The following is a 144,179-nucleotide window of genomic DNA, read 5'->3' on the forward strand; positions in this document are numbered from 1 at the left end:
AAAGGGGAACTCTACTTTGTTTCTACATTTGTTTGTTTTGTTCACCATGGATACATGAATATCACAGCTCGGAGCTTTCCGATGGCTTCGGTTGTGCTGGTGGTTTCCGTCTCTTGGGGCTACGAAACCAAAATTTCACAAACAATCGCATTTTATTGAGTAGTTATGTGACTTCTGCATTCTTTGTATAGACTTGATGACCCATGAGGACGCAGACAGACTTAGTAATAAGGTTAAGGCTCAGCAGTTTGCTATAACGCCCCAATGCAATCCCTGATTGGCCAAGACCACATCGTAGTCCATTGTGGAGCTGCTTGGCTGATATGTCCTATCTAGTCTCCAAGGTTGGACAGGATACAGTACAGTATGTAGTAATATTCCCCCCGGGGTGTGTGGGCGTTTACATCTTGATAATTATTCATCAGTTTCTGTAAATTAGTCATTTCTATGAAATATTGGGCAAGTTCTCTCTATTCCTTGTGTTTCGTGTGTAATGCTGAACCCGGAGGAGTAGCGTGCTACTTGGCAATGTGTTTGGCCAAAAATAGGCTGTCAATGAATCTAAAATAAAAATAGAAACAAAAATCTTTGGCTATAAGCATCACGCCGTTTTATGTAAGAAACTACTGCGCAGAATTATGTGTTGCCATGGATACAGACTACACATGTCTTCTACTCTTGTTGTCAGTTGTTACAACCATCCAATTCTGTCTGCTACCGATGAGAGGAGAAAAAAAACGGAAGTGTGAAAATGTGAAAAAAAAGTCCAGCCCTGACTACAAGAGGGTTGTTTGTAGTCTGTTACCTTGGAGACATTAATGTTTGAATAAGAGATACAAAGCTGTACACACAAAATGGTATTTTTTTGGCAAAGTAGTTTAATTTTGTTTCAAGTCAAACTTTTTCGTCCTCTATTTTATTTACCCCCAACCAGAAATAAGCACATCAGAGTTTGGGGTTTAGTGTTTTTGCAAATCGAGGAAATCGGGAAACTAGAAAGAGAAATCTTGAATCCATCTATAAATGTGAAGCAGATTCTTGAGATTTGTAGAACAAGGCCGGTATAGATGGGAAGCCACACACGTGCACTACCCCCTGCGTCTCAGGTATGAGGCACCGGGCACCTCACTGTTTCTGAAGGTTATAAAATGGAGACTACAGCCATATTCAGACAGCTGCACGCCATATGCGTGATGTAAACCACATGTGCCGTATCCCTGCTCTACATACCACAGAGACAAGACGTCTGAGCTGCTGAAGGCTCGGAATGGATTGTGAGTGATGGATTGTGTATTGACATAAAACACGTAGACGTACATGGAATCAGTCACATGTCATATAAATGCGGAGTCTATGAGGCTGATGTATTGGGGATTGTACACCAGTTTTCTGGAACCCATTTGCTTTCTTACGCCAAGACCGTGGCAAGTGGGTGTGGAATGGCGTGAAGGAGGAAGCGCTCCGAGGGTGAATGGATTTATCCTACAGGTCCTTCCTGGTATAGAATTGCGCCCATTCAAGGTTAGGCTATAGTTAGTGAACAGGCATGGGGCAGGAATGCCCCCTCATGCCCCTCCACACCCACTGAGAGTTAAGGAAGAGTAAGAGGGGACATAGGCGCCTATTTCGGGGCAGAAAACTAGGGTACATTGATAAATCTGTCCCTATCATTTCCATTTGCTCATATATATCATCCGTTTTAGCATCGTACTAGGGTCTTAGGTTCAGACATGATCAAGGCAAGCTGTTTTCTGTGTCGATATCTACCTTGATGTGTTATGGGGAATGCCCTCAAATTTTGTAGGCAGAATAGGCAGTTGTCTAGGGCTCCGTTATGGAAGGGGAGGGAATGATTGATTGTTCGCCTGGCAACATTATGGCACATGTAAGGAAGGAGGTGATTGTGGCCCTATGAAACTAGCACCATGGTAGTTTCTCCATTTCCCAACCCTAGTTTGGGGTCTATGAAAACTGAACATGTCACCAAAAGAATCCTATGGGCGCCATCTGATACCTCAGTAATTTCAAGAGCCTGGAATGGGCAGCAGGTTGTACACCCATTACACCCCGAGACCCCTTTGGCTAATGGTTACTCTAAATAAAGTTATCTGATTGACCATATCAGTTGTAAACCATCTATAAAAATCTGGACTTGGATCCTGAGACCACAACCTCTTCTAGGAGTCTTGGTGTAGGTGGCAGGTGAACTAGAGAGTAGTCAAGTGCAGGCCAAGGCCAGGGCTAGTGGAGTTGACGTATAGTAAAGAGGTTTTTTTATAGGTCATGGTGGACTGGTGCATGGTCATTACAAGCAGAGGAAGAATATGCAGGACAGGAGTGAGGTACAGAATCCTAGTCAAAGAACAGGACAAGGACAAAAATTAGGAGTGTGGAAGTCAGTTAGCAAACAGAAACTCATCAATTAGAGAAGCTGGTGCTCAGAGACCTTCACCAAAGCCTATGGCCTTAAAGTGAAGGAGAGAGGAGGAAAAGGTTTCTACCCACAGTGTGCCAAGGGAAGTGAGTAACTCAGTGGCCATGACCACCATCGAAGGCAAGATGTCGCTTTATAATGGGTATCCTTTCTATCATGGTATCTAGGAAGCACACCGTGTGCCCTGCAACACAGGTCCTTGCATACCACATGAGGCTGATGGGTGGACATGGATCGTGAACGTCGATCGGTCAGTAGATACCTATTTTTACCGTAGATCGTCTTGACTCTTCTAGAAGACAATCAGTGAGAGCTGGTGAAGACCACACAATGCAGCAATCCCAAAATGGAGTTCCCATATTACAATTCAATTCAATTCATGTCGAGAACTCCTGCAAACAATTTTACATAGAGATTTTTTCTATTCGAAACTGTGATCTCTAAACCTTAAGTTACTCCAGAACTTTAAGGAAAGGAAGAAGCAAAATCCCCCAACTGGTTGTAGACCAGATTTCTTGACCTGTTTTTCGACCATCCCAACCTCTGACTCAGCTTTCTGGAGAAGTCTATGTTCCATGACACCAATAAAACCAATCAATCTTCCAGGGTGGAGATCAAGCACAACTTTATTAGTTATCCTGAATACCTCGGCCCAATGGGAATTGAATTTATTAATCATTCTTTAGACTTTGATTACGGTAAATGTACACGCGGCACTTCAGTCAATTATGAGATTTCTGTAAGTAGCTGAAGTCTATGGGTTATCTAGGTCTCAGGATGTTATAAGGGTTTAACTTATCTGACTGATCTCCCCCCTCTTCGTTCTGATGCTTCTAGAGATCTCCTTGGTCTCTACTTCCTGTTTCCTCTTCACACACAGGAAGTGATAAGCCGGAGGAATAAGTGAGACAAGTGAGGAACCAGGTGGGGAATCGGAGACAAAGGACTTATGGGTCAAATCTGAGTCGATTATTGCTTATTGACCTTTTGGTCCATCTCAGTAGATCAAACTGACCATAAGCCTTTACAAAATACTGGTGGCCATGATATAACACAATGGGGCAGATCTACTTACCCGGTCCATTCGCGATCCAGCGGTGCGTTCTCTGCGGTGGATTCGGGTCCGGCCGGGATTCACTAAGGTAGTTCCTCCGCCGTCCACCAGGTGTCGCTGCTGCGCTGACGTCCGCCAAGGCCCGTCGGAATGCCCTGAAATTCACCGGCCTATACCTGGTGAAGGTAAGTGCAAGTTTCGCGGATTCTGCGTTTTTTCCGAATCCGTCGGGTTTTCGTTCGGCCACGCCCCCAATTTCCGTCGCGTGCATGCCGTCGCTGATGCGCCACCATCCGATCGTGTGCGGCAAAATCTCGGGGCAATACTGGGAAAATCGGCGCAAATCGGAAATATTCAGGTAACATGTCGGGAAAACGCAAATTGGGCCCTTAGTACATGACCCCCAATATCGTAATCCTGTGCCGATGACCCATGAGTTTATGAGCACCACCCAAATAGACCAGATAAATCGAGAAGAACATGAAAAGTCTAGAAAATGTCTGAAGCCTCCTACATTTTGTGTTCTTCTAACAAACACAGGGTTAGTCATAAGACTCGAAGTTGCTCACTATTGCAACTACTCAACATGACCAGACATGTACCACGCACCACAGAAGATGATTACCCCTAATTGAACACCACAAGTACGGTAGACAATTATCTTAGTATATTACATATTCCATAAAATTTCACCCTAGACGTCACTGAGACATCTGTCATATCTTAACAATGTCTATTGAGCCAAAAATTCTGGAGATATGAGAAGGTTTTAACCCATCCTAATAATGATAAGTGGACCAATCAATATGACTCTACTTACATACACTAAGTCTAGACCCAGCCAAATGGTGGTTACTTTATGGTCTTGAGTTGGGGCTGATCTTAGGGCAGTTGTCCATGTGAGGACTATGTAGCCACCTTCAAGACCTGAGATTTGCCCCAAAGTTTGATTTTATGGACAATGGTCGTAAGTTTCTAGGATGTACCAAATTTGGATACTGAGATAAAATTTAGGTAAGCAGATATGTGATAAAGGGCAAACACAAATTATCATAGTAAGCCAAGCCCTATGTGCCCTCGAACACCATGAACCCAATCTTTGCCTCGAAAGTAACATATATACTATTACACAAAACAAGGACTGCTGAATTGTCAGGAGAGAACGTCAATGGGGAAGTACAATATCCCAAAATAGAGATTATGAGCTATCATTATGGCTTCTTAGAAATGTCGTGAAATATTTATGGAAATCTCTCATCTTTCTGGAAGGAAAATCATTTCCCTTATTTAGACCTATCTGTCTCCAACCATCTAAAAAATTACTCTATTTGTGCACATTTAGTAATTTTATTTTGTAGTTACACAGAAAAAACTAGATGCTTGTTACCTCTTTTTTAGATTTGACATGGCTGTTAACCACTAAGATGCCTTGGTCAACTGTGACCACTGCATCCCAGGCATCACAACACATTGCACAGTAGATTGCTGCCCCCAGAATGTTATAGGGGTTCCTATCTCATTTGTTTGGCATGATGTTACCACGCCCCTTTCGTCTGAGGCCCCACCCCTTATTGCTCATCACTCATCACATGTGCAAAAAGTGCTACATCACCAATTAATTAATTAGATTTTTTACATTTAGAAGTAGTGAAGGGCAGCTCCGGAGCACAAACTGCTGCTCTAACAATAGGTTTACAAGGTAAGAACAGGAGCATTCAGAAGTATTATTTTGGGTGGAGAAGCTGACTAATTTCATAAATGATGGTAATTAAGTCAAAATTCGCTTCTCAGAATTTACGATCCTCACTGAATGAACAGGCTCGCTGACCCCATTGATGAAAGCCTTCCCTCCCATGTTCCCGTGTATTGTACTGACCCATAACTCTAGAACTAATTGCTGTAATCATCACCCAGTAGTCACGGGAAGAACAGGGTGGAGCTGGAGCAATCTGTCCCCGAGGTTCCCGACGCGTTAGGCTTTCATCTTCTGCTTTGTTCTTTCTTATGAGACTTGTTGAAGTGATGGTTTTTTGCTACATTTTATGTTTCTTTTACGCTTTGAAGTCTCGGATATAATGGGCATATTATGTGATGATTTTTTTGGGTCGTGGTAATCGAGATGGTGCCATCTGATCATCATGATGATGAGTGTTTACTGGGCAACACTACGCCTAGTGTACAAACAAAGTTGGTATGCCGCAAGAGTGTCTTCCGAGACCTTCACACACCAGCTAATGGAGCTAAACATGGAGTAGTGGTACGAGTCGGCCATTTAAATCAGCTTGTAGGGTTAGGTAAACTCTAGACTGGTCCTCAGTGAAGCACAGAATGTTGTGTATCTGTTCCAAGATAGTGGAGAATGTTGTGTATCTGTTCCAAGATAGTGGAGAATGTTGTGTATCTGGACTCTACCAAGATAGCGGAGAATGTTGTGTACCTGGACTCTTCCAAGATAGCACAGAATGTTGTGTACCTGGACTCTTCCAAGATAGCACAGAATGTTGTGTATCTGGACTCTTCCAAGGTCATCAACGGGACATTAGATCACAATTACCAATAGGGAACCACAAGGGTCAGTATTGGGGGGGGGGGATCAAAGTAACGAGTGGAGTACCAAACCGCAATGGACAGTACAGAGATAGTTCTTGACGATCTTCTTACACCTAGACCTGTAACTTTGATAAGAGGCATTGTCTATGAGGTCGTAATGTCCTCCCTAGTGCAGGTCCAACAACACAATGTATAATCAACAACGTACCGGGGTGTAACTTCCAACAGCTCTAGCCCACTACCAAATCTGCTACTAGATCTAGTCTTCTGAACCATCATCTTTGGACCACCTAAAACACAATGGTTAGAGTCAGGTTGCAATCCATGACCTGATACTTGACTATTACAGGTCATCCCATAAAGGAGCTAAACCGCATTTCCAGTGAACATGTGATACTATTTTAGTAAAATAATTTCTAGGTGTCTCCTGAGATTCTGAAGGAATGATCACATGGTTCCTCGTTCTCCACGACATGAACGCTACTCAGAACTGCTTCTGTCTGAATATAAAATTTTGTAATGCCACTTAATAGCATAAACAACTACTGTGCCAGGTGCGTGATGGTATTCACAATGTGCCCTGGCTTGCCAAGAAGAACTGGATTGCCAAGGCGATACCAGCCCAACAACCAAGAAACGAAACTCAACACAACTTCACGTTGCAGGACGTCTCCTTTATTGGGATCATTTTGTAAGATTTTTGTTTGAGAATGTGGTCCATGACAAACATTTCATAAAAGTTAGGCAACCGAGGGGTGGACAATCCCCACCACACCCTGGCATTGCCATAAAATATATATTTATTAAAGGGGAAAGTCAGCCTGAAAGTTTCAGGTGTAGCAACAACTGGAAATATATTAGTGGTTGAGGTTTTGTCCGCGTTGACCACTTTTTCTTCATGTTTTTGGCAACAAACTTTTAAGACAGTCACAACCCACAAAGATCTCAGGGAAGGAAATAGGCCTTGATGATGTTGACATCCAGAAGAGTAATACAAAACTTCCAAATGAACATGCAAAATTGATGATGTGACCCCCACATCCCAAATGCCATTTAAGAGCATTTCTCTATGTGGCTTGACCCATAGGCAGCAAGTTGCTCTAAAACCTCTAGCATTATTCACATGGTGGAGGTCAGTCAGGGTTCTAGTCCATTTTTGTTCTGTTTTGTGGAAAACCCCCAATGTAGAAAAACCCCTTATGGAAATTTCAAATGATTGGCTTTGAGATGTCATATACGTTACCCATTTCTCAGTTCAGCAAATACTCATGTTTAACAGCTCCTGAAGATCCCTAATGGTGCCAATAAGTATTAGTAGATCTTTACTGGTGTCCATAGGCATATGGAGATCACTACTGGTCCATTAGCATATGGAGATCACTACTGGTGTCCATAAGCATATGGAGATCACTACTGGTGTCCATAAGCATATGGAGATCACTACTGGTGTCCAGAATTATCTGCACATAATTGCAGGTGTCCATAAACTTATGAAGGTCACTAATGGTGTGAATAAGTATATGGAGATCACTACTGGTGTCCAAGCCATATGTAGATTATTACTGGTGTCCAGATGCATATGGAGATCAATACTGGTGTCCAGATGCATATGGAGATTACTACTGGTGTCCAGATGCATATGGAGATTACTACTGGTGTCCAGAGGCATATGGAGATCACTACTGGTGTCCAGAGGCATATGGAGATCACTACTGGTGTCCAGAGGCATATGGAGATCACTACTGGTGTCCAGAGGCATATGGAGATCACTAATGGTGTCCAGATGCATATGGAGATCACTACTGTTGTCCAGATGCATATGGAGATCACTACTGGTGTCCAGAGGCATATGGAGATCACTACTGGTGTCCAGGGGCATATGAAGATTACTACTGGTGTTCAGAGACATATGGAGATCACTACTGGAGTCCAGAGACATATGGAGATCACTACTGGTGTCCAGATGCATATGGAGATCACTACTGGTGTCCAGATGCATATGGAGATCACTACTAGTGTCCAGAGACATATGGAGATCACTACTGGTGTCCAGAGACATATGGAGATCACTACTGGTGTCCAGATGCATATGGAGATCACTACTGGTGGCCAGATGCATATGGAGATCACTACTGGTGTCCAGAGGCATATGGAGATCACTACTGGTGTCCAGATGCATATGGAGATCACTACTGGTGTCCAGATGCATATGGAGATCACTACTGGTGTCCAGAGGCATATGGAGATCACTACTGGTGTCCAGAGACATATGGAGATCACTACTGGTGTCCAGAGACATATGGAGATCCCTACTGGTGTCCAGAGACATATGGAGATTACTACTGGTGTCCAGAGGCATATGAAGATTACTACTGGTGTCCAGAGGCATATGGAGATCACTACTGGTGTCCAGATGCATATGGAGATCACTACTGGTGTCCAGAGACATATGGAGATCACTACTGGTGTCCAGAGACATATGGAGATCACTACTGGTGTCCAGATGCATATGGAGATAACTAGTGGTGTCCAGAACCATATGGAGATTAAAAATGGTGTCCAGATGCATATGAAGTTAATTGACTGTGTCCGTGAGAGATATTCTCTATAAAATTAACGTTGTTGAATAATGTAAGGGATCACTACTGGCGTTAAGAAGCAAACACATCCACCACTCTGCTCAAGTCAAAGAAATAACGGAAGCCTATGATTTGCAAGTCTAGGGTGCCGACTTACTTCTACTGTGATTGACTTCGGTGGAGAGGTGGTCATGGACAAGAGTTAGGTCTACTGAAAACCAGCATGGCAAGCTGATACTTTGACCACTAGTGAGGTCTCTGCTGATGGACATGAGTTATTGTAACTTGCCAAAAAATCTGATTATTGGAAATCTTTCCAATGTGTAAACTTCCTGAAATCAACAGGATCTACAAATAAGAAAGAGGTCTTCTAAGATGGCATCAGATCTCATATTTTTGGTCATTGGGGACTACTACATCTCCTAGCATGGCCTTACTTAGTGTAGTCCTGACCACCAATGCTGGGAGTTGTAGATTCATCACAGCATGAGAGCCAAGAGTGGAAGATATTAGGTCGACACTTCTGTACTGACAAGTATTCTCACATCAGCACTCACACTCCCATCAGCTTACACGTAAGATGTTAAATATAGTTGAGTCTAAATGAAGTAACATGTAAAAATATTGCTTTATTATCAACGCTTTCACCTGAAAATGCAGAAACTAAGCTACCCAGTGACATGACATAAGAAGCTGATTTACATATCGCACATATGTATACCCGTCATCATCCCGGCCCTACAGAGATGCGAAAATCTGAGGAATTCTTGCTAATAATAACTTTTCATAGTCACGGTTAATGTCGTAAGTGTTAAAGAGCAAAAGGTAAATTAACACATAGTATAGAAGCAAATATATGCAGCAATCGGAGCTATCATCATCGGTCGTCCTCATCATCTCCGTGGTTGAATCCCAAAGCTCTGAAAACAACTGGAGGTTGTCATATGTTGCCTTCCGTGATCTCATACGGAAATAAGTATTATGTTATAGTGTTACGGTATCTGTATTATGTACAACGCATTAATAAATAAAATTTAAAGGATTTGCCTACTTTTGGAGAAGTCAGTATTATTCTAATCCCATTATGTGGTCAATGTCTTTTGAAGGATTCCTCATTGAGCCCAACCATAGTCCTTTAGGACCATGGCCTAGTCAATGAATGATAAGTCTAGGTTGGCGAATATCTTATCTACAGTAAAAAAATTCGAAAATGTTGACGTTTGGTTTGGTGAGAATAGAGGGCCTCAAGATGCTGAGCTACAACTGTATATAGTGACAGATAGGCACGTTCTCAAATCAAGATATCTCCAAGGGGTATGATGGTCCGGGACCATTGACTGTGGTGTAATTTTGGTTGTGGGTTTCAGAAACCTTTCATTTATGGCTATTTCTGGCCTAAGTCCAAACAACTTCCACATATTCACTATAGCCCTGAGTTATGGAAAAACCTCCATCTCCCAAGTACATTGCATTATCACAGTCCTCTAGACCATCATTGTTGACCCAAGCCTGTCTCATTGAGTCCACATTGTACACAAAGAACAAAAAAAATAAAGGTTGATCAATGAATTCAAAAAGTTTTTTCAGACTTGCATTTTTTTTTGGAGATCTTTATAGGCCAAAGTCAGAAAATGTATTCCATAAATTTAGAACATATATACACATAATATAGGGCGTCACTGGAAACTCAAGAAGTAGGACAGGCTATTCTAGAGGATGGACCATAATCCTCAGACCAATCAAGTTGAGGAACACAGCTGGCTAGCTTAGATGACTCCGATACATGTGCCATGGCTATCTTTTTTAGACCACTGCAGACAATATTGTATTATCAGCAAATGGACGATTGGGATACTCTAGTATGTAGTAATGGACCATTGGCATGACCCTCATTCACTCCAGAAGATGGACAATTTGAGTATTCTGAGATCAATTCAGAAGTTGGGCCATTGGTGTGATCTTTAGACATCTCCAATGTATGGACCATTGGCTTGACACTTTGACCCCTCCAGAGGATGGATCATTGTCATGATTCTCAGAGCACTCTAGAGGATGGACGATTGGTGTGACCCTCAGACCACTCTAGAAGATGGACCATTGGTATGACCCTCAGACCACACCAGATGATGGAACATTGGCATACCCCTCAGAGAATATTAGAGGATGGACCATTGGAATATCCTTCAGATCACTCTAGAGATGGGACATTGGCATGTCCCTCAGACCACTCAAGAGGATGGACCATTACCATACCCCTCAGAGACCTCTAGAGGATGGATCATAGTCATGACCTGCAGACCACTCTAGTGGATGAACTGTTGGCATGATCCCCATAACACTTCAGAGGATGGACCATTGACATGACCCTCATACCACTCTAGAGGATAGACCATTGTCATGACCCTAGGCCACTCCAGAGGTTGGACCATTGGCATAACCCTAAGTCACCTCCTTCATTCAAACAAAAATTTTGCTTTGGGAAGATCTAATCTATATACAAATGTCTGTGTTATAAATATGGGATACTCTGTCCTATTTACATTGTATCTTACATCTGAATATGGTGTGGAGTTAATCATGATTTGTGGAATCCTATCTAGCCTATATCTAGTGAGCGATTAGTTTCTCTGTGTTTGCTATCTATGAACCAAGCATTGAGTTGCATATTTTAGTCTTTTTTGCACATCTCAGGCCTTCATTTACACCCACCCTTCACTCCCATTTCATTCCTGCATTTTGACGAGAGATGAGAAGTGAAAGGTATATGTCTTCATAATACACTGGGGAGCCAACTATTTTTGGCTTGATTTGCAAATTGGCAAAAGTATCAACGCAGGGTCCTATCAGTGGCTCTCAATATTTGATCATTTCAGTCCCATTTCTGGTCATTTGCATTAGGTTCCCCTCACGTGATTGACTCTGAGGGCATGAAGGTTGACGAGACTCAAATTTTGACGTTCACGTCTTTTGCATTTCCTAGCGTGTCTTCTTGCGTCAAGGCGTCACCGTCTCCGAAATCATTGGTTTGGTCCCGAGACACCAGCTGCACCATCTCCTGAGACTTTACAGTGTCTCCGTTCTGTTCCATGATCACTCCATCTTCTGGAGAACCTCCTTTGTTACCGTTAATCACCAGCTTCTTCTTTTGGCCACATCTATAAAGAAGATGCATGTCGTCAGATATCATGAAGATGACAGAACAAAGCAACATTCATGAGCCATCAGAACTAAGCATTTTAATATGTCATAAAGCAGAAAATCCTTCAGACCCGTAAGGAAGCTCCTGGTGTCCTAACCATTGAGGAAGTTGCTTGAGGCAAGAGGTCAATATGAGTATCTACTTTTATATTTTGGTCAACTCTTGGAAATTATGTTTGGCTTGTGATACAGTTACAGTCTGTGTCAGTTTAGTCAGTGATGGTAGGACTAGATCAAATCATGAGATACCCAGTAGAGATTGTGGTGGTATAGGGTACCACTTACAGGGTCACCAAGGTTGGCCTTGTCTCTGACTCCACTGTTGGCTTGGTGGTGTGTAAGTGGATATTTCAGGGCCAATAGTAAACACCAGCCTTAAATATCTACATGCTCGATAAAATTAACATCACTTCCCCCACAACAGATGTTTTAGGAGAGTAAGAAATTTCCAAAAGACATAAGATCAAAGGCATTTTACCAAAATCGCATTTGGTCTAATGTGTATGAGCTTCTGATCAATACATCTGAGTATGGTGGACATCAACCATCAAGAATCACTAGAGTCTTGTTGGTCAAGTACAAATGCTTGTTTCTCTAAACTACTCCTTATCCACACTCATTAGATCACTGAACTCATGGGATTAGATCTCATGGCAGATGCCACCAAAATAGTAAGACTGGCCTCATCTAGTCTACAATCGGGTTTGGTCGTCACCAAACCTAGCTTGGTTTTATGCTTGGCCAAGTAGACGTGATGGTCAAGTAGACGTCTCTGACATCATGATGGGCTTGCTCCTCTAAAACCCCCATAAAAGAAAAGTTGTCCCACCAATTTTGGACTGACCTACTAATTAGTAAGAGAATTGAGGCTTCCAAACTTTCATCATATCAAGGGAAAGGACATGCCCCAGTCTTTGGTTCTCATGGCAAGTAGGCCCCCAACGGAGCAGTAGAAGCCCATTACGATCACAAGCCAAACTGTGTGTGCGTGTGTATAGGGATGATGGAGGGAATACCGTATGGCTGAACACTTTAAAGGTGTATGGGTGACTCAAGACATCTGGTCTAACCATGATCTGTATATGTGTCTCTTCCTCAAAACTCAATGCTGAGGACTCTTCTATGATGCTACGTCTATGACATCGGAGGCCTTGGTCTTCTTCTAGGTTCCCTGCAAACCAATGTTCTTATCACATGAGTAGAACAGTCCTGAATATGTGGAATGATGAAGACATGTAACATAGGCCGTCGCTTCATTTACATCCAAAAAATGTTCAAAAATACCAATTAAAGCATTCCATGGATTGTAATGTGGGAGCGAGAGAATCCGTGCGGTTTTTCAATTTAATTTCTGCTAAATTTTTCTCAGGGACTTGACTCAAGTAAAGTCAAATTGAAGCCATGTGTGGAGCCTAATAGGAAACACAGGCCCGGGACATACCAGAGATACTACAACCTATGAGGGCCGAGCCACCGAGATGGAGAGTCATCTTCAATCTTGGCTTTCAGCCATCTATGTCCACCCAATCCATGCAGTAACCTATGGTGGTACTATACTGGACATGTAGAGCATGAAAAGTAGCATGTCCTCACACCAATTACACATTGACATGGCGCCAACTCAAGTGTCGGCCATAAGGAGTAGGTGTACAACCCTTCTGATACCATGGGCACTGGTGACCACAGCATCTAAGGGATACTTCAATAGGCCGGCATTGGTATCTGTGGCCTGATGAAGGACCCTGGATAGGTGCCGATTGTATGGTCACATCCAAGCCCAGAAGCTTTGGGAGGGGATGGGAATAAGGTGTCCATATTTTAGGGGAATAACAGATTATAGTTGGGTGTCTGGTAGAGATTTTGCATTAGGAGCTTCAACATACTCAAAAATGGCAAAATACTTGAGAATAAAATGATAGAGATAAAAATATGCATTTGGTATTGACATCCTGCGCCTCATGCATCATTTATCATATGAACATTTACAGAACAAAAAAAAAATTCACAGAAATGATGCAGCTTTTGCTTAGTTTGCCTCAAAAATAATCAAACAATAAATGAAAAATATTATAAATAAATAGGAAAGAATAAGATAAAAATATCTAATAAATAAAATACAATAAATGAATAAAAATAAAACAATAAACCATTAAGTTAAAAAAAAATATATAAAATATCGTAAATGAATAAAACTAATAAATGAATAATAAATTAAAATAAATTCATTAAATTGAAAGTAAACTAAAAATATCATAAAAATATCATACATGAAATAAGAAATACATAGCAAACAAATGAAAATAAAATAACAAAAAAATACATAAAATAAATACAATATAATAAATAAAAACAAAATAATAATTAAAATCAATAAATCAATAATAATTAGATAACAATAAAAATGACAAAATAATAAAAAATTCAAATATATAAAAAAATATCATGAATATATAAAAAAGAAATGCAAAAATCAAATAAATAAAAATAAATTATATATATATATATACGGTAAATAAAATCAATTTAAAAATATAAAAAAATGGAAATACATTAAATTTAAAAAAAAATGGACAAAATAAATACAAATAAAATAATGAATAAATAAGGATACATTAATCGAAATGTCATCTATGCCCCAAATGGTACCAATTATAGAAAATCTCATCTTTCCAAAAAAATTTAAAAAATCCCCACCTGTCTCCTCCGATAGAATAATAATACAGTAATGGATTACAGAACACGTAATAAAACAATGGGGGGAAAAAAATCAAGAAACCTGTCCTTGTCCTCATAGGGTTAAGTGAGTGTCAGCCTTTGTGGTTGTGCTGTGAGATAATGTAATGGCTTCCCCAGATGTTTGAGAGTCTCAGACAATCCAGGAGCTGAGGATAAATCTGCGAGGCCAAGCCCCTCCTGGATCCTGCAGACTATTGCACTTCCTTCCATTCTCCTCGGATGTTTCTCATCAGGAGCAGAAAACATTCCAGATACTGGGGGTCCGGGGAGGTTTTCTCAATTTTGTCCACAGGAGTTGAAATTACAGGAACAATAGAAAGAGTCCATGACGTCTTCCACTGACCAGTGTGAATAGTGCCCTAATGGGGGAGGAGGGGAAACTGCTGGACCCCACTCCAAATTCTGCCTAAAGACCCCCCCACCTATACCATGTGCTGCCCAAAACTGTGATATATGGATTTATATTCCAGGATTGCAGATTTTCTAAGTGCACTGGGGGCGGGTCCTCACCCTGCTGTGCTCTCTTCAGACTGTGTTAGGTATTATCACTTGAGAGATGTGCAATCAGACCTCACACTGCTGTGCTCTCTGCTCTCTGCAGTCAGTGTTATGTATTGTTCCTGGAGAGGCGTGTAATCAGACCTCACACTGCTGTGCTCTGTGCTCTCTGCAGCCAGTGTTATGTATTGTCCCTGGAGAGATGTGTAATCAGACATCACACTGCTGTGCTCTGTGCTCTCTGCAGCCAATGTTATGTATTGTCCCTGGAGAGATGTGTAATCAGACCTCACACTGCTGTGCTCTGTACTCTCTGCAGCCAGTGTTATGTATTGTCCCTGGAGAGATGTGTAATCAGACCTCACACTGCTGTGCTCTGTACTCTCTGCAGCCAGTGTTATGTATTGTCCCTGGAGAGATGTGTAATCAGACCTCACACTGCTGTGCTCTGTGCTCTCTGCAGCCAGTGTTATGTATTGTCCCTGGAGAGATGTATAATCCAGATATTACTGCACGATTGTGATATATGGATTGATATTGCAGAATGACACATCTCTTCAGGGACCATACCCAACACTGGCTGCAGAGAGCACAGAACACAGCAGTGTGAGGTCTGATTACACATCTCTCCAGGGACAATACATTACACTGGCTGCAGAGAGCACAGAGCACAGCAGTGTGAGGTCTGATTACAATACGAAGGTTTGGGGATCCAGCTACAGGAATTCAGACACCAGTCTTGAAAGTAGAAAACTACATGCTTTATTGACGGACCTTGGTCACGAATACAAAGACTCCTTTTGGCATAACAGTTTAAAAGTACTTCAGCAACGCGTTTCAAACGCACAATGCGTCCTTCCTCATGGCTGTATGAGGAAGGACGCATTGTGCGTTTGAAACGCGTTGCTGAAGTACTTTTAAACTGTTATGCCAAAAGGAGTCTTTGTATTCGTGACCAAGGTCCGTCAATAAAGCATGTAGTTTTCTACTTTCAAGACTGGTGTCTGAATTCCTGTAGCTGGATCCCCAAACCTTCGTATTGCAATACTACCAATCTCCAGTCCAGGAGAGGATCTACAGCACGGAGGACATCTACACATGCAACATCGGTGAGCAGACTGTGTTTCTTTCTTTTTATGTTGAGGTCTGATTACACATCTCTCCAGGGACAATACATAACACTGGCTGCAGAGAGCACAGAGCACAGCAGTGTGAGGTCTGATTACACATCTCTCCAGGGACAATACATAACACTGGCTGCAGAGAGCACAGAGCACAGCAGTGTGAGGTCTGATTACACATCTCTCCAGGGACAATACATAACACTGGCTGCAGAGAGCACAGAGCACAGCAGTGTGAGGACACAATGCTAAGTGAAGCTGGAGAAGTGGTCACACCTGCTGGTAAGTTGCATGTACTGTGCATAGGGTGTAAGCTGTAATACCACGTATGGCCAATGCTGAAATACAGACGTGATATTGTTCTCATCCTACAAGCAGATACAGGAAGTTGATGATAATCACATATCGGGGAGATATAACTTACATCCTGCGGGCGTTCAGGGCGATGCAGACTGAGAAGATGAGACCCAGACACACCAGCGACACGCAGACGATCAGCCACTCTGCAAAAGGGCAAAAATATGAGGGTCAATATTTTATGTGCTAATATACAGGAAATCTGGACAATCCTAGAGGAACAACCTGGAAAAGAACGTCCTGAGGAAGGATACAAAGCAGCTGAAGCAGATTCTGCAGAACCGATCCGACTGATCCAAGGTGTATGGGGATTCCCTTAGATCGGGCTGCTGGATTCCTGTGTCTAATCCTTTGTTTACAGGGAATATGTCTCTCCCAAACCTATGTGTAGGGTTACTGCCTGTACAAATCCCAATTGGGACCCAAAAACGGGGGCAGGTCACAAAAATAAAGACACAATAGAGACAGGACTCAAAATACAGACATAATAGGGGGCAGGACTCAACAATACAGACACAATAGAGGCAGGACTCAACAATACAGACACAAAGGGGAGGACTCAACAATACAGACATAATAGGGGGCAGGACTCAACAATACAGACACAAAGGGGAGGACTCAACAATACAGACATAATAGGAGGCAGGACTCAAAATACAGACACAATAGGGGCAGGACTCAACAATACAGACACAATAGGGGTCAGGACTCAAAATACAGACATAATAGGGGGCAGGACTCAACAATACAGACACAATAGGGGCAGGACTCAACAATACAGACATAATAGGAGGCAGGACTCAAAATACAGACATAATAGAGACAGGACTCAACAATACAGACACAATAGGAGGCAGGACTCAACAATACAGACATAAAGGGGCAGGACTCAACAATACAGACATAATAGGAGGCAGGACTCAACAATACAGACACAATAGGAGGCAGGACTCAACAATACAGACACAATAGGAGGCAGGACTCAACAATACAAACACAATAGGAGGCAGGACTCAACAATACAGACACAATAGGGACAGGACTCAACAATACAGACACAATAGGAGGCAGGACTCAACAATACAGACACAATAGGAGGCAGGACTCAACAATACAGACACAATAGGGAGCAGGACTCAACAATACAGACACAATAGGGAGCAGGACTCAACAATACAGACACAAAGGGGCAGGACTCAACAATACAGACACAATAGGAGGCAGGGCTCAACAATACAGACACAATAGGAGGTAGGACTCAACAATACAGACACAATAGGGACAGGACTCAACAATACAGACACAATAGGAGGCAGGACTCAACAATACAGACACAATAGGAGGCAGGACTCAACAATACAGACACAATAGGGAGCAGGACTCAACAATACAGACACAATAGGGAGCAGGACTCAACAATACAGACACAAAGGGGGCAGGACTCAACAATACAGACATAATAGGAGGCAGGACTCAAAATACAGACATAATAGGGGGCAGGACTCAACAATACAGACACAATAGGGGGCAGGACTCAACAATACAGACATAATAGGAGGCAGGACTCAAAATACAGACATAATAGGAGGCAGGACTCAAAATACAGACACAATAGGAGGCAGGACTCAAAATACAGACACAATAGAGGCAGGACTCAACAATACAGACACAAAGGGGCAGGACTCAACAATACAGACATAATAGGAGGCAGGACTCAACAATACAGACACAATAGGAGGCAGGACTCAACAATACAGACACAATAGGGGGCAGGACTCAACAATACAAACACAATAGGAGGCAGGACTCAACAATACAGACACAATAGGGACAGGACTCAACAATACAGGCACAATAGGAGGCAGGACTCAACAATACAGACACAATAGGGAGCAGGACTCAACAATACAGACACAATAGGGAGCAGGGCTCAACAATACAGACACAAAGGGGCAGGACTCAACAATACAGACACAATAGGGGGCAGGGTTCAACAATACAGACACAATAGGGACAGGACTCAACAATACAGACACAATAGGAGGCAGGGCTCAACAATACAGACACAAAGGGGCAGGACTCAACAATACAGACACAATAGGAGGCAGGGCTCAACAATACAGACACAATAGGGACAGGACTCAACAATACAGACACAATAGGGGGCAGGGTTCAACAATACAGACACAATAGAGGCAGGACTCAACAATACAGACACAATAGGAGGCAGGACTCAACAATACAGACACAAAGGGGCAGGACTCAACAATACAGACACAATAGGAGGCAGGGCTCAACAATACAGACACAAAGGGGCAGGACTCAACAATACAGACACAATAGGAGGCAGGGCTCAACAATACAGACACAATAGGAGGGAGGGCTCAACAATACAGACACAATAGGGACAGGACTCAAAATACAGACACAATAGGAGGCAGGACTCAACAATACAGACACAAAGGGGCAGGACTCAACAATACAGACACAATAGGAGGCAGGGCTCAACAATACAGACACAATAGGAGGGAGGGCTCAACAATACAGACACAATAGGGACAGGACTCAAAATACAGACACAATAGGAGGCAGGACTCAACAATACAGACACAATAGGAGGCAGGACTCAACAATACAGACACAATAGGGAGCAGGACTCAACAATACAGGCACAATAGGGAGCAGGACTCAACAATACAGACACAAAGGGGCAGGACTCAACAATACAGACATAATAGGAGGCAGGGTTCAACAATACAGACACAATAGAGGCAGGACTCAACAATACAGACACAATAGGAGGCAGGACTCAAAATACAGACACAATAGGGGGCAGGGTTCAACAATACAGACACAATAGGGGGCAGGACTCAACAATACAGACACAATAGGAGGCAGGACTCAACAATACAGACACAATAGGAGGCAGGACTCAACAATACAGACACAATAGGGGGCAGGACTCAACAATACAGACACAATAGGGGGCAGGACTCAACACTACAGACACAATAGGAGGCAGGACTCAACAATAAGACACAATAGGGGCAGGACTCAACAATACAGACACAATAGGAGGCGGATCTTGAAAATACCAGCCATTTCTACAGGGCAAAGGCAAAACAATAGGGGATGGGACTCGGCCTCTATAGGAAGTGTCTTAGGGTGCCCAGGCTAACAGTCAGAATACAAGCCCAGTAACCACCCTAGGTGCCTCTGGAGCCCTCAGGCACTGGAACGTCGGGGCAGCTGCTATCCCTGACCCCTATTCCCAGGTATCCCTGGGTAGTGATGAAGAACGCTTTCTCTTTTCTGTAATCTCTGACTATCCCTGGATAACGATGATTCCTCCGAGCAGCAGACGTTCCCCAGTGGTCATAATATCTATGCAAATTTACCCTTTAACTGAGGGAGATGTTGGGAGGGAATGTATTAGTATGTATGAGGGATTGTGGAGCTTGACGCACCCAGGGGCCATGTAAAATGTTGCACAGTTCGTAATAACAGACCCTATAATTAGCCAGAAATTGTACAATGTATTAATGTCTGGCTATACACGGGGATGGGGGAGAGCTCTATACCACTCAGGTTTCCTCTCTGTCTCATTACATTCCAGAATTAGAAAAAAGTCCCTGGAATTTTTGAAGGATATCTAATGATGGCCATGTGGGTGGTCCCTACCTGGAATTGCTGCCCTTCTTTTAGTCTTGTTTTTATTGGAATCTATAGACCCTTCAGCTTCTCCGGCAGGAGACTCGGCATCATCGTAAGAAGAGTTGGGATTGGTGTCCTCCACCTCCTCATCACGACCGTCTACGTGTGGTCCCTCTGGGGAATAAGCAAACAGAACCTGATTATGGGTCAGAAGAAAGTGTGATAGGTGCCCATTGATATTGCCCACTAGTCTAAGAAACAGCATGTCCTACTGGCGTGTGGTAGCTTTCCCAATGCTATAATCAGGACCATTAATTGGACCTGTGTCCTTCTAAAGTTTAAATAGTCCATGAGGTTTCTCCTCCATCACCGCTATGTAACAAGAATCAAAGGTCAGAAGAAAAACTTTTGAGTTCTTGTAAGCCACCAGGGTTCAGGTGTATCTGCTCATACCACAACCTTGGAATTAGGTCAAACTCCATCAGATGGTAGATAGAAGATCCAGCAGAAGATGACCTCCTTGGTTGGTGAGTGGTTACCTCTTGGATTTTTATGATCAAATATCTTGTGAACATTGAATGAGATGTTTCTAGGTATTTTTCAATTTGGAGGAAGATGAAAGGAATAGACCATTCTCACGGTTACATAACCATGGTCCATCAAGTTTTAAGTTCTTTTGGATCCTTCAAAAACAGGAGCAACATACCGTATAACATCACCTACGTAATGCAGTAAAACAAGCTTGATCCAGTGGCTTGTATACAAAGCAGGGCCCAAACCGGTGGCTAGTGTACAAATGGGGTGTTGGTTATGGAAAGCTAGCCACACGTGATGGACAGGCTCGCGAAGCAAACGTCTACATGGTGGCAGTCGTGTAGAGCCAGTCCAAGCCTGGTGTGCATACTTACTGAGCCCGGACTCTATGGATGACGTCTCCAATGGACAATACAAAGCGTAGGCAGAATTTAATGACTGAGGAACCCTTAGCGGCTCTTGACATTAGTTTGCTCCAATTTGACCAAAATCGAGAATTTTTTTTTCCAAAAATGACTCATTTTATACGGATAAATACTCACCTTTACCAATATTAACCCATCCTGCATAAAGAACAAAGAGTAAGACAGAGATGTGCCCACCACCACCATGACGGGGGACCACCACCAGATGATCACCACCACCAGATGATCACCACCACCGCTATATCTACAAACTACGGCTACTACAAATCACCACAATAATGCAAAGTGTTGGACCTTTGCATTGTTTGTGATCGACAGACTACATCAAACTATGGCCCATGGAAGGGCGTCTTCCTACCATTGAAAGATCCTGTCGCCCGCTGAACGGATGGATCTGTGGCTGGTCCGTTTTCTTCGAGAAGTTTATTAGCTTCCTCTGTGCTGAGAACTTCGATGAAACCTTCTCTCTCATTATTATCATATTCGTTGTCTTGGGGTCCTGAATAATGATTCTTAGTGTCTCCCCCTTCTTCTTCTGTTTCAACGTGATCTCCTGAATGTTCTGGTTGCTCAGTAGTCATCAGAGGGTCCAATGTACTGTCCTCAACAACACCTCCTTGCTCAGATAAGGATGAACTTATGTCAAGTCCAGGGTGAGTAGGACTCACTTTACTGGACGAAGAATCATTGATGTCTCCTAACGTTAAGGAAGAGAGCAAGGAGATTCTTACAAAGGAACAGTAGTCCCTATGGATATGTAGGGTTTACTTTTCCTTAAAGAGGACCTTCCACCATCTCCACCCACTCCAACGCTTCACATCTTTAATAGGTGTCACTCCACCAGTATTGGAGGCCAAACCTCCATCAACCCTAGTAGTGGGTTGTCTTCAGTTCAGTATTGGGTTATACCTGGATTCACTGGTGGGCCATTCTGACTGATTCCGACAGAGTAGCCGACCACCATCAGTGGCATTAGTTTCGGCACACAATATGCTAGTTAGGCTCTCGACTATTTGGTGGGTGGTCTTAAACTATCTTCTCCAGTCAATACCTTCCCACCTAACAGTATGTTGAGTGCTGAAACCGTCACCACTGGTTCCTCGAGAACATTGGGGGCTAGATAAAAAAATCCAACTGCACCAGAACCGGTGGAGGAGCACCCATTACAGGATTCAACAACTTGGAGTTGGTGGAGATGGTAATTTTCCCCTTTAATGGGCTACACACATTGGCCAAAGCCTTCGTATAGGTAGAATGACTTGTAACTATATTTGGCATATGGCTTGGGGGTCTACGATACACTAGATATGACCGGCCAATTATCTTGGAATCGGAGCTGGTGTTACTACTAACTCTACATGTGCAAGCCCACTCTACATTATACCCCAATGTATTTATATTGGGAGGCTGCTCTTCAGATCCCACATAAGTACCCAAAGTAGATGTAGAGTATTGGGCGCTTGGCTCCACCACCCATGGGACTATGTTGGACGCCCAATGAATGCTACATGCTTTATGGGTAAACATATAATTGGAGGAATAAACTGGATACAGAGAGGGGCAGAAGATGCTCACTACCCCCATTCTCTCTCTGTGGGACCACCAGGTGAAGAGCTCCTCAGCAGTCCCATCGAGAAGGACTTTTCCCCCCATGTAAATATAGGACCCCCAGCCTTGTGATCGATGAAGGTCCAGAAGTTGGACCTTCACCCATTCTGTGAATAGGATGTATCATCTCTTCCATTGGAACCTGGGACTGACCTTCCTCGGTGGGGTCGTAGGAGGGAACGCTGTGGTTCCGATAGTCGTACTGCTCACAGTTCTTCTCACTCGTTTCTACAGGAAGGAGAAGAGGAATAAATTCTTCATTAAAATCTCTCACATCTTCTTCCTACGCTAAAAACTTATGCAAAGAAATTGGAATGACGTCATCGCTCACCAACAGGGAAAGGAAGTTACACAGTCATCTGCTCTGTATAAAGCAACAAATCCCCCTATAACCATATTCAGCCCCATAATTAATCCTGCGTCCTCCTGCAACTTTGTCATGATACAGACTGCAGCCAATGTTAGGTATGGTCCCTGGAGAGATGAGTGGCAGTAGGAGAGCACAGAGCACAGCAGTGTGAGGACATATTCTAACTGGGGGATACAATCCTGGAATATAAATCCATATATCACGGTTCTACTAAAAACATACAAATGTTTCATTTAACTTCTCTTCAGGGACAATACCTGACACTGCCTGCAGAAAGCACAGAGCACAGCAGTGTTAGAACACATCCCTAATCCATCATGAAATATAAATCCATAAATCACAGTCCTGCTGCTACTAACAACATACACAAAGGTCTGATTACACATCTCTCCAGATACAATACATAACACTGGCTGCAGAGAGCACAGAGCACAGCAGTGTGAGGTCTGATTACACATCTCTCCAGGGACAATACATAACACTGGCTGCAGAGAGCACAGAGCACAGCAGTGTGAGGTATGATTACACATCTCTCCAGATACAATACATAACACTGGCTGCAGAGAGCACAGAGCACAGCAGTGTGAGGTCTGATTACACATCTCTCCAGGGACAATACATAACACTGGCTGCAGAGAGCACAGAGCACAGCAGTGTGAGGTCTGATTACACATCTCTCCAGGGACAGTACATAACACTGGCTGCAGAGAGCACAGAGCACAGCAGTGTGAGGTCTGATTACACATCTCTCCAGGGACAATACATAACACTGGCTGCAGAGAGCACAGAGCACAGCAGTGTGGGGTATGATTACACATCTCTCCAGGGACAATACATAACACTGGCTGCAGAGAGCAGAGAGCACAGCGGTGTGAGGTCTGATTACACATCTCTCCAGGGACAATACATAACACTGGCTGCAGAGAGCACAGAGCACAGCAGTGTGAGGTCTGATTACACATCTCTCCAGGGACAATAAATAACACTGGCTGCAGAGAGCACAGAGCACAGCAGTGTGAGGTCTGATTACACATCTCTCCAGGGACAATACATAACACTGGCTGCAGAGAGCACAGAGCACAGCAGTGTGGGGTATGATTACACATCTCTCCAGGGACAATACATAACACTGGCTGCAGAGAGCACAGAGCACAGCAGTGTGAGGTCTGATTACACATCTCTCCAGGGACAATACATAACACTGACTGCAGAGAGCACAGAACACAGCAGTGTGAGGTCTGATTACACATCTCTCCAGGGACAATACATAACACTGGCTGCAGAGAGCACAGAGCACAGCAGTGTGAGGTCTGATTACACATCTCTCCAGGGACAATAAATAACACTGGCTGCAGAGAGCACAGAGCACAGCAGTGTGAGGTCTGATTACACATCTATCCAGGGTCAATACATAACACTGGCTGCAGAGAGCACAGAGCACAGCAGTGTGAGGTATGATTACACATCTCTCCAGATACAATACATAACACTGGCTGCAGAGAGCACAGAGCACAGCAGTGTGAGGTCTGATTACACATCTCTCCAGGGACAATACATAACACTGGCTGCAGAGAGCACAGAGCACAGCAGTGTGAGGTCTGATTACACATCTCTCCAGGGACAATACATAGCACTGGTGGCAGTCTGCATGGTCACAACTGCTGACAATCCTGAGCATCCTTGAAATAAGATTGCAAATTAATTTAATAAAATACCTTAAATAAACTTAAAGCCACTTTTCTGATACAAAGTAACACATTCCCTGCATATACTACACCAGGAATATACATTCTGTATCTCTGCACCTGTCAATAGGGAGAACTCTTACTGCAAACTCCTTCTACATTACTACAACAGGCAGTAAGGTCCAGAGCTCCCCCTAGAGGTGACAGTGGGCAGCAAAGATTTATACCAGGGATTAGAAGTTCTTTATCAGCTATTGGGGCTTAGACCCCTATAAAGCTCCAGTATATGAAGCCACCAGCTCAGAGGTAAAGAATAGAGATGCCCTTTAAGGTCACCTGATGGAACATCACACATTTAAAACCCAGTATCTTCTCCTAGTGACTAAATGGATGAGTTGATTCAATGTGAACATGTTCCTGTCATGGAGGCTCATGTATCACATGTTATCCGGTGGTTATTTGTCTGCGTCTTGAAAGTTCATCCTGATATATTGTGATCAGCTCCACCATCACGAATCAGGAGACTAATGGGTGATCCTGTCTAGAAATGTGACATAATGAAGATCATCACTGACCTGAGGCGTTGTAGCAGTACACATCATACAGCGTCGTCACATTACTGTGCAGCACATAGACCCCGATGTAACCAGCCGCACATATGTGATTACTAGTGGTGCGAGGGATGACCACCGTGCTGTTATCTACCCAACCGTACCTACAGGAGCGAGGGGGCAGGAGTTATTACCATACAGACACTTACACATCACTTACATAATACATCCTGCATTATACTCCAGAGCTGCACTCACTATTCTGCTGCTGGTGCAGTCACTGTGTACATACATGACATTACTTATCCTGTACTGATCCTGAGTTACATCCTGTATTATACTCCAGAGCTGCACTCACTATTCTGCTGCTGGTGCAGTCACTGTGTACATACATGACATTACTTATCCTGTACTGATCCTGAGTTACATCCTGTATTATACTCCAGAGCTGCACTCACTATTCTGCTGCTGGTGCAGTCACTGAGTACATACATGACATTACTTATCCTGTACTGATCCTGAGTTACATCCTGTATTATACTCCAGAGCTGCACTCACTATTCTGCTGCTGGTGCAGTCACTGTGTACATACATGACATTACTTATCCTGTACTGATCCTGAGTTACATCCTGTATTATACTCCAGAGCTGCACTCACTATTCTGCTGCTGGTGCAGTCACTGTGTACATACATGACATTACTAATCCTGTACTGATCCTGAGTTACATCCTGTATTATACCCCAGAGCTGCAGTCACTATTCTGCTGCTGGTGCAGTCACTGTGTACATACATGACATTACTTATCCTGTACTGATCCTGAGTTACATCCTGTATTATACTCCAGAGCTGTACTCACTATGCTGCTGCTGGTGCAGTCACTGTGTACATACATGACATTACTTATCCTGTACTGATCCTGAGTTACATCCTGTATTATACTCCAGAGCTGCACTCACTATTCTGCTGCTGGTGCAGTCACTGTGTACATACATGACATTACTTATCCTGTACTGCTCCTGAGTTACATCCTGTATTATACTCCAGAGCTGCACTCACTGTTCTGCTGCTGGTGCAGTCACTGTGTACATACATGACATTATTTATCCTGTATTGATCCTGAGTTACATCCTGCATTATACCCCAGAGCTGCACTCACTATTCTGCTGCTGGTGCAGTCACTGAGTACATACATGACATTACTTATCCTGTACTGATCCTGAGTTACATCCTGTATTATACTCCAGAGCTGCACTCACTATTCTGCTGCTGGTGCAGTCACTGTGTACATACATGACATTACTTATCCTGTACTGATCCTGAGTTACATCCTGTATTATACCCCAGAGCTGCACTCACTATTCTGCTGCTGGTGCAGTCACTGTGTACATACATGACATTACTTATCCTGTACTGATCCTGAGTTACATCCTGTATTATACTCCAGAGCTGCACTCACTATTCTGCTGCTGGTGCAGTCACTGTGTACATACATGACATTACTTATCCTGTACTGATCCTGAGTTACATCCTGTATTATACCCCAGAGCTGCACTCACTATTCTGCTGCTGGTGCAGTCACTGTGTACATACATGACATTACTTATCCTGTACTGATCCTGAGTTACATCCTGTATTATACTCCAGAGCTGCACTCACTATTCTGCTGCTGGTGCAGTCACTGTGTACATACATGACATTACTTATCCTGTACTGATCCTGAGTTACATCCTGTATTATACTCCGGAGCTGCACTCACTATTCTGCTGGTGGAGTCACTGTGTACATACATGACATTACTTATCCTGTACTGATCCTGAGTTACATCCTGTATTATACCCCAGAGCTGCACTCACTATTCTGCTGCTGGTGCAGTCACTGTGTATATACATGACATTACTTATCCTGTACTGATCCTGAGTTACATCCTGTATTATACCCCAGAGCTGCACTCACTATTCTGCTGCTGGTGCAGTCACTGTGTACATACATGACATTACTTATCCTGTACTGATCCTGAGTTACATCCTGTATTATACTCCAGAGCTGCACTCACTATTCTGCTGCTGGTGCAGTCACTGTGTACATACATGACATTACTTATCCTGTACTGATCCTGAGTTACATCCTGTATTATACCCCAGAGCTGCACTCACTATTCTGCTGCTGGTGCAGTCACTGTGTACATACATGACATTACTTATCCTGTACTGATCCTGAGTTACATCCTGTATTATACCCCAGAGCTGCACTCACTATTCTGCTGCTGGTGCAGTCACTGTGTACATACATGACATTACTTATCCTGTACTGATCCTGAGTTACATCCTGTGTTATACTCCAGAGCTGCACTCACTATTCTGCTGGTACATACATGACATTTCTTATCCTATATAATATGACTGTACCTGCAGGTCTCGAAACCAACTTGTTGGGCTATATCCACCTGCTCCTTAGTTGCAACGAGGGCATCAATTTCAGCGCAGACTTTCCTGGCTTCCTCATAGTTCAGATTGTATCTGGAAACTTTCTCCACATGGAAAACTCCCCGGAAGCGGCAGCTGATAACTGAAATCAAAAACAGAAAAAGTTTTAGTTAAATGAGTCACCTGAGATAACAGCAGAATCCGGTTACATATTGTACTTTATTTTGGAGTAAATGAAACCTTTGTAAGTTTTAAAAATTTTTCTAAGAGCTCCTGATGTGTCCCTTACAGAGTCTATGCTGAGCTTAGTAGTGATGGGTCGTTCGAGAATGAGCCAGCACAAAGAGCCGGCTCTTGTTCGTGAACGACATGAGCCGGCTCCTCTCAGTGAGCCGATGGTTTACTAAACCCCGCCCTAAACGGCTCACCACACCCCCTTTAACCCGTTCAGGAGCCTGAAGAGCCGGCTCTTCTAAGTGAGCGTAGCTTAATGAGCCAGCTCACTAAGAAGAGCACGAATTTCCATCACTAGAGCTTAGGTGTCCCAATATCTGTGTGCCCTGAAGTCATGCAACTCCTGGAAGAATTACTCATTAAGGGGATATTCTAGCCCCTCATTTACCACCAATTCTAGACAAAGGATGCTGGGAGTTGTAGTTTTTGAACAGGTGGAGAGTCTCAGGTTGGAGAACATCAACCCTCAAAATGCTTCCATATTTAGGGTCTCCAGTTATCCCACCATCTGCAGAAGCGAGTTAAGAAGTATTTGTTATAATACAAAAGTTTTACTAAAGTTTGGATTGGTGGAGATTAGAGTCCAGGTCCGAATTTCTCGAAATTGACCCCAGTTCCCCGTCATCTTTTCCATCTACTTATCTGGAGGTAAGTAAAACTGTACCCCAGATGAGTAAATCCCCCCCCCCCAACTTACTGACGGGTTCCTTTTAGACTGGGGGTTAGGAGGGGGACAATGCAGCTGCTCCCCTTCCCCAATCCATTGTCTTCTGTGCAGCAAATCTCTGAACTTCAACATTAAAGTGAACTTGTCACCAGGTTTTACCCAACTAAACTACAAGCCCGTCCGGTCGGGGAGGAAACGTGCTTTCTAGAATCCCTCTTTTATGTGAAATCTCACTTATTTAACTATAAAAAAAAATCTTCTCCAAATCCGGGCAAATACGACTCTTCTCACCTCATTTTCACATGAGATGAGTCAAGTTTAGTGGTTGCGTGACTTCTGAAGCCCCCATCATCTGTTCCATTGGACACAGAAATGTGCTTTGTGTATGATATTAAAGATACAGATCTCATTTTCCAGTTCACATCATGACACATAAGATGACACTTCCCATGCAGCCTCTATACTTGACTCGTCTTATGTAAAAATGAGGAGAGAAGAGTCATATTTGCTCGACTGTGGGAGAGATTTTCTTTAAAGATAAACGGGTGATTTCACATAAAAGACCTTTCGTCCCCGACCTCAGGGGGCTGGTAGGTTAGAGGGGTAGAATCAGGGGACTGGTGGTAGCAGCAGCTGCGCAGATCATGTTCATCATGTGTCCTCCCCAGGACGGGGGGAGGCTCCCCCTGCACAAAATGCATTTTGTTCCCATGAAATATTCAATTAGTCAACAGCGAGGGCGATTTTTACCCAAAATTACTGGTTGGAAGAAAACTTTCAGGGTTCTCCTCACTGCAGAGTAGGATTCCAAGGTCACAGTCCACCGGGAGAAGGTCACGTGGTCAGCACCTCCCCCACGGGGCTCAAATAGGTAAATAAAGGATATAGACCCTGTCCCTTGGGTCACATGAGGACATCTGAGGTTATAGACAATAGACACATTGTAGCTCAGGGTTCATCCTATCACCCGATGTTACATATTGGTTCAGCATCAGAAGTGATGGGGGAGCCCTCACCTGACCCCTCCTGGAGCGCCCCCTGTTCTTATTTCTACAGGGATGTCAATAATTTTGTAAAAGGAATTTTCTGGGCAGAAAGAGGTCAACGGGTGCACTAGTAGTCACAGCCACACCCCTGGTGCACCTCTAGTCCCAGCCACACCCATGTGCACTAGTAGTCACAGCCACACCCCTGGTGCACCTCTAGTCCCAGCCACACCCATGTGCACTAGTAGTCACAGCCACACCCCTAGTGGACCTCTAGTCCCAGCCACACCCATGTGCACTAGTAGTCATGGCCACACCCCTAGTGGACCTCTAGTCCCAGCCACACCCATGTGCATTAGTAGTCACAGCCACACCCCTGGTGCACCTCTAGTCCCAGCCACACCCATGTGCACTAGTAGTCATGGCCACACCCCTAGTGCACCTCTAGTCCCAGCCACACCCATGTGCACTAGTAGTCATGGCCACACCCCTAGTGGACCTCTAGTCCCAGCCACACCCATGTGCACTAGAAGTCATGGCCACACCCCTAGTGGACCTCTAGTCCCAGCCACACCCATGTGCACTAGTAGTCATGGCCACACCCCTAGTGGACCTCTAGTCCCAGCCACATCCATGTGCACTAGTAGTCATGGCCACACCCCTAGTGGACCTCTAGTCCCAGCCACACCCATGTGCACTAGTAGTCATGGCCACACCCCTAGTGGACCTCTAGTCCCAGCCACACCCATGTGCACTAGTAGTTATGGCCACACCCCTAGTGGACCTCTAGTCCCAGCCACACCCATGTGCACTAGTAGTCATGGCCACACCCCTAGTGGACCTCTAGTCCCAGCCACACCCATGTGCACTAGTAGTCATGGCCGCACCCCTAGTGGAACTCTAGTCCTAGCCACGCCCATGTGCACTAGTAGTCATGGCCACACCCCTAGTGGACCTCTAGTCCTAGCCACATCCCTGTTCACTAGAAGTCACAGCCACACCCCTAGTGCACCTCTAGTCCTAGCCACACTGATGTACACTAGTAGTCATGGCCACACCTCTGCTGCACCTCTAGTCATGGCCACACCCCAGGTGCACCTCAAGTCCTGGTCACACTCGTGTGCACTACTAGTCACCGCCACACCGCTAGTGCACCACTAGTCACAGTCACACCCCTAGTGCACCACTAGTCATGGCCACACCCCAGGTGCACCTCTAGTCATGGCCACACCCCAGGTGCACCTCTAGTCCTGGTCACACTCGTGTGCACTACTAGTCACCGCCACACCGCTAGTGCACCACTAGTCACAGTCACACCCCTAGTGCACCACTAGTCACAGTCACACCCCTAGTGCACCACTAGTCATGGCCACACCCCAGGTGCACCTCTAGTCATGGCCACACCCCAGGTGCACCTCTAGTCATGGCCACACCCTTGTGCACTAGTCGTCACAGGTACACCTCTGATGCACCTCTAGTCGTGGCAACTAATAATCACAGCCACACCCCTCGTTCACCTCTAGTCATGGCCACACCCTTGGTGCACCTCTATTCATGGCCACACCCATGTGCACAGAAGTCACAGCCACACCCCTAGTGCACCTCTAGTCCTAGCCACACCCATGGCCTCTAGTCAGTGAGGAACATTGAGATACATAGTAGCACAGCACAATAAGCAAAGTACAATGGCTACTTTCAGGATGGAAGCATAAGTACGATGCCACCAGAATTAGCCCAGCAGAACAGTGACACTTCAGGAAAGCAAAGCCTGGGTCTTTTCAAATGTATCGGTAGTCTGGTTCTGAATCTTAAGGGCAATGCATCCTGGGAATGAATATGCAAAATAACTTTATCCAAAATGGAAGTAAACTGTCTCTGTGGTGCCCCCTATAGGTAGCCCCCTGTAACACAGTATCTGACCCCTAAAACCGCAAAGTTTGACCTAAGTTGTTGCCAATGGAAAGAGCCTCAGAGGCAGCGAGGACACTTCATTGTCGCCTCCAACCCCATAAAAGCCTCACAATGACTCCCTGTTCTGTTTATTTAAATAGACTCCGTGTCTTTAAACAATGGATAAAAGAAGGAACATATAAAACCCCAGAAACTACGAAAACAAGAAGGTTTTACAAGGTCACATGGACATGGTCTTTGCCCTGGGGGAAAAATACACAAGAAAAATATTCCTAGTATGAATATTACATCATTATTGAAATGGGATGTCCACTGTGGACCACCACGATTAGTGAAAAGGACCACCAGAACCTGAGGACAGGCTGCGGGGACCATAGAATCCTAGCAGTAAGTATTTGGTTTCCCTACAGCACCCCCGCAGGACATAAGAAGCATTGCACAATTACCACTGTTCTCAGGTCCTCCAGAGTCAGCTCTATTCTATGACACCTCTACAGTGTCCTTACTAGTAAGTCATGGTTCTGAAAAGCAGGACAATCCACCATTTTTGTGTTTAATCCAGAGAACCCCTTTAAAGAAGCTTTACTGACATTGTCGCAGAGTCATCTGAAGAAGCTGGGCCGTTCGCTTCCCTCTGATCTTCTGCTAAGAGGAAGCCATGTTTTATTAAAGCGTCTTCATCCTCTCAGTCTACGTGTTCATACGAGCAGCAGATCTCTTTCATCTCCAGGACTTGCATTAAGCTTCTAAATTCTAATGCCAATAAATTTAGGAAGAGAAGTTGTCTCCGAGCCGTTTATATGAGATCATCACATCCTTATCCTTTCCTTCCTTCTTCCTATTCTTCATGTTCTCTTCCTTCCTCCCCCAGTCCTTCCCTTCCACGTGCGCTGCTGCTTTATTCCTCTCTATGCTGATGAGATAGCCGGGGGCTATAGATAGGGAATATAACAGCAGGTGCTTATGGCCCCCCAATTCCTGTGATCCATGGACTTCCCATCACAACACCCGCTCCGAGCCGCAAGTTATCCCACCTCCTGGCAGATGCCAAGCTCAAGATTTATTTAACAATTCTTCTTATAATTTCCTTCTTCTCTTCATTCCTCTCTACCTTCCTTCCTCCTTCCATCCCTCTTTTCCTTCCCCTCTTCTTTCTTCTCTTCCTTCATTCCTCCCTCCCCTTATTCCTTCCTTCCATTATTCCTTCTTCTCTTTGTCTCTATCTTTCTTATTTCCTCCCAAATCACTCCCTTCCCCTCTTCCTCCAATCATTCCATACCCACTTCTTCATTCCTTCCTTCTCTATTTTCCTTCCATCCTTTCTCACTACCTCCCCCCTTTATTTCCCTCATTCCTTCCTCCCTTCCCCTCCTCATCCCTTCCCTTATTCCTTCCTGCCTTTCCCTCTACCTTTCCACCTTCCTCCCTCCTTCTCATACTTCCTTTATCCCTTTATTCTTTCTTCCCTTCATCCCTCCCCTAAACATTTGTTTCTTCCTCTCTACCTTTCTTCTCTTCTCCACTTATTCCTTCCTTCCGTCCTGCCTCATTGCAATCCGCCATCCCTTAATTTATTCCTTCCTTCCTCTCCACCTTTCTTAATTCCTCCCTTTCTTCCTTCCTCTTCTTATTCACTCTATTCTTCCTCTCTACCTCCCTTTCTACCTTCCTTCCTCTCTACCTTTCCGCCTTCCTCCCTCCTTCTTATACTTCCTTTATCCATTTATTCTTTCTTCCCTTTATCCCTCCCTCCCCTTAATCATTTGTTACTTCCTCTATACCTTTCTTAATCCTCTCCTTATCCCTTCTTCCCTTCTTCTCGACCTCCCTTTTTTCCTTCCTTCCTCCTCTTATTCCTTCCCTTTTTTTTTGAGTAGATCCCTTTTTGTACAGACCAGATTTCCTGTGATGTATTTGTAGTCTATCTTCTACATACTCCCTCGAGAAGACCTCCCCTCCCCACAGGACACAACCTTTCATTGTATGTGGTTAGAATTGGGGCAGCACGTGGGACCCAACAAGAAAATCATCACCATGGAGATGTTGGAGAACCCTCCAAGAAACCAAAAAGACCTGCATTCCCGAATAAGACATAGGTGGTTGTGGTCCACTTCAGTTCTTAAAACCGTTGTTCCAATAAAAAGTTTGTTTCAGATCCTAAACTTGAAAGCTTAGCATCTGAATCAAACTTTTTATTGGAACAACGGTTTTAAGAACTGAAGTGGACCACAACCACCTATGTCTTACCACCCCAAACTACAGGACTTCCTCTTCCACCTCTTCATGTACACTCACCGGCCACTTTATTAGGTACACCTGTCCAGCTGCTCGTTAACACTTAATTTCTAATCAGCCAATCACATGGCGGCAGTGCATTTAGGCATGTAGACATGGTCAAGACAACCTCCTGCAGTTCTCCCGAGCATCAGTATGGGGAAGAAAGGTGATTTGTGGCCTGTGAACGTGGCATGGTTGTTGGTGCCAGAAGGGCTGGTCTGAGTATTTCAGAAACTGCTGATCTACTGGGATTTTCATGCACAACCATCTCTAGGGTTTACAGAGAATGGTCCGAAAAAGAAAAAACATCCAGTGAGCGGCAGTTCTGTGGGCGGAAATGCCTTGTTGATGCCAGAGGTCAGAGGAGAATGGGCAGACTGGTTCGAGCTGATAGAAAGGCAACAGTGACTCAAATCGCCACCCGTTACAACCAAGGTAGGCAGAAGAGCATCTCTGAACGCACAGTACGTCCAACTCTGAGGCAGATGGGCTACAGCAGCAGAAGACCACACCGGGTGCCACTCCTTTCAGCTAAGAACAGGAAACTGAGGCTACAATTTGCACAAGCTCATCGAAATTGGACAGTAGAAGATTGGAAAAACGTTGCCTGGTCTGATGAGTCTCGATTTCTGCTGCGACATTCGGATGGTAGGGTCAGAATTTGGCGTCAGCAACATGAAAGCGCGGATCCATCCTGCCTTGTATCAGCGGGTCAGGCTGGTGGTGGTGGTGTCATGGATCCATCCTGCCTTGTATCAGCGGCTCAGGCTGGTGGTGGTGGTGTCATGGATCCATCCTGCCTTGTATCAGCGGCTCAGGCTGGTGGTGGTGGTGTCATGGATCCATCCTGCCTTGTATCAGCGGCTCAGGCTGGTGGTGGTGGTGTCATGGATCCATCCTGCCTTGTATCAGCGGCTCAGGCTGGTGGTGCTGGTGTCATGGATCCATCCTGCCTTGTATCAGCGGCTCAGGCTGGTGGTGCTGGTGTCATGGATCCATCCTGCCTTGTATCAGCGGCTCAGGCTGGTGGTGGTGGTGCCATGGATCCATCCTGCCTTGTATCAGCGGCTCAGGCTGGTGGTGGTGGTGTCATGGATCCATCCTGCCTTGTATCAGCGGGTCAGGCTGGTGGTGGTGGTGTCATGGATCCATCCTGCCTTGTATCAGCGGTTCAGGCTGGTGGTGGTGGTGTCATGGATCCATCCTGCCTTGTATCAGCGGCTCAGGCTGGTGGTGGTGGTGTCATGGATCCATCCTGCCTTGTATCAGCGGCTCAGGCTGGTGGTGGTGGTGTCATGGATCCATCCTGCCTTGTATCAGCGGTTCAGGCTGGTGGTGGTGGTGTCATGGATCCATCCTGCCTTGTATCAGCGGGTCAGGCTGGTGGTGGTGGTGTCATGGATCCATCCTGCCTTGTATCAGCGGTTCAGGCTGGTGGTGGTGGTGTCATGGATCCATCCTGCCTTGTGTCAGCGGGTCAGGCTGGTGGTGGTGGTGTCATGGATCCATCCTGCCCTGTATCAGCGGCTCAGGCTGGTGGTGGTGGTGTCATGGATCCATCCTGCCTTGTATCAGCGGGTCAGGCTGGTGCTGGTGGTGTCATGGATCCATCCTGCCTTGTATCAGCGGGTCAGGCTGGTGGTGGTGGTGTCATGGATCCATCCTGCCTTGTATCAGCGGCTCAGGCTGGTGGTGGTGGTGTCATGGATCCATCCTGCCTTGTATCAGCGGGTCAGGCTGGTGGTGGTGGTGTCATGGATCCATCCTGCCTTGTATCAGCGGGTCAGGCTGGTGGTGGTGGTGTCATGGATCCATCCTGCCTTGTATCAGCGGCTCAGGCTGGTGGTGGTGGTGTCATGGATCCATCCTGCCTTGTATCAGCGGGTCAGGCTGGTGGTGGTGGTGTCATGGATCCATCCTGCCTTGTATCAGCGGCTCAGGCTGGTGGTGGGGGTGTCATGGATCCATCCTGCCTTGTATCAGCGGCTCAGGCTGGTGGTGGTGGTGTCATGGATCCATCCTGCCTTGTATCAGCGGGTCAGGCTGGTGGTGCTGGTGTCATGGATCCATCCTGCCTTGTATCAGCGGGTCAGGCTGGTGGTGGTGGTGTCATGGATCCATCCTGCCTTGTATCAGCGGGTCAGGCTGGTGGTGGTGGTGTCATGGATCCATCCTGCCTTGTATCAGCGGGTCAGGCTGGTGGTGGTGGTGTCATGGATCCATCCTGCCTTGTATCAGCGGCTCAGGCTGGTGGTGCTGGTGTCATGGATCCATCCTGCCTTGTATCAGCGGGTCAGGCTGGTGGTGGTGGTGTCATGGATCCATCCTGCCTTGTATCAGCGGGTCAGGCTGGTGGTGGTGGTGTCATGGATCCATCCTGCCTTGTATCACCGGGTCAGGCTGGTGGTGGTGGTGTCATGGATCCATCCTGCCTTGTATCAGCGGGTCAGGCTGGTGGTGCTGGTGTCATGGATCCATCCTGCCCTGTATCAGCGGGTCAGGCTGGTGGTGCTGGTGTCATGGATCCATCCTGCCTTGTATCAGCGGGTCAGGCTGGTGGTGGTGGTGTCATGGATCCATCCTGCCTTGTATCAGCGGGTCAGGCTGGTGGTGGTGGTGTCATGGATCCATCCTGCCTTGTATCAGCGGGTCAGGCTGGTGGTGGTGGTGTCATGGATCCATCCTGCCTTGTATCAGCGGCTCAGGCTGGTGGTGGTGGTGTCATGGATCCATCCTGCCTTGTATCAGCGGGTCAGGCTGGTGGTGGTGGTGTCATGGATCCATCCTGCCTTGTATCAGCGGCTCAGGCTGGTGGTGGTGGTGTCATGGATCCATCCTGCCTTGTATCAGCGGCTCAGGCTGGTGGTGGTGGTGTCATGGATCCATCCTGCCTTGTATCAGCGGCTCAGGCTGGTGGTGGTGGTGTCATGGATCCATCCTGCCTTGTATCAGCGGCTCAGGCTGGTGGTGGTGGTGTCATGGATCCATCCTGCCTTGTATCAGCGGCTCAGGCTGGTGGTGGTGGTGTCATGGATCCATCCTGCCTTGTATCAGCGGCTCAGGCTGGTGGTGCTGGTGTCATGGATCCATCCTGCCTTGTATCAGCGGCTCAGGCTGGTGGTGCTGGTGTCATGGATCCATCCTGCCTTGTATCAGCGGCTCAGGCTGGTGGTGGTGGTGCCATGGATCCATCCTGCCTTGTATCAGCGGCTCAGGCTGGTGGTGGTGGTGTCATGGATCCATCCTGCCTTGTATCAGCGGGTCAGGCTGGTGGTGGTGGTGTCATGGATCCATCCTGCCTTGTATCAGCGGCTCAGGCTGGTGGTGGTGGTGCCATGGATCCATCCTGCCTTGTATCAGCGGCTCAGGCTGGTGGTGCTGGTGTCATGGATCCATCCTGCCTTGTATCAGCGGGTCAGGCTGGTGGTGGTGGTGTCATGGATCCATCCTGCCTTGTATCAGCGGTTCAGGCTGGTGGTGGTGGTGTCATGGATCCATCCTGCCTTGTATCAGCGGCTCAGGCTGGTGGTGGTGGTGTCATGGATCCATCCTGCCTTGTATCAGCGGCTCAGGCTGGTGGTGGTGGTGTCATGGATCCATCCTGCCTTGTATCAGCAGTTCAGGCTGGTGGTGGTGGTGTCATGGATCCATCCTGCCTTGTATCAGCGGGTCAGGCTGGTGGTGGTGGTGTCATGGATCCATCCTGCCTTGTATCAGCGGTTCAGGCTGGTGGTGGTGGTGTCATGGATCCATCCTGCCTTGTGTCAGCGGGTCAGGCTGGTGGTGGTGGTGTCATGGATCCATCCTGCCTTGTATCAGCGGGTCAGGCTGGTGGTGGTGGTGTCATGGATCCATCCTGCCTTGTATCAGCGGCTCAGGCTGGTGGTGGTGGTGTCATGGATCCATCCTGCCTTGTATCAGCGGCTCAGGCTGGTGGTGGTGGTGTCATGGATCCATCCTGCCTTGTATCAGCGGGTCAGGCTGGTGGTGGTGGTGTCATGGATCCATCCTGCCTTGTATCAGCGGGTCAGGCTGGTGGTGGTGGTGTCATGGATCCATCCTGCCTTGTATCAGCGGCTCAGGCTGGTGGTGGTGGTGTCATGGATCCATCCTGCCTTGTATCAGCGGTTCAGGCTGGTGGTGGTGTCATGGATCCATCCTGCCTTGTATCAGCGGCTCAGGCTGGTGGTGGTGGTGTCATGGATCCATCCTGCCTTGTATCAGCGGGTCAGGCTGGGGTTGGTGGTGTCATGGATCCATCCTGCCTTGTATCAGCGGGTCAGGCTGGTGGTGGTGGTGTCATGGATCCATCCTGCCTTGTATCAGCGGGTTAGGCTGGTGGTGGTGGTGTCATGGATCCATCCTGCCTTGTATCAGCGGTTCAGGCTGGTGGTGGTGGTGTCATGGATCCATCCTGCCTTGTATCAGCGGCTCAGGCTGGTGGTGGTGGTGTCATGGATCCATCCTGCCTTGTATCAGCGGGTCAGGCTGGTGGTGGTGGTGTCATGGATCCATCCTGCCTTGTATCAGCGGTTCAGGCTGGTGGTGGTGGTGTCATGGATCCATCCTGCCTTGTATCAGCGGCTCAGGCTGGTGGTGGTGGTGTCATGGATCCATCCTGCCTTGTATCAGCGGCTCAGGCTGGTGCTGGTGTCATGGATCCATCCTGCCTTGTATCAGCGGCTCAGGCTGGTGGTGGTGGTGTCATGGATCCATCCTGCCTTGTATCAGCGGGTCAGGCTGGTGGTGGTGGTGTCATGGATCCATCCTGCCTTGTATCAGCGGGTCAGGCTGGTGGTGGTGGTGCCATGGATCCATCCTGCCTTGTATCAGCGGCTCAGGCTGGTGGTGGTGGTGTCATGGATCCATCCTGCCTTGTATCAGCGGTTCAGGCTGGTGGTGGTGGTGTCATGGACCATCCTGCCTTGTATCAGCGGCTCAGGCTGGTGGTGGTGGTGTCATGGATCCATCCTGCCTTGTATCAGCGGGTCAGGCTGGTGGTGGTGGTGTCATGGATCCATCCTGCCTTGTATCAGCGGCTCAGGCTGGTGGTGGTGGTGTCATGGATCCATCCTGCCTTGTATCAGCGGGTCAGGCTGGTGGTGGTGGTGTCATGGATCCATCCTGCCTTGTATCAGCGGGTCAGGCTGGTGGTGGTGGTGTCATGGATCCATCCTGCCTTGTATCAGCGGCTCAGGCTGGTGGTGCTGGTGTCATGGATCCATCCTGCCTTGTATCAGCGGGTCAGGCTGGTGGTGGTGGTGTCATGGATCCATCCTGCCTTGTATCAGCGGATCAGGCTGGTGGTGGTGGTGTCATGGATCCATCCTGCCTTGTATCAGCGGGTCAGGCTGGTGGTGGTGTCATGGATCCATCCTGCCTTGTATCAGCGGGTCAGGCTGGTGGTGGTGGTGTCATGGATCCATCCTGCCTTGTATCAGCGGGTCAGGCTGGTGGTGCTGGTGTCATGGATCCATCCTGCCTTGTATCAGCGGGTCAGGCTGGTGGTGGTGGTGTCATGGATCCATCCTGCCTTGTATCAGCGGGTCAGGCTGGTGGTGGTGGTGTCATGGATCCATCCTGCCTTGTATCAGCGGGTCAGGCTGGTGGTGGTGGTGTCATGGATCCATCCTGCCTTGTATCAGCGGGTCAGGCTGGTGGTGGTGTCATGGATCCATCCTGCCTTGTATCAGCGGGTCAGGCTGGTGGTGGTGGTGTCATGGATCCATCCTGCCTTGTATCAGCGGGTCAGGCTGGTGGTGCTGGTGTCATGGATCCATCCTGCCTTGTATCAGCGGCTCAGGCTGGTGGTGGTGGTGTCATGGATCCATCCTGCCTTGTATCAGCGGCTCAGGCTGGTGGTGCTGGTGTCATGGATCCATCCTGCCTTGTATCAGCGGGTCAGGCTGGTGGTGGTGGTGTCATGGATCCATCCTGCCTTGTATCAGCGGCTCAGGCTGGTGGTGGTGGTGTCATGGATCCATCCTGCCTTGTATCAGCGGGTCAGGCTGGTGGTGCTGGTGTCATGGATCCATCCTGCCTTGTATCAGCGGCTCAGGCTGGTGGTGGTGGTGGTGTCATGGATCCATCCTGCCTTGTATCAGCGGCTCAGGCTGGTGGTGGTGGTGTCATGGATCCATCCTGCCTTGTATCAGCGGGTCAGGCTGCTGGTAGTGGTGTCATGGATCCATCCTGCCTTGTATCAGCGGGTCAGGCTGGTGGTGGTGGTGTCATGGATCCATCCTGCCTTGTATCAGCGGGTCAGGCTGGTGGTGGTGGTGCCATGGATCCATCCTGCCTTGTATCAGCGGCTCAGGCTGGTGGTGCTGGTGACATGGATCCATCCTGCCTTGTATCAGCGGCTCAGGCTGGTGGTGGTGGTGTCATGGATCCATCCTGCCTTGTATCAGCGGCTCAGGCTGGTGGTGCTGGTGTCATGGATCCATCCTGCCTTGTATCAGCCGGTCAGGCTGGTGGTGGTGGTGTCATGGATCCATCCTGCCTTGTATCAGCGGCTCAGGCTGGTGGTGGTGGTGCCATGGATCCATCCTGCCTTGTATCAGCGGGTCAGGCTGGTGGTGCTGGTGACATGGATCCATCCTGCCTTGTATCAGCGGCTCAGGCTGGTGGTGGGGGTGTCATGGATCCATCCTGCCTTGTATCAGCGGCTCAGGCTGGTGCTGGTGGTGTCATGGATCCATCCTGCCTTGTATCAGCGGCTCAGGCTGGTGGTGGGGGTGTCATGGATCCATCCTGCCTTGTATCAGCGGCTCAGGCTGGTGCTGGTGGTGTCATGGATCCATCCTGCCTTGTATCAGCGGCTCAGGCTGGTGGTGGTGGTGTCATGGATCCATCCTGCCTTGTATCAGCGGGTCAGGCTGGTGGTGGTGTCATGGTGTCTTTGGGCCCCTTGGTAACGCCACAGCCTACCTGAGTATTGTTGCTGACCATGTCCATCCCTTTATGAGCACAATGTACCCTGTAACATCTGATGGCTACTTTCAGCAGGATAATGCGCCATGTCATAAAGCTGGAAGCATCTCAGACTGGTTTCTTGAACATGACAATGAGGTCACTGGACACAAATGGCTCCACAGTCACCAGATCCCAATCCAATAGAGCATCTTTGGGATGTGGTGGAACGGGAGATTCGCATCATGGATGTGCAGCCGACAAATCTGCGGCAACTGTGTGATGCCATCATGTCACTATGGAGCAAAATCTCTGAGGAGCTTCCAGCACCTTGTTGTATCTATGCCACGAAGAATTGAGGCAGTTCTGAAGGCAAAAGGGGGTCCAACCCGTTACTAGCATGGTGTACCTAATAAAGTGGCCGGTGAGTGTATATACAAAGCGGAGATAAGCATCACAGGAGCCGGGGCTGGGGCGGAAATTTTGGCACCTCATACAGAGGTATGAAACCGCTCCCATCTCTAGACCTCAGCTCATTAGTCGCACATTGAAGCTTCTTTGTGCTTTGATGGCTGTAAATCCTATTAGTGAACCATGAAAGCAGAAGAATACTGCTATAATATTCCTATAATACTCCTATAATACTCATACAATACTCTTATAATACAACTATAATGATGAATTTGCACTCAGGTTACACTCTTATTACCCTAAACTACTGCCAATTTTTGTTAGATCCCATCTCTCCAAGGAAAATGCATAACACTGGCTGCAGAGAGCACAGAGCACAGCAGTGTGAGGTCTGATTACACATCTCTCCAGGGACAATACATAACACTGGCTGCAGAGAGCACAGAGCACAGCAGTGTGAGGTCTGATTACACATCTCTCCAGGGACAATACATAACACTGGCTGCAGAGAGCACAGAGCACAGCAGTGTGAGGTCTGATTACACATCTCTCCAGGGACAATACATAACACTGGCTGCAGAGAGCACAGAGCACAGCAGTGTGAGGTCTGATTACACATCTCTCCAGGGGTAATACATAACACTGGCTGCAGAGAGCACAGAGCACAGCAGTGTGAGGTCTGATTACACATCTCTCCAGGGACAATACATAACACTGGCTGCAGAGAGCACAGAGCACAGCAGTGTGAGGTCTGATTACACATCTCTCCAGGGACAATACATAACACTGGCTGCAGAGAGCACAGAACACAGCAGTGTGAGGTATGATTACACATCTCTCCAGGGACAATACATAACACTGGCTGCAGAGAGCACAGAGCACAGCAGTGTGAGGTCTGATTACACATCTCTCCAGGGGTAATACATAACACTGGCTGCAGAGAGCACAGAGCACAGCAGTGTGAGGTCTGATTACACATCTCTCCAAGGAAAATGCATAACACTGGCTGCAGAGAGCACAGAGCACAGCAGTGTGAGGTCTGATTACACATCTCTCCAGGGACAATACATAACACTGGCTGCAGAGAGCACAGAACACAGCAGTGTGAGGTATGATTACACATCTCTCCAGGGACAATACATAACACTGGCTGCAGAGAGCACAGAGCACAGCAGTGTGAGGTCTGATTACACATCTCTCCTGGGACAATACATAACACAGGCTGAAGAAAGCACAGAGCACAGCAGTGTGAGGACACATCACTAATGCACTTGGAGAAGTTACAATCCTGGAGTATAAATCTATATGGCACAGTTCTGGTGCTACTAACAACATACACAAAAGGTATGTTTACACATGTATCTATTAACACTGCCTGCGGAGAGCACAGAGCACAGCAGTGTTAGGACACTCTCCAGTGCACTTGGAGAAGCGTTATTTCACCGGTTTGATTACACATCTCTCCAGGGACCATACCTCCAATGTCTACAGCATGCATAGAGCACAGCAGTTCATGGGAAGGTCCCGGAGATCAGGGTCTAGTGACCGATTTGGGGGAATCTGCTGCTTCCCTATAACTTTGGCATTTTCCCGCTGGTCTTTGCTCCCTCTGATAGTTTGTCTTCCTCGATAACACATCTGCTAGGAGACAGTTGCTATACAGAGGATCCCGAAACACAACTCGCTGTCAGGCCATTAATTGCGTCTCACTTTTCGCTTTTGTAAATGAAACGTTATTTTTATCCTCTCGGGGGTCTCTGAAGAATATAACAAACTCCCAGATTCCTTGTGGTCAGCATCCAGATGTCTTCCACCATGGCGGAGGCGGGGAGGCCGAGCAGGAGACAAAACTCCGACCTCAATACATGAAGCAGAATAAGGGAGGACGTATATGAGAACTAGAGGAAGCTGCTACATCAGGATGATCCTGGTGGCCTAGTGTCAGAATCATAAAATCCATCTTTATCTCTCTGAGTTCTAAAGTGAAAATCTTCTGGAGAATCTTAATGTAAAATACTATTTAAGAAGTAAAGGAAACCTACTAGAGATGAGCGAGCACTAAAATGCTCGAGTGCTCGTTATTCGAGACGAACTTTTCCAGATGCTCGAGTGCTCGTCTCGAATAACGAGCCCCATTGAAGTCAATGGGAGACTCAAGCATTTTTCAAAGGGACCATGGTTCAGGAATAAAATGTGTTAATTAATTGAAAAAGAATGTCTTCTGATAAGTGATCAGATGTATGCAAACATCTGCAATCTATTCTTCACTGTTCCGCGCGTATATTATCTCCCGACAAGTTATCAGATGTGAAGAACAGTGAAGAATAGAATAAAAACAGTGACCACAGGATCATTTAAGTTAAGAACACAGTGAAGAATAGATTACAGATGTTCTGCACATCTGCTTACTTGTCGGGAGATACGCTGTCCCGTGCCCCGCTGCTCTCCGTGCCCCGCTGCTCTCCGTGCCCCGCTGCTCTCCGTGCCCATGTCTCCGTGCCCCATGTCTCCGTGCCCCATGTCTCCGTGCCCCGCTGCTCTCCGTGCCCCGCTGCTCTCCGTGCCCCGCTGCTCTCCGTGCCCATGTCTCCGTGCCCCATGTCTCCGTGCCCCATGTCTCCGTGCCCCGCTGCTCTCCGTGCCCCGCTGCTCTCCGTGCCCCGCTGCTCTCCGTGCCCCGCTGCTCTCCGTGCCCATGTCTCCGTGCCCCATGTCTCCGTGCCCCGCTGCTCTCCGTGCCCATGTCTCCGTGCCCCATGTCTCCGTGCCCCATGTCTCCGTGCCCCGCTGCTCTCCGTGCCCATGTCTCCGTGCCCCATGTCTCCGTGCCCCGCTGCTCTCTGTGCCCATGTCTCCGTGCCCCATGTCTCCGTGCCCCATGTCTCCGTGCTGCCGCTGCCCCATGTCTCCGTGCTGCCGCTGCCCCATGTCTCCGTGCTGCCACTGCCCCATGTCTCTGTGCTGCCGCTGCCCCATGTCTCCGTGCTGCCGCTGCCCCATGTCTCTGTGCTGCCGCTGCCCGATGTCTCCGTGCTGCTCCCCGGTGTCTCTGTGCTGCTCCCCGGTGTCTCTGTGCTGCTCCCCGGTGTCTCTGTGCTGCTCCCCGGTGTCTCTGTGCTGCTCACCGTGTTCTTCAATGTGTTCTTCACACATATATATTGTTCTTCACATACTATTTTGTTTGCACCGTTCCGCGCGTATATCCCGACAAGTAAGCAGATGTGCCGAACATCTGTAATCTATTCTTCACTGTGTTCTTCACTGTGTTTTTCACTTAAATGATCCTGTGTTCACTGTGTTCACTGTTTTTATTCTATTCTTCATTGTTCTTCACTGTGTTTTTTTAATTAAATGCTCGATCTCGAGCAGGGGAAATACTCGTCCGAGCAACGAGCCGTCTCGAGTACCTTAATACGAGCATCAAGCTCGGACGAGCATGTTCGCTCATCTCTAAAACCTACCATTTGATGTGATGCAGTATGAAGCAAACATACCCTGAGACTGCTGTAGCGACACTGATGCAGAAACATATCTTGGTTAATCCCTGTGGTTGCTGATAAAACAGATATAACATTATGATAATGAAGCTCTGTCCCTTCTATGGCTGCTTCAGCGTTTGCTTTCCTACTTCTCATAGCAGGAGAGTTTCTCTCTGCAGGAGTTGATGATGCAATCAGTTTTCTCAGTGCCAGACAGAATAATCAATTGCTGCACCATCCCCCAGCTGCTGTGTATGAGTAATCCAGCTCAGGTTGATTAGTGTTTGACTAGTAATGCTTAGCCATGCTTTACTTAGCAGCCATTTGTAATTCCAAGCTCCCGTGTAATGTGTTACATGCTGACCCAGCTTTCCCAAGGCCGTGAATGTTATTTTAATGTTAATTGTTTTTTCAGCAAAACCACTCAGCTCAGGGATTAACCAAGATATAATCCTGCACCAGTGTAGCTACAGCATTCTCATGGTATGTTTACTTCGTACTGCATCAGATGAAATGGTAGATTTCCTTTAAGCCTGACCTCAGCCCTTTTTATAACCTCACCCAATTTGAAGGCTAGACACTCCCCTTTATGTTTGGACACACCCATTTTTAAAGTGCCCATATCAGAAATAAAATGTCTAATGAGGTGACGGATATGGAAAAATTCCTCCAGATCCCGGAGACTTGGCCATTCTTTCAGTGTGCAGAAAATTCCGGAATGTTTGGATTAAGTAAATACTCAAATTGTATATAATGTAACAATTCCGAAGCTTCTTTTCTCCTATAACTGCACGGTTACTCTGTTACTCATTACTAACAATCTATGAGACTGACCAGTGGGTGTAACTAGTTGTGGGTAAAGCCCTTCCAATGTCCAATCAGCTAGACTGCGCAGGGACACGCCCCTTTTGACAAAATGGTAACACCCAGTTGTCGATTTCTTCATTCTAGAAGAAATACCTTTTAAGAAAAGTTCCGCTAAATTTATAATTTCACAAGGACATTCAGAAGAGGGGGTGGGGGGGGAGCCCTCCTTAAAGGGGTTGTATCATTGGCACAACCCATTCATTTGCCCTGAATCACAAAGGGGAAGCCTTTAAAGAGAGTGGGGTCTCTTTCCCAGGACCTCAATATACACCTCAACAGGTATCTTAGAACATTTACATTTAAAACATTTTATGGTGCCCATGGAGGAGGATAAGAAATCTGTCATATATGACCCCATTATGTACCAGTCAACCCAAAAACATAATCTTAAGGGTTTGGGTTGTGTTGTGCACAGGCTTGATGCATATGTAGGCATAACTATGTGTGTACAGGCGGTCCCCTAGTTAAGGAAACTTGACTTACAGACGACCCCTAGTTACAGACGGACCCCTCTGCCCCCTATGACCTCTGGTGACCTCTCTGGATGTTACTATAGTCCCAGGCTGCAATGATCAGCTGTAGGGTGTCTGTAATGAAGCTTTATTGATCATCCTTGGTCCCATTAGAGCAAAAAATTTTGAAAATCCAATTGTGACTGGGGCAAAATAAAATTTGTCTGGAGCTACAATTATAAAATATACAGTTTCGCCTTACATACAAATTCAACTTAAGAACAAACTAATGGACCCTATCTTGTATGTAACCCGGGGACTGCGTGTATCCCTTCAAATATAAATCAAATATATAAAAGATGCTACAAATTCAATGTTTCCTAATTTCCCTGCCAACTGCGGTAGCGACCAAATCCATCAGCGCTCCATCCTAAGACGACGCCAACCAAAATATACAGAATAATAACAGAGTCATGAAACCTAAAAAAAAATGCAAGATATGGCTCCATTATTTTCTGGCCTCCTATTAACCCTTTAAGAGCTGCCACCCTCTGCCCGGAATGTTTTGTAAAATTCCATTATGGGATGAATGTCAGGATTCCAGAGGACGCCCCGGAGGACAATTATATCCAGGCAGAAAAACAGGTGTGTAGCCGATCCCTGGCAGCGGCACAGGGTTTCGCCATCGCTGCCTATAATACGGCGTCGTGACACCCATGAGAATTCCTCCAGTAGCTGACACCCCGGGGCGTCCTGTATCCGTAGCGGTAGCAGCGAGACAAGGAGTTTATTATCTTAACAGAATCTCCATTACCACCTTCTTATATAACTTTTCTGATTTTCAATTTTGTTATAATTTTAGTCATTAGGTGTCGGCTGAACCAGAATTCACTCCGGATTAAGATGGTTTTGCTTTACAACCTGCTGCAAAACTAATTTTTATTATATTACAGTGGAATAGAATGCTTAAAAGAGGTCAAATAACTACAGGGGTCGCATAGGTCGTATTTGGGATAGGGTCTGGAGACTGTGGAGCCATACTGAAGGTTTTACTAGAGCGGAATCACCTATGGGTAGCATCCATATTATAAAAGTAACCATCGTATATAGAGCTGAGCTGCTGTATCTAAGCTGTCACTACAGTATAAATATATTTACGATAAATAGAGATGCTATATCTAAGCTTCCAATATAGAAGTATCTACTATACATTGAGCCAAGCAGCTGTATCGTATCAACTGTATATAGAGTCGAACTGCTGTATCTAAACTCCCGTAATAAAGGTATCTTCAATAAATAGAACTTCTGTATCTGAGGTACCAGTATGAACATATCTACCAAATATAGAGCTGAGCTACTGTATCTAAGATGCCATTATAATGGTATTTACAAGAAATGTAACTGCTGTATCTGAGCTGGCATTATAAAGGTATCTACAATAAATAGAACTGCTGTATCTAAGCTGCCATTATAAAGGTATCTACAATAAATAGAACTACTTTATCTAAGCTGGCATTATAAAGGTATTGACAATTTATAAAGCTGAGCTGTTGTATCTAAGCTTGCATTATAGCAACAACTACTATACATAGAGATGAGCTGCTGTATCTAAGCTGCCATTATAGAGGTATTCACCTTACATAGAGATGAGCTGCTGTATCTAAGCTGCCATTATAGAGGCATTCACCTTACATAGAGATGAGCTGCTGTATCTAAGCTGCCATTATAGAGGTAATCCCCTTACATAGAGATGAGCTGCTGTATCTAAGCTGCCATTATAGAGGTATTCACCTTACCTACAGATGAGCTGCTGTATCTAAGCTGCCATTATAGAGGCATCCACCTTACCTAGAGATGAGGCTGCTGTATCTAAGCTGCCATTATAGAGGCATCCACCTTACATAGAGATGAGCTGCTGTATCTAAGCTGCCATTATAGAGGCATCCACCTTACATAGAGCTGAGCTGCTGTATCTAAGCTGCCATTATAGAGGTATTCACCTTACATAGAGCTGAGCTGCTGTATCTAAGCTGCCATTATAGAGGTATTCACCTTACATAGAGATGAGGCTGCTGTATCTAAGCTGCCATTATAGAGGTATTCACCTTACATAGAGATGAGGCTGCTGTATCTAAGCTGCCATTATAGAGGTATTCACCTTACATAGAGCTGAGCTGCTGTATCTAAGCTGCCATTATAGAGGTATTCACCTTACATAGAGATGAGGCTGCTGTATCTAAGCTGCCATTATAGAGGTATTCACCTTACATAGAGCTGAGCTGCTGTATATAAGCTGCCATTATAGATGTATTCACCTTACATAGAGGTGAGCTGCTGTATCTAAGCTGCCATTATAGAGGCATCCACCTTACATAGAGATGAGGCTGCTGTATCTAAGCTGCCATTATAGAGGTATTTACCTTACATAGAGGTGAGCTGCTGTATCTAAGCTGCCATTATAGAGGTATTCACCTTACATAGAGCTGAGCTGCTGTATCTAAGCTGCCATTATAGAGGTATTCACCTTACATAGAGATGAGGCTGCTGTATCTAAGCTGCCATTATAGAGGTATTCACCTTACATAGAGATGAGCTGCTGTATCTAAGCTGCCATTATAGAGGCATCCACCTTACATAGAGATGAGGCTGCTGTATCTAAGCTGCCATTATAGAGGTATTCACCTTACATAGAGATGATCTGCTGTATCTAAGCTGCCATTATAGAGGTATTCACCTTACATAGAGATGAGCTGCTGTATCTAAGCTGCCATTATAGAGGTATTCACCTTACCTAGAGCTGAGCTGCTGTATCTAAGCTGTCATTATAGAGCTATTCACCTTACATAGAGATGAGGCTGCTGTATCTAAGCTGCCATTATAGAGGTATTCACCTTACATAGAGATGAGGCTGCTGTATATAAGCTGCCATTATAGAGGTATTCACCTTACATAGAGATGAGCTGCTGTATCTAAGCTGTCATTATAGAGCTATTCACCTTACATAGAGATGAGGCTGCTGTATCTAAGCTGCCATTATAGAGGTATTCACCTTACATAGAGATGAGGCTGCTGTATATAAGCTGCCATTATAGAGGTATTCACCTTACATAGAGATGAGGCTGCTGTATCTAAGCTGCCATTATAGAGGTATTCACCTTACATAGAGATGAGGCTGCTGTATCTAAGCTTCCATTATAGAGGTATTCACCTTACATAGAGATGAGCTGGTGTATCTAAGCTGCCATTATAGAGGCATCCACCTTACATAGAGATGAGCTGCTGTATCTAAGCTGCCATTATAGAAGTATTTACCTTACATACAGATGAGCTGCTGTATCTAAGCTGCCATTATAGAGGTATTCACCTTACATAGAGCTGAGCTGCTGTATCTAAGCTGCCATTATAGAGGAATTCACCTTACATAGAGATGAGGCTGCTGTATCTAAGCTGCCATTATAGAGGTATTCACCTTAGAGATGAGCTGCTGTATCTAAGCTGCCATTATAGAGGTATTCACCTTACTTAGAGATGAGCTGCTGTATCTAAGCTGCCATTATAGAGGCATCCACCTTACATAGAGATGAGCTGCTGTATCTAAGCTGCCATTATAGAGGTATTCACCTTACATAGAGATGAGCTGCTGTATCTAAGCTGCCATTATAGAGGTATTCACCTTACATAGACCTGAGCTGCTGTATCTAAGCTGCCATTATAGAGGTATTCACCTTACATAGAGATGAGGCTGCTGTATCTAAGCTGCCATTATAGAGGTATTCACCTTACATAGAGCTGAGCTGCTGTATCTAAGCTGCCATTATAGAGGTATTCACCTTACATAGAGATGAGGCTGCTGTATCTAAGCTGCCATTATAGAGGCATCCACCTTACATAGAGATGAGGCTGCTGTATCTAAGCTGCCATTATAGAGGTATTCACCTTACATAGAGCTGAGCTGCTGTATCTAAGCTGCCATTATAGAGGCATCCACCTTACATAGAGATGAGCTGCTGTATCTAAGCTGCCATTATAGAGGTATTCACCTTACATAGAGCTGAGCTGCTGTATCTAAGCTGCCATTATAGAGGTATTCACCTTACATAGAGATGAGGCTGCTGTATCTAAGCTGCCATTATAGAGGTATTCACCTTACATAGAGCTGAGCTGCTGTATCTAAGCTGCCATTATAGAGGTATTCACCTTACATAGAGATGAGGCTGCTGTATCTAAGCTGCCATTATAGAGGCATCCACCTTACATAGAGATGAGGCTGCTGTATATAAGCTGCCATTATAGAGGTATTCACCTTACATAGAGATGAGCTGCTGTATCTAAGCTGCCATTATAGAGGTATTCACCTTACATAGAGCTGAGCTGCTGTATCTAAGCTGCCATTATAGAGGTATTCACCTTACATAGAGCTGAGCTGCTGTATCTAAGCTGCCATTATAGAGGTATTCACCTTACATAGAGCTGAGCTGCTGTATCTAAGCTGCCATAATAGAGGCATCCACCTTACATAGAGATGAGGCTGCTGTATCTAAGCTGCCATTATAGAGGCATCCACCTTACATAGAGATGAGGCTGCTGTATCTAAGCTGCCATTATAGAGGCATCCACCTTACATAGAGATGAGCTGCTGTATCTAAGCTGCCATTATAGAGGTATTCACCTTACATAGAGCTGAGCTGCTGTATCTAAGCTGCCATTATAGAGGTATTCACCTTACATAGAGATGAGGCTGCTGTATCTAAGCTGCCATTATAGAGGTATTCACCTTACATAGAGCTGAGCTGCTGTATCTAAGCTGCCATTATAGAGGTATTCACCTTACATAGAGATGAGCTGCTGTATCTAAGCTGCCATTATAGAGGTATTCACCTTACATAGAGCTGAGCTGCTGTATCTAAGCTGCCATTATAGAGGCATCCACCTTACATAGAGATGAGCTGCTGTATCTAAGCTGCCATTATAGAGGTATTCACCTTACATAGAGCTGAGCTGCTGTATCTAAGCTGCCATTATAGAGGCATCCACCTTACATAGAGATGAGGCTGCTGTATATAAGCTGCCATTATAGAGGCATCCACCTTACATAGAGATGAGGCTGCTGTATCTAAGCTGCCATTATAGACGTATTCACCTTACATAGAGCTGAGCTGCTGTATCTAAGCTGCCATTATAGAGGTATTCACCTTACATAGAGCTGAGCTGCTGTATCTAAGCTGCCATTATAGAGGTATTCACCTTACATAGAGATGAGCTGCTGTATCTAAGCTGCCATTATAGAGGTATTCACCTTACATAGAGATGAGCTGCTGTATCTAAGCTGCCATTATAGAGGCATCCACCTTACATAGAGATGAGCTGCTGTATCTAAGCTGCCATTATAGAGGTATTCACCTTACATAGAGCTGAGCTGCTGTATCTAAGCTGCCATTATAGAGGTATTCACCTTACATAGAGATGAGGCTGCTGTATCTAAGCTGCCATTATAGAGGTATTCACCTTACATAGAGCTGAGCTGCTGTATCTAAGCTGCCATTATAGAGGTATTCACCTTACATAGAGCTGAGCTGCTGTATCTAAGCTGCCATTATAGAGGCATCCACCTTACATAGAGATGAGCTGCTGTATCTAAGCTGCCATTATAGAGGTATTCACCTTACATAGAGCTGAGCTGCTGTATCTAAGCTGCCATTATAGAGGTATTCACCTTACATAGAGATGAGCTGCTGTATCTAAGCTGCCATTATAGAGGTATTCACCTTACATAGAGATGAGGCTGCTGTATCTAAGCTGCCATTATAGAGGTATTCACCTTACATAGAGCTGAGCTGCTGTATCTAAGCTGCCATTATAGAGGTATTCACCTTACATAGAGATGAGGCTGCTGTATATAAGCTGCCATTATAGAGGTATTCACCTTACATAGAGATGAGGCTGCTGTATCTAAGCTGCCATTATAGAGGCATTCACCTTACATAGAGATGAGCTGCTGTATCTAAGCTGTCATTATAGAGGTATTCACCTTACATAGAGATGAGCTGCTGTATCTAAGCTGCCATTATAGAGGCATCCACCTTACATAGAGATGAGCTGCTGTATCTAAGCTGCCATTATAGAGGTATTCACCTTACATAGAGCTGAGCTGCTGTATCTAAGCTGCCATTATAGAGGCATCCACCTTACATAGAGATGAGCTGCTGTATCTAAGCTGCCATTATAGAGGTATTCACCTTACATAGAGCTGAGCTGCTGTATCTAAGCTGCCATTATAGAGGTATTCACCTTACATAGAGATGAGCTGCTGTATCTAAGCTGTCATTATAGAGGTATTCACCTTACATAGAGCTGAGCTGCTGTATCTAAGCTGCCATTATAGAGGTATTCACCTTACATAGAGATGAGGCTGCTGTATATAAGCTGCCATTATAGAGGTATTCACCTTACATAGAGATGAGCTGCTGTATCTAAGCTGCCATTATAGAGGTATTCACCTTACATAGAGATGAGCTGCTGTATCTAAGCTGCCATTATAGAGGTATTCACCTTACATAGAGCTGAGCTGCTGTATCTAAGCTGCCATTATAGAGGTATTCTCCTTACATAGAGATGAGCTGCTGTATCTAAGCTGCCATTATAGAGGTATTCACCTTACATAGAGCTGAGCTGCTGTATCTAAGCTGCCATTATAGAGGCATCCACCTTACATAGAGATGAGGCTGCTGTATATAAGCCATATTATTGAGTTATCTAATATTGTAATGGTGGATAGTATATATCATACTGTGTCCTGTCCCTGACAGGCAAGGTAGAGGACCGCACAGGGGGCAGCTTCCATCATTGAGGGTCCGAAAGAACAAATCTAGTGTCCCTATTCCTGTCACAAAATCTGGTGTTTCCTCATCCTGATCAATATCCATGGCCTAATTACCATATAAACACATCAGGCGACCCATTAATGTCCCATTTAAAACCCTATGGAAAGACTGATTTTCCCCAGAATGTGACAGGGAGTGTTGTCATAGGCACAGCGGCTGTGGAAAAAAAGCACTGAAAAACTGTTTTTCACAGATTTCCCTTGGAATAAGGTGGTTATTTAAGGCCTCGCTTCCCCTTTAAGAAAACAGAAGTGGTGTTTCTTATGTTCCACATGAGGTAAGATGTAAGTATCCGTGTATATTGCGCTGTGCACTTATAGGAAAGAATTTTGGACGTTTAACCCATAAATCTGCTTTTTTGAAACAGGAAGCTTCTTTCCTGTGGTAAAATTATCAGTTTTAACCACGCGCCGGGGCTCAGAAATTAACCTTTTCATGTTCCCAAAATGTGTGTTTCTAGGACCAGATTACAGAGACCCCCATAATTAATGATCCCTAAGAGCCATGATAATGGGGAAGGGGCTATGGGTCTGTGCTCAATGGTGTCCATAGCAACAGAAAATGGCCGCCGCTATGTTACGGGCAGTAATGTCCTAGACATACTAGGCCGAAACCAGACTGTCATAGACATGAATGGAGAAATTCACCATAATGGGGTCATACTAACTATGACATGTCCCTACGCAGACCACCAAATAGTGGCGCAATGGTGAAGCCCCCAGAGAGAGAGAGATAATAGTGCCGCCATACAGTTCACCAGGATTCCCACATACCATGCAAAATAGTGCTGCCATATACCATAATAGTAACGCCATATACCATAATAGGGCTGCCATATACCATAATAGTGCCGCCATATACCATAATAGTGCCGCCATATACCACAATAGTGCCGCCATAGACCACAATAGTGCTGCCATATACCACAATAGTGCCGCCATATACCATAATAGTGCCACCATATACCATAATAGTGCCCCCACATACCATAATAGTGCCACCACATACCATAATAGTGCCGCCATATACCATAATAGTGCCGCCACATACCATAATAGTGCTGCCATATACCATAATAGTGCCGCCATGTACCAGTGCCCCCATATACCATAATAGTGCCGCCACATACCATAATAGTGCCGCCATATACCATAATAGTGCCGCCACATTCCATAATAGTGCCGCCATATACCATAATAGTGCTGCCATATACCATAATAGTGCCGCCACATACCATAATAGTGCCGCCACATACCATAATAGTGCCGCCATATACCATAATAGTGCCGCCACATACCATAATAATGCCGCCACATACCATAATAGTGCTGCCATATACCATAATAGTGCCGCCATATACCAGTGCCCCCATATACCATAATAGTGCCGCCACATACCATAATAGTGCTGCCATATACCATAATAGTGCCGCCACATTCCATAATAGTGCTGCCATATACCATAATAGTGCCGCCACATACCATAATAGTGCCGCCATATACCATAATAGTGCCGCCACATACCATAATAGTGCCGCCACATACCATAATAGTGCTGCCATATACCATAATAGTGCTGCCATATACCAGTGCCGCCATATACCATAATAGTGCCGCCACATACCATAATTGTGCTGCCATATACCATAATAGTGCCGCCACATTCCATAATAGTGCGCCACATACCATAATAGTGCCGCCATACACCATAATAGTGCCGCCAAATACCATAATAGTGCCGCCATATACCATAATACTGCCGCCATTTACCATAATAGTGCTGCCATATACCATGGACAGACCATGTAAAACAATGCCGCCATATACTGTGCCTCAGCCAAAGAGTCTAAATAATAGTGCTGCCATACAGAATGCCTCAGCCAGATATACACCCGCACATAACACACCAAATATAATGATGCCATGTAAAAAAGAAACCCCAGCAAGAGAGCTCCCTGTATAAATAGTGTCGCCATACAGTTCCCCTGTCATAAGATTCCCAATATAGTGTAAATATTGGTGCCCTGATATAGATTACTCCACCACGATATACCGTAATCTACATTCGTCAATCTTGCCAAATAGTGCCGCCATATATCGCCCCAGCCAGAGTTTACTATTTAGAGTGTAAAAAATAGTGCCGCCATACAGTTCCCCTATCATCGGATTCCCTATATAGTGTAAATATTGGTGTCCTGATATAGATTACTCCGCCACAGTATATCCTACAAACGTTTCCTAATAGTGCCGCCATATGTTGCCCCAACCAGAGTTTACTGTTTAGAGTGTAAAAAATAGTGCCGCCATACAGTTCCCCTATCATCGGATTCTCTATATAGTATAAATATTGGTGCCCTGATATAGTTTACTCTGCCATGGTATATCCTACAAACATTGCCAAATAGTGCCGCCATATGTTGCCCCAACCAGAGTTTACTGTTTAGAGTGTAAAAAATAGTGCCGCCATACAGTTCCCCTATCATCGGATTCCCTATATAGTATAAATATTGGTGCCCTGATATAGTTTACTCTGCCATGGTATATCCTACAAACATTGCCAAATAGTGCCGCCATATGTTGCTCCAACCAGAGTTTACTGTTTAGAGTGTAAAAAATAGTGCCGCCATACAGTTCCCCTGTCATAGGATTCCCAATATAGTATAAATATTGGTGTCCTGATATAGATTACACCGCCACGGTATATCCCACAAACGTTGCCTAATAGTGCCGCCATATGTTGCCCCAAACAGAGCTTACTGTTTAGAAAAAGTGTAAATAATAGTGCCGCCATACAGTTCCCCTCTCATAGGTTTCCCTATATAGTGTAAATATAATATTGGTGTCCTGATATAGTTTACTCTGCCATGGTATATCCTACAAACGTTTCCTAATAGTGCCGCCATATCTTGCCCCAACCAGAGTTTACTGTTTAGATAAAGTGTAAATAATAGTGCCGCCATACAGTTCCCCTATCATCGGATTCCCTATATAGTATAAATATTGGTGCCCTGATATAGATTACTCCGCCACGGTATATATATATAGTGCCGCCATATAGTACCTCCTCCCAATATGCTCCTGTGTGCATAGATCATGCTGCCAAATAGTGCCGCCATATAGTACCTCCTCCCAATATGCTCCTGTGTGCATAGATCATGCTGCCAAATAGTGCCGCCATACCATGCAGAGTGTTCCTGTGTATAAATTTTTGGATGAGATGGATGGCGCCTGGTCATAGGAGTCTACCCCCCGGCTCGTCACTCAGCGCGGCCATTACTGTACTATTTGCTCTTTCTATCAGTGCAGCTTGTTCCTAGCTCTGGTCTCTCCTGGGGGTCCGGGGGGCAGAGGTCGCCCACTGCGAGCACGCCACCGCCATAGTGTTGAGGGAAATAATCCTGTTTTTATATCACTGAATGTAGACGGCGCTGGAAAAAAAAAATCCACCTCTGAGGAGTGTCGTGTTATTGTGAACACTTTTATAGAGAAAGGGGGGGTCCTTATCCTAGAGTCAGGGGGTCCGCGGGGTCAGGATCTCACCTAAAGAGGATATTCATCCCCAATTCAGAGGAAGACCCTTGCAGTGGAAGTTATTGGGGGGGCTACACGAGGAAGGCTCCGGCATTGTCTCAGATCTATCCCTCTCTTATATAAGGGTCATGACCTGTGACCTCTATACATCCATAGCTCCGTGTATAACACATGAATATTAATGATGGTTATGTATAACGTGTGTCCCAGAATAGAACGCCAGGTCCCGCAGTGTGGACTGACACGCTTATTACGTAAGAGCCGCGTTACATATCATTACTCGCCATCGCGTCTCCAGGTGAGTTTCGAGACGATATATTACGGAGAGGACGGTTATATTTAGCGACAATTAGATTTATTTGGTGATAATGGCGGCTGCTGGCACATTATATAAGTTATACAGACGTTTGGATGCAAGTGACCTCCAAGTATTTCCATATTCACCTGTTTATCTGTGCTCATGCTGAGTACATTAATAAAACCGCCATATACTGCACAACTCATGGCTCTGTCCAGTAATATAGGACCTGCCCCATAACATCAATATAAATGGAAATAGACAACACTTGGGGAAACTATAATTCTGGAACATAAATCCATATATAACAGTCCTGCTGCTACTAACAACACACACTGGCTGCAGAGAGCACAGAGCACAGCAGTGTGAGGTCTGATTACACATCTCTCCAGGGACAATACATAACACTGGCTGCAGAGAGCACAGAGCACAGCAGTGTGAGGTCTGATTACACATCTCTCCAGGGACAATACATAACACTGGCTGCAGAGAGCACAGAGCACAGCAGTGTGAGGTCTGATTACACATCTCTCCAGGGATACTACATAACACTGGCTGCAGAGAGCACAGAGCACAGCAGTGTGAGGTCTGATTACACATCTCTCCAGGGACAATACATAACACTGGCTGCAGAGAGCACAGCAGTGTGAGGTCTGATTACACATCTCTCCAGGGACAGTACATAACACTGGCTGCAGAGAGCCCAGAGCACAGCAGTGTGAGGACAATACATAACACTGGCTGCAGAGAGCACAGAGCACAGCAGTGTGAGGTCTGATTACACATCTCTCCAGGGACAACATATAACACTGGCTGCACAGAGCACAGAGCACAGCAGTGTGAGGTCTGATTACACATCTCTCCAGGGACAATACATAACACTGGCTGCAGGGAGCACAGAGCACAGCAGTGTGAGATCTGATTATACATCTCTCCAGGGACAATACATAGCACTGGCTGCAGAGAGCACAGAGCACAGCAGTGTGAGGTCTGATTACACATCTCTCCAGGGACAATACATAACACTGGCTGCAGAGAGCACAGAGCACAGCAGTGTGAGGTCTGATTATACATCTCTCCAGGGACAATACATAGCACTGGCTGCACAGAGCACAGAGCACAGCAGTGTGAGGTCTGATTACACATCTCTCCAGGGATAATACATAACACTGGCTGCACAGAGCACAGCAGTGTGAGGTCTGATTACACATCTCTCCAGGGATAATACATAACACTGGCTGCAGAGAGCACAGAGCACAGCAGTGTGAGGTCTGATTATACATCTCTCCAGGGACAATACATAGCACTGGCTGCAGAGAGCACAGAGCACAGCAGTGTGAGGTCAGATTACACATCTCTCCAGGGACAATACATAACACTGGCTGCAGAGAGCACAGAGCACAGCAGTGTGAGGTCAGATTACACATCTCTCCAGGGACAATACATAACACTGGCTGCAGAGAGCTCAGAGCACAGCAGTGTGAGGTCAGATTACACATCTCTCCAGGGACAATACATAACACTGGCTGCAGAGAGCTCAGAGCACAGCAGTGTGAGGTCTGATTACACATCTCTCCAGGGACAATACATAACACTGGCTGCAGAGAGCACAGAGCACAGCAGTGTGAGGTCAGATTACACATCTCTCCAGGGACAGTACATAACACTGGCTGCAGAGAGCACAGAGCACAGCAGTGTGAGGTCTGATTACACATCTCTCAAGGGACAATACATAACACTGTCTGCAAAGAGCACAGAGCACAGCAGTGTGAGGTCTGATTACACATCTCTCCAGGGACAATACATAACACTGGCTGCAGAGAGCACAGAGCACAGCAGTGTGAGGTCAGATTACACATCTCTCCAGGGACAATACATAACACTGGCTGCAGAGAGCACAGAGCACAGCAGTGTGAGGTCTGATTACACATCTCTCCAGGGACAATACATAACACTGTCTGCAAAGAGCACAGAGCACAGCAGTGTGAGGTCTGATTACACATCTCTCCAGGGACAATACATAACACTGGCTGCAGAGAGCACAGAGCACAGCAGTGTGAGGTCTGATTACACATCTCTCCAGGGACAATACATAACACTGGCTGCAGAGAGCACAGAGCACAGCAGTGTGAGGTCTGATTACACATCTCTCCAGGGGCAATACATAGCACTGGCTGCACAGAGCACAGAGCACAGCAGTGTGAGGTCTGATTACACATCTCTCCAGGGATAATACATAACACTGGCTGCACAGAGCACAGCAGTGTGAGGTCTGATTACACATCTCTCCAGGGATAATACATAACACTGGCTGCAGAGAGCACAGAGCACAGCAGTGTGAGGTATGATTATACATCTCTCCAGAGACAATACATAACACTGGCTGCAGAGAGCACAGAGCACAGCAGTGTAAGGTCTGATTACACATCTCTCCAGGGACAATACATAACACTGGCTGCAGAGAGCACAGAGCACAGCAGTGTGAGGTCTGATTACACATCTCTCCAGGGACAATACATAACACTGGCTGCAGAGAGCACAGAGCACAGCAGTGTGAGGTCTGATTACACATCTCTCCAGGGACAATACATAACACTGGCTGCAGAGAGCACAGAGCACAGCAGTGTGAGGTCTGATTACACATCTCTCCAGGGACAATACATAGTACTGGCTGCAACAGTCACACCTGTACGGTCACACCTGCTCACATAACACATTCAGCCCTGCTACATCTCTCCTATTATAAATCCAGCTCCATTCTCCTTCGCCCCTTTGCGCTGCCAGGTTTGGGGGCCTCGGCCATGTGCTTCATCTTTGGGAGCTGCATTTGGGGCGAACGCCGAGTAATTGATTCCTGAAATCTACCTCTACACATTACAATAGGAGTCTGTTCCATCCAGGCCGCCCCAGACCCTGGGCCCCCTGACTACACTGCACTACACGCGTGCAACACTACGCCACTGCTACATCACTGCTACACAACAGATACACTATGGAAATATAGACTGCGCATTACACTACACCACTGCTACATCACTGCTAGGAAGTATACACTGTACATATGATACTACAGCACTGCTACATCACTGCTACACAACAGATACACTATGGAAGAGTATACACTGTACATTACACTACACCACTGCCACATCACTAATACACAATGGATACACACTGTACAGATATGACACTACACCACTGCTACATCACTGCTACACAACAGATACACTATGGAAATATAGACTGCGCATTACACTACACCACTGCTACATCACTGCTAGGAAGTATACACTGTACATATGATACTACACCACTGCTACATCACTGCTACACAACAGATACACTATGGAAGAGTATACACTGTACATTACACTACACCACTGCTACATCACTAATACACAACAGATACACTATGGAAATATAGACTGTGCATTACACTACACCACTGCTACATCACTGCTAGGAAGTATACACTGTACATATGATACTACACTACTGCTACATCACTGCTACACAACAGATACACTATGGAAGAGTATACACTGTACATTACACTACACCACTGCTACATCACTGCTACACAACAGATACACTATGGAAATATAGACTGCACATTACACTACACCACTGCTACATCACTGCTAGGAAGTATACACTGTACATATGATACTACACTACTGCTACATCACTGCTACACAACAGATACACTATGGAAGAGTATACACTGTACATTACACTACACCACTGCCACATCACTAATACACAATGGATACACACTGTACAGATATGACACTACACCACTGCTACATCACATAGACACAAGTGGCGCATTTCTGAAGGGACTTTCGGTGTCAATCAATCGCTAATCGGATTACATGGATAAAATGTATCTAATGTCATATTACATATTAATTCCATAAAAAAGCCCAGACCCCTGCTTGCTGTCAGTGAGTGGTAAAGTCTCCAGCAGCATAAAGCTCATCCTGACAGAACATCTCATGGCTGAGAGTTTGCTGCTATGTAACCAGTGGACGCCAGACTAATATACTTTACTAACTGACACATTGTAACGAGAGATGGATCACAGAGCATTACGGGGACAGGATGCAACTATAGCAAACCCGCAGCTCGGAAACACAATAGGCTGTATGGTTAGTAACATAAGTCTTCCTGTTCAGTGACAGAAAGCAGAGATCTTAAACATTGCAAATGTTCTTATTTTATGTGATCAGACTGGTGGTTTATACTTGTTTTCTGCGCTGATACATTGTAACAAACTATGAGGGAATGAGAGAGGCTCCAGCATTTAGCTCACAGCGGATTGTGTGGACAGGATACAGTAACAAATAGTAACAAATCCTCAGCTGTGAGAAGCTGTGATAATGGGCTCATAGTGACTGTTCCTCCGAGCCCCTCCTTAATTCTGCCACAGGACGGGGCAATGTATCATGTGGGGGAGATGACAGATAGGACCCAAATGGTCCCTGTACCCTCGCTCCACACCAGACCCCCACCCCACTATACCAGACCCCCACCCCACTACACTGGACCCCCACCCCACTATACCAGACCCCCACCCCACTATACCAGACCCCCACCCCACTATACCGTACCCCCATCCCACTATACCAGACCCCCACCCCACTATACCAGACCCCCACCCCACTATACCAGACCCCCACCCCACTATACCAGACCCCCACCCCACTATACCAGACCCCCACCCCACTATACCAGACCCCCACCCCACTATACCAGACCCCCACCCCACTATACCGTACCCCCATCCCACTATACCAGACCCCCACCCCACTATACCAGACCCCCACCCCACTATACCAGACCCCCACCCCACTATACCAGACCCCCACCCCACTATACCAGACCCCCACCCCACTATACCGTACCACCACCCCACTATACCAGACCCCCACCCCACTATACCAGACCCCCACCCCACTATACCGTACCACCACCCCACTATACCAGACCCCCACCCCACTATACCAGACCCCCACCCCACTACACTGGACCCCCACCCCACTATACCGTACCCCCATCCCACTATACCAGACCCCCACCCCACTATACCAGACCCCCACCCCACTATACCAGACCCCCATCCCACTATACCAGACCCCCACCCCACTATACCAGACCCCCACCCCACTATACCAGACCCCCACCCCACTATACCAGACCCCCACCCCACTATACCGTACCACCACCCCACTATACCAGACCCCCACCCCACTATACCTTACCACCACCCCACTATACCGTACCACCACCCCACTATACCAGACCCCCACCCCACTACACTGGACCCCCACCCCACTATACCAGACCCCCACCCCACTATACCGTACCACCACCCCACTATACCAGACCCCCACCCCACTATACCAGACCCCCACCCCACTACACTGGACCCCCACCCCACTATACCAGACCCCCACCCCACTATACCGGACCCCCACCCCACTACACTGGACCCCCACCCCACTATACCAGACCCCCACCCCACTATACCAGACCCCCACCCCACTATACCGTACCCCCACCCCACTATACCAGACCCCCACCCCACTATACCAGACCCCCACCCCACTATACCAGACCCCCACCCCACTACACTGGACCCCCACCCCACTATACCAGACCCCCACCCCACTATACCAGACCCCCACCCCACTATACCAGACCCCCACCCCACTATACCGTACCACCACCCCACTATACCAGACCCCCACCCCACTATACCAGACCCCCACCCCACTATACCGTACCACTACCCCACTATACCAGACCCCCACCCCACTATACCAGACCCCCACCCCACTATACCAGACCCCCACCCCACTATACCGTACCACTACCCCACTATACCAGACCCCCACCCCACTATACCGTACCACCACCCCACTATACCGTACCCCCACCCCACTATACTGTACCACCACCCCACTATACCAGACCCCCACCCCACTATACCAGACCCCCACCCCACTATACCGTACCACTACCCCACTATACCAGACCCCCACCCCACTATACCGTACCACCACCCCACTATACCAGACCCCCACCCCACTATACCAGACCCCCACCCCACTATACCGTACCCCCACCCCACTATACTGTACCACCACCCCACTATACCAGACCCCCACCCCACTATACCAGACCCCCACCCCACTATACCGTACCACCACCCCACTATACCAGACCCCCACCCCACTACACTGGACCCCCACCCCACTATACCAGACCCCCACCCCACTATACTGTACCACCACCCCACTATACCAGACCCCCACCACATTAAACCCAACCACTTCATCGCACCCGCATCACACCGGACCCCCTTCCCCTCTGTTACTTGATCTTGGTTCATTACCAGCCCCCACATTCCTGCCAGGACCCTCACAGAGTGGCAGCAGCTGGCAGTGTTTGGCCCATATGGGGCACGGCTGGGTGATGCACCCAATGCTGGGGTCACCTCTGAACCCCATTTCTACACTCCTGAGAAACTGAGCAGACTACACCTCACTTTTAATATCAAGTGCAGAGATATAGCAGAGCTGAGTTTGTCATGTATCTCTTCAGGTCTTCAGCGTGTCTGCACTTTGTTACAGTGTGTTTGTCACTAGTTATAGGACTGTGAACGCTTCAGCTTTCCTGCACGGTGCCACTCCCAGCCTGGGCACATCCACTGCGCTCCGCGCCGCTCACACATAGCAGCCTGCAGCGTCCTGTGTACTATGTACAGTGTCCTGTGTACTATGTGCAGTGTACTATGTGCAGCGTCCTGTGTACTATGTGCACTGTGTACTATGTGCAGTGTCCTGTGTACTATGTGCAGTGTCCTGTGTACTATGTGTAGTGTCCTGTGTACTATGTGCAGTGTCCTGTGTACTATGCGCAGTGTGTACTATGCGCAGTGTGTACTATGTGCAGGGTGTACTATGTGCAGTGTCCTGTGTACTATGTGCAGTGTCCTGTGTACCATGTGCAGTGTCCTGTGTACTATGCGCAGTGTGTACTATGTGCAGCGTCCTGTGTACTATGTGCAGTGTCCTGTGTACTATGTGCAGTGCGTGTACTATGTGCAGTGTCCTGTGTACTATGTGCAGTGTATGTACTATGTGCAGCGTCCTGTGTACTATGTGCAGTGTCCTGTGTACTATGTGCAGTGTGTGTACTATGTGCAGTGTGTACTATGTGCAGTGTGTACTATGTGCAGTGTGTACTATGTGCAGTGTGTACTATGTGCAGTGTATGTACTATGTGCAGTGTCCTGTGTACTATGAGCAGTGTGTACTATGTGCAGTGTGTACTATGTGCAGTGTCCTGTGTACTATGTGCAGTGTGTACTATGTGCAGTGTCCTGTGTACTATGTGCAGTGTGTGTACTATGTGCAGTGTCCTGTGTACTATGTGCAGTGTGTACTATGTGCAGTGTCCTGTGTACTATGTGCAGTGTATGTACTATGTGCAGTGTCTACTATGTGCAGTGTCTACTATGTGCAGTGTCCTGTGTACTATGTGCAGTGTGTGTACTATGTGCAGTGTCCTGTGTACTATGTGCAGTGTGTACTATGTGCAGTGTCCTGTGTACTATGTGCAGTGTGTACTATGTGCAGTGTCTACTATGTGCAGTGTCTACTATGTGCAGTGTCCTGTGTACTATGTGCAGTGTCCTGTGTACTATGTGCAGTGCGTGTACTATGTGCAGTGTCCTGTGTACTATGTGCAGTGTATGTACTATGTGCAGTGTCCTGTGTACTATGTGCAGTGTGTGTACTATGTGCAGTGTCCTGTGTACTATGTGCAGTGTATGTACTATGTGCAGTGTCCTGTGTACTATGTGCAGTGTATGTACTATGTGCAGTGTCCTGTGTACTATGTGCAGTGTGTACTATGTGCAGTGTGTACTATGTGCAGTGTCCTGTGTACTATGTGCAGTGTCCTGTGTACTATGCGCAGTATCCTGTGTACTATGTGCAGTGTATGTACTATGTGCAGTGTCCTGTGTACTATGTGCAGTGTGTACTACGTGCAGTGTCCTGTGTACTATGTGCAGTGTCTACTATGTGCAGTGTCCTGTGTACTATGTGCAGTGTCCTGTGTACTATGTGCAGTGTGTGCTATGTTCAGGGTCCTGTGTAGTGTGTACTATGTGCAGTGTGTGTGTACTATGTGCAGTGTCCTGTGTACTATGTGCAGTGTATGTACTATGTGCAGTGTCCTGTGTACTATGTGCAGTGTCTACTATGTGCAGTGTGTACTATGTGCAGTGTCCTGTGTACTATGTGCAGTGCCTTGTGTACTATGTGCAGTGTATGTACTATGTGCAGTGTCCTGTGTACTATGTGCAGTGTGTACTATGTGCAGTGTCCTGTGTACTATGTGCAGTGTGTACTATGTGCAGTGTCTACTATGTGCAGTGTCCTGTGTACTATGTGCAGTGTGTACTATGTGCAGTGTCCTGTGTACTATGTGCAGCGTCCTGTGTACTATGTGCAGTGTCCTGTGTACTATGTGCAGTGTCCTGTGTACTATGTGCAGGGTCCTGTGTGCAGTATCCTGTGTACTATGTGCAGTGTCCTGTGTACTATGTGCAGGGTCCTGTGTGCAGTATCCTGTGTACTATGTGCAGTGTCCTGTGTACTATGTGCAGGGTCCTGTGTGCAGTATCCTGTGTACTATGTGCAGTGTCCTGTGTACTATGTGCAGTGTCCTGTGTACTATGTGCAGTGTATGTACTATGTGCAGTGTCCTGTGTACTATGTGCAGTGTGTACTATGTGCAGTGTCTACTATGTGCAGTGTCTACTATGTGCAGTGTCCTGTGTACTATGTGCAGTGTCCTGTGTACTATGTGCAGTGTCCTGTGTACTATGTGCAGTGCGTGTACTATGTGCAGTGCGTGTACTATGTGCAGTGCGTGTACTATGTGCAGTGTCCTGTGTACTATGTGCAGTGTGTGTACTATGTGCAGTGTCCTGTGTACTATGTGCAGTGTATGTACTATGTGCAGTGTCCTGTGTACTATGTGCAGTGTGTACTATGTGCAGTGTCTACTATGTGCAGTGTCTACTATGTGCAGTGTCCTGTGTACTATGTGCAGTGTCCTGTGTACTATGTGCAGTATCCTGTGTACTATGTGCAGTGTATGTACTATGTGCAGTGTCCTGTGTACTATGTGCAGTGTGTACTATGTGCAGTGTGTACTATGTGCAGTGTCCTGTGTACTATGTGCAGTGCCCTGTGTACTATGTGCAGTGTCCTGTGTACTATGTGCAGTGTGTGCTATGTTCAGGGTCCTGTGTAGTGTGTACTATGTGCAGTGTGTGTGTACTACGTGCAGTGTCCTGTGTACTATGTGCAGTGTATGTACTATGTGCAGTGTCCTGTGTACTATGTGCAGTGTCTACTATGTGCAGTGTGTACTATGTGCAGTGTCCTGTGTACTATGTGCAGTGCCTTGTGTACTATGTGCAGTGTATGTACTATGTGCAGTGTCCTGTGTACTATGTGCAGTGTCTACTATGTGCAGTGTGTACTATGTGCAGTGTCCTGTGTACTATGTGCAGTGTGTACTATGTGCAGTGTCTACTATGTGCAGTGTCCTGTGTACTATGTGCAGTGTGTACTATGTGCAGTGTCCTGTGTACTATGTGCAGTGTCCTGTGTACTATGTGCAGTGTCCTGTGTACTATGTGCAGTGTCCTGTATACTATGTGCAGGGTCCTGTGTGCAGTATCCTGTGTACTATGTGCAGTGTCCTGTGTACTATGTGCAGGGTCCTGTATGCAGTATCCTGTGTACTATGTGCAGTGTCCTGTGTACTATGTGCAGTGTCCTGTGTACTATGTGCAGTGTCCTGTGTACTATGTGCAGTGTGTACTATGTGCAGTGTGTACTATGTGCAGGGTGTGTACTATGTGCAGTGTCCTGTGTACTATGTGCAGTGTCCTGTGTACTATGTGCAGTGTGTACTATGTGCAGTGTCTACTATGTGCAGTGTCTACTATGTGCAGTGTCCTGTGTACTATGTGCAGTGTCTACTATGTGCAGTGTGTACTATGTGCAGTGTCCTGTGTACTATGTGCAGTGCCTTGTGTACTATGTGCAGTGTATGTACTATGTGCAGTGTCCTGTGTACTATGTGCAGTGTGTACTATGTGCAGTGTCCTGTGTACTATGTGCAGTGTGTACTATGTGCAGTGTCTACTATGTGCAGTGTCCTGTGTACTATGTGCAGTGTGTACTATGTGCAGTGTCCTGTGTACTATGTGCAGCGTCCTGTGTACTATGTGCAGTGTCCTGTGTACTATGTGCAGTGTCCTGTGTACTATGTGCAGGGTCCTGTGTGCAGTATCCTGTGTACTATGTGCAGTGTCCTGTGTACTATGTGCAGGGTCCTGTGTGCAGTATCCTGTGTACTATGTGCAGTGTCCTGTGTACTATGTGCAGGGTCCTGTGTGCAGTATCCTGTGTACTATGTGCAGTGTCCTGTGTACTATGTGCAGTGTCCTGTGTACTATGTGCAGTGTATGTACTATGTGCAGTGTCCTGTGTACTATGTGCAGTGTGTACTATGTGCAGTGTCTACTATGTGCAGTGTCTACTATGTGCAGTGTCCTGTGTACTATGTGCAGTGTCCTGTGTACTATGTGCAGTGTCCTGTGTACTATGTGCAGTGCGTGTACTATGTGCAGTGCGTGTACTATGTGCAGTGTATGTACTATGTGCAGTGTCCTGTGTACTATGTGCAGTGTGTGTACTATGTGCAGTGTCCTGTGTACTATGTGCAGTGTATGTACTATGTGCAGTGTCCTGTGTACTATGTGCAGTGTGTACTATGTGCAGTGTCTACTATGTGCAGTGTCTACTATGTGCAGTGTCCTGTGTACTATGTGCAGTGTCCTGTGTACTATGTGCAGTATCCTGTGTACTATGTGCAGTGTATGTACTATGTGCAGTGTCCTGTGTACTATGTGCAGTGTGTACTATGTGCAGTGTCTACTATGTGCAGTGTCCTGTGTACTATGTGCAGTGCCCTGTGTACTATGTGCAGTGTCCTGTGTACTATGTGCAGTGTGTGCTATGTTCAGGGTCCTGTGTAGTGTGTACTATGTGCAGTGTGTGTGTACTACGTGCAGTGTCCTGTGTACTATGTGCAGTGTATGTACTATGTGCAGTGTCCTGTGTACTATGTGCAGTGTCTACTATGTGCAGTGTGTACTATGTGCAGTGTCCTGTGTACTATGTGCAGTGCCTTGTGTACTATGTGCAGTGTATGTACTATGTGCAGTGTCCTGTGTACTATGTGCAGTGTCTACTATGTGCAGTGTGTACTATGTGCAGTGTCCTGTGTACTATGTGCAGTGTGTACTATGTGCAGTGTCTACTATGTGCAGTGTCCTGTGTACTATGTGCAGTGTGTACTATGTGCAGTGTCCTGTGTACTATGTGCAGTGTCCTGTGTACTATGTGCAGTGTCCTGTGTACTATGTGCAGTGTCCTGTGTACTATGTGCAGTGTCCTGTATACTATGTGCAGGGTCCTGTGTGCAGTATCCTGTGTACTATGTGCAGTGTCCTGTGTACTATGTGCAGGGTCCTGTATGCAGTATCCTGTGTACTATGTGCAGTGTCCTGTGTACTATGTGCAGTGTCCTGTGTACTATGTGCAGTGTCCTGTGTACTATGTGCAGTGTGTACTATGTGCAGTGTGTACTATGTGCAGGGTGTGTACTATGTGCAGTGTCCTGTGTACTATGTGCAGTGTCCTGTGTACTATGTGCAGTGTCCTGTGTAATGTGCAGGGGGCACCAGATTCAGGATTTCTGGTGCACGTTCTTCATGGTGCACTTTTTTTTGGTGCATGGGACGTGAGACACAATTCTCTTGGACTTTGTATGATAAATCTGGTGGTGCACATTCTGACTGAGCACCGGTGCAGCTGCGCCAAAAAACGATCGCGTGTGACACAAATGTGGCACGGACACTTCTTAAATACCTCAGCAAGCATATATATATATATATATATATATATATATATATATACTGTATATACAATGTATCACCAGGGACCTATAGACACACTATATATACTGTATATACAATGTATCACCAGGGACCTATAGACACACTATATATACAATGTATCACCAGGGACCTATAGACACACTATATATACAATGTATCACCAGGGACCTATAGACACACTATATATACAATGTATCACCAGGGACCTATAGACACACTATATATACAATGTATCACCAGGGACCTATAGACACACTATATATACAATGTATCACCAGGGACCTATAGACACACTATATATACTGTATATACAATGTATCACCAGGGACCTATAGACACACTATATATACAATGTATCACCAGGGACCTATAGACACACTATATATATGGAGTCAGGGACTGATGTAACTGCACTGTTTCTGTAGTGCAGCTCAGCTCTGCTACATCTGTCCCCCTCAGTGTTACTCAGCGCTCAGATGCTGGGAGCACGTGTCTGCGGTTGCGATGCTCTGCGGCCTGCGGATACACCCACTGCTGAGAGTGAGGAAAGTTTTCGCTCTTGTACAATGGAGAAGTTACAAGAAGTCACAGACTCATCAGCTTTGGTTATTGCAGAACTACAAGTCCCAGCATATTCATAGTCATTCAGACGAACTACAAGTAACAGCATCCACTCTGGTTCTATTGTTCTGCTGCAGCACAACTACATCTCCCAGCATCCCTGCAGCTTATTGCACCATTCCTAACAGCACACAACTACAACTGCCAGCATACTCTGACAGCACACTACAACTCCCAGCATGCTCTGACAGCACACTACTACTCCCAGCATGCTCTGACAGCACACTACAACTCCCAGCATACTCTGACAGCACACTACAACTCCCAGCATGCTCTGACAGCACACTACAACTCCCAGCATACTCTGACAGCACACTACAACTCCCAGCATGCTCTGACAGCACACTACAACTCCCAGCATGCTCTGACAGCACACTACAACTCCCAGCATGCTCTGACAGCACACTACAACTCCCAGCATGCATACACTGACATCACACAACTACAGCTCGCAGCATGCACAGGCAGCATATCATTTTGAAGCTGCTACACAACTACAACTCTCAGTATTGTTGTCCATCTCCAGCACAACTACAACAGCATGAACTTTAAACTCACAACTACAACCCCCAGCATTCCCATACATAAAAATGTCCTCCAGTTTTCACACAACTACGACTCCCACACCTCTATAACTTGCAGCATACCCTGGTTGCACACAACTACAACTCCCAGAATGCTCTAGTTGCCTACAACTACAACTCCCAGCATACCTTGACAGCACACAACTACAACTCCCAGCAAGTCCTGGCCACTAACAATTATGCCTCCTAGCACACAATTGATTAACATAACTACAACTCCTAGCATGTCTTGGATATTTACAACTCCTAGCATACCCTCACTGCACACAACTACAACCCCCAGCATGACATGACCGTACACTTCTATAACTTCCAGCATGCCCTGGTTGCACACAACTACAACTCCCAGAATGCTCTAGTTGCATACAACTACAACTCCCAGCATACCTTGACAGCACACAACTACAACTCCCAGCATGTCCTGGCCACTCACAACTACGCCTCCTAGCACACAATTGATTAACATAACTACAACTCCCAGCATGTCCTGGCTATTTACAACTCCTAGCATACCCTCACTGCACACAACTACAACTCCCATCATGCCGTGACAGAACATTGTTGGAGTCCCTTGTCTTTCTGGGATTTGTACGTCTGCAGCAAATCTAGAATCCACAAGAGACTCCACCAAGAAAATCCCAAAAAGGCAATGATATAAAACGGCGCGGCCGCCGTCCTGGACGCCGGACAATATTAACTCTTTGTGCCCCGTGCGGCCATCACTTGCCCTCCTGATAAAGCCGCATTGTCCCCAATCTGTCAGGGAAATCCTAAACCAGGACCCATCTCACACACGAGACCCTGACAATGGCGCCATTCACCCCTGAGGTGTGTGTCAGGACCTGGCTGCAGCAGAAGTAACTGGTGATGTAGCAGTGCTGAGTTTGTTTTGTAACTTTGTATCATTTCTAAACCTTGTCCATGTAATAACATGCAGTCCCATGTAAAACCTCAACTCATTGAAGTGAAATTTTGCTAAGTGACAAACTCAGCTCTGCGTTTTGTACCCAGCTTACCCCTAATACATCCTGCAAAACTCACTATTTCTTTATTCAACTCCACTACATCTAATATAACCAGGTTCCAAACTCAGCTCTGCTATATGTAGTACATTATTCCCATATCTACAGTCTTACATCTAACAAAGCTGGGTCTAACGTGTCAGCTCTGCTACATCCAGGCAGCCAACAACTAATCATCTAACAGAACCAGGCTCAATATATACAACAAACCCAGTACTACTACAACAGAACCAGGTCTAGTAGATGTAACAAACTCAGCTCTACTACATCAGCAAGAATCAGGTTCTATATATACCACACAACAAACTCAGTAGAACTACGTTACACAGAACTTGGATGCAACATAAGCAACAAACTCAGCACCACTACATCCAACAAAAATAAAGCCAGGACTAACTCATCTCTGCACATCAAACAAACTCAGCTCTGCTATGTCACTTCTACAAGATCTTCTGAATATATCTAGCAAAATCAGCCAACACGTAAAGGTACATGTAAAAAGTTCAATCCAATCCAACAAACTCCTCTCAACTACTCGAACCAAATCCGGCTCTACAACATCTGCACAAGTTTTTGTCCTAGGAGCCACATGGTGCATTGTGTGGTGCGATGGTCTGCAGCCTCTTACCAATCTGGGCTTGGGATAAGCTGATCCAGGAGAATATTCCCAAACAGAAAGTCCACAGAAGTTTGGCCATTTTTGGGTTTTTTTTGGGTTTCTTTTTGGAGATCCCTGGAGGAGCGCAGGATCCGGCCACTGTGCACCCAGGAGCTCGTAACTTTGAAGGGCTTATTATTCTGAATCAAAGGAACTGGAGTTGTGTCATAACTGGGAGGGAAGCGGAGTCACACCCATCAGGAGAAAAAAAGTGCTGCCCCAGACGTCTCAGCGCCGGGGGAAACCCAGGACCCCCCCAGCAGCAGCCACTGAGGGGGATCATGTAGGACCATGTCCAAGTAATCCGATCCAGGAAGCTAAGGTCTATAGGTCTCCCAACCTTTCACCCCATGAGGGGTTAATAGGGGCAGCATTCCCTGTTTAGTGCCCAGGACAAAGCAGAACCAGATGGCAGCGGACCATAGCCGGCCCCGAGCCCGGACCCCTCAGCAGCGCAAGACACACTTTACTAGATTTTATAGTTTCCCTTATAAAATTTACAGAAGTTTGTATAGGAACAAGCTGGGGGTAAGATGTGCCCGGGGGTATAGTATCTATGGGGCAGGTAAAGGCTGGGGGTAAGGTGTGCCCGGGGGTATAGTATCTATGGGGCAGGTAAAGGCTGGGGGTAAGCTGTGCCCGGGGGTATAGTATCTGTGGGGCAGGTACAGGCTGGAGGTAAGGTGTGCCCGGGGGTATAGTATCTATGGGGCAGGTACAGGCTGGGGGTATAGTATTTATGGGGCAGGTACAGGCTGGGGGTAAGATGTGCCCGGGGTATAGTATCTATGGGGCAGGTACAGGCTGGGGGTATAGTATTTATGGGGCAGGTACAGGCTGGGGGTAAGATGTGCCCAGGGGTATAGTATCTATGGGGAAGGTACAGGCTGGGGGTAAGATGTGCCCGGGGGTATAGTATCTATGGGGCAGGTAAAGGCTGGGGGTAAGGTGTGCCCGGGGGTATAGTATCTGTGGGGCAGGTACAGGCTGGGGGTAAGATGTGCCCGGGGGTATAGTATCTATGGGGCAGGTACAGGCTGGGGGTAAGGTGTGCCCGGGGGTATAGTATCTATGGGGCAGGTACAGGCTGGGGGTAAGGTGTGCCCGGGGGTATAGTATCTATGGGGCAGGTACAGGCTGGGGGTAAGGTGTGCCCGGGGGTATAGTATCTATAGGGCAGGTAGAGGCTGGGGGTAAGATGTGCCCAGGGGTATAGTATCTATAGGGCAGGTACAGGCTGGGGGTAAGGTGTGCCCGGGGGTATAGTATCTATGGGGCAGGTACAGGCTGAGGGTAAGGTGTGCCCGGGGGTATAGTATCTATGGGGCAGGAACAGGCTGGGGGTAAGGTGTGCCCGGGGGTATAGTATATATGGGGCAGGTACAGGCTGGGGGTAAGGTGTGCCCGGGGGTTATAGTATCTATGGGGCAGGTACAGGCAGGGGGTAAGATGTGCCCGGGGGTATAGTATCTATGGGGCAGGTACAGGCTGGGGGTAAGGTGTGCCCGGGGGTATAGTATCTATGGGGCAGGTACAGGCAGGGGGTAAGGTGTGCCCGGGGGTATAGTATCTATGGGCCAGGTACAGGCTGGGGGTAAGGTGTGCCCGGGGGTATAGTATCTATGGGGCAAGTACAGGCAGGGGGTAAGGTGTGCCCGGGGGTATAGTATCTATGGGGCAGGTAAAGGCTGGGGGTAAGGTGTGCCCGGGGGTATAGTATCTATGGGCCAGGTACAGGCAGGGGGTAAGGTGTGCCCGGGGGTATAGTATCTATGGGCCAGGTAAAGGCTGGGGGTAAGGTGTGCCCGGGGGTATAGTATATATGGGGCAGGTACAGGCTGGGGGTAAGATGTGCCCGGGGGTATAGTATCTATGGGCCAGGTACAGGCAGGGGGTAAGGTGTGCCCGGGGGTATAGTATCTATGGGCCAGGTAAAGGCTGGGGGTAAGGTGTGCCCGGGGGTATAGTATCTATGGGGCAGGTACAGGCTGGGGGTAAGGTGTGCCCGGGGGTATAGTATCTATGGGCCAGGTAAAGGCTGGGGGTAAGGTGTGCCCGGGGGTATAGTATCTATGGGGCAGGTACAGGCTGGGGGTAAGGTGTGCCCGGGGGTATAGTATCTATGGGCCAGGTACAGGCAGGGGGTAAGGTGTGCCCGGGGGTATAGTATCTATGGGCCAGGTAAAGGCTGGGGGTAAGGTGTGCCCGGGGGTATAGTATCTATGGGCCAGGTACAGGCTGGGGGTAAGGTGTGCCCGGGGGTATAGTATCTATGGGGCAGGTACAGGCTGGGGGTAAGATGTGCCCGGGGGTATAGTATCTATGGGGCAGGTACAGGCTGGGGGTAAGATGTGCCCGGGGGTATAGTATCTATGGGGCAGGTACAGGCTGGGGGTAAGGTGTGCCCGGGGGTATAGTATCTATGGGCCAGGTACAGGCTGGGGGTAAGATGTGCCCGGGGGTATAGTATCTATGGGGCAGGTACAGGCTGGGGGTAAGATGTGCCCGGGGTATAGTATCTATGGGGCAGGTACAGGCTGGGGGTATAGTATTTATGGGGCAGGTACAGGCTGGGGGTAAGATGTGCCCAGGGGTATAGTATCTATGGGGAAGGTACAGGCTGGGGGTAAGATGTGCCCGGGGGTATAGTATCTATAGGGCAGATACAGGCTGGGGGTAAGGTGTGCCCGGGGGTATAGTATCTATAGGGCAGGTACAGGCTGGGGGTAAGGTGTGCCCGGGGGTATAGTATCTATGGGGCAGGTACAGGCTGGGGGTAAGGTGTGCCCGGGGGTATAGTATCTATGGGGCAGGTACAGGCTGGGGGTAAGGTGTGCCCGGGGGTATAGTATCTATGGGGCAGGTACAGGCTGGGGGTAAGGTGTGCCCGGGGGTATAGTATCTATGGGGCAGGTACAGGCTGGGGGTAAGATGTGCCCGGGGGTATAGTATCTATGGGGCAGGTACAGGCTGGGGGTAAGGTGTGCCCGGGGGTATAGTATCTATGGGGCAGGTACAGGCTGGGGGTAAGATGTGCCCAGGGGTATAGTATCTATGGGGAAGGTACAGGCTGGGGGTAAGATGTGCCCGGGGGTATAGTATCTATAGGGCAGATACAGGCTGGGGGTAAGGTGTGCCCGGGGGTATAGTATCTATAGGGCAGGTACAGGCTGGGGGTAAGGTGTGCCCGGGGGTATAGTATCTATGGGGCAGGTACAGGCTGGGGGTAAGGTGTGCCCGGGGGTATAGTATCTATGGGGCAGGTACAGGCTGGGGGTAAGGTGTGCCCGGGGGTATAGTATCTATGGGGCAGGTACAGGCTGGGGGTAAGGTGTGCCCGGGGGTATAGTATCTATGGGGCAGGTACAGGCTGGGGGTAAGATGTGCCCGGGGGTATAGTATCTATGGGGCAGGTACAGGCTGGGGGTAAGGTGTGCCCGGGGGTATAGTATCTATGGGGCAGGTACAGGCTGGGGGTAAGATGTGCCCGGGGGTATAGTATCTATGGGGCAGGTACAGGCTGGGGGTAAGGTGTGCCCGGGGGTATAGTATCTATGGGCCAGGTACAGGCTGGGGGTAAGATGTGCCCGGGGGTATAGTATCTATGGGGCAGGTACAGGCTGGGGGTAAGATGTGCCCGGGGGTATAGTATCTATGGGGCAGGTAAAGGCTGGGGGTAAGGTGTGCCCGGGGGTATAGTATCTATAGGGCAGGTACAGGCTGGGGGTATAGTATTTATGGGGCAGGTACAGGCTGGGGGTAAGATGTGCCCGGGGGTATAGTATCTATGGGGCAGGTACAGGCTGGGGGTAAGGTGTGCCCGGGGGTATAGTATCTATGGGGCAGGTACAGGCTGGGGGTAAGGTGTGCCCGGGGGTATAGTATCTATAGGACAGGTACAGGCTGGGGGTAAGGTTTCCCCGGGGGTATAGTATCTATGGGGCAGGTACAGGCTGGGGGTATAGTATTTATGGGGCAGGTACAGGCTGGGGGTAAGATGTGCTCGGGGGTATAGTATCTATGGGCCAGGTACAGGCTGGGGGTAAGATGTGCCCGGGGGTATAGTATATGGGGCAGGTATAGGCTGGGGGTAAGGTGTGCCCGGGGGTATAGTATCTATGGGGCAGGTACAGGCTGGGGGTATAGTATTTATGGGGCAGGTACAGGCTGGGGGTAAGATGTGCCCAGGGGTATAGTATCTATGGGGAAGGTACAGGCTGGGGGTAAGATGTGCCCGGGGGTATAGTATCTATAGGGCAGATACAGGCTGGGGGTAAGGTGTGCCCGGGGGTATAGTATCTATAGGGCAGGTACAGGCTGGGGGTAAGGTGTGCCCGGGGGTATAGTATCTATGGGGCAGGTACAGGCAGGGGGTAAGGTGTGCCCGGGGGTATAGTATCTATGGGGCAGGTACAGGCTGGGGGTAAGGTGTGCCCGGGGGTATAGTATCTATGGGGCAGGTACAGGCTGGGGGTAAGATGTGCCCGGGGGTATAGTATCTATGGGGCAGGTAAAGGCTGGGGGTAAGGTGTGCCCAGGGGTATAGTATCTATAGGGCAGGTACAGGCTGGGGGTATAGTATTTATGGGGCAGGTACAGGCTGGGGGTAAGATGTGCCCGGGGGTATAGTATCTATGGGGCAGGTACAGGCTGGGGGTAAGGTGTGCCCGGGGGTATAGTATCTATGGGGCAGGTACAGGCTGGGGGTAAGGTGTGCCCGGGGGTATAGTATCTATGGGGCAGGTACAGGCTGGGGGTAAGGTGTGCCCGGGGGTATAGTATTTATAGGACAGGTACAGGCTGGGGGTAAGGTTTCCCCGGGGGTATAGTATCTATGGGGCAGGTACAGGCTGGGGGTATAGTATTTATGGGGCAGGTACAGGCTGGGGGTAAGATGTGCTCGGGGGTATAGTATCTATGGGCCAGGTACAGGCTGGGGGTAAGATGTGCCCGGGGGTATAGTATATGGGGCAGGTATAGGCTGGGGGTAAGGTGTGCCCGGGGGTATAGTATCTATGGGGCAGGTACAGGCTGGGGGTAAGATGTGCCCGGGGGTATAGTATCTATGGGGCAGGTACAGGCTGGGGGTAAGGTGTGCCCGGGGGTATAGTATCTATAGGGCAGATACAGGCTGGGGGTAAGGTGTGCCCGGGGGTATAGTATCTATAGGGCAGGTACAGGCTGGGGGTAAGATGTGCCCGGGGTATAGTATCTATGGGGCAGGTACAGGCTGGGGGTAAGATGTGCCCGGGGGTATAGTATCTATGGGGCAGGTACAGGCTGGGGGTAAGATGTGCCCGGGGGTATAGTATCTATGGGGCAGGTACAGGCTGGGGGTAAGATGTGCCCGGGGGTATAGTATTTATGGGGCAGATACAGGCTGGGGGTAAGGTGTGCCCGGGGGTATAGTATCTATGGGCCAGGTACAGGCAGGGGGTAAGGTGTGCCCGGGGGTATAGTATCTATAGGGCAGGTACAGGCTGGGGGTAAGATGTGCCCGGGGGTATAGTATCTATAGGGCAGATACAGGCTGGGGGTAAGGTGTGCCCGGGGGTATAGTATCTATGGGGCAGGTAAAGGCTGGGGGTAAGATGTGCCCGGGGGTATAGTATTTATGGGGCAGATACAGGCTGGGGGTAAGATGTGCCCGGGGGTATAGTATCTATAGGGCAGATACAGGCTGGGGGTAAGATGTGCCCGGGGGTATAGTATTTATGGGGCAGATACAGGCTGGGGGTAAGATGTGCCCGGGGGTATAGTATCTATGGGGCAGGTACAGGCTGGGGGTAAGATGTGCCCGGGGGTATAGTATCTATGGGGCAGGTACAGGCTGGGGGTAAGATGTGCCCGGGGGTATAGTATCTATGGGGCAGGTACAGGCTGGGGGTAAGGTGTGCCCGGGGGTATAGTATCTATGGGGCAGGTAAAGGCTGGGGGTAAGGTGTGCCCGGGGGTATAGTATCTATGGGGCAGGTACAGGCTGGGGGTAAGATGTGCCCGGGGGTATAGTATCTATGGGGCAGGTACAGGCTGGGGGTAAGGTGTGCCCGGGGGTATAGTATCTATGGGGCAGGTAAAGGCTGGGGGTAAGGTGTGCCCGGGGGTATAGTGTCTATGGGGCAGGTAAAGGCTGGGGGTAAGATGTGCCCGGGGGTATAGTATCTATGGGGCAGGTACAGGCTGGGGGTAAGGTGTGCCCGGGGGTATAGTATCTATGGGGCAGGTAAAGGCTGGGGGTAAGGTGTGCCCGGGGGTAAAGTATCTATGGGGCAGGTACAGGCTGGGGGTAAGATGTGCCCGGGGGTATAGTATCTATGGGGCAGGTACAGGCTGGGGGTAAGATGTGCCCGGGGGTATAGTATCTATGGGGCAGGTACAGGCTGGGGGTAAGGTGTGCCCGGGGGTATAGTATCTATGGGGCAGGTAGAGGCTGGGGGTAAGATGTGCCCGGGGGTATAGTATCTATAGGGCAGATACAGGCTGGGGGTAAGGTGTGCCCGGGGGTATAGTATCTATGGGGCAGGTACAGGCTGGGGGTAAGATGTGCCCGGGGGTATAGTATCTATGGGGCAGGTAAAGGCTGGGGGTAAGGTGTGCCCGGGGGTATAGTATATATGGGGCAGGTACAGGCTGGGGGTAAGGTGTGCCCGGGGGTATAGTATCTATGGGGCAGGTACAGGCTGGGGGTAAGGTGTGCCCGGGGGTATAGTATCTATGGGGCAGGTACAGGCTGGGGGTAAGGTGTGCCCGGGGGTATAGTATCTATGGGGCAGGTACAGGCTGGGGGTAAGGTGTGCCCGGGGGTATAGTATCTATGGGGAAGGTACAGGCTGGGGGTAAGATGTGCCCGGGGGTATAGTATCTATGGGGCAGGTACAGGCTGGGGGTAAGATGTGCCCGGGGGTATAGTATCTATGGGGCAGGTAGGGAGGGAGGTGCATATTCAGATGGGTGACACATGTGATGTCGGTTTGTGTCGTCTTCCGCCTGGGATCAGATATGACAAGTAACGTGTTGCTGTAGTTACAATGTATCTGTGCGCTGTTCACACCTGTCAGCAGCTTCCGTCATGTAGCCTGTCAGCAGCTTCCGTCATGTAGCCCATCCTGCAGCACTTGTCTACATCTCATCTGCTGTCAATGTAAACGCTTTGTGCACAGCCTTAAGTGAGCCACATAACCTGCTCACAGCAGAGGGCTTGTTACAGTGTGTCAGGGTTCTCCTTGTATTGATGTGCCATACACCAGTGTGATATCAACATACTAAACCTCTGGGTGCACACAAATATGGATCTATTTCCTGACAGCTAATGTATGTATTATAAAGGTGCTCCATGTTACTGACACAAAGGTCCAAATCCCCTGCATAAATAGAGAGTTAAATAGTAACATTGTACCTGATTGAAGCTTTCACTAGAGGGAGCTGATGAGCTCACTGTGTACAGCATCATCATAAGGCTCAATGTGTAAACAGTCTGCAGTGAACTCATGGGCTCCCTCTAGTGGAGGCTCCTGGAAGTTGGACTGTTACATTTTAACTATATAACTCTGCCCTGATCTTAGAGATCAATGCACACGACAAGTTCCCTTTAACAATCGTGGTCCTAATGCTTGACCTTTAAATGAGTCCCCAATGCCCAGACCCGTCATGGCACCTTGTCACACGAACATCGTGGAGGGTTACACAATGTCCTGCCCGTGACGCGGCGGCGGTGATTCATGCTGAACCTATTACTTTATAAACCAAATTTTATCTGATAAGAGAATTTTATACTTATTCTAGAACAAGGAACATTCCGGACGGCAGGATCCTGATTATTATAGGACTCGGCAGGTCTGGTGCAGAAGGAGGACACAAGGATGGCAGAGGTCGGATTTTAGCAGATATGACGCTTGTAGCCAATTGCTGGTAAAATCCATATATCACAGTTCTGCTGCTACTAACAACATACACAAAGGTCTGATTACACATCTCTCCAGGGACAATACATAACACTGGCTGCAGAGAGCACAGAGCACAGCAGTGTGAGGTCTGATTACACATCTCTCCAGGGACAACACATAACACTGGCTGCAGAGAGCACAGAGCACAGCAGTGTGAGGTCTGATTACACATCTCTCCAGGGACAATACATAACACTGGCTGCAGAGAGCACAGAGCACAGCAGTGTGAGGTCTGATTACACATCTCTCCAGGGACAACACATAACACTGGCTGCAGAGAGCACAGAGCACAGCAGTGTGAGGTCTGATTACACATCTCTCCAGGGACAATACATAACACTGGCTGCAGAAAGCACAGAGCACAGCAGTGTGAGGTCTGATTACACATCTCTCCAGGGACAATACATAACACTGGCTGCAGAGAGCACAGAGCACAGCAGTGTGAGGTCTGATTACACATCTCTCCAGGGATAATACATAACACTGGATGCAGAGAGCACAGAGCACAGCAGTGTGAGGTCTGATTACACATCTCTCCAGGGACAATACATAACACTGGTTGCAGAGAGCACAGAGCACAGCAGTGTGAGGTCTGATTACACATCTCTCCAGGGACAATACATAACACTGGCTGCAGAGAGCACAGAGCACAGCAGTGTGAGGTCTGATTACACATCTCTCCAGGGACAATACATAACACTGGCTGCAGAGAGCACAGAGCACAGCAGTGTGAGGTCTGATTACACATCTCTCCAGGGACAATACATAACACTGGCTGCAGAGTGCACAGAGCACAGCAGTGTGAGGTCTGATTACACATCTCTCCAGGGACAATACATAACACTGGCTGCAGAGAGCACAGAGCACAGCAGTGTGAGGTCTGATTACACATTTCTCCAGGGACAATACATAACACTGGCTGCAGAGAGCACAGAGCACAGCAGTGTGAGGTCTGATTACACATCTCTCCAGGGACAATACATAACACTGGCTGCAGAGAGCACAGAGCACAGCAGTGTGAGGTCTGATTACACATCTCTCCAGGGACAACACATAACACTGGCTGCAGAGAGCACAGAGCACAGCAGTGTGAGGTCTGATTACACATCTCTCCAGGGACAATACATAACACTGGCTGCAGAGAGCACAGAGCACAGCAGTGTGAGGTCTGATTACACATCTCTCCAGGGACAACACATAACACTGGCTGCAGAGAGCACAGAGCACAGCAGTGTGAGGTCTGATTACACATCTCTCCAGGGACAATACATAACACTGGCTGCAGAAAGCACAGAGCACAGCAGTGTGAGGTCTGATTACACATCTCTCCAGGGACAATACATAACACTGGCTGCAGAGAGCACAGAGCACAGCAGTGTGAGGTCTGATTACACATCTCTCCAGGGATAATACATAACACTGGATGCAGAGAGCACAGAGCACAGCAGTGTGATGTGTGATTACACATCTCTCCAGGGACAATACATAACACTGGCTGCAGAGAGCACACAGCATAGCAGTGTGAGGTCTGATTACACATCTCTCCAGGGACAATACATAACACTGGTTGCAGAGCACAGAGCACAGCAGTGTGAGGTCTGATTACACATCTCTCCAGGGACAATACATAACACTGGCTGCAGAGAGCACAGAGCACAGCAGTGTGAGGTCTGATTACACATCTCTCCAGGGACAATACATAACACTGGCTGCAGAGAGCACAGAGCACAGCAGTGTGAGGTCTGATTACACATCTCTCCAGGGACAATACATAACACTGGCTGCAGAGAGCACAGAGCACAGCAGTGTGAGGTCTGATTACACATCTCTCCAGGGACAATACATAACACTGGCTGCAGAGTGCACAGAGCACAGCAGTGTGAGGTCTGATTACACATCTCTCCAGGGACAATACATAACACTGGCTGCAGAGAGCACAGAGCACAGCAGTGTGAGGTCTGATTACACATCTCTCCGGGGATAATACATAACACTGGCTGCAGAGAGCACAGAGCACAGCAGTGTAAGGACACGCCCCCAGTGCCCTATGAGAAGCTAAAATCCTGGAATGTTAATTCATATATCACAGTCCTGCTGCTACTAACAACATACATAAAGCTCTGATTACACATCTCTCCAGAGACAATATAGTACAATATTATACCGCCATCCACCTTACTTTAAGCATTGTTACATTCGAGGTGAAGCCCCCTCCTCTATAATGACGCCCTATCATCTGTCTGTATTTATTGGATACCTAATTCGGGGGGGTGACAACATGTTTGCATTGCGTGACTTGTCATAACTAACATTGTGAGGACATTGAGAGCTGCTAGTGTGTAGCAGTCCAGTGTGTGCACCACAAGGGCGCTATTATTTATCAGCAGCACACAGGCCGCTCTTTGTACTGAGCCCCCAATAACATCGTCCAGTGTGAAGCCAGAGATTTCACACAAGAATCGATTGGCTATTTTCGCACATCGCAGATAATGGACGGGAAGTGTGAGAATAGAAGTGTGACGGCTCGTAGCGGCTCTGATTGGACGCTGTCACATGACTCCGCGGATCTAACATTTAGAGGAAAAAAATTTCCAGTTCCCTGTAAAATCATCACCCACTTAGTGATTCTGAATTTCCCTCACACTGCTGTGCTCTTGGCTCCCTGCATTAACCCTTCTTCTCTAACTATAAGCTTGGGCTAAGCTTGCTCCGGCCTCACGTAGAAATGCGCCATCGCCTGAATGGCCAGGAACTCCAATCATCCGCCAGCCACGCCCCCTTCACATCCCTCCACGCCCATTTTCCGTTGGGCAGAAAAACCCCGGAGCACAAACCCTGATAAATGTTCCCCCAATGACGCCGAAAGGGGGTGCAATTATTTATCAAGACCAATCAAAATCTCTACCATACTATGTATTTATTTATTATGGGTCATGGAGCAGTCAGTGGTATTTGGAAGGATCTCAGTAAATCCATTTTGATGGGAGGGTCAGACTACACAGGGTTTATCTGTAGTCTGTAATCATAGCAACACATAGAAAGTGTTTACACAAACACAGAAAATAGATACAAAGTTACAATTATATTTACATGTGTTTAAGTTATGAAAAGACTTAGGGGGACATTAATCATAGGGGGTCTCAGGTTCGCCTGTTTTTGCGCCTGGTTTGTTCTTCTTTTTGGCTCCTGATCTATGATGGATCTGGTTCTGCCTTAGTAAATGCACTTTGGATTTGTCTCATGTCCCATTCATTTGCGCCTAAATTTGAGCCTAATTTGTCTCATATTGTTAGATCTCATTTGTGAGCAATAATGAAAGGAGACTGAGAAAATGTGACAGAACGTTCAGGGCGTCATCTCTGCTCAAAAAAAACTATCATTGTGATGTAACTGCAGGGACTAAAAGTTACAGAGATGGGAAAAAAAAAAATTCTTGCTGAAATGAGACTTTTCCTTTTTTATTATAATTTACATGAAATGGAGTCTGATAATATTCTCAGATTTGTACAATAAGACAATAATCACTCCCAGAGATGATCCCATAGACAATGATCACTCCCAGAGATGATCCCATAGACAATAATCACTCCCAGAGATGATCCCATAGACAATAATCACTCCCAGAGATGATCCCATAGACAATAATCACTCCCAGAGATGATCCCATAGACAATGATCACTCCCAGAGATGATCCCATAGACAATGATCACTCCCAGAGATGATCCCATAGACAATAATCACTCCCAGAGATGATCCCATAGACAATAATCACTCCCAGAGATGATCCCATAGACAATAATCACTCCCAGAGATGATCCCATAGACAATAATCACTCACAGAGATGATCCCATAGACAATAATCACTCCCAGAGATGATCCCATAGACAATGATCACTCCCAGAGATGATCCCATAGACAATGATCACTCCCAGAGATGATCCCATAGACAATAATCACTCCCAGAGATGATCCCATAGACAATGATCACTCCCAGAGATGATCCCATAGACAATAATCACTCCCAGAGATGATCCCATAGACAATAATCACTCCCAGAGATGATCCCATAGACAATAATCACTCCCAGAGATGATCCCATAGACAGTAATCACTCCCAGAGATGATCCCATAGACAATAATCACTCCCAGAGATGGTCCCATAGACAATAATCACTCCCAGAGATGATCCCATAGACAATAATCACTCCCAGAGATGATCCCATAGACAATGATCACTCCCAGAGATGATCCCATAGACAATAATCACTCCCAGAGATGATCCCATAGACAATAATCACTCCCAGAGATGATCCCATAGACAATAATCACTCCCAGAGATGATCCCATAGACAATAATCACTCACAGAGATGGTCCCATAGACAATAATCACTCCCAGAGATGATCCCATAGACAATAATCACTCCCAGAGATGATCCCATAGACAATAATCACTCCCAGAGATGATCCCATAGACAATGATCACTCCCAGAGATGATCCCATAGACAATGATCACTCATAGAGATGATCCCATAGACGATAATCACTCCCAGAGATGATCCCATAGACAGTAATCACTCCCAGAGATGATCCCATAGACAATGATCACTCCCAGAGATGATCCCATAGACAATGATCACTCCCAGAGATGATCCCATAGACAATGATCACTCCCAGAGATGATCCCATAGACAATGATCACTCCCAGAGATGATCCCATAGACAGTAATCACTCCCAGAGATGATCCCATAGACAGTAATCACTCCCAGAGATGATCCCATAGACACTAATCACTCCCAGAGATGATCCCATAGACAATGATCACTCCCAGAGATGATCCCATAGACAGTGATCACTCCCAGAGATGGTCCCATAGACAATAATCACTCCCAGAGATGATCCCATAGACAATAATCACTCCCAGAGATGATCCCATAGACAATAATCACTCCCAGATATGATCCCATAGACAATAATCACTCCCAGAGATGATCCCATAGACAATGATCACTCCCAGAGATGATCCCATAGACAATAATCACTCCCAGAGATGATCCCATAGACAATGATCACTCCCAGAGATGATCCCATAGACAATGATCACTCCCAGAGATGATCCCATAGACAATAATCACTCCCAGAGATGATCCCATAGACAATAATCACTCCCAGAGATGATCCCATAGACAATAATCACTCCCAGAGATGATCACATAGACAATGATCACTCCCAGAGATGATCCCATAGACAATGATCACTCCCAGAGATGATCCCATAGACAATAATCACTCCCAGAGATGATCCCATAGACAATAATCACTCCCAGAGATGATCCCATAGACAATGATCACTCCCAGAGATGATCCCATAGACAATAATCACTCCCAGAGATGATCCCATAGACAATAATCACTCCCAGAGATGATCCCATAGACAATGATCACTCCCAGAGATGATCCCATAGACAATAATCACTCCCAGAGATGATCCCATAGACAATAATCACTCCCAGAGATGATCCCATAGACAATGATCACTCCCAGAGATGATCCCATAGACAATAATCACTCCCAGAGATGATCCCATAGACAATAATCACTCCCAGAGATGATCCCATAGACAATAATCACTCCCAGAGATGATCCCATAGACAATAATCACTCCCAGAGATGATCCCATAGACAATGATCACTCCCAGAGATGATCCCATAGACAATAATCACTCCCAGAGATGATCCCATAGACAATAATCACTCCCAGAGATGATCCCATAGACAATGATCACTCCCAGAGATGATCCCATAGACAATAATCACTCCCAGAGATGATCCCATAGACAATGATCACTCCCAGAGATGATCCCATAGACAATAATCACTCCCAGAGATGATCCCATAGACAATAATCACTCCCAGAGATGATCCCATAGACAATGATCACTCCCAGAGATGATCCCATAGACAATAATCACTCCCAGAGATGATCCCATAGACAATAATCACTCCCAGAGATGATCCCATAGACAATGATCACTCCCAGAGATGATCCCATAGACAATAATCACTCCCAGAGATGATCCCATAGACAATAATCACTCCCAGAGATGATCCCATAGACAATAATCACTCCCAGAGATGATCCCATAGACAATAATCATTCCCAGAGATGATCCCATAGACAATAATCACTCCCAGAGATGATCCCATAGACAATAATCACTCCCAGAGATGATCCCATAGACAATAATCACTCCCAGAGATGATCCCATAGACAATAATCACTCCCAGAGATGATCCCATAGACAATAATCACTCCCAGAGATGATCCCATAGACAGTAATCACTCCCAGAGATGATCCCATAGACAATAATCACTCCCAGAGATGATCCCATAGACAATAATCACTCCCAGAGATGATCCCATAGACAATAATCACTCCCAGAGATGGTCCCATAGATAATAATCACTCCCAGAGATGATCCCATAGACAATAATCACTCCCAGAGATGATCCCATAGACAATAATCACTCCCAGAGATGATCCCATAGACAATGATCACTCCCAGAGATGATCCCATAGACAATAATCACTCCCAGAGATGATCCCATAGATAATAATCACTCCCAGAGATGATCCCATAGACAATAATCACTCCCAGAGATGATCCCATAGACAATGATCACTCCCAGAGATGATCCCATAGACAATGATCACTCCCAGAGATGATCCCATAGACAATAATCACTCCCAGAGATGATCCCATAGACAATAATCACTCCCAGAGATGATCCCATAGACAATGATCACTCCCAGAGATGATCCCATAGACAATAATCACTCCCAGAGATGATCCCATAGATAATAATCACTCCCAGAGATGATCCCATAGACAATAATCACTCCCAGAGATGATCCCATAGACAGTAATCACTCCCAGAGATGATCCCATAGACAATGATCACTCCCAGAGATGATCCCATAGACAGTAATCACTCCCAGAGATGATCCCATAGACAATAATCACTCCCAGAGATGATCCCATAGACAATAATCACTCCCAGAGATGATCCCATAGACAATAATCACTCCCAGAGATGATCCCATAGACAATAATCACTCCCAGAGATGATCCCATAGACAATAATCACTCCCAGAGATGATCCCATAGACAATGATGAAGTCGTTACTGGAGAAATGTTACATTATAAAACTGTATTTTCCATGTTGCATTGAGGGAATTTTTCATTTTGGAACCTAAAATCTATGTTTTTAGTAATGTAAAGTGATTTTTTGTTTTGGAAGTGCAGCTGCTCATTTTGGCCTATTTTGCGCCTTTTTAGGCGTAAATTAGTGATAGATCCGGTGCAAACATCTGTATAGCAGCCGCTCACTATGTCAGATAAGGAGCAGGGACTCAGAACCACTAAGTGCCGGACTTTGCAGTGCACCAGAAAATGGCGCATAAATGCGCCTAATTAACAAGATGCGCTAAAAGACGCTCAAAACAGTCTAACAGCCTATGAATAATGCCCCCCTATCTATCTATTGTGACAAGGTCACTATTGAATTGGAGAGAAAGTGTTTATGTGTATTACAGCGACTAGAATGTGAAGAAGGTGACGCTGGAAGCTGTTTCCCATGTGTTTGTCTCTTGGAAGACCTGCTAATTGCTGGAGTGGAGACAGAAGTGTGATCACTGCTCCAGACCAAAGCTTCCAGAGTCTAATGGGTCTAACAGTGCACCAGGTGTGCAATCCCTTAAAGAAGGGGGTGGAGCAGCCAGAAGTCGCTCTCTACCTGGAGACACAGAAGCTGCAGGGTGTGAGGGCCACACGTGGGTGACACGGGGCTACTGAACGTATATTCCATGCTGGCAGGGAGAAGCCTCCAGTGGCTAGTGAGGGCCAAGTGTATAGCCAGAGCCGGACAGGCAAGGATTATGCTTGATGTTTTGTTTGATACTGGTGTTTTCTGGAATGCATGCACAGTTTCAACTTGAATCCTGCTGTCCATGAGAACTTTGTCATTGCCGATCCCCACATTTGAGTGGAACCCCTATCTATCTCCTATCTATCTATCTATCTATCTATCTATCTATCTATCTATCTCCTATCTATCTATCTATCTATCTATCTATCTATCTATCTATCTATCTCCTATCTATCTATCTATCTATCTATCTATCTCCTATCTATCTATCTATCTATCTATCTATCTATCTATCTAGCTCCTATCTATCTATCTATCTATCTATCTATCTATCTCCTATCTATCTATCTATCTATCTATCTCCTATCTATCTATCTATCTATCTATCTATCTCCTATCTATCTATCTATCTATCTCCTATCTATCTATCTATCTCATATCTATCTATCTATCTATCTATCTCCTATCTATCTCCTATCTATCTATCTCCTATCTATCTATCTATCTATCTATCTCCTATCTATCTCTCTATCTATCTATCTCCTATCTATCTATCTATCTATCTATCTATCTATCTATCTCCTATCTATCTATCTCCTATCTATCTATCTATCTATCTATCTATCTATCTATCTATTTCTATCTCCTATTTATCTCATATCTATCTCATATCTATCTATCTCCTATAAATCTATCTATCTATATCTATCTATCTATCTCCTATCTATCTATCTATCTCCTATCTATCTATCTATCTATCTATCTATCTATCTATCTATCTATCTATCTCCTATCTATCTATCTATCTATCTATCTCCTATCTATCTATCTCCTATCTATCTATCTATCTATCTATCTCCTATCTATCTCCTATCTATCTATCTATCTATCTATCTATCTATCTATCTATCTCCTATCTATCTATCTATCTATCTATCTATCTATCTCCTATCTATCTCCTATCTATCTCCTATCTATCTATCTATCTATCTATCTATCTATCTATCTATCTATTCAATTCAAAGAAGCTTTATTGGCAGGACCAAATATCAGTTAGCATCTATCTATTTATCTGTTATGGATTCTGTGATGTGATACATTGTATGTGTTGTGTTGGCTACTAGAATATTCCATGTGTCGGCTGTCGGATAGTCTGGTGGCCGGGGCGGATGTCACTGTTTGGGATATAACCAGCCCTTTGTGTCAGCAGCTGATTACATTTCTTTCTCCTCCTCGGGAGATTACGGCGTCCATGTCAGCGCAGGGTTTATTTAATGAGAACTTTAGCTATAACAATAATCCATGTTTAGAGTCCGGGGCGGGGGAGGGGGATAATTCCCAGCTGTTGTGGCGGGTGATGTGAGGGCATATGTTTCCCGCTATTCTGCCTGGAAACTGGAGACAAGATGGAGGCTCCGTCCTGTATCCCACCTGGAGACAATTTGTGCGGATAATCTGCAACAGCCCCAAAAATAAATGAGAAAACATAAAATCTTCCATCAAAGAGACCGAGCGACTAATGGCCGCACATCAGAGACTGCAAACCTGCAATATACTACACATCCAGAAATGTCACATCATTACACATACAACACATCTATCTATCTCCTATCTATCTCCTATCTATCTATCTATCTATCTATCTATCTATCTATCTATCTCCTATCTATCTATCTATCTATCTATCTATCTCATATCTATCTCATATCTATCTCCTATCTATCTATCTATCTATCTATCTATCTATCTATCTATCTCCTATCTATCTATCTCCTATCTATCTCATATCTATCTCATATCTATCTCCTATCTATCTATCTATCTATCTATCTATCTATCTATCTATCTATCTATCTATCTATCTATCTCATATCTATCTCATATCTATCTCCTATCTATCTATCTATCTATCTATCTCCTATCTATCTATCTATCTATCTATCTCCTATCTATCTATCTATCTATCTATCTCCTATCTATCTATCTCCTATCTATCTATCTATCTATCTATCTATCTATCTATCTATCTATCTATCTATCTATCTCCCATCTATCTATCTATCTATCTATCTATCTATCTCCCATCTATCTCCTATCTATCTATCTATCTATCTATCTATCTATCTCATATCTATCTCCTATATATCTATCTATCTATCTATCTATCTCCCATCTATCTCCTATCTATCTCCTATCTATCTATCTATCTATCTATCTATCTCCTATCTATCTATCTATCTATCTATCTATCTCCTATCTATCTCCTATCTATCTATCTATCTATCTATCTATCTCCTATCTATCTATCTATCTATCTATCTATCTATCTATCTATCTCCTATCTATCTCCTATCTATCTATCTATCTATCTATCTATCTATCTATCTCCTATCTATCTCCTATCTATCTCCTATCTATCTATCTCCTATCTATCTATCTATCTATCTATCTATCTATCTATCTATCTCCTATCTATCTATCTCCTATCTATCTATCTCCTATCTATCTCCTATCTATCTATCTATCTATCTCCTATCTATCTATCTATCTATCTATCTATCTATCTATCTACCTCCTATCTATCTATCTCCTATCTATCTATCTCCTATCTATCTATCTATCTATCTATCTATCTATCTATCTATCTATCTCCTATCTATCTCCTATCTATCTATCTATCTCCTATCATATCTATCTATCTATCTATCTATCTCCTATCTCTCTATCTATCTCTTTCTCTCCTCTCTCTCTCTCCTCTCTCTCTCTCTCTCTCCTCTCTCTCTCTCTCTCTCCTCTCTCTCTCTCTCCTCTCTCTCTCCTCTCTCTCTCCTCTCTCTCTCTCCTCTCTCTCTCTCTCTCTCCTCTCTCTCTCCTCTCTCTCTCCTCTCTCTCCCCTCTCTCTCTCTCCCCTCTCTCTCTCCTCTCTCTCTCCTCTCTCTCTCTCCTTCCTCTCTCCTTCCTCTCTCCTTCCTCTCTCTCTCTCCCCCCTCTCTCTCTCTCTCTCCTTCCTCTCTCCTTCCTCTCTCCTTCCTCTCTCCTTCCTCTCTCCTTCCTCTCTCCTTCCTCTCTCCTTCCTCTCTCCTTCATCTCTCCTGTCTATCTATCTATCTCAATATTATATATCCTTAGTTTCCCCCTCTATGGGGGACATTGATCATAATTTTTTATAACTGTTTTTGCCATTTAATTGAGGTACATTATGGCGCAGTTAGTAAATTTGTCTCTAATTTGCGACATTTTCAGGTGCACGTCAAAGTCCAGGCCGTCGGAAAACCCGTTGGATTCGGAAAAACTGCCGTATTTAAAAAAAAAAAAAAAAAAAAGTGTCGCTTGACACGCGCTTACCTGCACCCAGGGTAGGATAGTGAACTACGGTGAACTCCAGCGGACTTCAGCGCAGCAGCGACACCTAGTGGACATCAGCGTATGGACCTTAGTGAATCCCGGCCGCACCCGAATCAGCGTTGGAGAACGTGCCGCGGGATCGCGAATGGACCGGGTAAATCTGTCACCTGATTTCTATCTGGTTCCATTATTGGTCACAAATGAGATTTACTTTGTAGGGTAAAAGTTAGAGACAAATTTGGCGCAAAATTGGGCGCTAATGAATCGGACATGTGACAATTCCAAAACGCATTTACTAAGGCAGAACTACATCCGTCATAGATCACCAGACAAGAAAAAGAACAAACCAGGCCCAAAAATAGGCGAACCCCTATGATTAATGTCCCCCGATATGTTTCTAGTCATTAGTCTTTCCTATAATAAATAGCTTCAGGAACTTTCCTTCCATAAAGCAGTGAGACCCTGCGGCCCCTCCGGTTCTGACTACGACTACGACCTCTGCCTCCTCAGTGACTTCTTAAGGTCGTCCTCAGCCGTATATAATCGCCCTCCCCGATCTTCTAATGACTGGTTGTCCTCAGGGGATATGATGGTGACTACAAACCTCCGCGCTCCGGCCTCCTGTCAGGAATGTCCTGTGGGGATGTCGGTCATGTGGTCCCCGAAGATCCTCAGGGAAGTTTCCTTTAGATTTGTTTTCCTTGGAATTATATAACGATTAGTTGAATCTACAGCAGCTGCTGTGACCCCTCACCACGTGTACATTGTGCTAATCACTGCCGGGGCCGACTCCTGGGCTGCAGCTTCTCTTATCTGATGTCAATTTTCCAGTATTTGGACACAACCGGATGGGGAAAGAAGCCCCTCCCCTCATGGTGCCTAATAGCGCCATAACACCCACAAAGTCGAGTTTCCATTGGGTCCCTGAGTAGAGTTTCACCAGGTTTCTGTTTCTCAGGATTACTTTGACCCTATCCTATACTCCAACTACTCTTCTGTATTCACCCTCCGATAGCTTAACCACTACCTGACCATGGCTATGTCTCCATGCGTGACCATGGCTATGTCTCCATGCGTGACCATGGCTATGTCTCCATGCGTGACCATGGCTATGTCTCCATGTCTGACCATGACTATGTCTCCATGTCTGACCATGACTATGTCTCCATGCGTGACCATGGCTATGTCTCCATGCGTGACCATGACTATGTCTCCATGCCTGACCATGACTATGTCTCCATGCCTGACCATGACTATGTCTCCATGCCTGACCATGACTATGTCTCCATGCCTGACCATGACTATGTCTCCATGCCTGACCATGACTATGTCTCCATGTCTGACCATGATTATGTCTCCATGTCTGACCATGACTATGTCTCCATGTCTGACCATGACCATGTCTCCATGCGTGACCATGGCCATGTCTCCATGCCTGACCATGACTATGTCTCCATGCCTGACCATGACTATGTCTCCATGCCTGACCATGACTATGTCTCCATGCCTGACCATGACTATGTCTCCATGCCTGACCATGACTATGTCTCCATGCCTGACCATGACTATGTCTCCATGCCTGACCATGACTATGTCTCCATGCCTGACCATGACTATGTCTCCATGCCTGACCATGACTATGTCTCCATGCCTGACCATGACTATGTCTCCATGCCTGACCATGACTCTGTCTCCATGCCTGACCATGACTATGTCTCCATGCCTGACCATGACTATGTCTCCATGCCTGACCATGACTATGTCTCCATGCCTGACCATGACTATGTCTCCATGCCTGACCATGACTATGCCTCCATGCCTGACCATGACTATGCCTCCATGCCTGACCATGACTATGCCTCCATGCCTGACCATGACTATGCCTCCATGCCTGACCATGACTATGCCTCCATGCCTGACCATGACTATGCCTCCATGCCTGACCATGACTATGCCTCCATGCCTGACCATGACTATGCCTCCATGCCTGACCATGACTATGCCTCCATGCCTGACCATGACTATGCCTCCATGCCTGACCATGACTATGCCTCCATGCCTGACCATGACTATGCCTCCATGCCTGACCATGACTATGCCTCCATGCCTGACCATGACTATGCCTCCATGCCTGACCATGACTATGTCTCCATGCCTGACCATGACTATGTCTCCATGCCTGACCATGACTATGTCTCCATGCCTGACCATGACTATGTCTCCATGCCTGACCATGACTATGTCTCCATGCCTGACCATGACTATGTCTCCATGCCTGACCATGACTATGTCTCCATGCCTGACCATGACTCTGTCTCCATGCCTGACCATGACTATGTCTCCATGCCTGACCATGACTATGTCTCCATGCCTGACCATGACTATGTCTCCATGCCTGACCATGACTATGTCTCCATGCCTGACCATGACTATGCCTCCATGCCTGACCATGACTATGCCTCCATGCCTGACCATGACTATGCCTCCATGCCTGACCATGACTATGCCTCCATGCCTGACCATGACTATGCCTCCATGCCTGACCATGACTATGCCTCCATGCCTGACCATGACTATGCCTCCATGCCTGACCATGACTATGCCTCCATGCCTGACCATGACTATGCCTCCATGCCTGACCATGACTATGCCTCCATGCCTGACCATGACTATGCCTCCATGCCTGACCATGACTATGCCTCCATGCCTGACCATGACTATGCCTCCATGCCTGACCATGACTATGCCTCCATGCCTGACCATGACTATGCCTCCATGCCTGACCATGACTATGCCTCCATGCCTGACCATGACTATGCCTCCATGCCTGACCATGACTATGCCTCCATGCCTGACCATGACCATGCCTCCATGCCTGACCATGACTATGCCTCCATGCCTGACCATGACTATGCCTCCATGCCTGACCATGACTATGCCTCCATGCCTGACCATGACTATGCCTCCATGCCTGACCATGACTATGCCTCCATGCCTGACCATGACTATGCCTCCATGCCTGACCATGACTATGCCTCCATGCCTGACCATGACTATGCCTCCATGCCTGACCATGACTATGCCTCCATGCCTGACCATGACTATGCCTCCATGCCTGACCATGACTATGCCTCCATGCCTGACCATGACTATGCCTCCATGCCTGACCATGACTATGCCTCCATGCCTGACCATGACTATGCCTCCATGCCTGACCATGACTATGCCTCCATGCCTGACCATGACTATGCCTCCATGCCTGACCATGACTATGCCTCCATGCCTGACCATGACTATGTCTCCCTGTGTGCCCCTTGGTCTAGTCACTTACCTATTGATAACCTCTTAGATACCCCAGTTGATAAGGTGCCACTTTCAAAAGCGCAATGTAGGGCCTGTAGGAGAAAAGTCAAGATTCCTTGTGTAGCAGCTGAAGGGTGGATCATTCCAATCCCTTAGACGTAGGAGCTGACTGGTGGAAGCTTCCATAAAGACAGCTTTTAATTTGTATTGGAGATGGCTTCACGTTAGATGGACCTTATTCCATGGGAGTAGAGTTATAGCAGAAATTAAAACATGGTGACTACGTTAGGGAACAATATGGTCCTCTGATATCTGTCTTGAAGGCCATCACTGGAGAACCGACTTGATCGTTTCCTTAGGCTTGTCTGCCAATCAACCAGAGTTGTCAGGCTTCAGGTCTCTTATTGAACCAAGCAACAGGAAAGGTTAAAGATATTAGAACATGGGCATCTTCAGCAATGTCAGGTTGGGGTCCTGTAGGTCCACCATCAGAAGTTCTACTACTGTGTATAATCACATCATTGAGTAAACCCTTGTGACAGCTCTCACATGGAGCTGTCATCTGCTTGACCTTCATTCTTGTAGAAGAGTCTGGACCTACAGGGAGATCTTTACGCATGCTTCCGGGACCAACCTACTAGCTTCCGGGACCAACTTAGTTGGGACCCTGGTTGACCAAGTCTACAGGGTCAAAATCTGGTCAAGTTGCCAATGTCCATATGTCTCAGCAGTTATCTTTTTTGAGCAATGGTGAAGAATAAGGACTTCTCTAGGTAGATGGTGGACGTCAACATCACAGACCCATCACAGAACCAAGAAAACGTTTGTATTCATTATTAAATGTTTTGGAAACGTAAGGATAAGGAAGAAGTCATGAGTTCTGGAATAAGATCCAGAAGATGTTTACATCTCTGAAACCACAAAACTTCTAGGACCTTTATAAAAAAAATAGAATGCGTTTGATGAAGTTCGTTCTTGTAACATCTCCAACCCTTGGACTGTGTGGAGGTATGAAAGGAAAAACAAGACGTTGCCAAGGAATGGAAAGTTAGAATTTTTCAAAGTGGTATAATTGGGTAGAACGTGAAGAAAAGGGAACGTTCTGTCTGGGAAACTATTTTTTTTCTGTTTTTGGCTGCCATGGAGATTACTTGTTGTTCCTGGTCTCTTTGGTCTTAAATAAATATGACTATTGTAACGAGAACACAACATGACAATATGATGTCCTGACCATACAAGACCAAATCTGCCCATACAAGACCAGACATGACTGTACGAGGCCCGACTTGACCATACAAGATCAGACTTGACCGTACAAGACCAAAATCTGACCATACAAGCCAGACCTGACCATACAAGGCCAGACCTGACCATACAAGGCCAGACCTGACCATACAAGGCCAGACCTGGCCATACAAGATCAGACCTGACCATACAAGGCCAGACCTGACCATACAAGGCCAGACCTGACCATACAAGGCCAGACCTGACCATACAAGGCCAGACCTGACCATACAAGGCCAGACCTGACCATACAAGGCCAGACCTGACCATACAAGGCCAGACCTGACCATACAAGGCCAGACCTGACCATACAAGGCCAGAACTGACCATACAAGGCCAGACCTGACCATACAAGGCCAGACCTGACCATACAAGGCCAGACCTGACCATACAAGGCCAGACTGGACCACACAAGGCCAGTGTTTAGCATTGGTGGTGGCCAGGTAAATATATTTGGTTCTGAAGAAGGTCTCCACCATCATAGGCCTCACATGATGTGGTAGTCTTTAAATTGTCCAACTGGTGGAAGCAGATTTGGACTGAAACCACCCTATATGAAAAAGATCTCCGACCCATGGCCAGAACTAGAAACTGCCTCAAACTGTAAACAGGGGCTATAGGGTTTACATATAGGATAATAACTCAGCTTATAGAGAGACTGTCAGGTCCAAAAACCTGTTTTAACTGATGACTGGTTCCATTAGCCTATTCTACGTATCCTAAAAATGCCTTTGTCATCATTTTGAATAATTTCAGTAGTTTATGTAAGTTTATTCCACATTACCTGGCTCCCTGCCAGCAGCGTGTGGTGAGTTCTGGAGGAGGGGCAGTTGTAGCCTGTGTGTGCTGTGTCTCAGTCTCCCCTCCTCCACACTCATCCAGGAAGGGGGGGGATGGTGTAGAGAAGAGGAAGAATACATGAGGAGGCTGTACTCAGCGATCTCACACTACACATCTGATTTTAGGGATCACGCTTTATACAATTAGCCTCAGGGGTCTCACTCTACAACTGGCCTCAGGGGTCTCACTCTACAACTGGCCTCAGGGGTCTCACTCTACAACTGGCCTCAGGGGTCTCACTCTACAACTGGCCTCAGGGGTCTCACTCTACAACTGGCCTCAGGGGTCTCACTCTACGACTGGTCTCAGGGGTCTCACTCTACAACTGGCCTCAGGGGTCTCACTCTACGACTGGCCTCAGGGGTCTCACTCTACGACTGGCCTCAGGGGTCTCACTCTACGACTGGCCTCTGCGGTCTGGCACTGTACATCTGTCTGTATTGTGCTGAACCGATGAGGCCGGTGGTGGCACCAGATTTTAACTCATGGCCCTTCAGCCAAATAACTGGATCCTGCAAGGAGATTGAGCAATAGGTGATGCGGCTCTGAGTTATTTTTGGTCTCCCCATCATTGGAAATTCAGTGTCATCCATAATCGGAGGAGGCTGATGGCTCTCGGGGGGCAGGATGATGGCGCTGACTAATGCTTCGCTTTGCTGTGTAATCCTCCTGTCAGAGCCCAGAGCTGTGACGCTGCGATGTGTCAGGACTTGGATCGCACAGCAGTGTGAGGAAAGCCCCAGCTGGACCCACACCCAGGAACCGGCGGAGCCCAGGAATCCAGTGTCAGCTGCACCATCCATGGTCGTCCTAATGACATCACCCGTCCATGGGGAAGCGCAGGATCAGCTCCACCATCATCCTCCTCGCTGAGATGAGATGTGTATTGTAATGTTTTGCAGCAGCTAAGGTGTTAATATGAGGTTCTGCAGCAGCTGCGTTTTGTATTATGACTTTGAGTTATGAGGTTGTGCAGCAGCTGAGGTGCGCATTATGAAGGTTGTGCAGTAGCCTAGGTGTGTATGATGAGGTTCTGCAGCAGCTGCGTTTTGTATTATGACTTTGAGTTATGAGGTTGCGCAGCAGCTGAGGTGCGCATTATGAAGGTTGTGCAGCAGCCTAGGTTTGTATGATGAGGTTCTGCAGCAGCTGAGCTGATGATTGACCCTGACTCTGGTTGTGGGTGACCAGTTCCTTCTCTTGCGCTTTGCTTTCTCCTGAATTATCACCTTTTGTTGTATTTCATGTGTTTTTGGTGACATTTTTGCTGATTGGACGACTTTTGGCTTGTTCTCCATCCTTCACTGATTGTATTTTTACTTGGTAAAATATTCTCTTCCAGTTCTTTTGAACTTTTCCCATTTCTCACACGTCTCCTCCTGCAGCTTCCGGTTGATAGATTCCACTACTTGTGGTGATGTATTTCATGTATTAACCACAAACCACTGACCACCAGGGATCATCAGCTTCTTCTGACAACTCACATGAGCCGGGCCGGACAGGTGGTTGGTAGAAGGAAAACGAAATCACACACTTACAGTCCGACAAACCAACGATAAAGTAATGACATACGTGTAGAAGAGTCTGAGAAGAAAAGGAGAAATATATAGGAGGGAGGGGATAACAAAAACAAAAAGGCAACAACTATATAACATGGTGACAATTTACTTTTCCACTTCTTCATTCTGTATTCCAACCTGGGGTGGTAACTGTCTGATCACGATGGGGACCTTGACAATTTTACTGATATAAGTAAAGCACTTGGGGTTGGCTAGAAACTTACAATTATCTCCAGCAGCTTCTGTCTGTGCCTGTGTCTCTCCTCTATCACTTGGAAACATCAGCAGGATCATATAGGGCACTAAAGAGAAGCACTGACCTGTACTGATGGGAATAAAGCACTTGGGGTGAGATAGAAACTTACTATTATCTCCAGTTACCACTGTCTGTGTCTCTCTTTTATCACTCAGAAGCATCAGCAGGATCATATAGGGCATTAAGGAGAGGTACTGACCTGCATTGATGGGAATAAAGCACTTGGGGTGAGATAGTAACTTACTATTATCTCCAGTTACCACTGTCTGTGTCTCTCTTTTATCACTCAGAAGCATCAGCAGGATCATATAGGGCATGACAGAGAAGTACTGACCTGCATTGATGGGAATAAAGCACTTGTGGTGAGATATTCACTTTCTCCTAGCTCCAGCAGCGGCGGTTTGTGCCCGTGTCTCGGCCCTATCACTGGAAGCATCAACAGGATCATATAGGACATTATAGAGAAGTAGTGGCCTGTAATGATGGAAATAAAGCAATTGAAGTGAGATAGAAACTTTCTCCTAGCTGCAGCAGCCCTGTCTGTGCCTGTGTCTCTCCTCTCTCACCGAGAAGCATCAGGAGGATCCTATAGAACATTATAGAGAAGTACTGACCCTTACTGATGGGAATGAAGCAATTGGGGTGAGATAGAAACTTTCTCCTAGCTCCAGCAGCCCCTGTCTGTGCCTGTATCTCTCCTCTCTCATCGAGAAGCATCAGCAGGATCATATAGGGCATTATAGAGAAGTACTGACCTATACTGATGGGAATGAAGCACTTGAGATAGAGATAGAAACTTATTTTTATCTCCGTCAGCCTCTCTCTATGCATGTGCCTTTCATCTATCTGTCTGCAGTTACCACTAGGGGGAAGATCAAGAGCTGACTGTATACTGTCTATACATTGACTTCGATGATACAACAGTATGCACTTAGCTCCTGAGCTCCATCTAGTGGTGGCTGCAGACTGTGCAGATGAATGGTAACAGTTGATCGGTGATTGATCGTTGTGACCGATTGTTAATTCTGCTCCTAAGTGCTTTGTTAGTAAATAACCGTGACGGTTTCGTTCGAGGCCAGAATTGATACAATTTCTCAACATGTAATTAGCTGCAGTCTGCAGACAGAACCAGCAACTCCTACATCCCTAATTACAGGCTGCCGCCCCGTCACATGTCAGGGTCGGATGAGAATAATCCTCGGAAAACAGTAGAGCAGAGAAGCGGCTCCGTTGATGACAAATAGGAGTAATTAGCAGCATTGGGTAATTGGCTGGAGCAGCAGTGATTAGTACAGATAGGACTCACGGCTCATTCATCTCCATCACACGCCGCCAGGACGGCAGAGCCGCAGCTCAGGAGATACCCCAGAGGCTGAAGACGTGAAAACCAGGAACATATACAGTCAATAAAGCAGAATGTTCTAGGTCACATTCTAGAGCTCGTTCTGGATTAGACGTTCAGGGCAGGTTCAAGAACAAACAATTCTAAAATGTATCTAAATGTTTCTCCTGGAAGGGTTGTCTCATGTGAAGAAGCCTTTCCAGATGTTGTCCTTGGGCGTCCAGGTCCTGTATTGCTGGCAGGTCCTGTGGTCACACTCGGCAGGTAAGTGGCAGCTTCTGATCATGGTTCTCTTCACTGCCACTGCAGATCCAGATCTTCTCTGATGATCCACAGAGTGAATGAAGATGTCTAGATAAAATTTTCTAGGACCAGAGTCCATCTTCATCCAATCCCAATCCACTACGGACTCTGGTTATCCAAGGCACCGACCCCATGAGGAAGTTCCTTGAGCAATAAAGTTTCTGCCTTCCTGCATACTGAGCATGTCCTGATTTACTACATTACTCATCCCTGTCCTGTTGATCTCCAGTGTTGACCCCGAGTTGCCATATTAGTTCTGTTTGCTCCGACCTAAGGCTGCTCATTGACTCTGCATGGATTCCACCTGCTTTGACCTCGCCTTGTTCACGCATGTTGTTTTTTTCTCGGTGTTTCCAGTCCTAGGTGGGCCGTCACCCACAGAGCTAGTGATCTCCCTCCAGATTCCTGTATTAGGGTTGAAGAGTACAAAACAGGGAAGTCCCTTAAGCAACATCAGTAGAAGAGGCCAAAAGTCAAAGAGATTTGGTGACATATGGGTTCACAACCTCTAACAAGCCTACCCTCCCTCTACCGGAGCTGGAGTTGTGTTCCGCCAATCACAAGAAGCCGCCCGAGGCGCTGGACCTCAAATGCCTCTATCCCTAGAGACGGAGACTCCTGTGACCGGTGGTGGTGGCACTCCTCAACACTCTGCACGAGAAGGGAAGGACCTGTAGTGTAACTTCTATCTGTATTCAGTAGAGGTCATGGTCAGGTTGCAGGTTATCAGTCTCACACAGTAAATTATCCAGTTTTACGTAGTTCTGGTGCCAGAACCAGGGAAGAGTCTACAAAATATCCTAAATTATACATTGTTATTCTCGGAACTTGTAGGAAGTCAGACAATTCCACATTCCACAACCTCCTGTCTCAGATGACAACGTATGAAATATCTCAAGACATCAAGATTAGAGATGAGCGAACACTAAAATGCTCGGGTACTCGTTATTCGAGACAAACTTTTCCCGATGCTCGAGTGCTCGTCTCGAATAACGAACCCCATTGAAGTCAATGGGAGACTCGAGCATTTTTCAAGGGGACCAAGGCTCTGCACAGGGAAGCTTGGCCAAACACCTGGGAACCTCAGAAAAGGATGGAAACACCACGGAAATGGACAGGAAACAGCAGGGGCAGCATGCATGGATGCCTCTGAGGCTGCATAATCGCACCATTATGCCAAAATTATGGGCAACAGCATGGCCATGACAGAGTGACAGAATGAAGCTAGATAGCATCTAAAACATGCAATAATTGACCCTGACACTATAGGGGACGGCATGCAGAGGCAGCGGCAGCAGGCTAGAGAGTGTCATGGCGACATACCCTAAATGGACTCAGGCTTCAAACCAATGGGTGGCAGAGAGGAACCAAAGGAGGTGAGCAAGAAGCGCTCAAATAATATCGCTACATGATAAAAGTTTGCCAGTATATTTTGTGGATTACACAGCAGGGTGGCGACAAAGTTAACATGGAAGCCATGAAAACAACCCCAAATTCTGCCTGACACAGCTCGTTTGATAAGGGGACCATGTATGCTTACAGTTCATGCCAGTCGCTGCACTTGCTGCCAGTCTCCTTTCGAATAGTTTAAAATAATAATAACCCTCATCCATAAAGCTCTGTATAATGCTGCACCCCCCTACCTCTCCTCTCTTATCTCAGTCTATCGCCCAACCCGTGCTCTTAGATCCGCCAGTGATCTTAGATTAACCTCTACCCTAGTGCGGACCTCCCACTCGCGTCTCCAAGACTTCTCTAGAGCTGCACCAATTCTATGGAATGCTCTGCCCCGGACTATCAGACTAATACCTAACCTCCAAAGTTTCAAACGTGCTCTTAAAACCCATTTCTTTAGGCAAGCCTATAACACTCATTAACTGCATGAAGTTTTAACTCTTCTACTAACCCGTCCTGTGTCGTCCTCCCATCTGTTATCCAGCAACCAACAGGCACCAGACTTCTCTGCAGTCCCATTCACCCTGGACCTGGTATATAAGATGACGGCTGAGTGTTTCAAGCGACAGCAATTCCATTTATTATATTTTTTTCTATTCCCTAAGAAGAATGGCTTGACCATTAAATATTCTTTTACCTCGTGTCACCCCATCATCTTCATAAACCGTAAGCTCTGGCGAGCAGGGACCTCACTCCTGTTGTTCCATACAAATGTTGTGCTCTGTTACATTACATTTGTATTTGTTTCCTATGATTTGTAAAGCGCTACAGAATATGATGACGCTATATAAATAAAGATTATTATTATTATGGAGGCAGTGAACTAGTAGTAGATTAAAGGTGCTGCAACTATGTTAGTTGGATCTTGTGATGGAGCTGGCGCTCTGCAGCCAGGCGAGCTTTCGCCAATCCAAGCCCCTGTCTCTAGGCTACTCCCCAAACAGCACTTCTAAGAACCTTTTGTATAAGATCAAGTGTAGTAGCGTTCTTATAAGTTTAGGATATGCCGGGTGAGGGGAATGTAAACAGATGCGCAAGAAGCGCTGAAATAATATCCCTAAATGGTAAAAGTTTGCCAGTATATTTTGTGGATAACACAGCAGGGTGGCGACAAAGTTAACAACTTTGATGTGGAATCCATGAAAACAACCCAAATTTCTGCCTGACACACCTCGTTTGATAAAGGGACGATGTATGGAGGCAGCTATATGGACGACTTTTGGAGGTAGCAATGGAGACAACGTGTGGAGGCTGCTATGGAGACAATTTAATTTGGATAGTGCCTGTATGTGGCAGTCCCAAACATTTTTCAAACCAGAGGAGCAGGTAGGTGGCCCTCCAGTAAAATGGAATAGATTGAGTGCCTGTATGTGGCAGTCCCAAAAATGTTTCAAACCAGAGGAGCAGGTAGGTGGCCCTCCAGTAAAATGGAATAGATTGAGTGCCTGTATGTGGCAGTCCCAAAAATGTTTCAAACCAGAGGAGCAGGTAGGTGGCCCTCCAGTAAAATGGAATAGATTGAGTGCCTGTATGTGGCAGTCCCAAAAATTCTTCAAACCAGAGGAGCAGGTAGGTGGCCCTCCAGTAAAATGGAATAGATTGAGTGCCTGTATGTGGCAGTCCCAAAAATTGTTCAAACCAGAGGAGCAGGTAGGTGGCCCTGCAGTAAAATGGAATAGATTGAGTGCCTGTATGTGGCAGTCCCAAAAATGTTTCAAACCAGAGGAGCAGGTAGGTGGCCCTCCAGTAAAATGGAATAGATTGAGTGCCTGTATGTGGCAGTCCCAAAAATTTTTTAAAACAGAGGACCGGGTAGGTGGCCCTCCAGAAAAATGGAATAGATTGAGTGCCTGTATGTGGCACTCACAAAAATTGTTTCAAACAGAGGACCGGGTAGGTGGCCCTCCAGAAAAATTAAATGCATGAAGTACTATAGCAAGAGCCAGTGGGCCCTGTCAAAAAATAGCCATTTTCCTCTGCTTTACTGTACAAAGAGGAGGAGAAGGAGGAAAATGAGGAGGAGGAGGAGGAGTGGATCAATTATTCAGGTTGAGCTTCCTTCACCTGGTGGAGATTGGAAATTCTGAGAAATCCAGCCTTTATTCATTTTAATAAGCGTCAGCCTGTCAGCGCTGTCAGTCGACAGGCGTGTACGCTTATCGGTGATGATGCCACCAGCTGCACTGAAAACCCGCTCGGACAAGACGCTAGCGGCAGGGCAGGCAAGAACCTCCAAGGCGTACAGCGCCAGTTCGTGCCACATGTCCAGCTTTGAAACCCAGTAGTTGTAGGGAGCTGTGTGATCATTTAGGACGATGGTATGGTCAGCTACGTACTCCCTCACCATCTTTCTGTAAAGATCAGCCCTACTCTGCCGAGACTGGGGACAGGTGACAGTGTCTTGCTGGGGTGACATAAAGCTGGCAAAAGCCTTGTAAAGCGTACCCTTGCCAGTGCTGGACAAGCTGCCTGCTCGCCTACTCTCCCTCGCTACTTGTCCCGCAGAACTACGCACTCTGCCGCTAGCGCTGTCAGAAGGGAAATACTGTTTCAGCTTGTGCACCAGGGCCTGCTGGTATTCATGCATTCTCACACTCCTTTCCTCTGCAGGGATGAGAGTGGAAAGATTTTGCTTGTACCGTGGGTCCAGGAGAGTGAACACCCAGTAATCGGTGCTGGAATAAATTCTTTGAACGCGAGGGTCACGGGATAGGCAGCCTAGCATGAAATCTGCCATATGCGCCAGAGTACCAACGCGTAAGAATTCACTCCCCTCACTGGCCTGACTGTCCATTTCCTCCTCCTCCAACTCCTCCAACTCCTCTTCTTCTGCCCATACACGCTGAACAGTGAAGGACTCAACAATGGTCCCCTCTTGTGTCTCGCCAACATTCTCCTCCTCTTCCTCCTCATCCTCCTCCACCTCCACCTCCTCCGATATGCGCTGAGAAACAGACCTGAGGGTGCTTTGGCTATCAACAAGGGAATATTCTTCCCCCGTCTCTTGTGACGAGCGCAAAGCTTCCGACTTCATGCTGATCAGAGAGTTTTTCAACAGGCCAAGCAGCGGGATGGTGAGGCTGATGATGGCGGCATCGCCACTGACCATCTGTGTTGACTCCTCAAAGTTACTCAGCACCTGACAGATATCAGACATCCACGTCCACTCCTCATTGTAGACTTGAGGAAGCTGACTGACCTGACTACCAGTTCTGGTGGAAGTTGACATCTGGCAGTCTACAATCGCTCTGCGCTGCTGGTAAACTCTGGATAACATGGTCAGTGTTGAATGCCACCTCGTGGGCACGTCGCACAACAGTCGGTGAGCGGGCAGTTGGAGGCGGCGCTGCGCTGCCCTGAGAGTGGCAGCATCTGGGCTGGACTTCCTGAAATGCGCACAGATGCGGCGCACCTTCGTGAGCAAATCAGACAGATTGGGGTATGTCTTGAGGAAACGCTGCACTATCAGATTTAACACATGGGCCAGGCATGGCACATGTGTCAGTCTGCCGAGTTGCAGAGCCGCCACCAGGTTACGGCCGTTGTCACACACAACCATTCCCGGCTTGAGGTTCAGCGGTGCCAGCCACAGATCAGTCTGCGCCGTGATGCCCTGTAATAGCTCTTGGGCGGTGTGCCTTTTGTCGCCTAGGCTCAGCAGTTTGAGCACCGCCTGCTGTCGCTTAGCGACGGCACTGCTGCTGTGCCTAGAGCTACCGACTGATGGCGCCGTGCCCACGGATGGTAGTTCGGAGGAGGAGGTGGAGGAGGGGTGGGAGGAGGAGGAGGCATAGTAGGCCTGAAACACCTGGACCGAGGTAGGCCCCGCAATCCTCGGCGTCGGCAGTATATGAGCAGCCCCAGGGTCAGACTCGGTCCCAGCCTCCACCAAGTTAACCCAATGTGCCGTCAGCGATATATAGTGGCCCTGCCCGGCAGCACTCGTCCACGTGTCCGTGGTCAGGTGGACCTTGTCAGAAACGGCGTTGGTCAGGGCACGGATGATGTTGTCTGACACATGCTGGTGCAGGGCTGGGACGGCACATCGGGAAAAGTAGTGGCGGCTGGGGACCGAATACCGAGGGGCGGCCGCCGCCATGAGGTTGCGAAAGGCCTCGGTCTCTACTAGCCTATAGGGCAGCATCTCCAGGCTAAGCAATCTGGAGATGTGCACATTAAGGGCTTGGGCGTGCGGGTGGGTTGCACTATATTTGCGTTTCCGCTCCAGCGTCTGGGGTATGGAGAGCTGAACGCTGGTGGATGCTGTGGAGGATCGTGGAGGCGACGATGGGGTTTTTGTGCCAGGGTCCTGGGCAGGGGGCTGACTAGCAGCTGACACAGGGGAAGGAGCAGTGGTGTGCACGGCCGGAGGTGAACGGGCTTGTTGCCACTGAGTGGGGTGCTTAGCATTCATATGCCTGCGCATACTGGTGGTAGTTAAGCTAGTAGTGGTGGAACCCCTGCTGAGCCTGGTTTGGCAAATGTTGCACACCACAGTCCGTCGGTCATCCGGTGTTTCCTTAAAGAACCTCCAGACTTCTGAAGATCTAGCCCTCGCCGCAAGAGCCCTCACCACGGGAGCTTCACTAGTTGACACATTTGGCGCTGATGCACCTGCTCTGGCCCTGCCTCTCCGTCTGGCCCCACCACTGCCTCTTCCAACCTGTTCAGGTCGAGGACTCTCCTCCGTCTCAGAAGCACTGTGTTCACCCGGCCTCTCAACCCAGCTTGGGTCTGTCACCTCATCATCCTCCGATCCCTCAGTCTGCTCCCCCCTCGGACTTCCTGCCCTGACAACAACTTCCCCACTGTCTGACAACCGTGTCTCCTCATCGTCGGACACCTCTTTACACACTTCCACTACGTCAAGAAGGTCATCATCACCCACAGACTGTGACTGGTGGAAAACCTGGGCATCGGAAAATTGCTCAGCAGCAACCGGACAAGTGGTTTGTGACTGTGGGAAGGGTCCAGAAAACAGTTCCTCAGAGTATGCCGGTTCAAATGGCAAATTTTCCTGGGAGGGGGCAGACTGGGGGGGAGGAGGCTGAGGTGCAGGAGCTGGAGGAGTGGGGATTTCGGTGACATGGGTGGACTGCGTGGAAGACTGACTGGTGGACAAATTGCTCGAAGCATTGTCAGCAATCCACGACATCACCTGTTCGCACTGTTCTGGCCTCAACAGTGCTCTACCACGAGTCCCAGTAACTTCAGACATGAACCTAGGGAGTGTAGCTCTGCGGCGTTCCCCTGCTCCCTCATCAGCAGGTGGTGTCTCACCCCGCCCAGGACCACGGCCTCTGACCCCTGCAGTAGTTGGACGCCCACGTCCCCGCCCTCGTCCTCTACCCCTAGCCCTCGGGTTAAACATTTTTAAAATGAGAGTTATAACTTTTTTTTTTTTTTTACTTCTTTTTGTTTTTTTTGTGTTTTTTTGTGTTTTTTTTTTTTTTTGTGTTTTTTGTTTTTTTTTTAGTTTTTAAAACCAAACAATCCTATCCTATTGCTATGGCTATTTTCTAGCCAAGTATCAAAGGAAGCACACTACTATGCCAGATGAGATGACACTGAGTTATTGCCTAATAGAAATCCAACCCCTACTGAATTTTGCCACTTCAGCCTTTGCTATGGATATGTGTGCCACTAAGCGCAGAACACAGCGGTCGCAAGTCTCACTACAAATTGCTCAGAATTGGCAAGTACATGCACTGCAGAAACTACAGCCACCAGCAGATCAACCAGAAATCAAATATATAGAACGCTACTGTAGGCTTCAAGAAGCTATTTGTATTCTCCTATGGCTATTTTCTAGCCAAGTATCAAAGGAAGCACACTACTATGCCAGATGAGATGACACTGAGTTATTGCCTAATAGAAATCCAACCCCTACTGAATTTTCCCACTTCGGTCTTTGCTATGGATATGTGTGCCACTAAGAGCTAAACACAACGGTAGCAAGTCCCCCTGCTAATTCCTCACAAAATGGTAATAGATGCAAATTAAAATAAAAAAAGTATAACGTTATTGTAGCCCTAAGAAGGGCTGTTGGGTTCTTTGAGAATCACTCCTGCCTAACAGTAAGCTAATAGAACACCCTAACGCTTTCCCTGACCAGCAGCAGCTCTCTCCCTAGCGGCATCCAGACACAGAATGATCCGAGCAGCGCGGCCAGCGGCTAGTCTATCCCAGGGTCACCTGATCTGGCCAGCCAACCACTGCTATCCACGTGTAAGGGTACCACGTCATGCTGGGTGGAGTGCAGAGTCTCCTGGCTTGTGATTGGCTCTGTTTCTGGCCGCCAAAAAGCAAAACGGCGGGAGCTGCCATTTTCTCGAGCGGGCGAAGTATTCGTCCGAGTAACGAGCAGTTTCGAGTACGCTAATGCTCCAACCAGCATCAAGCTCGGACGAGCATGTTCGCTCATCTCTAATCAAGATCTCCAGAACATGTCGTATTCTAAGGATGGATGTTATGGCCGCACCCTGAAACCAGATCAGGGCCTCAGGATTTGTAGGAGACGACTGTCATGACCTCGGCAGTGGTTAAATTGTTGGTTACTGTTTCAACAACAATATCTTCAGTCTATATTGTATTCTTAGGATGTATGTTACACTTTGGGAAAAGATTGTAACCTCCTCGACCCCATCCCGGGTTTGGGAGGAGATGACTGTCACGACCTTGGCACTGGTTCCAATGTTAGTTATTGTTTCAACAACAGGACCTCCGGCCCATATTATATTCTTAAGATGATACTATGACTGCAACTAGAGACAGGATTGGATCATCTCCGACCCCTACTCAGGTTTTGTAGTAGACGACAGTCATGACCTTGTTGTGGGTTCCATTATTTTGACATATATGACTGCACCCTGAGACAAGGCTGCAGCTTATTCGACCCCTTCCCAGATTTGTTAGGGGATGACTCTCACGACATTGGCACTGTGTTGACAAAAGGATCCCCATTCTGATTGATTCTGTGACTGGACCCTAAAACAAGACTGGAGCATCTTCGACCCCTTCCCAGATTTGGTAAGAGATGACTGTCATGACCTTGGCACTGGTTACATTGTTTGTCAAAGAGAACCTATCACCACCAGTTAGTGGCAGTTTCATTTACAGGCCTAGTAACTAACAGACGCCCTTATTTAAGCTAAAAAATTGCTCCTCTCAGATTCCTATATATTCAAGTTTATAATTTTACCTGGTGTCCAAGCATGACTATAGTGAGTCGAGGTTGGCCTGGCCTCCTCGGGCTAAATCCAAAAGCTCCTCCCTGCATGCAGCAGTAATGTCATGTGACCAGGGTGACATCATCGCAGGTCCTTTAGCCTCCCAACATCAGCAAACTGTACACCAAGCGTATATCTCATGAAATCACAGTAACCCTCATGGAGAGGTGTAGAAGTACAGGCATACTGGGATTTTTTATGCGGTCAGATATGTGCATGGGGTACAGTTTGCTAATGTTAAGAGACTAAAGGACCTGTGATGTTGTCGACCTGGTCAAATGACATTAGCCCAAGCCCCTCGGCTTGCTATATTGATACCCAGATACCAGGCAAGTTTATAACTCTCATTTTATGTGGATAAGAGGGAAACATTTTTTAGCTATAAAAAGGGGGTCAGTTACTAGGGCTCTATGGGAACCTGCCACTAGCTGTACTTGTGAAAAATGACGGGTTTCCTTTAATGCTTTGATTCCATCTACTTTCTGACTACAATCTCTGGATCTCTACTTTGTATCTTGATCTTAGACTGTATACTGAGAAAATAATTTGCAACCTCCTTGACTTTGTCCAAATTTTGAAGGAGACGACTGTCACGACCTTGGTCCTCATTATTTTATATATTTATATGTTTTCACAACAATTTGTATTTTATTCTTAGCTAAGAATCCATCAGTGAACCATGACACAAGACTGGGGCTTATTTGACCCCTTTCCTTAGGATTGCAGCCTCCTTGACCCTTTCCAAGGTTTTGTGGGAGACGACTGCCATGACCCTGACACTGGTTCCATCATATTTGTTTGTTTCGAAATCAGAATCTTCATTTCATATTGTATTCTGAGGATGGAAGACGTGACTGCACATGGGTTTCCTTGACTCCTTTCTAAGGATTGCAGCCCCCTTGACCTCATATAAGGTTTCCAGGAGACGACTGTCACGACCTCAGCACTGCTTGCATTATTTACCAATCTTTTAACATCAGAATCTTGAGCCCATTTTATATTTTTAAGATGGAAGCTGTGACTGCACCCTAAGACAAGACGTGACCATCCTCTTTAACCCCCCCCCCCCTCCTGATTTGCAGGAGACGACTGTCACGACCTTGGCACCATGGCACTGGTTGCATTATTTATTGATGTTTTAACATCAGGATCTTGAGCCTATTTCGTATTTTTAAGATGGAAGCTGTGACTGCACCCTAAGACAAGACGTGACCATCCTCTTTGACCCTTCCCTCCTCTTTTTCAGGAGACGACTGTCACGACCTTTGCACTGGTTACATTGTTTATTGATGTTTTAACATCAGGATCTTGAGCCCATTTAGTATTTTTAAGATGGAAGCTGTGACTGCACCCTAAGACAAGACGGGAACATCCTCTTTGACGCAATCCCCCCCCCCCCCCCGTCCTCATTTGCATAAGGCGACTGTCACGACCTCAGCACTGGTTACATTGTTTGTTAACGCATTCAATCTCATAGAGATTCTGTCTACAACCTGTGGCTCGTCAACCAACCCCACAAGCAAACAAATGTGGTCCCCGATGCCAAGAACCGTACGGCATTGACTTGAAGTGAATAAACACACAATTATTTGGAGGGTCTATGGCGCAGGGGGCGGGGGAGGGGAGCGTTGCAGCTGCTGCGTTTTGAGTGTTTTCTCATAAAAGCCTTTAGATCAATGGAGATGAAAATTTGCCCTTTTTTTCCCAGGGAAGAGCTGGCAGATTCCAGTCGTCTCCAGAATCTTGGCAGATACTCAAAATCTATTATTATATCTCACAATATTTTTTTTGGCCATTTCTGTGGAAGAATCTGGCGAGAAGCGAACGCGACTGTTCCAGACCCCCGGAGGAGCAGCCTTCATCCTGGCTTCAGCGGCACGGGCCCGGCTCTGCCATTTATTAGTTATTCTCACTGATGTAGAACACAAACAAGTGTAACATGATGGCGGGAGAGGAAAACAAACATCCTCCAACGTCCCTTTAATTGGAGCTTTTAATAATCCACAAAATCTGGTAGAGATCTGGGCTGACTGCAGGATGTGCCACTGCTCAGACCTCTAGTTATCTACTACAAAACCTAATTTATCTGCAGCGCCTCCGCAGGGTAAAATAAGTATTACACCGGCTACATTGGACTCTAAGGACAGTCCCATCTCTGGCTGATAGACTTGGATGGGCAGGACCACCAGGAAATCAGAGGATGCTCTGATTGTTAGACAATATAGGGGCCCCAAACGACTGGCAAAAAATTATCCCGATTAGAGAATACTGGGGTCTCCTAAGACATTAAGATGGGTCCCACAATAGTCCCAGTATACATGCACCCCTAGTTTGTCATTGCTGTAAAGGAGCCCCCCACTACCAACTCAACCTGAACCAACTCTCTTTGAATTGTAATGTTGATATTAGAAGACCCTGGGAGGATCTGATCTGATCTGATAAATAATGGACTTCTTACACAGCAGGACCCCCAATGATGACCAAAATTACAATTGACCCTTATCATTACAGATACAATATTAGAGGCCGGGTCTATTATAGATACAATGTTGTAGGCCGGTTCTATCATGAATACGATGTTGTAGGGTGGTTCTTTTATGGATACAATGTTGTAGGCCGGTTCTGATATAGAAACAAAGTTGTAGGTCAGTTCTATCATGGATACGATGTTGTAGGCCGGTTCTATCGTGGATACAATGTTGTAGGCCGGTTCTATTATAGATACAATGTTGTAGGCCGGTTCTATCATGGATACAATGTTGAAGGCCGGTTCTATCATGGATACAATGTTGAAGGCCGGTTCTATCATGGATACAATGTTGTAGGCCGGTTCTATCGTGGATACAATGTTGAAGGCCGGTTCTATCGTGGATACGATGTTGTAGGCCGGTTCTATTATAGATACAATGTTGTAGGCCGGTTCTATCGTGGATACGATGTTGTAGGCCGGTTCTATCGTGGATACGATGTTGTAGGGTGGTTCTTTCATGGATACAATGTTGTAGGCCGGTTCTATTATAGATACAATGTTGTAGGCCGGTTCTATCGTGGATACGATGTTGTAGGCTGGTTCTATCGTGGATACGATGTTGTAGGCCGGTTCTATCGTGGATACGATGTTGTAGGGTGGTTCTTTCATGGATACAATGTTGTAGGCCGGTTCTATTATAGATACAATGTTGTAGGCCGTTTCTATCGTGGATACGATGTTGTAGGCCGGTTCTATTATAGATACAATGTTGTAGGCCGGTTCTATCGTGGATACGATGTTGTAGGCCGGTTCTATCGTGGATACGATGTTGTAGGCCGGTTCTATTATAGATACAATGTTGTAGGCCGGTTCCATAGTGGATACGATGTTGTAGGCCGGTTCTATCGTGGATACGATGTTGTAGGCCAGTTCTATCATGGATACAATGTTGTAGGCCGGTTCTGATATAGAAACAATGTTGTAGGCTGGTTCTATCATGAATACAATGTTGTAGGCCAGTTCTATCATGGATAAGATGTAGTAGGCCGGTTCTATTGTAAATACAATGTTGCAGGCTGGTTCTATTATAGATACAATGTTGCAGGCCGGTTCTATTGTAAATACAATGTTGTAGGCTGGTTCTATTATAGATACAATGTTGCAGGCCGGTTCTATTATAGATACAATGTTGCAGGCCGGTTCTATTATAGATACAATGTTGCAGGCAGGTTCTATAATAGATACAATGTTGCAGGCCGGTTCTATTATAGATACAATGTTGCAGGCCGGTTCTATTATAGATACAATGTTGCAGGCCGGTTCTACTATAGATGATGATATCCTCATGCACTGACGCTGCACATTTTACTGAAGTTTGGTAGAAACTGGAGGTAACTAGGGAAGTTGTTGGACATGAATACTTGTATTTTTGCTCAAAAAATGAATCTGAATGTTTGTCATCACAACACGGAAGTCTCTATGACGGGCAGCGATATCGACTTCCTCTGATCTGTGGTTTCAAAAACTTCTGAGTCTAGAAATATTTACTGATTATATAAAATGTCTGATAGAAGTCACTTTCTTGAACTGATGGTTTGTTACAATGTAACAGTGTAGATGCAAAGTATCAGCTGGGACCCAGACGGCTCAGGCCAGAGAACCTTTCGGGGTCCATGAGATGTTTTTCCCTCTTCAAGGAGACCACCGCTATAAAAGATACAAAATAGTGGGTTTTGGATTGAGGTCCAACTTTAAGTTATTCCTTTAATGCCCCCCCTACTGTCTCATATTCTACAATATCTATTATAGACAAAATGTCAAGGGCTGACTCCATAATAGATACTATTTATTATCAGAAGTGTCTGAGACCTAATAAAGGCAACCAATCAGAGCTCAGCTTTCATTTCCTCAAAGCAGACGCACCTGATAAATCTCCCAGGTGGCTCAGTTATAGAATCAATGTTGCAGGCTGGTTCTACTGTATATACAATGTTGCAAGCTGGTTCTTCTATTGATACAATGTTGAATGCTGGTTCTACTGTGTATACAATGTTGCAAGCTGGTTCTTCTATTGATACAATGTTGAATGCTGGTTCTACTGTGTATACAATGTTGCAAGCTGGTTCTATAATCGATACAATGTTGCAAGCTGGTTCTATTATCGATACAATATTGCAGGCTGGTTCTACTATAGATACAATATTGCAGGCTGGTTCTACTATAGATACAATATTGCAGGCTGTTTTTACTATAGATACAATGTTGCAGGCTGGTCCTACTGTATATACAATGTTGCAGGCTGGTCCTACTGTATATACAATGCTGCAGGCTGGCACTGATATAGATGTAATGTTCTTGGCACTCTATTATAGATACAATGTTGCAGGCCGGTTCTACTATAGATACAATGCTGCAGGCTGGTTCTACTATAGATACAATGTTGCAGGCTGGTTCTACTATAGATACAATGTTGCAGGCTGGTTCTACTATAGATACAATGTTGCAGGCCGGTTCTACTATAGATACAATGTTGCAGGCTGGTTCTACTATAGATACAATGTTGCAGGCCGGTTCTACTATAGATACAATGTTGCAGGCTGATTATACTATAGATACAATGTTGCAGGCTGGTTCTACTATAGATACAATATTGCAGGCTGGTTCTACTATAGATACAATGCTGCAGGCTGGTTCTACTATAGATACAATGTTGCAGGCTGGTTCTACTATAGATACAATATTGCAGGCCGGTTCTACTATAGATACAATGTTGCAGGCTGGTTCTACTATAGATACAATGTTGCAGGCTGGTTCTACTATAGATACAATGTTGCAGGCTGGTTCTACTATAGATACAATGCCGCAGGCTGGTTCTACTATAGATACAATGTTGCAGGCCGGTTCTACTATAGATACAATGCTGCAGGCTGGTTCTACTATAGATACAATGTTGCAGGCTGGTTCTACTATAGATACAATATTGCAGGCCGGTTCTACTATAGATACAATGTTGCAGGCTGGTTCTACTATAGATACAATGTTGCAGGCTGGTTCTACTATAGATACAATGTTGCAGGCTGGTTCTACTATAGATACAATGCCGCAGGCTGGTTCTACTATAGATACAATGTTGCAGGCTGGTTCTACTATAGATACAATGTTGCAGGCTGGTTCTACTATAGATACAATGTTGCAGGCTGGTTCTACTATAGATACAATGTTGCAGGCTGGTTGTACTGTATACACAATGCTGCAGGCTGGCACTATATAGATGTATTGTTCTGTGCCGCTCTATTATAGATACAATGTTTCATGAATTCCTTCACATTTGTAGTTTCATCCACAAACAATGCAAAATATTCTCCAGACAAGATGTTGAGTGGGGACGTTGTGTTTTATAGATGGTTTTATTTCATATGTGAATGTGATTATGTGTAAATGTATAATTATGCAGAATGTTCTGATCGTGGAGATGTGACAGCTGTATGGACGGCGCGGTACACGGGGCGGGGCTGCTGCATCCCGGGGACGGCTCCTAATTACATGTGGGAGAGAAGAGCTGCCGGGTAATTGCAGGGTGAGAGCCGAGTACTCGCACACCCGGAGAAACCGACACAGCGGAAAAACTTACTGAGGGTCAGAGGGCTCCCGCTACTGCCGCCACATGTAACACAAACCCCGGGGACTCCTTTAGTCTTCATTTAACCAGACAGTGCTCACATAATACCACCATATAGTGCTCACATAATACCAGCATACAGTGCTCACATAATACCAGCATACAGTGCTCACATAATACCAGCATACAGTGCTCACATAATACCAGCATACAGTGCTCACATAATACCAGCATACAGTGCTCACATAATACCACCATACAGTGCTCACATAATACCAGCATACAGTGCTCACATAATACCACCATACAGTGCTCACATAATACCACCATACAGTGCTCACATAATACCACCATACAGTGCTCACATAATACCACCATATAGTGCTCACATAACACCACCATACAGTGCTCACATAATACCACCATACAGTGCTCACATAATACCACCATACAGTGCTCACATAATACCACCATACAGTGCTCACATAATACCAGCATACAGTGCTCACATAATACCACCATACAGTGCTCACATAATACCACCATACAGTGCTCACATAATACCACCATACAGCGCTCAATAATACCACCATACAGTGCTCACATAATACCAGCATACAGTGCTCAATAATACCACCATACTGTGCTCAATAATACCAGCATACAGTGCTCACATAATACCACCATATAGTGCTCACATAATACCAGCATACAGTGCTCACATAATACCACCATATAGTGCTCACATAATACCAGCATACAGTGCTCACATAATACCACCATATAGTGCTCACATAATACCAGCATACAGTGCTCACATAATACCAGCATACAGTGCTCACATAATACCACCATATAGTGCTCACATAATACCAGCATACAGTGCTCACATAATACCAGCATACAGTGCTCACATAATACCACCATACAGTGCTCACATAATACCACCATACAGTGCTCACATAATACCACCATACTGTGCTCAATAATACCACCATACAGTGCTCACATAATACCACCACACAGTGCTCACATAATACCAGCATACAGTGCTCACATAATACCACCATAATGTGCTCACATAATACCAGCATACAGTGCTCACATAATACCACCATACAGTGCTCACATAATACCACCATACAGTGCTCACATAATACCACCATACAGTGCTCACATAATACCACCATACAGTGCTCACATAATACCAGCATACAGTGCTCACATAATACCACCAGACAGTGCTCACATAATACCACCATACAGTGCTCACATAATACCACCATACAGTGCTCACATAATACCACCATACAGTGCTCACATAATACCAGCATACAGTGCTCACATAATACCAGCATACAGTGCTCACATAATACCAGCATACAGTGCTCACATAATACCAGCATACAGTGCTCACATAATACCACCATACAGTGCTCACATAATACCAGCATACAGTGCTCACATAATACCAGCATACAGTGCTCACATAATACCAGCATACAGTGCTCACATAATACCACCATAATGTGCTCACATAATACCACCACACAGTGCTCACATAATACCAGCATACAGTGCTCACATAATACCAGCATACAGTGCTCACATAATACCAGCATACAGTGCTCACATAATACCACCATACAGTGCTCAAATAATACCATCATACAGTGCTCACATAATACCACCAGACAGTGCTCACATAATACCACCAGACAGTGCTCACATAATACCATCATACAGTGCTCACATAATACCACCATACAGTGCTCACATAATACCACCATACAGTGCTCACATAATACCACCATACAGTGCTCACATAATACCAGCATACAGTGCTCACATAATACCACCATACAGTGCTCAGATAATACCACCATACAGTGCTCACATAATACCACCATACAGTGCTCAAATAATACCATCATACAGTGCTCACATAATACCACCAGACAGTGCTCACATAATACCACCAGACAGTGCTCACATAATACCATCATACAGTGCTCACATAATACCACCATACAGTGCTCACATAATACCACCATACAGTGCTCACATAATACCACCATACAGTGCTCACATAATACCAGCATACAGTGCTCACATAATACCACCATACAGTGCTCAGATAATACCACCATATAGTGCTCACATAATACCACCATACAGTGCTCACATAATACCAGCATACAGTGCTCACATAATACCAGCATACAGTGCTCACATAATACCACCATACAGTGCTCACATAATACCACCATACAGTGCTCACATAATACCACCATACTGTGCTCAATAATACCACCATACAGTGCTCACATAATACCACCACACAGTGCTCACATAATACCAGCATACAGTGCTCACATAATACCACCATAATGTGCTCACATAATACCAGCATACAGTGCTCACATAATACCACCATACAGTGCTCACATAATACCACCATACAGTGCTCACATAATACCACCATACAGTGCTCACATAATACCACCATACAGTGCTCACATAATACCAGCATACAGTGCTCACATAATACCACCAGACAGTGCTCACATAATACCACCATACAGTGCTCACATAATACCACCATACAGTGCTCACATAATACCACCATACAGTGCTCACATAATACCAGCATACAGTGCTCACATAATACCAGCATACAGTGCTCACATAATACCAGCATACAGTGCTCACATAATACCAGCATACAGTGCTCACATAATACCACCATACAGTGCTCACATAATACCAGCATACAGTGCTCACATAATACCAGCATACAGTGCTCACATAATACCAGCATACAGTGCTCACATAATACCACCATAATGTGCTCACATAATACCACCACACAGTGCTCACATAATACCAGCATACAGTGCTCACATAATACCAGCATACAGTGCTCACATAATACCAGCATACAGTGCTCACATAATACCACCATACAGTGCTCAAATAATACCATCATACAGTGCTCACATAATACCACCAGACAGTGCTCACATAATACCACCAGACAGTGCTCACATAATACCATCATACAGTGCTCACATAATACCACCATACAGTGCTCACATAATACCACCATACAGTGCTCACATAATACCACCATACAGTGCTCACATAATACCAGCATACAGTGCTCACATAATACCACCATACAGTGCTCAGATAATACCACCATACAGTGCTCACATAATACCACCATACAGTGCTCAAATAATACCATCATACAGTGCTCACATAATACCACCAGACAGTGCTCACATAATACCACCAGACAGTGCTCACATAATACCATCATACAGTGCTCACATAATACCACCATACAGTGCTCACATAATACCACCATACAGTGCTCACATAATACCACCATACAGTGCTCACATAATACCAGCATACAGTGCTCACATAATACCACCATACAGTGCTCAGATAATACCACCATATAGTGCTCACATAATACCACCATACAGTGCTCACATAATACCAGCATACAGTGCTCACATAATACCACCATACAGTGCTCACATAATACCAGCATACAGTGCTCACATAATACCAGCATACAGTGCTCACATAATACCACCATACAGTGCTCACATAATACCACCAGACAGTGCTCACATAATACCAGCATACAGTGCTCACATAATTCCACCATACAGTGCTCACATAATACCAGCATACAGTGCTCACATAATACCAGCATACAGTGCTCACATAATACCACCATACTGTGCTCACATAATACCACCAGACAGTGCTCACATAATACCATCATACAGTGCTCACATAATACCACCATACAGCGCTCACATAATACCACCAGACAGTGCTCACATAATACCAGCATACAGTGCTCACATAATTCCACCATACAGTGCTCACATAATACCACCACACAGTGCTCACATAATACCACCATACAGTGCTCAGATAATACCAGCATACAGTGCTCACATAATACCAGCATACAGTGCTCACATAATACCACCATATAGTGCTCACATAATACCAGCATACAGTGCTCACATAATACCACCATACAGTGCTCACATAATACCAGCATACAGTGCTCACATAATACCACCATACAGTGCTCACATAATACCAGCATACGGTGCTCCAATAATACCACCATACAGTGCTCACATAATACCACCATACAGGGCTCACATAATACCACCATACAGTGCTCACATAATACCACCATACAGGGCTCACATAATACCAGCATACAGCGCTCACATAATACCACCATACAGGGCTCCAATAATACCACCATACAGTGCTCACATAATACCAGCATACAGTGCTCACATAATACCAGCATACAGTGTTCACATAATACCAGCATACAGTGCTCACATAATACCACCATACAGTGCTCACATAATACCACCATAATGTGCTCACATAATACCACCATACAGGGCTCACATAAAACCACCACACAGTGCTCACATAATACCAGCATACAGTGCTCACATAATACCAGCATACAGTGTTCACATAATACCAGCATACAGTGCTCACATAATACCACCATACAGTGCTCACATAATACCACCATACAGGGCTCACATAAAACCACCATACAGTGCTCACATAATACCAGCATACAGTGCTCAGATAATACCACCATACTGTGCTCAATAATACCACCATACAGTGCTCACATAATACCACCATACAGTGTTCACATAATACCACCATACAGCGCTCAGATAATACCACCATACAGCGCTCACATAATACCATCATACAGGGCTCACATAATACCACCATACAGTGCTCAGATAATACCACCATACAGTGCTCACATAATACCACCAGACAGTGCTCACATAATACCAGCATACAGTGCTCACATAATACCAGCATACAGCGCTCAGATAATACCACCATACAGCGCTCAGATAACATCACCATACAGTGCTCACATAATACCTCCATACAGTGCTCAGATAATACCACCATACAGCGCTCAGATAATACCACCATACAGAGCTCAGATAATACCACCATACAATGCTCACATAAAACCACCACACAGTGCTCACATAATACCAGCATACAGTGCTCACATAATACCAGCATACAGTGTTCACATAATACCAGCATACAGTGCTCACATAATACCACCATACAGTGCTCACATAATACCACCATACAGGGCTCACATAAAACCACCATACAGTGCTCACATAATACCAGCATACAGTGCTCAGATAATACCACCATACTGTGCTCAATAATACCACCATACAGTGCTCACATAATACCACCATACAGTGTTCACATAATACCACCATACAGCGCTCAGATAATACCACCATACAGCGCTCAGATAATACCACCATACAGGGCTCACATAATACCACCATACAGTGCTCAGATAATACCACCATACAGTGCTCACATAATACCACCAGACAGTGCTCACATAATACCAGCATACAGTGCTCACATAATACCAGCATACAGCGCTCAGATAATACCACCATACAGCGCTCAGATAACATCACCATACAGTGCTCACATAATACCTCCATACAGTGCTCAGATAATACCACCATACAGCGCTCAGATAATACCACCATACAGAGCTCAGATAATACCACCATACAATGCTCACATAATACCACCATACAGTGCTCACATAATACCACCATAGAGTACTCACATAATACCAGCCTACAGTGCTTCAATAATACCACCATACAGCGCTCACATAATACCACCACACAGTGCTAACATAATACCAGCATACAGTGCTTCAATAATACCACCATACAGCGCTCACATAATACCATCATACAGTGCTCTAATAATATCACCATACAGTGCTCACATAATACCACCACACAGTGCTCACATAATACCACCACACAGTGCTCACATAATTCCACCATACAGTGCTCACATAATACCACCACACAGTGCTCACATAATACCACCACACAGTGCTCACATAATACCACCACACAGTGCTCACATAATACCACCACACAGTGCTCACATAATACCACCATATAGTGCTCACATAATACCAGCATACAATGCTCACATAATACCAGCATACAGTGCTCACATAATACCAGCATACAGTGCTCACATAATACCAGCATACAGTGCTCACATAATACCACCATACAGTGCTCACATAATACCACCATACAGTGCTCACATAATACCACCATACAGTGCTCACATAATACCACCATACAGTGCTCACATAATACCAGCATACAGTGCTCACATAATACCACCATACAGTGCTCACATAATACCAGCATACAATGCTCACATAATACCAGCATACAGTGCTCACATAATACCACCATACAGTGCTCACATAATACCACCATACAGTGCTCACATAATACCACCACACAGTGCTCACATAATTCCACCATACAGCGCTCACATAATATCACCATACAGTGCTCACATAATACCACCACACAGTGCTCACATAATACCACCATATAGTGCTCACATAATACCACCACACAGTGCTCACATAATTCCACCATACAGCGCTCACATAATACCACCACACAGTGCTCACATAATTCCACCATACAGCGCTCACATAATACCACCATACAGTGCTCACATAATACCACCATACAGTGCTCACATAATTCCACCATACAGTGCTCACATAATACCACCACACAGTGCTCACATAATTCCACCATACAGTACTCACATAATACCACCATACAGTGCTCACATAATTCCACCATACAGCGCTCACATAATACCACCACACAGTGCTCACATAATTCCACCATACAGCGCTCACATAATACCACCATACAGTGCTCACATAATACCACCATACAGTGCTCACATAATTCCACCATACAGCGCTCACATAATACCACCATACAGTGCTCACATAATTCCACCATACAGCGCTCACATAATTCCACCATACAGTGCTCACATAATACCACCACACAGTGCTCACATAATACCAGCATACAGTGCTCACATAATACCACCACACAGTGCTCACATAATACCAGCATACAGTGCTCACATAATACCAGCATACAGTGCTCACATAATACCACCACACAGTGCTCACATAATACCAGCATACAGTGCTCACATAATACCAGCATACAGTGCTCACATAATACCAGCATACAGTGCTCACATAATACCAGCATACAGTGCTCACATAATACCACCATACAGTGCTCACATAATACCACCATACTGTGCTCAATAATACCACCATACAGAGCTCAGATAATACCACCATACAATGCTCACATAATACCAGCATACGGTGCTCACATAATACCAGCATACAGTGCTCACATAATACCACCATACAGCGCTCAGATAATACCACCATACAGTGCTCACATAATACCAGCATACAGTGCTCAGATAATACCACCATACAGCGCTCAGATAATACCACCATACAGTGCTCACATAATACCAGCATGCAGTGCTCACATCATACCACCATACAGCGCTCAGATAATACCACCATACAGTGCTCACATAATACCACCATACAGTGCTCACATAATACCACCATACAGTGCTCACATAATACCAGCATACAGTGCTCACATAATTCCACCATACAGTGCTCACATAATACCACCATACAGTGCTCACATAATACCAGCATACAGTGCTCACATAATACCACCATACAGTGCTCACATAATACCAGCATACAGTGCTCACATAATACCACCATACAGTGCTCACATAATACCATCATACAGTGCTCACATAATACCACCATACAGTGCTCACATAATACCACCATACAGTGCTCACATAATACCACCATACAGCGCTCACATAATACCACCATACAGTGCTCACATAATACCACCATACAGTGCTCACATAATACCATCATACAGTGCTCACATAATACCACCATACAGTGCTCACATAATACCAGCATACAGTGCTCACATAATACCAGCATACAGTGCTCACATAATACCAGCATACAGTGCTCACATAATACCAGCATACAGTGCTCACATAATACCAGCATACAGTGCTCACATAATTCCACCATACAGCGCTCACATAATACCAGCATACAGTGCTCACATAATACCACCATACAGTGCTCACATAATACCATCATACAGTGCTCACATAATACCACCATACAGTGCTCACATAATTCCACCATACAGCGCTCACATAATACCACCATACAGTGCTCACATAATTCCACCATACAGTGCTCACATAATACCAGCATACAGTGCTCACATAATACCACCATACAGTGCTCACATAATACCAGCATACAGTGCTCACATAATACCAGCATACAGGGCTCACATAATACCACCATACAGTGCTCACATAATACCAGCATACAGTGCTCACATAATACCACCATACAGTGCTCACATAATACCAGCATACAGTGCTCACATAATACCAGCATACAGGGCTCACATAATACCACCATACAGTGCTCACATAATACCACCATACAGTGCTCACATAATACCACCACACAGTGCTCACATAATACCAGCATACAGTGCTCACATAATACCAGCATACAGTGCTCACATAATTCCACCATACAGCGCTCACATAATACCAGCATACAGTGCTCACATAATACCACCATACAGTGCTCACATAATACCATCATACAGTGCTCACATAATACCACCATACAGTGCTCACATAATACCAGCATACAGTGCTCACATAATACCAGCATACAGTGCTCACATAATACCACCATACAGTGCTCACATAATACCAGCATACAGTGCTCACATAATACCACCATACAGTGCTCACATAATACCAGCATACAGTGCTCACATAATTCCACCATACAGCGCTCACATAATACCAGCATACAGTGCTCACATAATTCCACCATACAGTGCTCACATAATACCACCATACAGTGCTCACATAATACCAGCATACAGTGCTCACATAATACCGGCATACAGTGCTCACATAATACCAGCATACAGTGCTCACATAATACCACCAGACAGTGCTCACATAATACCACCATACAGTGCTCACATAATACCACCATACAGTGCTCACATAATTCCACCATACAGCGCTCAGATAATACCACCATACAGGGCTTCAATAATACCACCATACAGCGCTCAGATAATACCACCATACAGGGCTCACATAATACCACCATACAGTGCTCAGATAATACCACCATACAGGGCTCACATAATACCACCATACAGCGCTCACATAATACCACCATACAGCGCTCAGATAATACCACCATACAGTGCTCAGATAATACCACCATACAGCGCTCAGATAATACCACCATACAATGCTCACATAATACCACCATACAGGGCTCAGATAATACCACCATACAGTGCTCACATAATACCAGCATACAGTGCTCACATAATACCACCATACAGTGCTCACATAATACCACCATACAGTGCTCACATAATACCACCATACAGTGCTCAGATAACATCACCATACAGTGCTCAGATAATACCACCATACAGCGCTCAGATAATACCACCATACAGTGCTCACATAATACCAGCATACAGTGCTCACATAATACCAGCATACAGTGCTCACATAATACCACCATACAGTGCTCACATAATACCAGCATACAGTGCTCACATAATACCACCATACTGTGCTCCCCATCAAATTAACTTTATGTTATATCACCTGAGGTCATACTATCATGTACTATCCTGGAGTATAAATCCATATATCACAGTCCTGCTGCTACTAACAACATACACAAAGGTCCCCAGGGACAATACATAACACTGGCTACAGTCTGTGTGGTCGCTCCTCCTGACTGTCTCAGTATAACTGTCTCTCTATTTATGACTGTCTCTCTATTTATGACTGTCTCTCTATTAATGCGGCTTCCCACTTCCTCCTCTGTACAATCTACTATCAAAAACATCATTAAACACAGAAGCTTCTGTCTGTATCTGTCATCTTGTGCTGTTCCTCTGGTTCTTCTATGCAGGGTTTCAGCTGCAATACCTTAGGCGCCCATTGGGTTGTGGTGGCGCTAAGAGGCTCCTTACATGGTGGCCCCATGTGTTTCCCCCCGGGATGGCTGTATGTAGCCGGGGTGTTTATGTATCTCCACACCTGCCCATCCCCCTCCTGCAATACCAGGTCAGGCGTATTCCTATGTGTGTCACTTATATGGTTACTATGGTGACACGGTATATTGATGACGCGTCTCGGAGGTGAGGAGGGGGCTCTCACTGTATTATGGATGAGATTTTAATGGTTGACCTGATTCTGGAGCAGCGGCTGGTGGTAGGTGGAACATGAAGGCCTCTGAAATGTCTACAATACTAGTTCTTCGATGGTGCTTGGACTTAATAAGGCAAAAGAGGGGTCCAAAAACTAGAGTGCCCATGATGGTGGCCTCATCATAGGGGAGATAGATCTCTCTTCTTCATCACTGGCAACCCCAGTGATTGGATCAGCCTTGTCTTCAAAGATCTTGTGAAGATACCCCCATTCTCACGATGACTGAGGTTGCAATGAGTTGGGTTCTTCCGGTCGGTTCGAGGTCCCAGTGGTTGGACTTCCATTCTCATCATCAGTGAGATCCCAGTGGTTGGGTCCTCTATCCCAATAGTTTGACCTCATTCTTATAATTAAGGATCTCAGTTGGATGGACACTTCCAGTCATTGTCCCAGTAGTTGGACCTCCATTCTCAGAGAGGATCCCAGTGATAGAACCATGGTCATATTCAGGGATCCCTCTCAGTAGAGGTCTTCGTGTTTGAAGTCCCATTTCTCTTGATTGTGATGATCTTAGTGGTGGAATTCTTGTTCTCGTGATCACTTAGAATCCTGTTGGTTGGGTCCCAATATTTGTGACCATAGAGGCTTTAGAGGAACTCCATTCCTATAATTTGTGGAAGTCTTCATTGTTGGACCCCCATTCACATGACTCATGAGGACCACAGAAGTAAGATCAACATTCTTCTGCTGAGTGGGTGTCCCAGTGATTGAACCATAGTTCTTCTGTTCGGTTCGAGGTCCCAGTGGTTGGACCTCCATTCTCATCATCAAAGAGATCCCAGTGGTTGGGTCCTCTATCCCAATAGTTTGACCTCATTCTTGTAATTTAGGATCTCAGTTGGATGGACACTTCCAGTCATTGTCCCAGTAGTTGGACCTCCATTCTCAGAGAGGATCCCAGTGATAGAACCATGGTCATATTCAGGGATCCCTCTCAGTAGAGGTCTTCGTGTTTGAAGTCCCATTTCTCTTGATTGTGATGATCTTAGTGGTGGAATTCTTGTTCTCGTGATCACTTAGAATCCTGTTGGTTGGGTCCCAATATTTGTGACCATAGAGGCTTTAGAGGAACTCCATTCCTATAATTTGTGGAAGTCTTCATTGTTGGACCCCCATTCACATGACTCATGAGGACCACAGAAGTAAGATCAACATTCTTCTGCTGAGTGGGTGTCCCAGTGATTGAACCATAGTTCTTCTGTTCGGTTCGAGGTCCCAGTGGTTGGACTTCCATTCTCATCATCAGAGAGATCCCAGTGGTTGGGTCCTCTATCCCAATAGTTTGACCTCATTCTTGTAATTTAGGATCTCAGTTGGATGGACACTTCCAGTCATTGTCCCAGTAGTTGGACCTCCATTCTCAGAGAGGATCCCAGTGATAGAACCACCATTTTCATATTCAGGGACCCCATTCTCAGTAGAGGTCTTCGTGTTTGAAGTCCCATTCTCTTGATTGTGATGATCTTAGTGGTGGAATTCTTGTTCTCGTGATCACTTAGAATCCTGTTGGTTGGGTCCCAATATTTGTGACCATAGAGGCTTTAGAGGAACTCCATTCCTATAATTTGTGGAAGTCTTCATTGTTGGACCCCCATTCTCATGACTCATGAGGACCACAGTGGTTGGATCAACATTCTTCTGCAGAGTGGGTGTCCGAGTGATTGAAACATAGTCCTTCTGTTCAGTGGAGGTCCCAGTGGTTGGACTTCCATTCTCATCATCAGAGAGATCCCAGTGGTTGGGTCCTCTATCCCAATAGTTTGACCTCATTCTTGTAATTTAGGATCTCAGTCGGATGGACACTTCCAGTCATTGTCCCAGTAGTTGGACCTCCATTCTCAGAGAGGATCCCAGTGATAGAACCATGGTCATATTCATGGACCCCATTCTCAGTGGAGGTCTTCGCGTTGGAAGTCCCATTTCTCTTGATTGCGATGATCTTAGTGGTGGAATCCTGGTTCTCATGATCCTGTAGAATCCTGTTAAATTTTTGTGCTCATAGAGGCTTTAGAGGAACTCCATTCCAATAATTTGTGGAAGTCTTCATTGTTGGACCTCCATTCTCATGATTGATGAGGACCACAGAGGTTGGATCAACATTCTTCTGCAGAGTAGGTGTCCCAGTGATTGTACCATAGTTCTGTTCAGTCGAGGTCCAAGTGGTTGGACTTCCATTCTCATCATCAGAGAGATCCCAGTGGTAGGACCTCCATGCTATAACAAAGAAGATTCTAGTATTTGTGCCCACATTTTTGTGCTTGGGTGGTTTCAGTAGACCCCTAGATGTTACATGTGTTGGACCTCCATTTTTGTGGAGTTTGAGTTGGTGGAATTCCATTCTCACAATCAAATCTCCATTCTCGAGCCCCGATTTCCAAGTGATTTAACCGAATTTATGAGTATTGTTGTGGTTGGATCAAAAAATCTTTTGGTCAGTGAGGTCCAATTAGGTAGAATCTCTAGTTCTCCAGTGGTTTGACCCCAATTTATGTGATCAAGGCAACTCAGTCAGTAGTTAGAACCCAATTCTTATTGATAGTAAGGCTCCCAGTGGCTGGACCCCCATGGATGAAGATCCTACTAGTTGAATAGACAACCTTGGGTTCAATGAGGGTCCCAGTGGTTGAGCTCCAATTCTTGGTTGGATCAACATGGGCCTCTCAGTGGTTGACTTCTAGTCATTGTGATCTATAGAGGTCCCAAAGGTTGGACTTTCGGAGTTCTAAATTCCACCAATTTGGCCTCCTATGTTGACTACTGGTCATCTAGGACATTTATATATCATCTATCTTCATTATTCTTGGAAGTTCCCACAGAAGTGAATGAGGAAGTGAACCTCTTCTCTCACTGAAGCCACAAGACGGGCGGGGAACGAGGTTCTTGATGGTTGTAGGTCCTAGAAGTTTTAGGGCCACCAGCTTCTTCTCACGTGGGTCATATGTCACGGTCATATCATATCAGAGACCATTGTGTATCGGTGATTACATGTAGGACTTCCCCTTTAAATCTTTACACCACGTATTATTCCGATGGATCCTGCCCGTTTCTTGCCAGAATTTCACAGATATGATCCAGAGGTTGTCAATAGACTTCAGCGATGATGTTCTGATATGAGACTAATTAATCAGGCGGACGCGTTTACTGATACCCAATCGGTTTCATATCCGCCCTGATTAGTTGTTGCCTCGGTGACCTCTGCGCCGTGATCAATGACTCCGATCAATGCCCAGAAATGTCAGACGGGTAATTACAGCAGCAGTCTATTCTCTGTAACTGCAAATGAGGATCTTATAACACGAGCAACGAGCAGAAGATAATAAGATATTTCTTCAGACTCTTAAAGGGATACTCCACTATTTAACAACCCTTTAAGTAAAAAAAAATTCTCAGGTTATCGCCATGCAAGAGCCATCGGTGATCAATTATAGTCTGCGGAGGATCCTTGAGGCAAGTGTTCAGCATTCCTATAGCACCCCCAGAGGCAAAATATGGTATTACACAGGTCTTATTAAAATCAATGGCTGTTGATATAAGCAGTGAGGTTCTGGGTCCTCCAACACGAGAAACTCTTTGTAGCTGCCATTTCCTACCGCTTATTGAATGAGATCATGAGTGTCTCCCATCTATAACTACCCTGAATGACTTCTCTTATATGATTCCATCTGTACTAAAAAATTGTCAGGGGATGGTGGTGTCTGTGCATAGACTTACTGGGGCATATTTATCAGGACCTCTGCGCACCGCCACTGGCGCAGAGGCCCTGAAATAATCGCAAATGCTGGCTTATTGCTAGCTTTTGCGATTATTTTCCCCAATCCGCCACCTTCACGCCAGTGGGGGGGGGCGCGGCCGCAAGGGGGGGGGCGCGGCCGGCCGAGCGGGGGGCGTGGCCGGACGGGAGTGGGCCGGCGCGGGGCGTTACTGTCCCCGTGCCTGTGCACTCGCTGCTGCCGGCGACTTTTCATACGTGAAAAGTCGCCGGTTGCGTTTTTTTCTACGCCAGGCAGGGCCTGGCGTAGGATACACTCTACGCAACTGGCAGCCCGATACATGAAGAGGCAGAAGCCTCTTCATGTATCGGGCTGCGAATTTGTAGCAGCGGGGCTATCATACGCTGGCGCACGAGCGCCAGCGTATGATAAATATCCCCCACTGACAGTGTCCAATAGGAAGGTGCAGAATTGCGAGTGCAGCTCTGGAGTATATTCCATGTCATCTGCCTGTTACCTGAACCCAGAACCTTCCGTCTCCGGATTTACATGAGATATGTTGAAATTTTAATTGACCCTGGGTTCAGGGCGACGGAGAGCATGATTACAGTCATTAGTTATGAAATATGTGAAATTATTAATGAAGGTAATTAGAAGGTATAAATATCTCTAGGTGTAACGCACCTTTAAATATAGAGTAATGTGGGGCCGCGCTGTAGGTGTCTATTATGCTACTCCTGGGGGGAGGGGAGATGGTATAGAATTGTCATCCAAAACCCCAGACCCATAGGAACCGCAGACAGATCTGATTGTCCAAAAACATACACAAGACTTGACCCAAAAGCTGACAATCCGGAGACTGAGCCTGCAGCCGGCTGTATATAGCACAAAAGGAAGACAAATATACAGAGGGTGGATGGATGGGATTCCTCCCATAATATAATCTGCAGACTATCACCCCCACCGGCCGCCTGCCATGGGATAATGCTGATGCTATGCAGAGATGACTCAGTATTAGGATGAGTCCCCCGGAGATCCTCGTACTGTACAGAGAGGACCCCGCATCTCCATGATGTAAAACCCCATAACAAAGAAATGTTTAGTATCCAAGGAAGCAAAACTGCAGCCGCGAGAAGAGCAGAATCTGAGCTGAAACATGTGCAGGACCAGACTACAGCGGCTTCTCTCACCACAGATGTCGTCCTCTGCACTGCCAGATATAGGGGAGGGAACGCCTCTCTGACCCCTCTGTGACTACACCCCCCATACACAGCGAGCTGCCATGTCCTGTGTGTCCTGACACCTTTCTATCATAGCCAGCAGTGGTCAGGGGTCAGCATGGGTGCTCTGACCCTTCTGTGACTACACCCCCCATACACAGCGAGCTGCCATGTCCTGTGTGTCCTGACACCTTTCTATCATAGCCAGCAGTGGTCAGGGGTCAGCATGGGTGCTCTCACCCCCTCTGTGACTACACCCGCCATACACAGCGAGCTGCCATGTCCTGTGTGTCCTGACACCTTTCTATCATAGCCAGCAGTGGTCAGGGGTCAGCATGGGTGCTCTGACCCCTCTGTGACTACACCCCCCATACACAGCGAGCTGCCATGTCCTGTGTGTCCTGACACCTTTCTATCATAGCCAGCAGTGGTCAGGGGTCAGCATGGGCGCTCTGACCCCTCTGTGACTACACCCTCCATACACAGCGAGCTGCCATGTCCTGTGTGTCCTGACACCTTTCTATCATAGCCAGCAGTGGTCAGGGGTCAGCATGGGCGCTCTGACCCCTCTGTGACTACACCCCCCATACACAGCGAGCTGCCATGTCCTGTGTGTCCTGACACCTTTCTATCATAGCCAGCAGTGGTCAGGGGTCAGCATGGGCGCTCTGACCCCCCTGTGACTACACCCCCCATACACAGCGAGCTGCCATGTCCTGTGTCCTGACACCTTTCTATCATAGCCAGCAGTGGTCAGGGGTCAGCATGGGCGCTCTGACCCCTCTGTGACTACACCCCCTATACACAGCGAGCTGCCATGTCCTGTGTCCTGACACCTTTCTATCATAGCCAGCAGTGGTCAGGGGTCAGCATGGGCGCTCTAACCCCTCTGTGACTACAACCCCCATAAACAGCGAGCAGCCATGTCCTGTGTGTCCTGACACCTTTCTATCATAGCCAGCAGTGGTCAGGGGTCAGCATGGGCGCTCTGACCCCTCTGTGACTACACCCCCCATACACAGCGAGCTGCCATGTCCTGTGTGTCCTGACACCTTTCTATCATAGCCAGCAGTGGTCAGGGGTCACCATGGGTGCTCTGACCCCTCTGTGACTACACCCCCCATACACAGGGAGCTGCCATGTCCTGTGTCCTGACACCTTTCTATCATAGCCAGCAGTGGTCAGGTGTCAGCATGGGTGCTCTGACCCCTCTGTGACTACACCCCCCATACACAGCGAGCTGCCATGTCCTGTGTCCTGACACCTTTCTATCATAGCCAGCAGTGGTCAGGGGTCAGCATGGGCGCTCTGACCCCTCTGTGACTACACCCCCCATACACAGCGAGCTGCCATGTCCTGTGTGTCCTGACACCTTTCTATCATAGCCAGCAGTGGTCAGGGGTCACCATGGGTGCTCTGACCCCTCTGTGACTACACCCCCATACACAGCGAGCTGCCATGTCCTCTGTGTCCTGACATCTTTCTATCATAGCCAGCAGTGGTCAGGGGTCAGCATGGGCGCTCTGACCCCTCTGTGACTACATCCCCCATACACAGCGAGCTGCCATGTCCTGTGTGTCCTGACACCTTTCTATCATAGCCAGCAGTGGTCAGGGGTCAGCATGGGCGCTCTGACCTCTCTGTGACTACACCCTCCATACACAGCGAGCTGCCATGTCCTGTGTGTCCTGACACCTTTCTATCATAGCCAGCAGTGGTCAGGGGTCAGCATGGACGCTCTGACCCCTCTGTGACTACACCCCCTATACACAGCGAGCTGCCATGTCCTGTGTGTCCTGACACCTTTCTATCATAGCCAGCAGTGGTCAGGGGTCAGCATGGGCGCTCTGACCCCTCTGTGACTACACCCCCCCATACACAGCGAGCTGCCATGTCCTGTGTGTCCTGACACCTTTCTATCATGGCCAGCAGTGGTCAGGGGTCAGCATGGGCGCTCTGACCCCTCTGTGACTACACCCCCCATACACAGGGAGCTGCTATGTCCTGTGTGTCCTGACACCTTTCTATCATAGCCAGCAGTGGTCAGGGGTCAGCATGGGCGCTCTGACCCCTCTGTGACTACACCCCCCATACACAGCGAGCTGCCATGTCCTGTGTGTCCTGACACCTTTCTATCATAGCCAGCAGTGGTCAGGGGTCAGCATGGGCGCTCTGACCCCTCTGTGACTACACCCCCCATACACAGCGAGCTGCCATGTCCTGTGTCCTGACACCTTTCTATCATAGCCAGCAGTGGTCAGGGGTCAGCATGGGCGCTCTGACCCCTCTGTGACTACACCCCCCATACACAGCGAGCTGCCATGTCCTGTGTCCTGACACCTTTCTATCATGGCCAGCAGTGGTCAGGGGTCAGCATGGGCGCTCTGACCCCTCTGTGACTACACCCCCCATACACAGGGAGCTGCTATGTCCTGTGTGTCCTGACACCTTTCTATTATAGCCAGCAGTGGTCAGGGGTCAGCATGGGTGCTCTGACCCGTCTGTGACTACACCCCCCATACACAGAGAGCTGCCATGTCCTGTGTGTCCTGACACCTTTCTATCACAGCCAGCAGTGGTCAGGGGTCAGCATGGGCGCTCTGACCCCTCTGTGACTACACCCCCCATACACAGCGAGCTGCCATGTCCTGTGTGTCCTGAAACCTTTCTATCATAGCCAGCAGTGGTCAGGGATCAGCATGGGCGCTCTGACCCCTCTGTGACTACACCTCCCATACACAGCGAGCTGCCATGTCCTGTGTCTCCTGACACCTTTCTATCAAAGCCAGCAGTGGTCAGGGGTCAGCATGGGTGCTCTGACCCCTCTGTGACTACACCCCCCATACACAGCGAGCTGCCATGTCCTGTGTGTCCTGACACCTTTCTATCATAGCCAGCAGTGGTCAGGGGTCAGCATGGGCGCTCTGACCCCTCTGTGACTACACCCCCCATACACAGCGAGCTGCCATATCCTGTGTCCTGACACCTTTCTATCATAGCCAGCAGTGGTCAGGGGTCAGCATGGGCGCTCTAACCCCTCTGTGACTACAACCCCCATACACAGCGAGCTGCCATGTCCTGTGTGTCCTGACACCTTTCTATCATAGACAGCAGTGGTCAGGGGTCAGCATGGGTGCTCTGACCCCTCTGTGACTACACCCCCCATACACAGCGAGCTGCCATATACTGTGTCCTGACACCTTTCTATCATAGCCAGCAGTGGTCAGGGGTCAGCATGGGCGCTCTGACCCCTCTGTGACTACACCCCCCATACACAGGGAGCTGCCATGTCCTGTGTCCTGACACCTTTCTATCATAGCCAGCAGTGGTCAGGGGTCAGCATGGGCGCTCTGACCCCTCTGTGACTACACCCCCCATACACAGGGAGCTGCCATGTCCTGTGTGTCCTGACACCTTTCTATCATAGCCAGCAGTGGTCAGGGGTCAGCATGGGTGCTCTGACCCCTCTGTGACTACACCCTCCATACACAGCGAGCTGCCATGTCCTGTGTGTCCTGACACCTTTCTATCATAGCCAGCAGTGGTCAGGGGTCAGCATGGGCGCTCTGACCCCTCTGTGACTACACCCCCCATACACAGGGAGCTGCCATGTCCTGTGTGTCCTGACACCTTTCTATCATAGCCAGCATTGGTCAGGGGTCAGCATGGGCGCTCTGACCCTTCTGTGACTACACCCCCCATACACAGCGAGCTGCCATGTCCTGTGTGTCCTGACACCTTTCTATAGCCAGCAGTGGTCAGGGGTCAGCATGGGCGCTCTGACCCCTCTGTGACTACACCCCCCATACACAGGGAGCTGCCATGTCCTGTGTGTCCTGACACCTTTCTATCATAGCCAGCATTGGTCAGGGTTCAGCATGGGCGCTCTGACCCTTCTGTGACTACACCCCCCATACACAGCGAGCTGCCATGTCCTGTGTGTCCTGACACCTTTCTATCATAGCCAGCAGTGGTCAGGGGTCAGCATGGGCGCTCTGACCCCCCTGTGACTACACCCCCCATACACAGCGAGCTGCCATGTCCTGTGTATCCTGACACCTTTCTATCATAGCCAGCAGTGGTCAGGGGTCAGCATGGGCGCTCTGACCCCTCTGTGACTACACCCCCATACACAGCGAGCTGCCATGTCCTCTGTGTCCTGACATGTTTCTATCATAGCCAGCAGTGGTCAGGGGTCAGCATGGGCGCTCTGACCCCTCTGTGACTACATCCCCCATACACAGCGAGCTGCCATGTCCTGTGTGTCCTGACACCTTTCTATCATAGCCAGCAGTGGTCAGGGGTCAGCATGGGCGCTCTGACCTCTCTGTGACTACACCCTCCATACACAGCGAGCTGCCATGTCCTGTGTGTCCTGACACCTTTCTATCATAGCCAGCAGTGGTCAGGGGTCAGCATGGGCGCTTTGACCCCTCTGTGACTACACCCCCCATACACAGCGAGCTGCCATGTCCTGTGTGTCCTGACACCTTTCTATCATAGCCAGCAGTGGTCAGGGGTCAGCATGGGTGCTCTGACCCCTCTGTGACTACACCCCCCATACACAGCGAGCTGCCATGTCCCGTGTGTCCTGACACCTTTCTATCATAGCCAGCAGTGGTCAGGGGTCAGCATGGGTGCTCTGACCCCTCTGTGACTACACCCCCCCATACACAGCGAGCTGCCATGTCCTGTGTGTCCTGAAACCTTTCTATCATAGCCAGCAGTGGTCAGGGATCAGCATGGGCGCTCTGACCCCTCTGTGACTACACCTCCCATACACAGCGAGCTGCCATGTCCTGTGTCTCCTGACACCTTTCTATCATAGCCAGCATTGGTCAGGGGTCAGCATGGGCGCTCTGACCCCTCTGTGACCACACCCCCCATACACAGCGAGCTGCCATGTCCTGTGTCCTGACACCTTTCTATCATAGCCAGCAGTGGTCAGGGGTCAGCATGGGCGCTCTAACCCCTCTGTGACTACAACCCCCATACACAGCGAGCTGCCATGTCCTGTGTCCTGACACCTTTCTATCATAGACAGCAGTGGTCAGGGGTCAGCATCGGTGCTCTGACCCCTCTGTGACTACACCCCCCATACACAGCGAGCTGCCATATACTGTGTCCTGACACCTTTCTATCATAGCCAGCAGTGGTCAGTGGTCAGCATGGGCGCTCTGACCCCTCTGTGACTACACCCCCATACACAGCGAGCTGCCATGTCCTGTGTGTCCTGACACCTTTCTATCATAGACAGCAGTGGTCAGGGGTCAGCATGGGTGCTCTGACCCCTCTGTGACTACACCCCCCATACACAGCGAGCTGCCATGTCCTGTGTCCTGACACCTTTCTATCATAGCCAGCAGTGGTCAGGGGTCAGCATGGGCGCTCTGACCCCTCTGTGACTACACCCCCATACACAGCGAGCTGCCATGTCCTGTGTGTCCTGACACCTTTCTATCATAGCCGCAGTGGTCAGGGGTCAGCATGGGTGCTCTGACCCCTCTGTGACTACACCCCCATACACAGCGATCTGCCATGTCCTGTGTGTCCTGACACCTTTCTATCATAGCCGCAGTGGTCAGGGGTCAGCATGGGCGCTCTGACCCCTCTGTGACTACACCCCCCATACACAGCGAGCTGCCATATACTGTGTCCTGACACCTTTCTATCATAGCCAGCAGTGGTCAGTGGTCAGCATGGGCGCTCTGACCCCTCTGTGACTACACCCCCCATACACAGGGAGCTGCCATGTCCTGTGTCCTGACACCTTTCTATCATAGCCAGCAGTGGTCAGGGGTCAGCATGGGCGCTCTGACCCCTCTGTGACTACACCCCCCATACACAGGGAGCTGCCATGTCCTGTGTGTCCTGATACCTTTCTATCATAGCCAGCAGTGGTCAGGGGTCAGCATGGGTGCTCTGACCCCTCTGTGACTACACCCTCCATACACAGCGAGCTGCCATGTCCTGTGTCCTGACACCTTTCTATCATAGCCAGCAGTGGTCAGGGGTTAGCATGGGTGCTCTGACCTCTCTTCGACTACACCCCCCATATACAGCGAGCTGCCATGTCCTGTGTGTCCTGACACCTTTCTATCATAGCCAGCAGTGGTCAGGGGTCAGCATAAGTGCTCTGACCTCTCTGTGACTACACCCCCCATACACAGCGAACTGCCATGTCCTGTGTGTCCTGACACCTTTCTATCATAGCCAGCAGTGGTCAGGGGTCAGCATGGGCGCTCTGACCCCTCTGTGACTACACCCCCCATACACAGCGAGCTGCCATGTCCTGTGTCCTGACACCTTTCTATCATAGCCAGCAGGGGTCAGGGGTCAGCATGGGCGCTCTGACCCCTCTGTGACTACACCCCCCATACACAGCGAGCTGCCATGTCCTGTGTGTCCTGACACCTTTCTATCATAGCCAGCAGTGGTCAGGGGTCAGCATGGGCGCTCTGACCCCTCTGTGACTACACCCCCCATACACAGCGAGCTGCCATGTCCTGTGTGTCCTGACACCTGTCTATCATAGCCAGCAGTGGTCAGGGGTCAGCATGGGCGCTCTGACCCCTCTGTGACTACACCCCCATACACAGCGAGCTGCCATGTCCTGTGTGTCCTGACACCTTTCTATCATAGCCAGCAGTGGTCAGGGGTCAGCGTGGGCGCTCTGACCCGTCTGTGACTACACCCCCATACACAGCGAGCTGCCATGTCCTGTGTGTCCTGACACCTTTCTATCATAGCCCGCAGTGGTCAGGGGTCAGCATGGGTGCTCTGACCTCTCTGTGACTACACCCCCCATACACAGCGAGCTGCCATGTCCTGTGTGTCCTGACACCTTTCTATCATAGCCAGCAGTGGTCAGGGGTGAGCATGGACGCTCTGACCCCTCTGTGATTACACTCCCCATACACAGCGAGCTGCCATGTCCTGTGTGTCCTGACACCTTTCTATCATAGCCAGCAGTGGTCAGGGGTCAGCATGGGTGCTCTGACCTCTCTGTAACTACACCCCCCATACACAGCGAGCTGCCATGTCCTGTGTGTCCTGACACCTTTCTATCATAGCCAGCAGTGGTCAGGGGTCAGCATGGGTGCTCTGACCCCTCTGTGACTACACCCCCATACACAGCGATCTGCCATGTCCTGTGTCCTGACACCTTTCTATCATAGCCAGCAGTGGTCAGGGGTCAGCATGGGCGCTCTGACCCCTCTGTGACTACACCCCCCATACACAGCGAGGTGCGATGTCCTGTGTGTCCTGACACCTTTCTATCATAGCCAGCAGTGGTCAGGGGTCAGCATGGGCGCTCTGACCCCTCTGTGACTACACCCCCCATACACAGCGAGCTGCCATGTCCTGTGTCCTGACACCTTTCTATCATAGCCAGCAGTGGTCAGGGGACAGCATGGGCGCTCTGACCCCTCTGTGACTACACCCTCCCATATACAGTGAGCTGCCATGTCCTGTGTGTCCTGACACCTTTCTATCATAGCCCGCAGTGGTCAGGGGTCAGCATGGGTGCTCTGACCTCTCTGTGACTACACCCCCCATACACAGCGAGCTGCCATGTCCTGTGTGTCCTGACACCTTTCTATCATAGCCAGCAGTGGTCAGGGGTGAGCATGGACGCTCTGACCCCTCTGTGATTACACTCCCCATACACAGCGAGCTGCCATGTCCTGTGTGTCCTGACACCTTTCTATCACAGCCAGCAGTGGTCAGGGGTCAGCATGGGTGCTCTGACCTCTCTGTAACTACACCCCCCATACACAGCGAGCTGCCATGTCCTGTGTGTCCTGACACCTTTCTATCATAGCCAGCAGTGGTCAGGGGTCAGCATGGGCGCTCTGACCCCTCTGTGACTACACCCCCCATACACAGCGAGCTGCCATGTCCTGTGTCCTGACACCTTTCTATCATAGCCAGCAGTGGTCAGGGGTCAGCATGGGCGCTCTGACCCCTCTGTGACTACACCCCCCATACAGAGCGAGCTGCCATGTCCTGTGTGTCCTGACACCTTTCTATCATAGCCAGCAGTGGTCAGGGGACAGCATGGGCGCTCTGACCCCTCTGTGACTACACCCTCCAATATACAGTGAGCTGCCATGTCCTGTGTGTCCTGACACCTTTCTATCATAGCCAGCAGTGGTCAGGGGTCAGCATGGGCGCTCTGACCCGTCTGTGACTACACCCCCATACACAGCGAGCTGCCATGTCCTGTGTGTCCTGACACCTTTCTATCATAGCCCGCAGTGGTCAGGGGTCAGCATGGGTGCTCTGACCTCTCTGTGACTACACCCCCCATACACAGCGAGCTGCCATGTCCTGTGTGTCCTGACACCTTTCTATCATAGCCAGCAGTGGTCAGGGGTCAGCATGGGCGCTCTGACTCCTCTGTGACGACACCCCCCATACACAGTGAGCTGCCATGTCCTGTGTGTCCTGACACCTTTCTATCATAGCCAGCAGTGGTCAGGGGTCAGCATGGGCGCTCTGACCCCTCTGTGACTACACCTCCATACACAGCGAGCTGCCATGTCCTGTGTGTCCTGACACCATTCTATCAAAGCCGGCACTGGTCAGGGGTCAGCATGGGTGCTCTGACCTCTCTCTGACTACACCCCCCATACACAGCGAGCTGCCATGTCCTGTGTGTCCTGACACCTTTCTATCATAGCCAGCAGTGGTCAGGGGTCAGCATGGGCGCTCTAACCCCTCTTTGACTACACCCCCTCATACACAGCGAGCTGCCATGTCCTGTATCCTGACACCTTTCTATCATAGCCAGCAGTGGTCAGGGGTCAGCATGGGCGCTCTGACCCCTCTTTGACTAAACCCCCCATACACAGCGGGCTGCCATGTCCTGTGTGTCCTGACACCTTTCTATCATAGCCAGCAGTGGTCAGGGGTCAGCATGGGTGCTCTGACCCCTCTGTGACTACACCCCCCATACACAGCGAGCTGCCATGTCCTGTGTGTCCTGACACCTTTCTATCATAGCCAGCAGTGGTCAGGGGTCAGCATGGGCGCTCTGACCCCTCTGTGACTACACCCCCATACACAGCGATCTGCCATGTCCTGTGTGTCCTGACACCTTTCTATCATAGCCAGAAGTGGTCAGGGGTCAGCATGGGCGCTCTGACCCCTCTGTGACTACACCCCCCATACACAGCGAGCTGCCATGTCCTGTGTCCTGACACCTTTCTATCATAGCCAGCAGTGGTCAGGGGTCAGCATGGGCGCTCTGACCCCTCTGTGACTACACCCCCCATACAGAGCGAGCTGCCATGTCCTGTGTGTCCTGACACCTTTCTATCATAGCCAGCAGTGGTCAGGGGACAGCATGGGCGCTCTGACCCCTCTGTGACTACACCCTCCCATATACAGTGAGCTGCCATGTCCTGTGTGTCCTGACACCTTTCTATCATAGCCAGCAGTGGTCAGGGGTCAGCATGGGCGCTCTGAACCGTCTGTGACTACACCCCCATACACAGCGAGCTGCCATGTCCTGTGTGTCCTGACACCTTTCTATCATAGCCAGCAGTGGTCAGGGGTGAGCATGGACGCTCTGACCCCTCTGTGATTACACTCCCCATACACAGCGAGCTGCCATGTCCTGTGTGTCCTGACACCTTTCTATCATAGCCAGCAGTGGTCAGGGGTCAGCATGGGCGCTCTGACCCCTCTGTGACTACACCCCCCATACACAACAAGCTGCCATGTCCTGTGTGTCCTGACACCTTTCTATCATAGCCAGCAGTGGTCAGGGGTCAGCATGGGCGCTCTGACCCCTCTGTGACTACACCCCCCATACACAGCGAGCTGCCATGTCCTGTGTGTCCTGACACCTTTCTATCATAGCCAGCAGTGGTCAGGGGTCAGCATGAGTGCTCTGACCTCTCTGTAACTACACCCCCCATACACATTGATCTGCCATGTCCTGTGTGTCCTGACACCTTTCTATCATAGCCAGCAGTGGTCAGGGGTCAGCATGGGCGCTCTGACCCCTCTGTGACTACACCCTCCCATATACAGTGAGCTGCCATGTCCTGTGTGTCCTGACACCTTTCTATCATAGCCAGCAGTGGTCAGGGGTCAGCATGGGCGCTCTGACCCGTCTGTGACTACACCCCCATACACAGCGAGCTGCCATGTCCTGTGTGTCCTGACACCTTTCTATCATAGCCCGCAGTGGTCAGGGGTCAGCATGGGTGCTCTGACCTCTCTGTGACTACACCCCCCATACACAGCGAGCTGCCATGTCCTGTGTGTCCTGACACCTTTCTATCATAGCCAGCAGTGGTCAGGGGTGAGCATGGACGCTCTGACCCCTCTGTGAATACACTCCCCATACACAGCGAGCTGCCATGTCCTGTGTGTCCTGACACCTTTCTATCATAGCCAGCAGTGGTCAGGGGTCAGCATGGGTGCTCTGACCTCTCTGTAACTACACCCCCCATACACAGCGAGCTGCCATGTCCTGTGTGTCCTGACACCTTTCTATCATAGCCAGCAGTGGTCAGGGGTCAGCATGGGTGCTCTGACCCCTCTGTGACTACACCCCCCATACACAGCGAGCTGCCATGTCCTGTGTCCTGACACCATTCTATCAAAGCCGGCACTGGTCAGGGGTCAGCATGGGTGCTCTGACCTCTCTCTGACTACACCCCCCATACACAGCGAGCTGCCATGTCCTGTGTGTCCTGACACCTTTCTATCATAGCCAGCAGTGGTCAGGGTTCAGCATGGGCGCTCTAACCCCTCTTTGACTACACCCCCTCATACACAGCGAGCTGCCATGTCCTGTATCCTGACACCTTTCTATCATAGCCAGCAGTGGTCAGGGGTCAGCATGGGCGCTCTGACCCCTCTGTGACTAAACCCCCCATACACAGCGGGCTGCCATGTCCTGTGTGTCCTGACACCTTTCTATCATAGCCAGCTGTGGTCAGGGGTCAGCATGGGCGCTCTGACCCCTCTGTGACTACACCCCCCATACACAGCGAGCTGCCATGTCCTGTGTGTCCTGACACCTTTCTATCATAGCCAGCAGTGGTCAGGGGTCAGCATGGGCGCTCTGACCCCTCTGTGACTACACCCCCCATACACAGCGAGCTGCCATGTCCTGTGTGTCCTGACACCTTTCTATCATAGCCAGCAGTGGTCAGGGGTCAGCATGGGCACTGTGACCCCTCTGTGACTGCACCCCCCATACACAGCGAGCTGCCATGTCCTGTGTGTCCTGACACCTTTCTATCATAGCCAGCAGTGGTCAGGGGTCAGCATGGGCGCTCTGATCCCTCTGTGACTACACCCCCCCATACACAGCGAGCTGCCATGTCCTGTGTGTCCTGACACCTTTCTATCATAGCCAGCAGTGGTCAGGGGTCAGCATGGGCGCTCTGACCCCTCTGTGACTACACCCCCCATACACAGCGATCTGCCATGTCCTGTGTGTCCTGACACATTTCTATCATAGCCAGCAGTGGTCAGGGGTCAGTATGGGCGCTCTGACCCCTCTGTGACTACACCCCCCATACACAGCGAGCTGCCATGTCCTGTGTCCTGACACCTTTCTATCATAGCCAGCAGTGGTTAGGGGTCAGCATGGGTGCTCTGACCCCTCTGTGACTACACCCCCCATACAGAGCGAGCTGCCATGTCCTGTGTGTCCTGACACCTTTCTATCATAGCCAGCAGTGGTCAGGGGACAGCATGGGCGCTCTGACCCCTCTGTGACTACACCCTCCCATATACAGTGAGCTGCCATGTCCTGTGTGTCCTGACACCTTTCTATCATAGCCAGCAGTGGTCAGGGGTCAGCAAGGGTGCTCTGACCCGTCTGTGACTACACCCCCATACACAGCGAGCTGCCATGTCCTGTGTGTCCTGACACCTTTCTATCATAGCCCGCAGTGGTCAGGGGTCAGCATGGGTGCTCTGACCTCTCTGTGACTACACCCCCCATACACAGCGAGCTGCCATGTCCTGTGTGTCCTGACACCTTTCTATCATAGCCAGCAGTGGTCAGGGGTGAGCATGGACGCTCTGACCCCTCTGTGATTACACTACCCATACACAGCGAGCTGCCATGTCCTGTGTGTCCTGACACCTTTCTATCATAGCCAGCAGTGGTCAGGGGTCAGCATGAGTGCTCTGACCTCTCTGTAACTACACCCCCCATACACAGCGATCTGCCATGTCCTGTGTGTCCTGACACCTTTCTATCATAGCCAGCAGTGGTCAGGGGTCAGCATGGGCGCTCTGACCCCTCTGTTACTACACCCCCCATACACAGCGAGCTGCCATGTCCTGTGTCCCGACACCTTTCTATCATAGCCAGCAGTGGTCAGGGGTCAGCATGGGCGCTCTGACCCCTCTGTGACTACACCCCCCATACAGAGCGAGCTGCCATGTCCTGTGTGTCCTGACACCTTTCTATCATAGCCAGCAGTGGTCAGGGGACAGCATGGGCGCTCTGACCCCTCTGTGACTACACCCTCCCATATTCAGTGAGCTGCCATGTCCTGTGTGTCCTGACACCTTTCTATCATAGCCAGCAGTGGTCAGGGGTCAGCATGGGCGCTCTGACCCGTCTGTGACTACACTCCCATACACAGCGAGCTGCCATGTCCTGTGTGTCCTGACACCTTTCTATCATAGCCCGCAGTGGTCAGGGGTCAGCATGGGTGCTCTGACCTCTCTGTGACTACACCCCCCATACACAGCGAGCTGCCATGTCCTGTGTGTCCTGACACCTTTCTATCATAGCCAGCAGTGGTCAGGGGTGAGCATGGACGCTCTGACCCCTCTGTGATTACACTCCCCATACACAGCGAGCTGCCATGTCCTGTGTGTCCTGACACCTTTCTATCATAGCCAGCAGTGGTCAGGGGTCAGCATGGGTGCTCTGACCTCTCTGTAACTACACCCCCCATACACAGCGAGCTGCCATGTCCTGTGTGTCCTGACACCTTTCTATCATAGCCAGCAGTGGTCAGGGGTCAGCATGGGTGCTCTGACCCCTCTGTGACTACACCCCCCATACACAGCGAGCTGCCATGTCCTGTGTCCTGACACCATTCTATCAAAGCCGGCACTGGTCAGGGGTCAGCATGGGTGCTCTGATCTCTCTCTGACTACACCCCCCATACACAGCGAGCTGCCATGTCCTGTGTGTCCTGACACCTTTCTATCATAGCCAGCAGTGGTCAGGGGTCAGCATGGGCGCTCTAACCCCTCTTTGACTACACCCCCTCATACACAGCGAGCTGCCATGTCCTGTATCCTGACACCTTTCTATCATAGCCAGCAGTGGTCAGGGGTCAGCATGGGCGCTCTGACCCCTCTGTGACTAAACCCCCCATACACAGCGGGCTGCCATGTCCTGTGTGTCCTGACACCTTTCTATCATAGCCAGCAGTGGTCAGGGGTCAGCATGGGCGCTCTGACCCCTCTGTGACTACACCCCCCATACACAGCGAGCTGCCATGTCCTGTGTGTCCTGACACCTTTCTATCATAGCCAGCAGTGGTCAGGGGTCAGCATGGGCACTCTGACCCCTCTGTGACTACACCCCCCATACACAGCGAGCTGCCATGTCCTGTGTGTCCTGACACCTTTCTATCATAGCCAGCAGTGGTCAGGGGTTAGCATGGGCGCTCTGACCCCCCTGTGACTACACCCCCATACACAGCGAGCTGCCATGTCCTGTGTATCCTGACACCTTTCTATCATAGCCAGCAGTGGTCAGGGGTCAGCATGGGTGCTCTGACCCCTCTGTGACTGCACCCCCCATACACAGGGAGCTGCCATGTCCTGTGTCCTGACACCTTTCTATCATAGCCAGCAGTGGTCAGGGGTCAGCATGGGCGCTCTGACCTCTCTGTGACTACACCCCCCATACACAGCGAGCTGCCATGTCCTGTGTCCTGACACCTTTCTATCATAGCCAGCAGTGGTCAGGGGTCAGCATGGGCGCTCTGACCCCTCTGTGACTACACCCCCCATACACAGCGAGCTGCCATGTCCTGTGTCCTGACACCTTTCTATCATAGCCAGCAGTGGTCAGGGGTCAGCATGGGCGCTCTGACCCCTCTGTGACTACACCCCCCATACACAGCGAGCTGCCATGTCCTGTGTCCTGACACCTTTCTATCATAGCCAGCAGTGGTCAGGGGTCAGCATGGGCGCTCTGACCCCTCTGTGACTACACCCCCCCATACACAGCGAGCTGCCATGTCCTGTGTGTCCTGACACCTTTCTATCATAGCCAGCAGTGGTCAGGGGTCAGCATGGGTGCTCTGACCCCTCTGTGACTACACCCCCCAAACACAGAGAGCTGCCATGTCCTGTGTGTCCTGACACCTTACTATC

The 144,179-nt window shown here is 47.4% G+C and overlaps 1 protein-coding gene across 2 annotated transcripts; it reads right to left on the reverse strand.

Moving 5' to 3' along the window:
* Positions 1–9,226: 9,226 nt before the first annotated feature.
* Positions 9,227–71,777, reverse strand: CD44 (CD44 molecule (IN blood group)). Of its 2 annotated transcripts, XM_072119056.1 has the most exons (8): positions 71,598–71,777; positions 27,762–27,921; positions 25,379–25,518; positions 22,902–22,976; positions 21,499–21,837; positions 20,209–20,355; positions 16,595–16,673; positions 9,227–11,772 (listed from the first exon to the last, which is right to left on the reverse strand). In XM_072119056.1, exons 1-8 carry the CDS (start codon positions 71,665–71,667, stop codon positions 11,562–11,564), a joined length of 1,221 nt encoding a protein of 406 aa, XP_071975157.1. In that variant the 5' UTR covers positions 71,668–71,777; the 3' UTR covers positions 9,227–11,561. The 2 variants fall into 2 exon arrangements, with proteins under 2 accessions (XP_071975157.1, XP_071975158.1); XM_072119057.1 differs by lacking the exon at positions 21,499–21,837.
* Between the last annotated feature and the right edge of the window lie 72,402 nt (positions 71,778–144,179).

The sequence above is a fragment of the Engystomops pustulosus genome, chromosome 7 (genome assembly GCF_040894005.1).
Source record: "Engystomops pustulosus chromosome 7, aEngPut4.maternal, whole genome shotgun sequence".
In the NCBI taxonomy this organism is placed as follows: Eukaryota; Metazoa; Chordata; class Amphibia; order Anura; family Leptodactylidae; genus Engystomops; species Engystomops pustulosus.

What these genes read in the sequence shown, in the direction of transcription:
- CD44 (XM_072119056.1), bottom strand. Translation starts at nt 71,667, where the DNA reads ATGGCCAAACTTCTGTGGACTTTCTGTTTGGGAATATTCTCCTGGATC. An exon ending in CTACGACCCCACCGAGGAAG is followed by an intron (nt 21,838 to 22,901) that starts GTCAGTCCCAGG and finishes CCTTAACGTTAG; the next exon opens with GAGACATCAATGATTCTTCG. An exon ending in GGCGACAGGATCTTTCAATG is followed by an intron (nt 20,356 to 21,498) that starts GTAGGAAGACGC and finishes CTTATTCCCCAG; the next exon opens with AGGGACCACACGTAGACGGT.